The sequence below is a fragment of the Erinaceus europaeus genome, chromosome 14 (genome assembly GCF_950295315.1).
Source record: "Erinaceus europaeus chromosome 14, mEriEur2.1, whole genome shotgun sequence".
Lineage (NCBI taxonomy): Eukaryota > Metazoa > Chordata > Mammalia > Eulipotyphla > Erinaceidae > Erinaceus > Erinaceus europaeus.
Window position 1 is genome coordinate 9,008,385 of NC_080175.1, and position 144,179 is coordinate 9,152,563.

The 144,179-nt window shown below is 44.9% G+C and overlaps 1 protein-coding gene and 1 long non-coding RNA gene across 2 annotated transcripts; both read left to right on the plus strand.

The window, feature by feature from the left end:
* The first annotated feature begins 10,879 nt into the window (after window positions 1-10,879).
* LOC132532735 (uncharacterized) lies at window positions 10,880-23,935 on the plus strand. The gene is made up of 3 exons (XR_009544634.1): window positions 10,880-11,022; window positions 16,312-16,395; window positions 23,809-23,935. It is a non-coding gene; the product is annotated as an uncharacterized LOC132532735 (long non-coding RNA).
* Window positions 23,936-24,447: 512 nt separating this feature from the next.
* Window positions 24,448-93,886, plus strand: CACUL1 (CDK2 associated cullin domain 1). Its single transcript, XM_007518466.3, has 9 exons — window positions 24,448-25,200; window positions 47,751-47,877; window positions 48,646-48,748; window positions 65,215-65,310; window positions 74,240-74,342; window positions 78,883-78,972; window positions 84,713-84,851; window positions 89,079-89,122; window positions 89,465-93,886. The coding sequence occupies exons 1-9, from the start codon at window positions 24,903-24,905 to the stop codon at window positions 89,503-89,505; spliced, it is 1,041 nt and encodes a 346-aa protein (XP_007518528.1). The 5' UTR covers window positions 24,448-24,902; the 3' UTR covers window positions 89,506-93,886.
* Window positions 93,887-144,179: the final 50,293 nt, after the last annotated feature.

Sequence of the window (144,179 nt, forward strand, 5' to 3'; positions counted from 1 at the left end):
AAGGGTCCTAGAGGAGAAGAAACACATGCGTGCGGCAGTGGAAAGACAGGAGGGAGGTTCTTAGGGACGCCATGGGACAGGAAGTTGATTTTTCTGTGACAAGGGTTTCCTGCACCCCAAGAAAACAGGAATTGATTGTGAAAGACAATGAGGAAGTGCTTCTGTGCCTGGGGCAGCTTTCTGTGACCACCAGAAGTTCTCTGAAGGGTCACATGACACTAAGATACAGACTCCAGGTCATGCCTGTTCTCCTGGGCCCCACTTAGCCCCTTAAAATAGTGCAGCGGGGGGCCGGGCAGTATAGCACAGTGGGTTAAGCGCACATAGTATAGTGCAAAGCACAAATACAGGCTCAAGGATGCCAGTTTGAGCCCCAGCGCGGGTGGGGTGCGCTTCATGAGTGGTGAAGCAGGTCTACAGGTGTCTTTCTCTCCCTCTCTCTGTCTTCCCCTCCTCTCTCAACTTCTCCCTATCCTATGCAATAACAAGGGCAACAAAATGGAAAATATGGCCTCTAGGAGCAGCGGATTTGTTGTGCAGGCTCCCAGCCCCAGTGATAACCCTGGCATGGAATATAAACCTGTGGGCTCAGCAGTGCCTCTCCAAACCGGTAAGTGTGACTTCACCACCTTTCCAATTTTATGTCTTTGTATTTTTCAAAACCCAGAGTGGGGCTTCATACATTAAATGCTCATTGGGACATCATCTAAGTGTTTCCTTAGAAAAAAAATACATGATTTCATTTTTCCCCCCAATGGGAGAGGCTCTAGGGTAAGGATGTAGTGAGGCCTAGTCAATAAAGATGAGACCAGGAAGTCCCCAGGAACCATCTTGAATAGTTGGATCCAGGTGGGAGTATGTATATTTGACGCAAGAATGACCCAAAGGTTCATTATGCCTTCATCAAGATACTAAAAACCACACCCACCAGTGCCAGGACAGTTTAGCATCTCTGCAGCAATGACAGGAAGTGGCCACATTTGGTGACAGGAAAAAAAGATGGTTCCCAGTTTCCAAGGCTAAATCTCGTTGGAAACACCCACTTAGAAAGTTAGGGGTATTCCTCCCTGTAATGGCCAAGAAACCCCTCAGAGGAACATAGCAGCAGCACAGCCCGGGGCTGCTTTCTGTGTCCGCTCAGTCTGTGGCGAGACCTGCTTTCTGTTTTCCTCTGTCCTTACAGAGACAATCAACTTGTTTCCACTTTTTACTGTGGCTTATGCCTGATTTCCATCTTCTATGGAAGGCAAGAACCCTCTTGACCAAGCAGTCCCTCCCTACTTCAGGGCTGTGGTCCTGGACACCAGTACTGTGATTTCATTGCTCATGTTGAAATGGGAGCCTCAATTTGGGGAGCTTGAGCACCGCCCTCACCTCATGGCCAGACAACTGGGAACACTTGAGGTGGACTGGTCCTCCTACCCTTGGCCTTCGTAGTTCCTGCCAGACTGCCTGCCGTCTCCTGGCTGAAATGCTGAGGCTGGAAGCTAGATGTGTGGCCTCTGGGGAGTCAGCTCACTTACCTCTGAGGACCTGTTTCTTCACTGTGATGTCTGGGGAAGACATCACTGGGCAAGGTGGTTGGCAGCAAAGAGACACAGGGTGGCGGAGTTGGCTGCCTCCATAGCTGCTGCTTGGGAGGGAAGCCAGGGGCCTGGGAATGGACACCTGCCGCTGTCCCTGGGACCCAGGTGGTGCCTGTTATGCAATGGGGCAAAGCCAGCTCCCTTTAAGGTCTGTGCCAGGTGGTGCCTGCAGTCCATAGCTCTCTTGGTGGACAGCCTGGCGGAGGCCTTCTATTCACCCCACACTTCTGCCTTCAGATGGACAGAGAAAGCACAGGTTGTATGCAAGCTGAGATGCCTGGGAATAGAGGCACTTGTGGCCCCCTCAGTGGGGAGCAGGGAGTGGGAGTCTGGCAGCTGCTGTGCTGAGGACCACAAGAGTCACTAGCAGGTACGTTGTGAGCGTCATATCAACCCTTTTGTATCAACACTGATTAATGGATGGGTTGATTTTTGATAGAGACAGAGAGAAATTGAGAGAGCATGGGGAAGATAGTGAGGGAGAGAGACACCTGTAGCACTGTTTCACCACTTGTGAAGCTTCCCTCTACAGGTAGGGACCAGGGATTTGAACCCGGGTCCTTGCACATAGTAATGTGTGCACTTTACCAGGTGTACCACCACCTGGCCCAGCTTCACCTGAACTCTTATAGGGATGGGTTCCCAGCCCACCATGGCCCACATGGCATTATTTCCCTGCATGCAGGGCAGGGACTGTTCTGTTTGCGTGTTGATTTGAGTAGCATCTCTTCAAGCCCCAACGTCAACCCGGCTTTGACCTAGCACGTTATGACTGGGCCCTCCTCAATCGCTATCGAACAGGCCATGGCCGGTGCGCCGCTATGTTCCATCGCTGGGGAGCCAGAGACGACCCGAACTGCCCCTGCGGCTACAGACAGACTATGACCCACATAGTCAACGACTGCCACCTCTCCAGATTCAAAGGAGGTCTCGAAACTTTACATCAGGCTCAACCTGACGCTGTTGACTGGCTACGGAAGAAGGGCAAACGCTAAAAGAAGAAGAAGCCCCAAGAAGGCCAAAGCTGTGTCTGTCTGACTCTCCCTGTTGTCTCCAGAGTGATGTCCCTCAAGAAGGTGCATGTCAAACATGTGTGAGTTGAATAATTTAAGGCCGATCACATTACTTTAACTTATAAAAGCAGATTACAGTCCAGACATCTGGGGTGACTTGTTCTAGGTCTCCACACAAACCCAAGTCCACCTCAGGTTTGACTGACTTTGGAACCTGTGAAGTTTCTCCAAAGCATGAAGCAACTGTCACTGGTATTTGGAGAGTGACTTGAGGTAATTTAGATAATCCTGTGGCATAATCAGATGTCACTTGCCATCCCTCCGCCGTCAACTCTAGTTGCTCAAGAAAATCACAGAGTGTCTGGCACTGTTGTGTACCGGACTTATACATGTAAGGGACTGAGTCCAAGTACTCTTGTACCAGAGTAGTGTTGTGGTTCTCTCTCTCTCTCTCTCGTAAGTAAACATATAAATATTTATACAATTTCCAAAACAGAGCAGGCCGCAAGCTTAGTGCTAGGTGATCAGCAGGAAAGGTTTGGCTGTGAGAGGCAGAAAGCCTGGGAAATTTGGTTGAATGAGAAGGTGGGTTATTCTCTTGTGGATATGGATAAAAGGCAGAGAGTGAAAGGTTAGATCACCGCCCCACCCATAAAATTATAAAAGAAAAAAAAAAAAACACCAGTTTTCAGGCTAAAAATAATTTCAAAGCCAGGTTCTTTCTGCTCTGTCGCTCTGACACCTTTATCAAATGTGGTCTGTTTTGTAGCCCAAGATAGTTATTGCAGATCCAGCCATCATGGCTGCCATCCAGCCACCAAAGAGGGGATTCCAGTCTTTTCCTTTAACAACTGGTTTCTAAATGTCATATACAGCAAACAAATCCCTTTGTTAAGAGCCTAGCTTTCACAGGTCTGCGGGTGTACTGCACTGGGCAGAGTCTTTGAGCCTGGAAGGCTGAAGATTAAGGAGTGCTTGGCTCTTTGGTAAGCAGTATAGGGACACTTGCCCTGTGGCTCTGGGCACAGGCTGGTGCAGGTAAGTGTCACAGGGCTGGGATGTACTGGTCTCCAGGTGAGCCTCGCCTGGCAGGCAGGAACAGGTTAAGGGAAAGAGCAGCATTAGTGTGGGCACTGGTCTAGGCTGGGGTGGGTGATGGTTAGCACCACGTGAGAGAGATTCTCAGGCTTCCAGGAGACAGGGAGGAGGGGATGTTCCTGGGGTCAAGTGTCCCAGTAGCAGGAGGCTGTGGGTGGAGGCACCAGTGGGGCCGCTCAGGGGTGTGGTGGAGTAGTCCAGATGGCTCACTCAGGGAGCTGGCAAGTGGAGTCCCTCTCCCTGGATTTAGGGGAACCCAGACCTGTCCCCCACAAGGTATCAGCCTCTGGAAATCCCTCCTAGAAAGAATCAGCCAGGCCTGTAGCCCCTGGACAAGCATGGACATATCTGTCCTTCCTTCAAGACACCATCTCCCAACCACAGCCCCCGGACACCCCAGCCTACCAGTCCCCCAGCCCCCTAGCTCTGGCCCCTAGTCAGCTGGAGAAGGGGTTGGGGAGCTGGCTCCAAGGCAGGCAGAGCAGGTGGGGCAGAAAGAGGATACTCACTGCTTCTTCCCTGAACCCTGAGGCCAGTGGTGATGGGAGAGGGTTGACCTTAGTTTAGCATCATTTAGTCAAGACAAAGTTCTAAAGCAGACTGGGCTGAGCTTTAACAAGGAAGGACCCCCTAGAAGCTCAGAAATATTCTCAAGATATGGTTTTTAAATTAATTATTTCTTTGGTATAGAGACAGAGAAATAGAGAGGGAAGGGGGAGAGAAGGAGGGAGAGAGAACTTTGCTACACAAAGAAGACTGGTCCTGTAATGAGTGCCGCCTAGAATGTTTCCAGCTGTGGCCTTGGACTATGAGCTCAGACTGACAAGGACTCTGAGGTTACACAGGCTCCTGTGCTAAATACGAAGATACATGGGCCCGGGGGCAGTTTGATGGGGTAAGTAGCTGGTTTGTCTCACTTCATATGATTCCTTCAAGCTTCATCCATGATGAGGTGAAGAAGGTGAATTCACCATTTTTAATAGCTGAGTAGTACTCCATTGTGTATATAGACCACATCTTTCTTTTTTTTTAATTTTTAAAAAATATTTATTTATTTATTCCCTTTTGTTGCCCTTGTTGTAGTTATTATTGTTGTAGTTATTGATGTCATCCTTGTTGGATAGGACAGAGAGAAATGGAGAGGAAGGGAAGACAGAGAGGGGGAGAGAAAGATAGACACCTGTAGACCTGCTTTACTGCCTGTGAAGAAACTCCCCTGCAGGTGGGGAGCCAGGGGCTCGAACCTGGATCCTTAGGCTGATGCAAAGCTTTGCACCACCTGTGCTTAACCTACTGCACTACCACCCGACTCCCAGACCACATCTTTCTTAACCACTCATCTCTTGTCAGACACCAAGGTTGCTCCCGAATTTGAGCACATATCCACAGAGGTCCACAGCAACACATTTTGTCTTTTTATTTTTTCACAATGGCTTACAAGGTTGTAAGGTTTCTGGGGTATAGTTTTCCACTACACCCACCCTCCCAACGATAAGCACAGGATTTCTGAGATACCATTGTCAAGCCCTACTGTGGCTTAAGTTGGCCTGTGTGATTTCTGACCCCTGCACTCAGCACAGAACCAACTGCCGCACAGGGAAGCGCTGTATCTGGTGTCTGGTGGCGGCTGGCAGGGGTTGTGGGGTGAGTCCCGCAGGTGGAACTCAAGGAGGAAGCTAGAAAAAAGGGACAGAGCTTGAGTGGCATATTCATGAAGATCCTGTCAGCTGCCTTGACAAACCCCGAAACTGTAGTAAGTTAAAACCGTGGATGTTTATTTTCTGTTTATACCATGGTGTGTGGGTGTCCCAGAGAGTCTGTCTTCATCCAAGGACACAATCCTCCATCTTGGAAGTCCTCCCTCCCTCACCACTGTGAGTCCCCCATCCTTGGGCCATTCATTAAGGCAAGTTCTCCTGCTCAGATGTGGCCACCATCCCTTCCACTTACTTCCTGTTGGTTAGTCACATGATTCCACTCAAATGCAGGGATGGCCTCCGTGAAAAAGAAAAACAAAACAAAAAACAATATGGCAGTTCCTCAGAAAATTAAGCCCAATGTTTCCTTATGATCTAGCAATTCCACTCCGTGGTGTAGACCCCAAAGTCCCCACTGCAGATGTTCTTAGCGAATACTTGCACGTGAGCGTTCAGAGTAGCTTTATCACAGCAGCCAAAAGGTGGGGACAGCCCAGACCGCGGCAAGAAGATAAATGGATCAGGCTCAGAGGTAGAGCCGTGTGTAGGAACGGTACAACCTCCAACATGGCTGTACCTGGAAAACATGGCCTGGTGAAAGACACCAGTCACAGAAGACTGCCCAGCGAATGATTTCTTCTGGAAGAAATAGCCAAGGGGCTGGGAGATAACACAGGGGTTCAGTTCCTGGCATTGCCGTAAGTCAGAGCTGAGCAATGTTCTGGTCTCTCTATTTCTCTCTCTCATTAAAAAAAGAAAAAGGAGGGGCCGGGTAGTGACGTACCTGGTTAAGTGCACGTGCTACAACGCACAAGGACCTGGGTTTGAGTACCCGGCCCCCACCTGCAGGGGGAATGCTTTGCGAGTGGTGAAGCAGTGCTGCAGGTGTCTCTCTGTCTCTCCTCCTCTCTGTCTCGCTTTTCCCTCTTGATTTCTAGCTGTCTCTATCCAATAAATAAAGATAATAAAAATTATGGAAAAAAAGAAAGAAAAAGAGGGGCCAGGTGGTGGCACACCAGGTTAAGCGCACACATTACAGTGCATGAGGACCCAGGTTCAAGCTCCAGGTCCCCACCTGCGGGGTTGGGGGAAGCCTCACGAGTGCTGAAGAGGGAGTCACAGCGGGTTAAATGCACATGGTGCCAAGCACAAGGACCAGCTTAAGGATCCCGGTTCGAGCCCCCGGCTCCCCACCTGCAGGGGAATCGCTTCACAGGCGGTGAAGCAGGTCTGCAGGTGTTTATCTTTCTCTCCCTCTCTCTGTCTTCCCCTCCTCTCCCCATTTCTCTCTGTCCTATCCAATAAGGACAACGACATCAATAACAACAACAACAACTACAACAATAAAACAAGGGCAACAAAAAGGGAATAAATATATTTTTTAAAAAGTGCTGAAGCAGGGCTGTATGTGTCTCTCTCTCTCTTCTTTTTTTAAATTTTTTTTTTAAAGATTTCATTTATTTATGAGAAAGATAGGAAGAGAGAGAAAGAACCAGACATCACTCTGGCACATGTGCTGCCGGGGATCAAACTCGTGACCTCATGCTTGAGAGTCCAAAGCTTTACCACTGCACCACCTCCCTCCCGGACCACTGTCTCTCCCTTTCTCTCTCCTCTGCCCCTCTCAATTTCTCTCTTTTTCTATCCAATAATAAATAAATATATTTTAGAAACTTTTTAAAAAGCAAAAGAAAAGAAATATTCAGAAGAGATAAATCTATGTTGACAGCAAGCAGATTGGTGGTTGTCAGGGTAGAGAGAGGGAGGAACAGGCAGTAGCTAGTAGGTGTGGAGTTTTCCTCTGGGGTGAAAACTGCGCTGGAGCTTGGGGTGAGGTGTTCGCACACCAATGAATGCGTGAAGTGCCAGAGAACCAACCGTGCGGTCATTCCTCAGATGACATCATCCCTGTATTTCCCAAATGCCAGGGGGGCGGTGAGATGTCATCCTTGGCTGGGCAGCCACCACTCCCTGGTGACAATTGCACATTCCAGAGGGAGGCGACCAGCCCAATACCTGTGTGCACCCCCCATGGCCCCCGGGTCCCCAAACACCACCCCTAACACACAGGGGTGACTGAATCAGATTCTAAGAGTACAGCCCTGCATTCAGAAAGGAAGATGGGGTAGCTCCTGCTCACAGCTGTGCAGGCCCTGAGGAGGTGGGACCAGGGGGAAGCTTTGTCACTAGATCCCTTAAGGGCTGGAGAAATAGCTCACATGGCTAGTGCGTTGTATGCCATGTGTGAAGCCCAGGTTCAAGTTCACTGCATTGAAGGAAACTTCAGTATCTATCTACTATCTATCTACTATCTATCTATCTATCTATCTATCTATCTATCTATCTAAACAAAACAGTATAAACAGGCCCTTAAGGACTTCTGCGAGGAGCTCCAGTATCCCTTGTCTTTTTTGGCTCTCACTCCATCCTCCCAGCCATTTTTTTCCTTTATTAGTATCTTCTGGGTCACATCGAAAACAACTGTTGGGGTGTTTGCTCTATTTAGAGGCTGAAGAGATTGCTGTAAGCAAAATTCCTGCCTGTGAATCCTTTGGGCCCCCAGAGTTTTTTTTTTTTTTTCCCTTTTGTTGCCCTTGTTTTGTTGTTGTAGTTATTATTGTTGTTGCTGATGTCGTTGTTGGAGAGAGGAGGGGAAGACAGAGGGGGAGAGGAAGATAGACACCTGCAGACCTGCTTCACCACCTGTGAAGCATCTCCCCTGTAGGTGGGGAGCTGGGGGCTCGAACTGGGGGCTCGAACCGGGGGCTTGAACCGGGGTCCTTTTGCTGGTCCTTGCACTTTGCACCATGTGTACTTAACCCGCTGCGCTACCGCCATACCCACCCCATCCCCCCAGGGTTTTTTAATGCTTAAACAGTCAAAATCTTTACTCATTTGGGCTTATCATTTTGTTGTTGTTATTGGCACAAAACATTTAGAAATTGGGTGGAGGATAGATAGCATAAAGCTTATGCAAATAGACTCTCATGCCTGAGGCTCCAACATCCCAGGTTCAATCCCCTGAACCACCATAAGCCAGAATTGAACAGTATTCTGGTGAAAAAAAAAAATTAAAAACCACAGTAGGTTTTTTATTAAACACACACACACACACACACACACACACACACACAGGTTTGGGCCAGTGAAATCGGTCTCTTGGATAGTGGGGTGCTTTGCTATGTGTGTGGCCCGGGTTCGAGCCCTGCCCCCACTGAGCTGGAGGAAGCTTTGGTGCTGTGGTCTCTTTCACTATCTCTTCTCCTCTGCCTTCTCTGTCTCTATAAAAAACAAATAAACGAAAAACCGTGGGTGGGGGAGACAGCATAATGGTTATATATATGTAGAGAGAGAAAGAGAACCAGAGCACCACTCAACTGGTGCTGGGGATTAAATCTGGGCCCTCAGAGCCTCAGGCATGAGAGTCTTTTGCATAACAGTATGCTGTCTCTCCAGCTTAATTGTCAGCAAATTAGCAGAGGCTCTGGGGACAGGCCCTTGCCTAGGCCACTAAAGATCCAAGCTTGGTGTCCGGCTGCTCATACCCTACGCAGATCTGAATCCAGCCCAAGTCTGCAGTATCAGGAATCTGGCATTCTGCAAGCAGCAAGGCCACACCTCTGGGAGTGGAGTCTGGTTTTCTAGAACACAGGGACAAGCTGGCTAATGCCCTGGCTGTCCCAACCCCAGTGTTTTTCTCAATATGAATCAAAATAGACTTAGATGTATAGATAAATATCGAGGGGCTGGGGAGATAGCAGAACGGTGACTCAAAAGATTTTCATGCCTGAGGCTCTGAGCACCCAGCTTCAGTCCCTGGTATTACCATAAGCCAGAGCTGAGCAGTGCTCTGGTCTCTCTCTCTCTCTCTCTCTCTCTCTCTCTCTCGTGCTTTTTATCTCTTTCATTAAATAAATGAAATATTTTAGTGTAGGTGGATTTTTAAAGATTTGTATCTTTATATGAGAGAGAGAAGGGTGACTTGAGCATGGTTTAATTCTTATATATGTAGTACTGGGGATCAAGATGGCACCTCAGGCTTGCAAGGCCTGTGCCCTGCTACTGAGCTATCTCTCTGACCCTTTGGTGCTGGTTTTACGGAGAGCTCTGAATCTGGAGGAAAGATAGCCCATCCTGGACAGGACAGGTGCCTTGTCTGGGCCTGCCACATAGTAGGCCACTATGATCAGTGGCCTTTCCTGCCTTGTAAATACATGACCTACTCAGAGACCTTCCCCTGTTCTCTGTCAAGTCTCTGGAGCGATGCTTCAGCTGTCGCCATGGAGATGGGGTTTCCAGGAGGGCGGTTTCCATCTTGGGTCTCTGATGACTGTACATGGCAGCCCTGCTTCCTTTCACGACGTGTCCTTAAGACGGTGGGACAACCGATGTCTGACAGTTGAACAACTTCACATTATCACATGAGGCTGTTTGGTCCCTGAACGACTAAATCACAAATTCAACACAGTCCTGCCAGTCTTTTGTCCTTTGGAACTAAGTTTTCAATTTTCAGTGAAATGCGTGAATGACTGAAGGCCTGGGACAGGGTCTCAACAGGAATAACTTCACAGTAAAAAAAAAAAAAAAAAAGGCACTGCTGTCAGTTCATCCAGTTATTTACTTATTTCTACAAAATAGCACAGCAAATCAGGCACTTTTCACAGCCAGGTCCTGTTGAGCAGAGGAAAGCTACCAGGACGGAACTGCTCACTGGCATGGAGGCTTTCCTTTGCCCAGACTGGCAGTATTGGGGTGCAGAGTGTGATAGCAACTGGGGGTGTGTCGTGTAGGGAAGTGCTGACTGTGAGGCAGGTGAAGGAGCTTGGTCTGACTGTCTCCCTTAAATCAGCCAAGCTGGACACCAGCTCCTCCCACGTGAGAGGAGTTTGGAGAAGTCTTAGCCCTTGCCCACAGCTAGTCCATTGGCAACACTGGCCCCCAGATCACAAAGCATTGTCCAAACCCCTCAAGTGCCAGCGAGAAATTGCCTGGATTGACTGAGCGTGAAAGGCCAGGTGTTCTGTGCTCTTGGCTGCCAACCACTGTTAAGCCCTATGCCAAATGCTGGAATAGGGCCAGGCCTGGGCCTCCCTCCTAGGCCACAGCTGAACTACCAGGCCCATGTGTCCCCTTTCTGTCCATTCCATCACCCAGTGTGCGAGCAAATACTTATTTTATTTTATTATTTAAAAAAATTATTAGTGACTTAAGCGATTGTGAGATAACAGGGGATAATTCCACACCACTTCCAACACCAAAGTTCCTTGTCCACTGTTGGGCAGAACGCCAGCTCCCCCGCCCCATTGCTGTGGTCTATTTACATAATCATTGTTTGTCTGAGACCCGCCCTGACTGCAGGCCATTGGTTTAATCCCCACTGGTTAGATGAAAGCTTGCTACCTCCCTATCCTACCCACTTCCTTTTCCGACTGGCCACTTCCGTCTCAGAAGATATACAAGCTTTTTCTGATCAATAAAGGCATTATTGCATTGCGTTCCTGCTCAGCCACTAGAGTTCCTGGTTCCTCTCCGAGGGTTGCTAGGTTGACTCAGGTTGAGTTCTCTCCAACCCAGAGTGCACGTGCCCGGGAAGAAATACCCTCAGTCCACCAACCCCCTTCGCCAGAGGTAAATACCAAAGTTCTCCCAAGGTCATAGTTATGAGCTGAATATATACACGTATATTTTTTTCATGCTTATGTGTCTCCATTCTCTATATTCCCATGAGTGAAATTATCCTTAGTTGTCCTTACTTTTTCCTCTTCCCACTCAGGGAAGAGAAACGGTGCCTGACTTCCTCTGGTGTTTTCCAGTGTCTCTTCACTCTCAGTGATGGTGCAAAAACAAAGTTTCCTTTTTTAGAAAAGTTCCAGGTCCCAGTGGTACTGGGGTTCAGAACCTTCTGGTTATCTTCCTCTCTCTCTCTCTCCCCTCCCCGGAAATATGGGCAACATTCTTTTTGGGGTACAGAAGGAAGGATTTCTGGTTTCTGTAATTCCTTCTCTGCTGGACATGGATGTAGGCTGGTTGATCCATACCCCAGCCTGTCTTTCTCTCTCCCTAGTCAGGTAGGGCTCTGGAGAAGTGAGGTTCTGGGACACGTTGGCAAGGCCACCTGAATAGGGAAGTCTGGTTGGCATCATGCTAGCATCTGGAACCTGGTGGCTGAAAAGAGAGATAACATATAAAGCTAAAAAAATTGCTCACTAATCATGAACCTAAAGGCTGGAATAGTGTAGATGAAGAGTTGGGGGGGGGGGTCTCCATTTTGTAGATAGCTAGTAGGCATATTTTAGTTATATTCCAAAGGACCTGTGGCTATACTAGTTGTTGTTTTTTTTTTTTTTCCCCTGAGCCTGAAATCTGATATGCAGGTGGATCCTAGTTTTTGTCTGGGGAGATGATGTCATGGCTGGAAAAAGGACCAGAAAGCTGGATCAAGGAAGAGAGTAGCTCCCAAATATGGGAAAAGTGTATAAATATTCTTGACTGTAAACCTATCGATTTGATGTGATCTGGGGCCCATATTCAGCTTAGGAGCCTATGTGACCTCTGCATCCCTGTAGATCTGAGCTCACATTCTGTGGTCATGAGTAAGAGTGTTCCAAGCTGCCCCAATATCAGGACCCATCTTCCTCGAGTGTAACATCCCTCCTTCCATTGTTACTGGTCATCTCTATCAGGAACAACAAAATAGACCCTTTGTGGGCCCCCATAGGGCCTTGCCCTCAACTTGGATCAACAACGGTAGAGAATGTTCCATCCTATGATCAATTATTTTTACAGAAAGGAGTACAAAATTACATAAATCACCATCCCCAATAATGTGACTTTTACTTTCTCCTAAAAGCGTTATTAAGATCCACTCAGGGTTTTAAAGTCTTTTCCTTTTGAAATCCTTCAGAAATTCTGAACAACTGTTCATTCAAGCATTCTACTTACTGGTGGACAACCTTGCAGTTGGTCTTTAGTATTAAGGAACCCTCTTAGCCATGAACAACTCTACCTCCTAACTATCTGGCCATATTTTTCTTTTCTTTTTAAAGATTTTATTCATTTATGAGAAAGACAGGAGAGAAAGAGAGAGAGAGAGAAGGAACCAGACATCTCTCTGGTACATGTGCTGCCAGGGGATCGAACTCAGGACCTCATGCTTGAAAGTTTAATGCTTTATCCATTGCACCACCTCCCAGACCACATATTTTTCTATCCATCTTGGGTCCATGACTGATTCATCTTTTCCATTGCTCCCCTAGGCTTCACTACATGCATCGGATAAATCCCCCAGCTTTGGACAAACATGGTCAATTACCCAGTCTGTGTGGAAGGTCTTGCACCCTTTCTTTAGTAGACTTTGAAACTTGTCCTTCCCCTTCAACACCTTCATACTCGAATCCTTCCCATTCTAACCCCAGAACCAGTGAATAGCTAACTGACCCTCATTACTGCCCTCCAAGTCCAAGCGACTTTTGCCCAGAGTATTTATTGCATCAACCCCTTGATCTTTTTTTGAGTTTTTTAAAAAATATTTATTTCCCTATTTGTTGCCCCCTTTTTTATTGTCCTTGTTATTATTGTTGTTATTGATGTCGCCATTGTTAGGACAGAGAAATGGAGAGAGGAGGGGAAGACAGACACCTGCAGACCTGCTTCACCACCTGTGAAGCGACTCCCCTGCAAGTGGAGAGCTGGGGACTCGAACCGGGATCCTTAAGCCGGTCCTTGTGCTTTGCATCATGTGCGTTTAACCTGCTGTTACAGCCCGACTCCCAGTTGATCTTTCTTTTTACCCTTTGATTTCCTGTAGGCCACTTCTCTCAGGGTGGTTGGATGTGGTTATGAAATGTCAAGCTCATAGTTCTTCCTTTCCAAAATCCTCCATGACTACAAAAGGCATACAAGACCTGCCTTTCCATTCCTAATTTTCCTCTGTTTGCCATGTCCCTTTTTCCTTTCCATTGCATTGCTTGGGTCTGATTGTGTTTCTTTTAGTTCTTAGATAACATCAAAAGCCTGTTGCCATGGCTTCTTCTAGAATGTTCTCTCAGGCCTGTCTTCTGGCTAATTTTGTCCTATGCTTTAACCTTTGAAGAAATGGGCCTTTTTTGGACTTTCTTTTTGATCATCAAAATAAAACGATTGACTGTTATGCCCACTCACAGCACCTGGTGTTTTCTTTCATGGCGCTTGTCAGGCTTTGGTTCATTTGGCTAAATGTTTACTACTTTGTACCATGGTGCACGGAGGCTCCATGAGAGGAAGAGACCCCTTGTGTGTGTTTGCTGTAGCAGCCCCAGCACAGGAACTGGACACAGGAATGTGTGTGAGGGACAGAGTCAAAGAGATAGGCCTGCCTCTAAGAGCTCAGAGCAAGAGCTTCTACTCTCACCTTCCTTCAGCTTCTAAATTCATTGGGTTGACAGAGAGAATGTGCACCATTATTTCTGATGCTCTCCTGCTAGGATGGAATTTAAGATTCAGATACTAAGATGGTAAAGAAAGGCCCAAAGTCCCATGTGGAGAGAAAAGGCTGAGTAGAGCAGACACCCTGAGTGGCAGTGCATCTTAACTGTAGGCGGCAATCGTGGGGTGCTAGACGGACTTATGCAATCTGCACTCCAGCCCTTTCTCCTCCTAATCAAGACCATTCTAATAACTTTGCATTTAGACTTCTAATTGCATTAGGCAGTCACAGGTCACTATATTAAAAAGATGTTTTTTTAAATTTATATTTATTTATTTTCCCTTTTGTTACCCTTTTCTTAAAATTGTTGTTGTAGTTATCGTTGTTATTGATGTTGTCGTTGGATAGGACAGAGAGAAATGGAGAGAGGAGGGGAAAGACAGAGGGGGAGAGAAAGACAGACACCTGCAGACCTGCTTCACCACCTATGAAGCAACTCCCCTGTAGGTGGGAAGCCGGGGGCTAGAACTGGGATCCTTATGCCGGTCCTTGTGCTTTGTGCCACCTGCGCTTAACCTGCTGCATCACCGCCCAACTCCCCAAAAGATGTTTTTAAATGTATTTATTGGAAAGAGAAGGAAAGGAGGGAAGAAAAAGGGACATCGATAGCACTGCTTCACTTGTGAAGCTTCCCTCCTGCAGATGGGGAGGAATTGGGGGCTCATCCTCGTGCGCGTCCTGGAACTTCGCACTATGTGTGCTTAACCTCGTGCACCACTGCTTGACCCCCATCTCTTCAAGTTTTAATTATTTAGACAATCAGCCATATGTATATGATGTATATGTATATGATGTATATGTATATGTATATTCTGTGATTTAATAATTGCAAGCTATGTACAATTTTGCATAACTGCAATGATTGGTATGGGGAAAATGGAGTAGAGGGGTTTTGATCCCAGAGTCCAGAATGACCATTTTTACCTACTCAGAACCTAAACAACTCAGCCTGACCCCAACTTTAATTCATATATATTCATTCTTCCCTTCTCAATGGACTTACGAAGCAGAAACATTTGTGGATGCCAGGAGGGGGCCTTCTTTTCCAGGAAGAAGCCCATACATCCCCTTTGCAGTAAGTGGTGTAGAACACAGATGTAAGTGCTGTGTCAATTGGTTCTGAAGTTTCGGGGTGTCTCTCTCCTTCTCTGGCAGGGTGTCCTCCAGGGGAAAGGTAACGGGCTGGTTCTTTCTTGCTCATGACAGGGGTGACACGAAGTAAAAGACACCAGGGGACTCTTAGCATGAATCTAGAATCTGAGTCCTTGAGTCCCAGAATCCTAGAGTCCATTTATTAGCAAAATTGACATGAGTTAAATAGAAAAGCAATGGAGGTAATTATTGTTGAAATATGACAGAAATTACAGGTTTCTTAACAGTCAGCATGCCCCTAAGGTAGGGGGCTGGTATGACAGGAATTGATGAGATACAAGACAGTTATTCTCCATAACACAAGCAACTTAATTATCCAAAGGTATTTGAGAGAAGCATAGGGGTTAAACCAGTAGGGTGAGACAGAGAGAAGATGAATATCAAAAGGCCATATAGTTTGGAATTTCTCTTGTCTGGGGTCTGAGGTGTGTAATGAAGTGTGTGATAAGGTGTGTTCTTCTGTGATCAGAAGGTGACTTTGAATAAGTGAATCTGCAGCCATGTGGCCTGTGGTTCATGGAGGGAAGTACTGGGGTATCTGTGGGCCTGAGAGTCAAGAAGGAAAGAACCAAGTCTGAGTTTCCCCCTTATGCTCACCTCGGTTGAGAGACTTACCAAGAGGTTATCTTCTCAGACCTCCATCCAAAGATGGGGGTGGTTCTCCCTAAGCTCTATCAGGCTTACACATGTTCCCAACACTGAAGTGAATCAGTAAGACACTGAAGACGCTGAGAGGGGGTGCTCTGAGGGCAGCTAGGAAAGGTCTCGCTTGCTAGTAACAGAACCACTAATCCTGGGTCTTTCTTATCCTGACATTGTTGTCCTTGGATATGAGGTCCGGAACAGTGGCAGCCATTTTGCTGGTGGTCTGAACATAAAGCCTGAAAAAGAGTTTAGTATAAAAGGATCAAAGAATGTGGCAGAGAAGCAGATATGGAGCCCTGACTAGCACGAGCCCCACTTTGCCCTCTGTAGACCTATCAGTCTGCAAGTCTGCTAGTCAGTGAATGACTGAGACTGATTTTGTTTTCCCCACCAGGGCTATCACTAGGGGTTGGTATCTGCATGATGAATCTAATGGATCCTCGTGGCCACTTTTTTCTTTTCTTTTTTAAATTTGTTAGGACAGGAAGAACTTGAAAGGGAGGGGGTAGAGAGGGAGAAAGACACCTGCAGACCTGTTCACCACTCATAACTTGAGATTTTTTTTCTAGAAGCCCAAAGAAATATTTTAATGCACAGACCTATGTATAATTTCATATTCTGTTTGTGTTTTTAATTAAAATATTTCATTTATTTAGGATAGAAGCAGAGAGGAGGAGGAGAAGGAAGAAGAGACAGCTGCAGCACTGCTCTGTCATTTGTGAAGCTCCCCATCCCTGCAGGTGGGACACTGGGGGCTTGAACCTGGGTCTTTGTGTGGGGTAAGGTGTGTGTTCTACCAGGTACACTACCACCTGGCTCATGTGTGTATGTGTGTTTAATTCTATTTTGGGGAGGGGGGGAGCCCAGGGTACCTCTTAGCTCTTGTATAGCTGATGCCAAGCATCAAAGTTGGCATCTTAGTCATGCAGGATATGTACATGTGCTCTACTGTGGAGCTATCACCATGGCTCTTGTGTTTCTTTTTTCTTTCTTTCTTTTTTTTTTTTTTTTTAAAGATTTTATTTATTTATGAGAAAGATAGGAGGAGAGAGAAAGAACCAGACACCACTCTGTCACATGTTGCCGGGGATCGAACTTGGGACCTCATGCTTGAGAGTCCAAAGCTTTATCACTGCGCCACCTCCCGGACCACATTTTTTTCTTAACCTTTAAGTTTTGGAATTTTTTTTTTCTTCTGAGAGCATGGCTTAGCTCTGGTATATGGTGATGTGGGGGATTGAGCCTGCGACTCTGGAACCTGAGATATGAGATTCTCTTTGTATAACTAGCACGTTATCTTCCCCACCATGGAATTCTTTTGTGGTTATATAAACAAATCATGCACACTGATTGTAGAGCACAAGACTCACTAGCACCACCCAAAATCTCAGTACCTCTGGGTAAATGCCAAGAATGTTTTGAAGTCCTCTTTATTGACATGTATCTTTGTCCTGCTTTAACAAAACTCACAGTCTAGCCAGGATCTGAAAACAAATCCAAAAGTCAAATCAATAGGTTAGTGTCTGTGACAAGAGAAGGCTGTAGTAATTATTAGCCAGTGTTAAAGAGTCCAGAGTTGAGCCAGTGACTGCTAGTAATGTTACTTCCCATCCTCATACTGCAGAGTAAGTCATCAAACATTTTAATAGCTTTCAAAATGGTTTTAAGTGTATAACAATATCTTATGTCTATAAAATCAACTAGTTATTTCCCTTCAGTGATTTTTTTTTTTTTGAGAGATAAAGGCAGAAAGAATGGATGGATGGAAGAAAAGAGACTGCTTAGCTCTGGCTTATGGTGGTGCAGATTGTACCTGGGACTTTGGAGACTCTGGCATGAAAGTCTTTTTTTTTAATATCTTTATTGGGGAATTAATGTTTTACATTTGACAGTAAATACAATAGTTTGTACATGCATAACATTCCCCAGTTGTCCATATAACAATACAACCCCCACTAGGTCCTCTGTCATCCTCACCCACCCACCCCAGAGTCTTTTACTTTAGTGCAATACGCCAATTCCAGTTCAGATTCTACTTGTGTTTGCTCTTCTGCTCTTGTTTTTCAACTTCTGCCTGAGAGTGAGATCACCCCATAGTCATCCTTCTGTTTCTGACTTATTTCACTTAACATGAATTTTTATTTATTTATTTATTTTTTAGTGGTTAACATTGCAATATGACCTTTTTCTTTTTTTTTTTCCCTCTTTTTTTAATTGGGGAATTAATGTTTTACATTCAACAGTAAGTACAATAGTTTGTATATGCATATCATTCCCCAGTTTCCCATATAACAATACAACCCCCACTAGGTCCTCTGAATCCTTCCTGGACCTGTATTCTCCCCACCCACCCACCCCAGAGTCTTTTACTTCGGTGCGATACACCAATTCCAGTTCAGGTTCTACTTTTTTTTTTCTGATCTTGTTTTTCAACTTCTGCCTGAGAGTGAGATCATCCCATATTCATCCTTCTGTTTCTGACTTATTTCACTTAACATGAATTTTTCTTTTTTTTCTTTTTTTTTTTTAAAGTTTTTCTTTTTTTTTATATTTATTTAATTTATTTTTTCCCTTTTGTTGCCCTTGTTGTTTTATTGTTGTAGTTATTGTTGTTGTTGGAGAGGACAGAGAGAAATGGAGAGGGAGGGGAAGACAAGAGAGGAGGAGAGAAAGATAGACACCTGCAGACCTGCTTCACCGCCTATGAAGCGACTCCCCTGCAGGTGGGGAGCCGGGGTTCAAACCGGGATCCTTATGCCAGTCTTTGTGCTTTGCGGTCTTTGAACATGAATTTTTCAAGGTCCATCCAAGATCGGCTGAAAACGGTGAAGTCACCATTTTTCACAGGTGAGTAGTATTCCATTGTGTATATAGACCACAACTTGCTCAGCCACTCATCTGTTGTTGGACACTTGGGTTGTTTCCAGGTTTTGGCTATTACAAATTGTGCTGCTAAGAACATATGTGTACACAGATGTTTTTGGATGGATGTGTTGGGTTCCTTAGGATATATCCCCAGGAGAAGAATTGCAGGATCATAGGGTAGGTCCATTTCTAGCCTTCTGAGAGTTCTACAGACTGCTCTCCACAGAGGTTGGACCAATTGACATTCCCACCAGCAGTGCAGGAGGGTTCCTTTGACCCCACAACCTCTCCAGCATTTGCTGCTGTTACCTTTTCTGATGTCAGACATTCTCACAGGAGTGAAGTGGTATCTCATTGTTGTCTTTATTTGCATTTCTCTGACAATCAGAGACTTGGAGCATTTTTTCATGTGTTTCTTGGCCTTCTGGATCTCTTCTGTGGTGAATATTCTGTCCAAGTCCTCCCCCCATTTTTGGATGGGGTTATTTGTTGTCTTGTTGAGTTTGACAAGTTCTTTATATATGTTGGTTATTAAACTCTTGTCTGATGTATGGCATATAAAGATCTTCTCCCATTCTGTGAGGGGTCTCTTGGTATGGGTAGTGGTTTCCTTTGCTGTGTAGAAGCTTTTTTTTTTTTTTTAAACAATTTTTTTTTTACTTTTTTTTTTTTTATTTTTTTTTATTTTAGGAGGGGTACAACTCCACACAATTCCCACCGCCCAATCTCCATATCCCACCCCCTCCCCCGATAGCTTTCCCATTCTCTATCCCTCTGGGAGCATGGACCCAGGGTCATTGAGGGTTGCAGAAGGTAGAAGGTCTGGCTTCTGTAATTGCTTCCTCGCTGAACATGGGCGTTGACTGGTCGGTCCATACTCCCAGTCTGCCTCTCTCTTTCCCTAGTAGGATGGGTCTCTGGGGAAGCTGAGCTCCAGGACACATTGGTGGTGTCTTCAATCCAGGGAAGTCTGGCCGGCATCCTGATGACACCTGGAACCTGGTGACTAAAAAGAGAGTTAACATACAAAGCCAAACAAATTGTTGAGCAATCATGGACCCAAAGCTTGGAAAAGTGGAGAGGAAGTATTAGGGAGGTACTCACTGCAAACTCTAGTATACTTCTGCTTTCTTACTTTGGTGCCATACTCCAAACTCAATTTCTGCTTTGCGTTTCTACTTTTTTTTTTTTTTTTTTACATGCATAACATTCCCCAGATTCCCATTTAGCAATACAACCCCCACTATTTCATTCATCATTTTTCATGGACCTGTATTCTCCCCACCCACCCACCCACCCCAGAGTCTTTTACTTTGGTGTAATACTCCAATTCCATTTCAGGTTCGACTTGTGTTTTCTTTTCTAATCTTGTTTTTCAACTTCGGCCTGAGAGTGAGGTCATCCCGTATTCATCCTTCTGTTTCTGACTTATTTCACTCAACATGATTTTTTCAAGGTCCATCCAAGATTGGCTGAAAACGGTGAAGTCGCCATTTTTTATAGCTGAGTAGTATTCCATTGTGTATATAGACCACAACTTGCTCAGCCACTCATCTGTTGTTGGACACTTGGGTTGTTTCCAGGTTTTGGCTATTACAAATTGTGCTGCTAAGAACATATGTGTACACAGATGTTTTTGGATGGATGTGTTGGGTTCCTTAGGATATATCCCCAGGAGAAGAATTGCAGGATCATAGGGTAGGTCCATTTCTAGCCTTCTGAGAGTTCTACAGACTGCTCTCCACAGAGGTTGGACCAATTGACATTCCCACCAGCAGTGCAGGAGGGTTCCTTTGACCCCACAACCTCTCCAGCATTTGCTGCTGTTACCTTTTCTGATGTCAGACATTCTCACAGGAGTGAAGTGGTATCTCATTGTTGTCTTTATTTGCATTTCTCTGACAATCAGAGACTTGGAGCATTTTTTCATGTGTTTCTTGGCCTTTTGGATCTCTTCTGTGGTGAATATTCTGTCCAAGTCCTCCCCCCATTTTTGGATGGGGTTATTTGTTGTCTTGTTGAGTTTGACAAGTTCTTTATATATGTTGGTTATTAAACTCTTGTCTGATGTATGGCATATAAAGATCTTCTCCCATTCTGTGAGGGGTCTCTTGGTATGGGTAGTGGTTTCCTTTGCTGTGTAGAAGCTTTTTAATTTGATGTAGTCCCATAGGTTTATACTTGCCTTAGTCTTCTTTGTAATTGGATTCGTTTCATTGAAGATGTCTTTAAAATTTATGCAGAAAAGAGTTCTGCCAATATTTCCTTCTAAGTATCTGATAGTTTGTGGTCTAACATCCAAGTCCTTGATCTACTTGGAATTTACTTTTGTATTTGGTGAAATATAGTGGTTCAGTTTCATTCTTCTGCATGTTTCAACCCATTGTTTCCAACACCATTTGTTGAAGAGATTCTGGTTTCCCCATTTAATAGTCTGGGCCCTTTTGTCAAAGATTAGATGTCCATACGTGTGGGGGATGAAAGTCTTTTACAGAACTATTATCCATTATGCTAGTTCCCCCACCCAGGGTGGTCTTTTTTCTTTCTTTCTTTTTTTTTTTTTTACCAGAGCATTGCTCAGCTCTGACTTATGGTGGTGCATGGGATTGAACCTGGGACTTTGGAGCCTCAAGCATGAGTCTCTTTGTATAACCATTATGCTGTCTACCCCCGCCCCCAGGGTGGTCTATGTCTCTCTTTTCTCTCTCCTTTCTCTTTCTTTGCCTTTTCTTTTTTTTTTTTTCCTTAAAGGTGGTGATGTTTCTTAAGGCAATTTTTTTTTCTCCTCCAGGGTTATTGCTGGGCTCGGTGCCTGCACCATGAATCCACTGCTCCTGGAGGCCATTTTTTCCCCCTTTTGTTGCCCTTGTTGTAGCCTCATTGTGGTTATTATTATTACCATTGTTGATGTTGTTCGTTGTTGGGTAGGACAGAGAGAAATGGAGAGAGAAAAGGAAGACAGAGAGGGGGAGAGAAAGACACCTGCAGACCTGCTTCACCGCTTGTGAAGCGACTCTCCTGCAAGTGGGGGCCGGGGGCTCGAACCGGGATCCTTACGCGGTCCTTGTGCTTTGCGCCATGTGCGCTTAACCCACTGCGCCCCCACCTGACCCCTAAGGCAAATTTCTATGACTACTTTGACCCAACCATCATCAGATTTCTCTATAATAGTGTGTTTAACCAATTACAACACAAATTAATGCCTAATGCAAATCATTTTGGGCAGTCCAGAGGAGAAGAGTTTAATGTCAACCAGCATACACGGTAAACGCCCTGGCGTGAGGTCCTACTAGCCTGACACTGTATCGCTACTCAACACCAATGCCTTCAGTTCTAAATGTTCTCTAATTTCCACTATGTTTTTCTGACCCACTAGTTGATTAGAAGAGTAGAGATACAGTGGTTTGCCAGTTGTCTTCTGGTTATCAATTTCTGACTTAAGTACACTGAGGTCAGAGAATGTGGTTGCTAGGATACCAACCACCAGCCACATTGAAAGACATTATGACCCAGTACCTTCAATTTTTGTTGCCACTTCACAAAGTCTATTTGCAGTTGTTGAAGGCACGGATTTCTCACATGTCAGTAAATCAAGTTTGGTAATTGTGTTGTTCAAATCCTCCAGTCCTTTTGATCACTGAGTTTTCTTGTGTTCACTGACACAGATGAATAAAAAAAGGGCAGCTTAAAACAGCAGAAAGATAGTCTCCCAGTTTTGGAAGATAATATCCTCTTGAAATAAAGCCATCATCAGAAGGGTCACTCTCTCTTTGGAGCTTTGGGGGGAGAATTCTTTGCCTCTTCCAATCCAGAATGGGTACATCATTCCAGTCACTGCCTCTGTGGTCACAGAAGTCTTCTCTTCTCCTCTCTCTCTCTCCTGTCTTTGCCTCAGACCTCTTTCTGGTTCTGTTTTTCATTTATGTGAACACATATCAGTGGATTTATGATCTACCTGGATAATTTTCATCTCTAGATCATTATCTGAATCAAAGAGTAATTTAAAGTAACATTTATAGGTTCAGGATTGTAACACAGACATATCTCGGTGGTGGTGGGGCTACTATTTGGCCCATTGCAATCCATTAGAAAAATGGGAGACTTTTTTTTTTTTTTTTTTACATTTCTGTCAATTTTTGCTTCATGTATTTTTTTCACGACCATGTTAGAAGAGACACATTTATAATTCTTATCTTCCTTGTGTACTGATTTTTTTTGCCTCCAGGGTTATTGCTGGGGCTGGGTGCTGGCACTATGAAGCTACTGCTCCTGGTGGCCTTTTTTTTTTTTTTTTTTTAAATTGGACAGAGAGAAATTGAGAGAGCAGGGGAGACAGAGACGGAATGAGAAAGAGACACCTGCAGACCTTTGCACCTCCTTGCAGGTGGGGAGCCCAAGGCTTGAACCCAGATCCTTGCATGAGTCCTTATGCTTAGTAGTATGTGAGCCTAACCCAGTGCACCACTGCCCAACCCCCTGTACTGAATTTTTATGTCTAGACCCCTTTCTCTCTAGTTACACCTATCCACCTGCCCAACAAGAAAATATACCACTGGCAAGCTACTAGTAGTTGTTTACCTGAAAAAGATTATGATGAATTCTCTCTCTCTCTCTCTCAGCTAGGCATTGAATTTTAAAGTTACAATTTTCTCCCAACATCTTAAGAAAAAAAAAAATCCCCCCCCCCCCAATGTTTCAAGCCTGGAAAACTAGTTTCACAGGCTGGGGGTATGGATTGACTTGTCAACACCCATGTCCAGTGGAGAAGCAATTACAGAAGCCAGACCTTCCACGTTTTGCATCCCATAAAGATCTTTGGTCCATACTCCCAGAGGGATAAATAATAAGGGAACTTCCAATGAAGGAGATAGGATATGGAACTCTGGTGGTGGCAATTGTATGGAATACAACTCTGGTGGTGGGAATTGTACCCCTCTTATCCTACTATCTTGTCAATCATTATTAAATCACTAATAAAAATTATTATTATAACTAGAAGAGGAAGAAGAAAACTAGTTTCAGGTTCAGACAGACAACTGCACAGATTCATTCTCTCTCTCCATATATATAGCTTATTAACATGAGAAGACCTCGCCTGATATTAAATAATTGGAAAAGACCATTCCATTAATTAGATATATGTACAGACGGTGAAATAAGTGGAACACTCGAGCATCAGGAGACCATTTCCACCTGGCTGAAGAAACTCTTGACACTTAGTTTCATATCTGTGAAAATAAAGACGCATTATCTGCCAATTGACACGTAATAAAAGATTTTCCCTGCAGATAACTTAATCACCAGTAGCTGGAAGGAGCCCCAGAATAGATTATGCCATATATTCTCATACAATCCACTGCTATCGCCATGACTTGAGAATTCAAGGTTCCTCTTGAGGAATAAAAGTAATTAAGTCACAGACTCTTTGACTCGAGACTCGCACATTGATTTCACTTGCGGAAAGAAACCGTGGACGGAACTTGGCAGGTTATTGTTTCGTAACTTCAAAGTTCTGGGCTCGGGGTGGACGAGTTTCGGAACGTGCATCACAGAAGCTTCCTTTTTTCATCCCCTCAATTCTACGTTTCGGTTTTTATTCGAGGTTCTCAGGGTCTGGCTCTGGTAGGCTGACACCCATCAGGAGCCACCCAGGGCGGTCCCACCCATTCATTTTCCAGTGTGTGATGACTTGGGACCTCAGACGATCACCCGATCGAGGTGAAAGCCGGGTCAACCCAAGGAGAGCGGGAACAGAGCACAGAGGGCGAATCCCGTTGCGGCGCCATCACCGACCATCCCCTCCGGGGCCCCCAGCCAGGCTCCCCGTTGCCCCGGTAACCAAGCTACGTGACCACGCGTGCGTAGCCCAACCCCTTTATCACGTAGGGCGTGGCCGAAGACGACGCATCCCTCGCCGTGGCCCCGCCCCCCTCTGCGCGGGGTCCGCCGGGGCGGGGCGAGCTTCTGCCCCAGGAGCGCGCGAGCCACTCAGGGCTCCCGACCCGACTCGCGGGGCTCTCGCGCAGCTCGCGCCGCTCACCACGTGCCTTCCCGGCCGCTCCCCCAGCCGTCCTCGCCAACCGCCTGTTGGAAGCCGCCGTAAAATGTCGTGAGCGGCGCTGCCGCTTTACGGCTGCCTCTCCCAGACCGGAGCCCGGGAGCGCCCAGAGCCATCCGCCCGGAGTCCCGCAGCGCCCAGCCGGCGGAGTGGCGATCCCCGGCGCCCCGCCGGCCTCCCCGCCGCGCCCCTGCCGGCCCCCGGCGATGTGAGCTCGAGGAGGCCGCGGAGCCCCCCTCACCTCCCCCCCACCCCCCCGGCCCGGCCGGGGCTTGCGACGGGCGGCAGGTGCCTGCGAGGCGGGCGGTGCTGGGGGCCTGCAGGATGGAGGAGAGCATGGAGGAGGAGGAGGGGGGCAGCTACGAGGCGATGATGGATGACCAGAACCACAACAACTGGGAGGCCGCGGCGGGCGGCTTCCGGCAGCCCCCGGCCCGCGAGCTCCCCGGCGGCCCGGGGGACAGGAAGGGCCCCAAGGAGGGGCTCGCCATGGGGCCGCCGCCCCCGCCGCCCGAGGCCAACGGGGTGATCATGATGTTGAAGAGCTGCGACGCGGCCAAGCCGGCCCCCGCGCCCACCCCCAGCTCCGCCATCAACATCCACACGTCCACCTCCAAGTTCTGTGAGTCCCGCCGTCCCCCGAGCCCCCCGGGAGCGGCCCGCGCGCGGCCTTTGTCTCGGGCGCCCCCCGCGCCCCGCGCCCCGCGCCCCCGCCGGGCTCGCAGGTCCCCCCGCCGGCCTCTGTAACCGCGGGGCGCCCCTTTCTCCTCTGCCGCCTCTCAGCCCCCATTAAAGTTTCACTCGGAGACGCGGGGGGGGGGGGCGGTCGTAAAGCTGCTTGCATTGGGTTGCCTTTTGCTACGAGAGGCCTTGTGAACATTACTTGTTTTGTCTTTTTTTTTTTTTTTTGCAGCCCTAGAGAGAGAGGGAATCCGACAACTTGTGTGCCTGGGGCTTTTTAAGCCCGTCAGCGTTACACGCGGCAGGAAGGAGAAAGTTGACCTACTTAATCTCCTCCTCCTCTTCCTCCTCCTCTCCCCTTCTCCAGCGCCCACCACCTGCCTTCCTCTAGGGAAATTAATGGCTTGAGTGGCTTCTCGGTCACGATCAGTAGCCGTGGGAGCTGCGACATCCGTTTGGGAAGCTAACAGCGTTCAAGCGTTCTTGTTAATATTTTTACTTTTCAGAGCCAACACGCATAAGCTTCTGTCTGAGTGTGTTGGGACTTTTCCATCTTGGGGTAGGATCTGCCTTCCTGCTCAGTCGCGGGCCAAAGGATTTCAGAGCAAGATCCGTTTTGCAACTCGAAACTGCCTCTTCTCTCCCCATCCCTCGTCCAGGATATAAGCTTCCAGAGTTAGGACAGAAGAAAAAATTCGAGGGTTTTTTTTTTTTTTTTGTGGTAGTGTTGAAGATCACAGCCAGTTTTTTTTTTTTTTTTTTTCCTTTTTTCCTATTAGTGACTGCAAATTTTAAATGGTATCTGGGAAAAGCAACAGGAGATTTCATGACTGGTTGCTAATTTTATCCAGCTATACCAGCAGTTGTCCAATTAGCTGCGCAGAGAAAATATTTGCCTCGATTCAGATGCATGTGTGTGTCAGTCACACCCTTACACAACTGTGTGTCACTCCCCTGTACATCTATCTGTGTGAGCAGCACAGAACTTTGCCTTCAAAAAACTATTCTTCAAGCTGTTGTCTTTAGCAAAGACCTTTCAAATGTAGTAACGGGTGATAAAGATTTTGTATGCGATTTTTGTCCATGTTATGCATATATTCAAATGTTATATTCTATTATTTGTGTGTTCAAGTTTGTATGGTGAAATCAGACCTTGGATGTTGTGATAGAGCATCTTATTTCAGTACCGATGGAAGTTTGCTTTAGTGCTTAAACAGTTCATTTGAAGAGTTCAAAAAACTCCATAAAGTTAAGAGCAGAAATCAATGAAGTAAGAACCAAAGAAAAAGTCTGCTGAACCAGAGATTGTTCTTTGAAGATTAGTACCTTGAAGACCTCTGCTAAGATTAACGGGTGTGTGTGTGTGTGTGTGTGTGTGTAACACAGATCCTATAAGTAAAAAATGAGAACTACAAATAAGGAAAGTATTCAAAAAGAACTGCATGAATTGCTGTAAGTTCATAAGGTTTAAAACCTAATTGAAATGTATGAGTTATTACAAGATGAAAAACTGAAAGCTAGTCTTAGAAGAAATAACTTGTGCTGATAGTTGGTAACTGACATGGTAAAGAGCTCCCCTTTGAAAATCTCGGGACCGTCATGGTCTTGGAAGTGACTGGCACCAACTTTGTGTTCATCTTTATGATAATACTTGTTTCAAGTGCACAATGTGAAGAATCGACCGGTCCACATACTGTGCGAAGTCCTCTCCTGCCAAGTCCAGTTCTGCCCCTTTACGTAGTCACTTCCCAGCTTCAAACTTTAGAGAATACTTTTTTTTTTTTCCAAGTTACAGGGATTAGGGCTAGAAAAGATACCAGTTTTGTTTTATAAGGTTAGTGAAATTGTAGTTCTAAAGCTAGACTGTGTGTGTGTGTGTATGTGTCTCTGTCTCTATTTGTTTGTCTGTCTCTCTCAGCATGGGACTTGCAAGTCTGCCGCCCAGAATTTGATCCCCCATTGTGCATATACTGAGGCTGTGCTTTGGTTAGCTCTCTCACTCACAAAATACAACTAGATATGAACAAATACAGAAGTTAAAGATTTTAATTAACATAGATACCAAAATTCTACATGACAGGCTCATCCTATCCAATTTGTTAAAGGAATCATGACCCATACTTTGTTTTAGGGCTGTAAGTATGCTTCAGCCTTTATTCTTACAGTTTATGTCATTGCTAGACCAAAGGTGAAGATCAGGATTATTTTTGTACCATAACTAACATTCAATAAGACAAAGCACTTAGATCAGAAAAACAAAACTAAAAAGCCTCAGCAAACTCAGAATACAAGACACCTACTACATAAAGGTCATATTGAAACATACAGCAGAGGATGATACAGGAGAAGTTTTAGATACCTTCACTCTAAGATCACACACATAGCCATCACCACTTCCTGCTGACTTTTTTTTTTTTTTTTTTTTTTTTGGCCTCCAGGGTTATTGCTGGGGCCAGTGCCTGCACTATGAATCCACTGCTCCTGGAGGCCATTTTTCCCTTTTTTTTTTTTTTTGCCCTTGTTGTTACCTTTATTGTTAATATTATTGATGTCATTGCTGTTGTTGGATAGGACAGAAATTGAGAGAGGAGGGGAGACAGAGGGGGAGAGAGACACCTGCAGACCTTCACTGCTTGTGAAGCTGAAGCAAACCCCCCCCCCCAGGTGGGAGCTGGGGGCTTGAACCGGGATCCTTATGCTGGCCCTTGTGCTTCACACCATGTGCACTTAACCCACTGTGCTACCGCCTGACCCTCTCTGCTTACTGTTTTATTTTTTTAAATATTTATTTTATTTATTTATCCACTTTTGTTGTCCTTATTGTTTTTTATTGTTATAGTTATTGTTGTTGTTGTAGATGTTGTCGTTGTTGGATAGGACAGAGAGAAATGGAGAGAGGAGGGGAAGACAGGGTGAGAGAAAGACAGACACTTGCAGACCTGCTTCGTCACCTGTGAAGTGACTCCCCTGCAGGTGGGGAGCCAGGATCCGAATGAAGGTCCTTGTGCTTTGCGCCACGTGTGCTTAACCCGCTGCTCTACACCCCAACTCCTTGCTTACTATTTTAAACAAGGTCCTCATAAACACTTCGAAGAATGTGAGGACAATGGGGAACAATTATTGCATTCCTTCCAAAATTGATTATTTGTAGAATATAACCACCTACAAAATTGTAGGAACTACTGAAGTGGTTGGCAGGTTAACTAGATTTAAGATCAACCAACAAAAATTAATAGCATTTACTACCAATAATCAGTAAAAGTGGTCAAAAGCAAATACTGCATATAACAGTAGCAACAAAACTAGAAAAATCCATAGGAATTAATCCAGGATTACGCAGGACTTTTAAGGGGAAAACTCTAGAAACTAAAAGAGGATGTAAATGAGAAACTTAGTAGTTTCCTGGGAGAAAATTGCATTATTTATAAGATGCCAGTTATAAATTAAACAAAACAAAAAGAGACTTGTCTGAGAATCTGCTCCATTGACTTGTTAAGATACAGGGCAGTTGAATTGTCCAAGGAATTCAGTATCTTAGATCTAAATTTTTTATGGTGGGATAACATAAGTAGCTAAGTTACTCTTTTTTTTTTTTTTTTTCCTCCAGGGTCATTGCTGGGCTCAGTGCCTGCACCATGAATCCACCGCTCCTGGAGGCCATTTTTTCCCCTTTTTGTTGCCCTTGTTGTTGTAGCCTTGTTGTGGCTATTATTATTGCCGTTGTTGATGTTGTTCTCGTTATTGGATAGGACAGAGAGAAATGGAGAGAGGAGGGGAAGACAGAGGGGGAGAGAAAGACAGACACCTGCAGACCTGCTTCACCGCCTGTGAAGCGACTCCCCTGCAGGTGGGGAGCCGGGGGCTCGAACTGGGATCCTTACTCCGGTCCTTGCGCTTTGCGCCACATGCGCTTAACCCGTTGCGCCACCGCCCGACCCCCCTAAGTTACTCTTAAAGGATTTGTTTTGGTGAGGGCCTACCTTATTAGAAAATACTATCTTAAGGCTATCATAATAAAAACTAGTGTTAAGTACAAAACCAAACAAAAAAATAGACTGGGGAACAAATTAGAGAGTAAAGACTTAATTTAAGTTTAGAAACATAAAGGTGACAACACAATTCTCTGGAAAAAAGTCATAGTAGGAGAGTGACTTGTTACATGGAGAACAAGAAAAAACAACACCCCAAACAGGATAGACTGGAGAAGTTCAACACCTAAATGTGAAAGGAAAAAAAAAAAGCATAAAAGTCGTGGAAGACAATACTGATTGAACTTTTTTCTAGAGACAGGGAGAGACTGCTCAAAGTCCATAAAAAATTGCTAAAGGCAGAAAGTAATGACTTGGGATGTGTAGAAATTAAAGGTTTTTATTTAGCAAGAGACACTTGAGGTTGATTGAGAGGTATTGTATTGTGTAGGATGGAGACTTGACAAGGGATTAATATCTAGAGTAAACAAGGGCTATCACATGGATAAAAACAGGGTAGCAAGTTCTTTAGGAAGAAATGAGCACAGGTAGTGGCACACCTGGTAATCACACATAAGGCACCAGGTTCTAAGCCCTGGTCCCCACCTGCAGGAAGAGTACTTCATGAGCGATGAAGCAGTGATCCGGTTGTCTGTGTGTCTCTCTCCCTCTGGCACCCCTTTCCCTTTCAGTTTCTTTCTGTCTTTTTCCAACATAGAAAAAAAGAAAAAAAAATATCAAGGATATTAATGACAGAATTGGAAATCCTAATAAATATGGAAAAGGGGTGTTTGAAAGTAAGAAATAGGATGCTGGTGGGAGTCAGGCGGTAGCACAGCGGGTTAAGCGCACGTGGCGCAAAGCGCAAGGACGGGCATAAGGATCCCGGTTTGAGCCCCCGGCTCCCCACCTGCAGGGGAGTCGCATCACAAGCTGTGAAGCCTGTCTGCAGGTGTCTGTCTTTCTCTCCCCCTCTCTGTCTTTCCCATCTCTCTCCATTTCTCTCTGTCCTATCCAACAATGATAACAACAATAATAACTACAACAATAAAACAAGGGCAACAAAAGGGAAAATAAATACATATAAAAAATTAAAAAAAAAAAAGAAATAGGATGCTGGGCTGGGTGGCAGTTCACCCAATTAAGGGCATATATTACCATAATACAGGCACCAGGATAGCTCTCCCCATCTGCAGGGAAGGTGCCCCACAAGCTGTGAAGAAGGTCTCCAGGTGTGTCTGTCTCAATCCCTCTCTATCTTCCCTTCCTCACAATTTCTTTTTGTCCTATCCAATCAAATATAAAGAAAAAAAAAAAAAGGAAAAATGACCACTGGGAGCAGTGAATTCTTCTGAGCCCCAGCAAAAACCCTGGTGGCAATTAAAATAAGAGTAAGTAAGAAATAACTCTGCCTGTGCAGATTAAAACAATAATGCAACATCCTTTTCAGCCTACTAGTTTGGCAAAAAGCAGAAAGTTGATGTGGTCTGGGAGGTGGCACAGTGATAAAGCTTTGGACTCTCAAGCATGAGGTCCTGAGTTTGATCCCCGGCAGCACATGTGCCAGAGTGATGTCTGGTTCTTCCTGTATCCTATCTTCCTCATTAATAAATAAATAAAATCTTTAAACAAAAAAAAAAAAGGAGAAAGCTGGATGGTGCCAATCATGTGGGCATTCAGGAAGGTTGGACTGGCTGGTGGCACAAGCTCCGTAGCAGACCAGCAGACCAGCGGGGTGTTGAGATGCCGTCTCTGTGCGTCAGGCGAATGTCCTCAGCTCTGGCAGCTGGAAACAGGGTGTGTTGGTGTGTTGTCACAGTAAACTAAAACACCATTGTTAGTTTGCTGGGTACATACTCAAGGGATCATACCTGAACAGCAACTTCAGTTGGAGTCACCATTTAATGGTTTGCTTTGCTGTGAATGCAGTACATTTCCGAGACCCCGTCACCCTGCTTGCCAAGTAGGGTAGAGAAGTCAGAATGTGTTCAGTTACCTTCCCTTCAGCTCCCCCCGCCCATTTTTACTGGTGGTAGTGGTGGGGTTTACAGTGCAGTCATTGATTTATGGGCACAATTTCTCACCTTCCTGTGAAAGTTCTGTGCAGAACACTAACACCCACAGCCGAGGTCCTTTCACATCATCCTGTACCAGGACCCCAGGTTCTCTTCAGCCCTTCCCCCTCCCTCCTTCCCCAGAGTCCTTTGCTTTGATGCAGTATGCCATGCCCAGTCCGGGCTTCACTTTGTGTACTTCCTCCCTGTCCCTGTTTGTTATGTCTCGCCTCTGGGTGAGACTGTGAAGTTGGTCCCTTCCCCTGCAGTTTCCTCAGGGCTGTGCTGTTGCCTTGGGTTTGCTATTTTGATGTCAAGGGGCACGATTTGGGATGTTGGTTTTTCCTACTCTGTCACCTTTCTTCATTGAGGGAGCCTTTGAGTGCGCCTTGAGGAATGAGGGCAAATACAGGGCGGGCATGAGACTCCCCCCTCCCCCCAACCGGGTCCACTATGAGAAAGATTGAGGCCAAAACTCCTTTTATCATGTGACATCCACAGCCCCTGATCTGACTTGGTTACCACAGCGACGTGTTGTCTCCCAAGAGCCAGTGTAGAGTAACTCCTACAATGCCTGTGTGATTCTCTTTCCCCTTCTTCCGTAGCCAGTCAACAGCGTCAGGTTGAGCCTGATGTAAAGTTTCGAGACCTCCTTTGAATCTGGAGAGGTGGCAGTCGTTGACTATGTGGGTCATAGTCTGTCTGGAGCCGCAGGGGCAGTTCGGGTCGTCTCTGGCTCCCCAGCGATGGAACATAGCGGCGCACCGGCCATGGCCTGTTCGATAGCGATTGAGGAGGGCCCGATCATAACGTGCTAGGTCAAAGCCGGGTTGACGCTTGCAGGGGTCTGTGATGAGGTGTTTGTTCTTTACCTCAGCTGACTGCCAGCTCTGTTTCCAAGAGACTGGAACAGAGAAGTTCAGTGTAGGCGTAGGGGACCAGATTGGGTGACGAGACGTCAAGCGTTGGACAGGGTGGGCGAAGATATCCGCGTATATTGGCAGGTCCGGTCGAGCGTAGACGTGGGAAATGAACTTAGATGATGCCGCATCCTGACGAATATCTGGCGGGGTGATGTTGCTAAGAACTGGCAGCCATGGAACCGGGGTGGAACGGATGGTTCCAGAAATGATCCTCATGGAGGAATATAATTTGGAATCGACCAAGTGGACATGGGGGCTACGGAACCATCCTGGGACACAGTATTCTGCAGTGGAATAGCATAATGCCAGAGAGGATGATCGTAGTGTGGAAGCGCTCGCGCCCCATGAGGAGCTGGCCAGTCTTGCAATGATGTGATTCCTCGCGCCCACCTTTGCCGCAGTTTTTATGAGATGTTCGTGAAATGACAGAGTGCGATCGAGAGTAATGCCAGGATAGACTGGCTGGGCTTCATGCCGGATTCTCGTATCGCCAATCTGCACATTAAGCTCACGCGAGGCCGAGGCATGGTGTAGATGGAAAACAGATGATACCATTTTTGCAGTGCTAGGGATTAGTCGCCATTTTTTACAGTAATCAGATATCAGAGACATGTCTTTCGTGAGTGTTTCCTCGGGATGTCAAACTTGGATGCCTGAGTTGCACAGCAGATGTCATCGGTGTAGATGAACTTCCTTGAAGAAGTTTCTGGAAGGTCATTGATGTAAATATTAAATAGCGTAGGAGCCAGAACAGAGCCCTGGGGGAGGCCACTTGAGACAAGTCTCCATCTGCTAGACTTGTCACCCAGATGCACCTGGAATCTTCTGTTTTGGAGAAGAAACGATATAGTGTTGGCCACCCATGGAGGCAGGCATCTTGAGATCTTGACTAGGAGACCACAGTGCCAGACCGTGTCATAGGCTGCTGTGAGATCAACAAAGACAGCACCCGTCTTTAAATTCTTGTGGAATCCATTTTCAATGTAAGTTGAGAGGGCCAGGACTTGTTGGCAGGTAGATCTTCCTGGGCGGAAACCAGCTTGGGCGGGTGATAGGAATTTCTTTGTAAGAGGAGAAATACGTGACAGAAGCAGCCTCTCAAGGAGTTTGTAACACACGGAGAGGAGAGAAATTGGTCTATAGCTGGCGGCCAGTGTTGGGTCTTTCTTTGGTTTCAAAACTGCTGTTATCTTTGCACGACGCCAAATTTTGGGCATAGACTCAGATTCCAAGATGTGGGACAGGAATGTAGTGAGCCACTTCTTTGCCACGGGGCCCAAGTTCTTTCCCCAATGCAGCCTCACTGATGACTGTTGAGCTGTAAAAGGACCGTTTCATGGTCCTTCCTTTCATGGAATCCCTGGTCTCCTTTCCAGGGGCTCTCTGAGCAGAGGCGAGCCCCCACTTAAGTTTAGGCCTGTTTGCTACCTAGAGTGTCCCCCCTGCTCCCCCCTACCCCCCACAGATTAAGTGATTCCCTGCATTTTACCTAAGGATGCCAGGGTTAGCCTCCGCCAGAGATGCGGGCTATTCTGATAGCTAGTCTGTCTGCTGCCTTTTATAATAACCTTGAGGTCACTTTCTATCTGAGGGTTCAGTTTCTTTTGACCTTTTGTCACTCTGGGAATCCTATTTAACCTTCCACTGAGACTAGGGAGCCCCTTTGAATAACACTGTCCCGCTTTAACCCACGACCACAACCAGAGCATTTTTTAGGGGTATTGGTGTGTTCTCCACCAGTACATTTCTCAGTTGAAGGATCTTGTCAAAGACCGTGTGTGTTGGATATAAAAGCACTAACGTTCTTGTCAGTCTGTGCCTGGGTTCCCTTCTCTGCACACTAAGGAATTTCTGCAGACCTCTTCCTCTTCTACACCTTGTTTGCTTTTTGTTTGCTTTTTTTTTTCTTTCTTTCTCCCACACTTTCTCCTCTGTGGTCAGTAAAGTATATCCATGTTAACTTACCTAGTGAGTTTTGATCTGGGGCTTGGGCGACTAGAACTAGCCTATTGATGATGCATGCTGGTGGAAGCTGGGAGAGTCCAGGGTCAGGAAAAGAAATCTATCCTTAAGAATATAGCAAACGGGAATTAGCATGCTTATCCTCTTAATCCCAACGAACCCTGGGGTCACAGCGTGGCCCAAGAGATACACGCTCAGTGGGTTTGCATGGCGGCCAAGGCATTACTGGACTTGGGGAATCCACTGCTCTTGTGGAAAGCCTTAACTAAGTTTGTTCGTCATCTAGGCCCAAGATTCTAGGAGGAAAAGTACTTCCTCTCTCCGGGGTTATCAGCAACGGGATGGCTCAGGTTCAAGAATGGTTGGTCTGAGACAGGAAGTCGGGGCCCACTAGGCAGGATAGGTGAGGCAGCAAGAGGCCCAACGAGGACTGTTGGCAGTAGTGGCCTCCCTCACGGAGAACAGCCAGTCCAGAGATGGGACATTCCCGTCTCTAGCATCCTGCTTACGCCTCTGTGTAGCCAGGCCCTGTCCCTCGGCCCAGGCATCCACCGAGCTGTTGCCTTTTTTGAGATTCGTCAGTGTTCATGTATGTGTCATTTGTTAATTTTGAGGGTTAGTGTTTTTATCTTTCTTTTTACAATGTACAGCCAGGGATTGAACCCAGGGCCTTGTGCGTGTGTGGGACTGTTCCTAGGGGCCTTTCTCTCGTAGAGTTTATGTGGAACATTCAGGTAAAGGTTCAGTAGGCATTTGGTAAACACTGATATGTTCATTAGAATATTGGAAATACTGGAACACATTTAATTTTACTATTTTTGTTTTTCCATTTCTGAGGATTTGAGGCTTACAAAATTCTGGCCTTTAAAGCAAAACACAATTTTTCTCTCAATAAAATACAGGCTATGTTTTTTTTTATTTTTATTTTTAAATATTTATTTATTTCCCCTTTTTGTTGCCCTTACAGGCCATGTTTTAAGAGCTCAAATCTTCTAAGAAGACACACAATGAAAACCAGTACTGTCACCTCCTCATTCTGGACCTGTGATCCAGATTTAGTTACTTTTAATTCATTTAACTGTGTCTCCTGGTATTTGTACACAATTTCATTGTGTTGATATTGTCACTGCTTTATTTATAATTTTCCATATGATCTGTCGACTTCAATGAATTACAGTAAGGTATTAATTTTCTTTTTTTTTAAATTCCTTTATTGGGGAATTAATGTTTTACATTCAACAGTAAATACAATAGTTTGTACATGCATAACATTCCCCAGTTTCCCATTTAACAGTACAACCCCCACTAGGTCCTCTGTCATCCTTCTTGGACCTGTATTCTCTCCACCCACCCACCCCAGAGTCTTTTACTTTGGTGCAATACGCCAATTCCAGTTCAGGTTCTACCTGTGTTTTCTTTTCTGATCTTGTTTTTCAACTTCTGCCTGAGAGTGAGATCATTCCATACTCATCCTGTTGTTTCTGACTTATTTCACTCAACATGAATTTTTCAAGGTCCATCCAAGATCGGCTGAAAATGGTGAAGTCACCATTTTTTATAGCTGAGTAATATTCCATTGTGTATATATACCACAACTTGCTCAGCCACTCATCTGTTGTTGGACACCTGGGTTGCTTCCAGGTTTTGGCTTTTACAAATTGTGCTGCCAAGAACATATGTGTACACAGATCTTCTTGGATGGATGTGTTGGGTTCCTTAGGATATATCCCCAGGAGAGGAATTGCAGGATCATAGGGTAGGTCCATTTCTAGCCTTCTGAGAGTTCTCCAGACTGTTCTCCACAGAGGTTGGACCAATTGACATTCCCACCAGCAGTGTAGGAGGGTTCCTTTGACCCCACACCGTCTCCAGCATTTGCTGCTGTTACCTTTTCTGATGTCAGACATTCTCATAGGAGTGAAGTGGTATCTCATTGTTGTCTTTATTTGCATTTTCATGTGTTTTTCGGCCTTTTGGATCTCTTCTGTGGTGAATATTCTGTCCTTGTCTTCCCCCCCATTTTTGAATGGGGTTATTTGTTATCTTGTTGAGAAGGAATTAATTTTTTTTTTAGATCTAAACACACCTCACTAATTCTCATAAGACCATCATCTTGGGGGCCACTGAGTTAACTCTGTGGGAGAGCACAGCTCTTGTATGCCTGGGGTCTTGCAGGTCCCCAGGTTCAACTCCCCACACCACCGTAGTAAACCAAAGGTGATGCTCCCCCCCCCCACAAATAAATACAACATTAAACAGTAATGACATTATGGGTTTGTAAATATTCCCTGAGTGGCCATGAAAGTACTTAAGATTGTTTGCTTTCACACAAAACTTTGTTATTTGTTGCTATTTTTACTTGCATAGTTTTTGTTTAAAAGGCTTTAAAATTTTTGCAACACCCTCATCAGCTTTACACTGTGTACTCATCTCCGGTGATTTTGAAACATTCAAGTTAATCAGTGTTTTCTTGTGCCTGGGAAGCTGTTAGTTTCTGCACAGTTGTCATGCAGGGACTTCCCAGGTAGTTAGCATGATTGCTGTTTGATGGCTTCCTTCTATTGCTCTGTTTTCGTGTGTGTGTGTGTGTGTGTGTGTGTGTGTGTGTGTGTGAAAACATAAAGTAGCCTCCAGGGACAGTGTGTAGACTAAATAGATGAAATCAAGTTTCAAGTCAGACATATCTGCAAATGCTGCTCTCACACTTGATCAACAGTTTGAGTGGGTCTGGCGTCTTAACTAAGCCAGTGTTTCCTTGAGGTTTAGAGCGCTGTTGCTGGACCTCACATGGGCACGATTCCACCAATGAGCAGCCTCCCTAGGCCATTCTTTCTCTTTATTTTAGAGCGAGAAGAGACACTACAGCACTGCTCCACCATCCATGGAGTTCCCTTGATGCCATCAGAGTGGTGCTGGGCTCCTGTGTGGTATGATGATGTACTCTCGGGGTATATCACTGCCTTGCCCCCACCCCCGAGTTCTGAAGTTTTTTTTAGTATTATTCATTTTAAGTCTGCAGTATTCAGATGCTGTTTAAGTTCTATTTTTTTTTTATTATCTTTATTTGATAAAGACAAATCAAGAGGGAAGGGGGAGCTAGAGAGGGAGAGAGAAAGACAGAGAGACATCGGCAGCTCTGCTTCATCACTCATGAAGCCTTCCTCCTGCAGGTGGGGACTGGGGGCTTGACGGGTCCTTGTGCACTGTAACGTGTACTCAACCGGGTACACCACCACCCAGCCCCAATCTTATTCTTTTCTTAAGTGATTTTTTTCCCCCCTTGAGAAATTTTTGGGATATTTTCATATATCTATTTAAAGAAATATTTATTTAATATATTTAAAGAAAGATTTATTTATTTTAATGAGACAGACAGATATCAGAGCACTGCTCAGCTTTGTCATCTGATAGTTGTGGAGACTGAGTCTGGGGCTTCTGGGGCTTCAGACATGCAAATCTGGTCCACTGCCACTATGCTACCTTCTTGGCCTATGTTTTTTTTAAATATTCATGCGTCAATATTTTTCTCCCTTTCCATTTTGCCAGAAATTAGTCCAAATGTTAGAATTTTAATCTTACTTTAACTTTGCTTTCTTTTTCCTAGTATTCCAGGAGAGTTTTTTGATGTTCTTTTTTTTTTTTAACTGTGTGTGTATATATGTGTGTGTGTGTGTGTGTGTGTATATATATATATATATATATATATATATATATATATATATGTATAACTTAAAAAAAATTTTTAAATGAGACAGAAATACAGAGTGACCAGAGCACAGCTCAGCTCTATGGTAGTGCTGAGGCTTGAACCTGTGACCATGAATGAAGCCTTAGACACGAAAGTCTTTTGTATAACTATTGTTCTGTTTCCCCAATCTCTTCTATTGGATTTTGAACAGTGTGTGTGTGTATAATTTTTTTTTTTTAGAACATTTGGATTGTTTCCTTTCATAACAGTTTTAAAACTTTTTATCTCAACTCTTAGAGGAAGATGATTATAGGGATTTTCTTCCTAAAGTTTACTCTTTTTTAAAAAAATATTTATTTATTCCCTTTTGTTGCCCTTGTTGTTTTATTGTTGTAGTAATTATTATTGATGTCGTCATTGTTGGATAGGACAGAGAGAAATGGAGCGAGAAGGGGAAAGACGAGAGGAGGAGAGAAAGACAGACACCTGCAGACCTGCTTCACCGCCTGTGAAGCGGCTCCCCTGCAGGCGGGGCGCCGGGGGCCTCCAACCGGGATTCTTAGGCCGGTCCTTGCGCTTTGCACCACGTGCGCTTAACTCACTGCGCCTCCGCCCGACTCCCGTTTACTCGTTTAATTATCTTTGTTTTTGTTTTTGCAGTTTTTGTTTGTTTTGATCTTCCGCGGCTGAGACTTGCTGGTGATCCCCAGCAGCTCTTCATATCTGAAAGTGAACAGGGCTGATTGGTAGTTTGGTGGTTCTGAGCTTCCTGGGGTTGTGCCAAGTGTGAGCGAGTGCCCGCCTTCACTCCGGGCTAATTGGATGCAGAGCTGCTCTGTTGTTGGCAGTCAGCCAGCCATTCGCCTGAGAGTGTCTCTTCCTCCTGATTGTTCAGTTTCTCCAGGGAATCCTCTGGGCTGAGTAGATGGAGCAGGAAGTAGAAGTAAAAGTAAAAGCTCATTTCGCTTGGCCGTGAGCATTTCAGTTCACCCGTGAGTGCGTGTGCACACGCCCCTCCGTCTGTGGCTCAGTCTCCAGCTAGCTTTCATCTCCATCTCTGCTCCCGCTCAGAATAGCTCATCCTTTCTTTTTCCTGCGGGTTGTACAGGCTGGCAGCCAGCCAGTCCCCTAGCAGCCTACCGCTTCCCAAGGCTGCTGCCCCTTAAGCCCTGTCCTTGTATTGTCTGTCCCCTCCAGTGTTGGGTTGCTCAGCCTCCTGCTACGGAGACTGGCGCTCTCACTTATTTGGTCCTCTCCGTGCCACTGCTCGACTGTTTCAGATAGAGGCAGAAAGGCGGTGAGAGTGGGCAAGAAACCCTAGCACTTCCTTCCTTCATTCAGTGAGCTGGGCCTGGGCTCCAAGCTGGGCTGTGCATATGGCAAAGCAGCACACTGTCCGGGTGAGCTATTGTGCTGTGTCCGCCTCCACACATCCCTGAATTCTAGCTGCCGCCATCAAGACAAGCTTCCTAGTCATGCCGCCCCTGAGAGATTGACTTGTGTAAATCTTGCAGAAGAATCACAAAGCTTTCAAGCTGGCCGACCTGCAGTGAGCATGGTTTATACTTCTGTAATCCCAGTTGGGCAGGCTCATTTCAGGAACTATGTTCCAGGCTCAAGTGCGATGGCATCACGTGCAGTGACTGTTCCAAAGGAATGTAGGTGACAGTCTTGTTGCAGCTAGTTCTTGGTAAGAGTGCAAAAGGAAGGGTCTCTGATTTTATGACATTTCCTCAGGCACGTGTAGATTTCTAAGCATACAAACAATGAAATGTTTCTCATATACTTTTTAATTTTTTTAATACTTTAAAAATTTTATTTTTGGATCGAGATTTAGAGGGAAAAGGAGATGGAGAGGAAGAGAGACACCTGAAGTGTCCCTGCTTCACCACTCGTAAGGCTTCCCCCTGGGGCTTGAACCCAGGCCCTTGTGCACTGTCATGTGTATCATGGTCCCTCTCCTATGTGTGTTTTTATGTTTTATAGTATGTTTGGGCAGCATCATTTGAAGCAGTGTAAAACAGTAGTTAGTGTGTTACAAGCCTTATTTAGACAGAATATTTAGTGTAGTATAGTTAGTGTGTTACAAGCCTTATTTAGACCAGAATATTTAGTGTAGTATAGTTAGTGTGTTACAAGCCTTATTTAGACCAGAATATTTAGTGTGGTATAGTTAGTGTGTTACAAGCCTTATTTAGACAGAATATTTAGTGTAGTATAGTTAGTGTGTTACAAGCCTTATTTAGACCAGAATATTTAGTGTAGTATAGTTAGTGTGTTACAAGCCTTATTTAGACCAGAATATTTAGTGTAGTATAGTTAGTGTGTTACAAGCCTTATTTAGACAGAATATTTAGTGTAGTATAGTTAGTGTGTTACAAGCCTTATTTAGACCAGAATATTTAGTGTAGTATAGTTAGTGTGTTACAAGCCTTATTTAGACCAAAATATTTTCCTTTTAGGGGTGTGTGTGGGGTTGGGGGATGTAAGCACAGGGGACCTTTAAAGAATGTGTGAGTTGGGGTCTGTGCAGTGGCGCACGTTTCCATGCGCAAGGATGTAGGTGTGAGGCCCTGTGTCCCACCTGCAGGCAGGAAGTTTCGTGAGTGGTGAAGCACCTATGTCTGCAGGTGTTCTCTTTCTTTTCCCCTCTCTCTCCCCTCTCAACTTCTATTCTGTCCTACCAAATAAAATATAAAGGAAAAAAAAAAAAAGGGAAAAGATGGCTGCCAGGAGCCATGGATTTATAGTGCTGGCACCAAGCCCCAGTGGCACAAAACAAACAAATAAACAAACACAACTGGTGAAAAACCCTGGTTGAAAAAACCACTTTGAGTGAATACTTAGTGTAAGAGGGGCCGGGTGGTGGCGCACCTTGTTGAGCGCACATGTTACTATGTGCAAGGACCTGGGTTCGAGCCCCTGGTTCCAGCCTGCCGGGGAAAAGCTTTGTGAATGGTGAAGCAGTGCTGCAGGCCTCTCTGTCTCTCTCCCTCTCTGTTGCCCCCAACCCTCTCAACTTCTGGCTGTCTCTATCCAATAAATAATTAAAGATAATTAAAAAAAATAAAAAAGAAGGTAAGACAGAAAGCAGACATCCATGTTATCTGCTATTAGCTTGCATGAATGTAACTTTGTTTTTACAAAGATATATCAACATTATGGAAAATGGAAGAAGGTTTTTACCGGGGCTGGGTGGTGGCACACCTGGTTGAGCGCACATGTTATAATTAAGCGTGAGGATCCAGGTTCAATCCCCTGGTCCCCACCTACAGGGGGAAAGCTTCTTAAATGGTGAAGCAGAGCTGCACGTGTCTCCCTCTCTATCATCCCTTTCCCTCAATTTCTACCTGTCTCTAGCCAATAATTAAAGATAATTAAAAAACTTAAAACAGAAGGTTTTTTTTTAAATATTTATTTTTATTTATTCCTTTTGTTGCCCTTGTTGTTTTGTTGTTGTAGTTATTATTGATGTCATTGTTGTTGGATAGGACAGAGAGAAATGGAGAGAGGAAGGGAAGACAGAGAGGGGGAGAGAAAGACAGACACCTGCAGACCTGTTTCACCGCCTGTGAAGTGACTCCCCTGCAGGTGGGGAGCCGAGGGCTCGAACCGGGATCCTTCCGCTGGTCCTTGTGCTTAGCGCCACCTGTGCTTAACCCACTGCGCTACCGCCCGACTCCCAAAACAGGGTTTTGACCCACTTTACAGAAACTTGCTTTCTTAGGCGTTAACATTAGCTACTCTCTTCAACTGGCAAATTAAAGTATAGGTGAGTAGGTGTAGGTGTGTGTGTCTACTACTAAGAAACTATTTACAGGACTGGCTTTAAAAAAATTTACTTTCTGCCTGTATTTTCCCTACAATATCCAGTATTTCAAGTGTACAACATACTGACTTGACATTTGTTGACAGTGAAATGATTACTGTAGTAAGTTTATTTCACACCTGTTGTTAGTACTTGTTCGAATTTGCAATATAATCGTCGTGCCTGTGGATACCAAGCTGTACGCTGTATCTTCATAGCTTGCTGAATTTTTTAACGGGCAATCCGTCCATTGATACCTCTTGATGGCCTTCATTGATTTCCTCCACCCTTAGGTTTCTCTGTTTGGCTTGTTTCATTTAGCATATTTACCCTACTGGGATTAGAAACAGCATTCTTGTGTAGAATTGTACAGTACATTATAGAACTGTACTTGTTAAAAAATAATTATTTTAATGAAAGATATACATAGAGAAAAACAGCTTATGGTGTTGCTGTGGATTGAACCTCAGTACACTGCAGTCTGACTCCCTCTCCTTTTTTGTTTTGTTTTGTTTTTATATTGAGCACTTATTTAGACTGTTAGGAAATTAACTTATGTGACACTTTGTTGAGCACCTGCTGTGTGCTGGACTTGCCACTCTGGCAGTGAACTGCCCCTCCAGGGGGCTTCTGTCTGGCAGAGGGAGGCTGGCAGCATAAGTTACTTGGATAAATGTCCTGAGAGCTGAATATATTTACTGCTGCCCAGTATGGATTTTATCTCTAATTAAATTTCTTTTTTTTTTAATTTTTAAAAATGTTTATTTTCCCTTTTGTTGCCCTTGTTGTTTTCATTGTTGTTGTAGTTATTGTTGTCATTAATGTCGTCGTTGTTGGATAGGACAGAGAGAAATGGAGAGAGATGGGGAAGACAGAGAGGGGGAGAGAAAGATAGACACCTGCAGACCTGCTTCACTACCTGTGAAGCGACTCCCCTGCAGGTGGGGAGCCGGGGACTCGAACTGGGATCCTTATGCCAGTCCTGGTGCTTTGCGCCACATGCGCTTAACCCACTGCGCTACCGCCCGACCTCCCTCTAATTAAATTTCTTACTTATTTGCAACCTAGTGATTGTTCTCAAAACCTTGAATGGAACGTGTTCTTGACTTTATTTCCCTTTGCTTAGTAAAGGACAGTTGATCTGTTTTACCAGGACTCATCCTACTTGAGCTGGCTAGCGTCTGAATGTGTGTTACTAGGACCATGGTTTTGGCATCTTGCTTTGAGGCCAACACGAGGGCTTAACATTTGCTGAATTTGATTCTGCAGAGGGCATGTCACGCCGCACTTTCTTTTTCACTAGTCTGGGCATTTGTAGGTATTTGCATTGGTTTTTGTACGTTACTGGAACCTCACACATACACAGTTTCACTGCTTATAGGCTGACTTTTTAAAAAATAAAATGATTTTATTTCACTTTAATGAGAGAGAGAGAGAGAGATAAGAGAAACACAGAAACCAAAGCACTGCTCAGCTCTGCCATATGTTGGTGCTGGGGATTGAACCTGGGGCATCAGAGCCTCAGGCAAGAAAGTCTCTTTCATCGCCATGACACTGTCTCCCCAGACCTAGGCTGACTTTTTCGACTTTTTAATTTCAGGTTGATAGAGAGGCTAAGCCCACATTGAAGTTTGCCTGGTTCTCTGGTTTTGCCAAATGATGCTGGGACTCTAGCCCAAGCCTGTGCGTGGTGAAGCACGTGGACCTGCACGGGGAGCTGTCTTCCAATTCCCCTATCTGCCAGTTAAAAACAGTGTAACAGGCTGGGGGTATGAACAGACCCGCCAGTGTCCCTGTTCATCAGACAAGCAATTACAGAAGCCAGACCTTCCATGCCTTCTGTACCCCATAAAGAATTTTGCTCTGTACTCCTAGAGGGATAAAAAATAGAAAAGTTTCCAGTGGAGGAGGTGGGACTCGGAACTCTGATGGTGTGAACTGTATGGAATTGTACCCCTGTTATCTTACAGTCTTGTTGATCATTATTAAATCACTAATAAAAAATTTAAAAAAAAGTTTAAAAGGGGGTGCATTCTTTTCTAGCTAGAAACCTAACCTAGATAAAATTCAGTAATTAATGATAATTTCAATTTTGTCTGGTTTACATACTAAGTTGTTACTCATCTCTTGGCCACTATCAAGTTTTTTTGTGGACAAAGCTGAAAATGATTGACAACATTTCTGTAATGAGGAATTAACTTTCAAATTCAAGGTAGCGCGCACAGGCCAAATATTTTTTAAAAAAACTACATATATATATATATATATCTCCAGGAATTGAGTTGAGATCAGCACGGCAATATGCTTTACAAGTTCCGCGTTGCCATGTTAACTGTTGCTCATAGACTGAAAATCCTTCCTAACTTTTGGCCAACGGTAAATACCAGACTGTACCTGTTCCTGGGGCTGCATGCTTGTGCTCTGCTGTTCTGCTGCCGAGGTGAAGATTGCGCTCCCGAGAAGAAAGTTACGTCCTCTCGTGTCTGAGTGTGTTCAGGTTGCCACAGCAGAACAGTGGAGACTGGTGGCCAAATTTACTTCTCACACTTCTGCTTGTTAGGAGGAAGTCCAAGGTGAAGGTGCTGGCGTTTGAACACTGTTGAGATTGAGATCCATGGCTCTCGAATAGTGTTTTCTCTCTGTGTGGTCACAAGGGAGGCACCACTAGAGTTCTCGGGGGCACTAACCCAGCCTCTGAGGGCTGTACCCACACCACTGGCCCACCTCCCAGAGGCTCCGGCTCCTAATACCATCATTCCATTGGGGGTGCAGATTACTGGGTACAGATGGGGGCAGGGGGCGCAGACTGGTGCTTAGTCTCTTAACAGCTACGTACCGGCACGTAAGGCCAACTGAGTCTGCTTCCTCTGTGCTGATTTCTCAAGCACAAGTATTTGTGGGATTAGATGTATTTTACATTTGGCATGCACTTGTGGAAGCATCCAGTTGAGGTAGGCATAGCTTCTTTTGGACATAGAAATAAACTATGGTGGTATACCTTTTGGACATAGAAATAAACTATGGTGGTATACCTCCTTCATGTTGGTGTACAAGTCTCTCTCTTAAGGATAGGTAAAAGCTGAACGTTAAGGACAAAAGCCACCTGAGAGGCACCAGCACCCACAGCTTCCCCTCAGTGCTACAGCTGCAGGACTTGAGACAGGAGGCTCTTTTCCCTCTGCTGTATCCGTGATGTGATTTATTTCAAGTTGAAACTGCGCTGGGGAAGTGGAAATGGAGGGTGTAGGTGTTGAGCTCAGCCCAGAGGACTGGCTTCTTCATTCTTGACTGACTGACTGCTGTCTGAGCGCGTCGGCTTTTGGCGTAGTGGCATACATCAGCACCCTGCTAAGGGGGGTTGATAACCTAGAATCACGGAATGAGAAAGTGATTTGCTTTCCACTTATCTTCAATTTTGTTTGAATTTTTTTTTTTTTTTTTTTTGCCTGAAAGCAGACGACTATTTCGGAACTAGTGTGTGTAATCTCAGCGTCTGCCGGTCTTCCTCCTTTACAGGGAAAGCGGGCTTCAGGCCCCGAAGCTTCAGCAGGCGGCAGGAGCTAGAATCTCACCCCACTGTGTTGATTGCTGCACTGCCTCCTGCGTGGTGTGGCTAGTGACGCCACTGTTTTGATTTTTTAAAGATTTATCCGCTGTATGTGAGAGAAAGATGCTATTTTTCATGGGCTTGTTTTTCAAGGACAGGCATTTTTAATGGCACCTACAGGCCAGTGGACAGGTGTGGTGGGAAGGTGAGGAGGCCACCACTGGGGGTGACTGGGGCAGAACCCTGGGTGTCAGTGCAGCACAGAGTCCAGGGAGGCCCTGGGGACTTGACTCCCTGTTCCCCTTCTCGTCCTGTGGGCTCTGGCAGCTGTGGGGGTGCAGACCTGTGGAGACAGAGTAAGTGGGTGGGACGCCAGCCATCTCTGCTACACTCCCCCGCCCCCTGCACCTCATCCTCCGCTGCACAGGCCCCTCGACTGGGAGCCATCCCACCACCAGCTGTTCAGAATGGGATTTGACTGACCCTCCCTGCCATCATCTGGGCCAGCAGGGACAGGGACGACCTTCAGAGGGAGACTGAGTCCCTCAGAGGGAGGCTATGTCTCTACCCAGAGCCGCCAACCCTTGGTTCCCCGGCTTCTCCTGGGCATGTCTGCAGGGTGCCGTGCCTCTCCCTGTCAGTCAGCCTCGGTGCAGCCGCCTTCCTGTCCCCTTCGCAGTGCAGGGTATGGACTGCACTTGTAAATTGTCACTTTGCAGTCATCTTTATATTACTTCCTGGCTAATTTAAAATTTTTTTCCATATGGTAAATAATTATTAATTGCTGTGCTGTGCAATTTTGACAGAAACATGGAGCAACGTCTCCATTTCCCACAGTGCTGTCCAGAATAGTTGGTTGTCTGGAAAAGTGTCCTGTCTAGATAGCCCTTCCTACTTGCAGTCTCTCCCAGCTACTGCTTTGTCTTCATTCTTCTGTTTTTGCCTTTACTAGTGTCCTTTCAGACTAGCCTTTCGGTGTTAGCCTTCCACGCAGGAAGGTGCAGTTAAGCTTGCACCCTGCTTTGTAAATCATTAGTTCATTCCGCAGATGTCCTGTACAACTTTTTTTTTTTTTTGAGAAGTTGTCCTTTTAATTTAAAAAAGTGGGATTGATTTAGAGGAAATACTGAACATAAATAACACAGGAGGCACTTAGGAGAAATATCTTGAACCCAAATAACTAAGATTTGGAAATCAGTAATGCGGTGGAAAACTAGCAGGTGAAAGCTTGGTTCTTACCTGGCGTTTTTGCTCAAATGGGTTTTGGGCCAGTCAGCCACGCATTCCCCAGATTCCAGTAAACGAACAGTGAGAACCCGACCCCGGTGTTAGCTCCTGTCTCCTGAGGTAGCCAGCGGTGGCTGAGAAGGCAGGACATCCGGGGGCTTTTGTGAGCATGCCGCTGCGGTGAGGCAGCTGTTGCTCCTGGAGTTCGAAGTGGTCAGACCAGCCGCCCTTCAGGCCTTATTCAGCTTAGGAGAAACAAGGGCCACCGTGGGCACTGCAGGCTCCAGCCGGGCTTCTCAGTGTGAGGCGCTGCGGCTGTGGCAGTGTCCCGGCTGCCATCACTCTCTGGAAGCATCTGCTGAGTTCTTTGGCTACTGGGGCATTTGGACTTTAATCTCCACAGTCCTCTGTTGAGGTAGATCTCCCCAGGGTCATTTGTGAAGGTTGCTTTGTGGGGTTTTAAGTGGCCCAGAACCTTGCTGGGGCTCATGGAGCTGACCCCCTCGTCAACACCATTGGTGGCCGGTGTGTGACGGTCAGTGTGTGTCTGGGGACACTGCTTAGAATGGAAGCTCACAGAGGCTGGGACAGGAGGCCAGTGATGCTTGTTTTTTTTTTTTTTTTTTTTTTAAAGAGAGAAATGGAGAGAGGAGGGGAAGACAGAGAGGGGGAGAGAAAGACAGACAACCTGCAGACCTGCTTTTTACCACCTGCGAAGTGACTCCCCTGCAGGTGGGGAGCCGGGGTCTCGAACTGGGATCCTTCCGCAGGTCCTTGTGCTTTGCACCACGTGCGCTTAACCTGCTGCGCTACCACCCGACCCCCCCCCCCTTTTTTAAATTATTTGTCATTTTAAAGACAAATTCATCGTAATTGCCTTTCAAGGCATGTTTAATGAGAGCTGGACAGTGGTGTGCCCAGTTGAGCACACATGTCACCAGGATCCTGGTTTGAGAACCTCAGGGAAGATGCTTCGTGAGTGGTGAAGCAGGTCTGCAGATGCCTCTCTCTTTCTCTTATCTCCCCCTTCCCTCTCAGTTTCTTTTGCCAACAGCAACAAAAATGGAAAAAAGATGGCCGCCAGGAGCAGTGGATTCATGGTGTAGGCACTAAGCCCCAGCGATAACCCTGGAGCAAAAAATAAATAGATAAATAAATAAATAAATAAATAAAGGAAATTGGATAGTGATTTGAGATGTACACAGGTTGACATGTCAGTGTAAAATCAGGGAAAAGTGAAAGGAACTTGAGAGAATTTGCCATGTGTTTCCACGTGGTACACAGTAACGTTCAGCTGACTTTCTTTCTTTCCAGTGATGAATGTCATCACCATTGAAGATTATAAGAGCACATACTGGCCAAAATTGGATGGTGCCATAGATCAGCTTTTAACCCAGAGTCCTGGTGACTACATCCCCATCTCCTATGAACAGATCTACAGGTAAGTCGGGGCTTACTCTGCCTGCTTTGAGGTGGTTCACTGGCCTTCATGGCATCTTGGCTTACAACAGTGTGTACACATGTAGTAAATGTTGCGAGGCTCTGGGAATCATTTCTGTGATTGGAGGTTTGACTTCTGTTTCTTGCTTCACAAATTGTGGCAAATTAGGAATCAGTGGGGTGGGATGTAAAATCAGGCCACCGACACGAGGAGGGAGTGACAGCTGTCTTGTCCCACACAATGAATTCATCAAGCTGTTGTACTGACTGCACACGGCCACTTCACTGAGGGAAGCTTCGGTACTGTGATGTCTTTCTGTTTCTCTCTCTCTCTGTCTCTGTCTGAAAAAGTCATCCCGGACTGGTGAAGCCCCACCGATGACAAGTTCCATTGCAAAAATCTTTGTGAATGATTCTCTCTCATCCTCTTCATTTTGACCATCACTAAGACAAGAGAGAGAAGCTGGTTTATCGTAGCTGTCCTACACCCAGACTCTCCCCCAGGGCTAGGTGATCTAGAGCCGATAAACTGAGTACAGCAGGTGGCATATCTCTCCCACCTGCACTGGTTGGTCTAGGCCAAGCTTTAATATGAAATTGTAGTTGTGGCTCAGGCCCCAGTGACCAGAGGTGTGATTGAGCACTTTAGAGTTTCGGACTTGGATTAATGGTTTGTCTGGTGGCCAAATATTGACAGTATGCTTTAACCTGAGGTTGAATTAAGTACTTCGATGTTAACTTAGTTTTCCTATTGTTTTTTTCCCAACAGTTGTGTGTATAAATGTGTATGCCAGCAGCATTCAGAACAGATGTATAGTGATCTGATTAAAAAGATAACTAATCACTTACAGAGAGTCTCAAAGGAGCTGCAGGTAAAGAACCAATTGCATTGATTTTTGCCTTACTGGGATTTTTCTAACTGGGACATTATATTTGGAGACTTGTTAAGCTGATTCCGATATAAACTTATAAACAGTTTCTAGCTGAATATTGACCACCCACCCTTGGAGAAGATTGCTAATCACAAACTTGATGTGAATTGTGGAACTTTTTAGAGTTTAGAAACTATTTCAGATTGGACTTGGTTCCACTTTTGCTACTATGGAAACGATTATTTTTTGTCATTAACTTTAGTATTTTATAAGAGGCAAAGTATAACATGAACATGTATGTGTGTTACAGTTTTCTTCCTGAAACTTATTTTTACTTAGGTGTGAAGGGTGTTTTGCCACCTAGTTTCTAGTATTTACTAATATAAACAACTGAAGTCAGTGCTGTGTGGATAAATTATAGATGAATGCCCTCCCAGCTCTGACATCGGGGCCAGTTGTGGAAAATCTTTGGTTTAAGCAAACACTCAGCCTCTTGATGCCCTCGGCCTCCATCTCCACCTCCAGAGTTTCCAGTGTTTGAAAGTCAGGCACCCTTTCTGCAGGGGCAAGACCGTTTTTAGATTTGGTGTGTAGAAATAATAAAATGCGCAGCAGTAGATTACCAGGGGCCACACTGAGCTCTGGAAGTGCTCAGCTTCTGCGAGTTTCTCGCAAGTCCTGGAACATTATTTGTGCTGGGATTTTGTTCATTTATTTGTAGTCCGAAGGCTCTCAGGCTAGTTTACCCCAAACAGTTGCTGCACTATGTAGCTTTAAAATGTCTGTGTTTCTGTATCTAGAGTTGTGCTTTATGAGAGAGTCGTTTTCCCTGTTGTTACCATAATTTTTTTTCCCTTCAGCCTTTTGCCACTAAATACAAACTCTTTATTTTACAAGCACATTTCATGCCTAGGTGTTGTGTATAATACATTGTAAACAAGATCAGGATCTGTGCCGTGTACTGCAAAGCTTGGCATGTCTGGCTGGCTTACAAACCGCTCTACCTTCTCCTGGGATTCCCACATCTAGTTGAGCAACAAATCCTACTGACATCCGGTTTCCTTTTGCTCCTGCTTTCTGTTCTGTTACACTGCGACATCCCTCTGATTAGTTTCTCCTCCTCTGGTCTGAGTACCTCATTAGTTTTGAATTTCACTCTGAGTGATCATTTCTAAAACACCAATCTGACCATCATACTCCTTAGAGTAAAGGCTACACTTAGGAAGCATCTCCATATGACCATGAACTATTCTTTGATGACAGAAAGCAAACCATCTTATACAGTATATTTCTTAGCACTTGTTTAGTGTTATATATTATAGTTTTAATATAGGAATGACTTGCTAAAATTAGAGATAAGGGTGGTATGTCTTTTTTAAAATATTTATTTATTTTCCCTTTTGTTGCCCTTGTTTTATTGTTGTAGATATTATTGTTGTTATTGATGCCGTTGTAGTTGGATGGGACAGAGAGAAATGGAGAGAGGCGGGGAAGACAGAGAGGGGGAGAGAAAGACAGATACCTGCAGACCTGCTTCACCGCCTGTGAAGCGACTCCCCTGCAGGTGAGGAGCCGGGGGCTCGAACCAGGATCCTTACGCCGGTCCTTGCGCTTTGCGCCACGTGTGCTTAACCCGCTGTGCTACCACCCGACTCTCGGTATGTCTTTTTTATGCTAGCTTTTTGTTGTTGAGTTTGGTGAGCTTTTTATATATTTTGGTGATTAGCCTCTTGTCTGACGTTTGGCCTGCACCATGTGTACCTGACTCGGTGCGCCTCAGCCACAGCCCCTGGACGTGTGGCATGTGAAGATCGCCCACTCTCCTCTTTGTTTGGGTCGTGCTTTCTTTTGCTGTGCTGAAGCTTTTCAATTTGATGTAGTCTCATTTTTTTTGTTTTGTTTTGTTTTAAGTCTTCTTTGCAACTGTTTATTTTAAAAACAAAAGACTTCTAAAAGGACTGCTCTGCTTATCCTGTGTGATAGAGTGACGGGGACCAAGGTGCCACTTCGGTAGAAGTGGTGGAAGGGACAGAGCCGTGTGCTCCAGCTGCCTCCCTGCTCTGGGGAGTTCAGTTTCTAGAATCAGAGCAGATATTACTTAGAGTGTAGCAGCACGGCCTCATGACATCTTCACTCAAAAATGAATGCCTTTTGTAAGAGTTTGGAGCCTAACCCTCGTGAAATAAGGTGAAGTGGGTAAAAACACGGAGTCCAGGGCTCATCTTTCAACCCTGTGCACACCCAGCGGCCAGTTGGCTGCTCCTGACTGAACGGGCTTACATCCTCTTGGGAACTTTCGCAACACTGAAATAGCTGACAGTTTTTAAGTTCTTCAGCTTCTGCCTTAGCTTTATTGCCACCAGGGTTAGCGCTGGGGCTTGGTGTCTGCATGAGGCATTCACTCTTCCCTGATGGCCTTTTTTTTTTTTTTTTTGTTAGGACAGAGAGAAATTGAGGTTGGGGAGATAAGGAAAGACATACCTGCAGTACTTGCTCACCTCTCATGAAGCTTCCCCTGCAGGTGGGGATGCAGAGCTCGAACCTGAGCCCTTGCACATGGTAACCTTTGTGCTTAACCAGATGTGAGGTCATCCAGCTGCTCCTTCATTCTTTTCTTGGACTTAAGAAACTCCTTTGTGTCCATTTGTAGAAAGCCTTCCTGGAACCCTTATACTGTCCTCAGAATAAACAAGACTGAACAGGCAATTGGAATTCCTTCTGTGTACTGAGCATCTTGGCAATGACTGCTAACAAGTGAGCAGTGATTGTGTTAGAATGTTTTTTTTTTCTTTTTTTTTTTTTTTTCCCCACCTCCAGGGTTATTAAGGTTGGAACTTGGTGCCTTGGCGACCTTTTTTTTTTTTTTTTCCACTTTATTGGTTAGGACTGAAAGAACTTGAGAAGGGAAGAGAAGATAGAGAGGGGAGGAGAAGATAGAGAGGGGGAGAAAAAGACACTTGCAGACCAGTTTCACTGCTTGTGAAACGACCTCCATGCAGGTGAGGAGTTGGGGGCTTGAACCGAGATCCTTGAGTTAGTTCTTGTGCTCTGTACTATGTTCACTTAACCTGGTGTGCCACTGCCCAGACCCCTGTTAATAATGTTTGTAAAGCTTCTTTTTGTGCCTGGCCACTTCAAGCCATGGGTCTTCCTCTGATTCCGGGGAGGAGTGCGCTGTCTTGTTTGTCTGTCTGTTCTTAGCGCCTACATCCTAGCAAATGCTTGTTGAGTGAATTCTCGCTTAGCAAGTAACATAGACCTAGGGGAAGAGTAGTGTACTTAGCCTTTCTGACCACTGACCTTCGGGTCCCTGAGCTGCTAGGGCATTTGCTTAATTATTCAGGGTATAAACTTATTCCTCATTGCAAGCATGTGGTGTGATCTCTGCTTCATAAAGGCTCAAGGTGTTTTTCATGCTAGTCAAAACAAGCAGACCCCCAGGCCCCCTGAGTCAGAAGCAGCGCGTTCCCTTCCTTCCTTCCAGTGGATCCTGTTGTTTGCAGTTCGATCCTGGTGAGGAGATAATGTTATTATGAGCTAAGTCAAGAATGTGGGATGGAATTGCATTTGGCAGATGATCAGAAACTTTGTGTTGGGTTTGTTAAATCAGTGGCATGGACCTTGAGGGCACCTGCCTCCGTCTCCCATGGCCATTGTGAAGTGGCTGCTGTTTGTAGGATTTCCACATCAAAGGGACTTGTGTCCATCTAAAGGCAGAGCGGCTGAGGAGACTGGAGAAAATAGTCTTCTCTCGTCCCCCGCTGTTGACTTCAGAGCTAGAGAATACTGTTTTCAGAGACTGTGAACGTTGATTCTAATTTGATGGATCTACATGTTTTTATAGCACTGCATTGTTAACGTACAGTCTCTTGAAAATGACAGCAGCATTTCTTGCATTTTGGAAACAATGTCTTTTCCACCACGTGAAATATCTTTGTTGGTTAAATTAATAAAAGCCACCTAAGCATTGGAATTCTGTTAAGTATTGTGGAAACTCTTGGATTCATGCTATATTATCACTGTCTTTCTCTCACCACTTTGATGTGTGAGCGGTGAGAGTGCATTTTGCCTTAGGTTTTTTTTTTTTAACATATTCTCCCTTATGCTTTATCCCTCCCTTCTTTATAAATGATAATAAAATTCCCTTTTCCCACTTGCATGTCTACAAAGCCTCAAACATGAGTCTCTTAATTCTGAGTGTTGGCTACAGCAGCGGATGGGAATAGATGATTACAGGGGAAATGGCTTTGCCACTTTAACTGAATGACATTCTGGCTAGTTTTGAAAATTCTGGTGAGATTTATAGCAGTCTTTTTTTTTAAATTTCTTTATTGGGGAATTAATGTTTTACATTCAACAGTAAATACAATAGTTTGTACATGCATGCATGACATTTCCCAGTTTATAGCAGTCTTTTGGTGAGGTTGCAGGACAGGTTCTCCAAATGTTTACTGAACCTCTCAACTTGGGTTTCTTCTTAAGGACATTTATTATTTACGTCTAAATCTCAGTTCCTCTCAATCCAAATCAGCTTTGCTCTCAGACTTGAGATTTCTTTATGTATCTCTGACACCCTTTGACCCCATTCTCTTGCCCTTTCGTGCTCGTTTCCAGGTATGAGTTCTGGTTGGTTGGTCAAATTCTCGAATTTCATCTGCTTCTGCCCCCATCCCTATTATCGCTCTTTTTCATTTCTCATTCCAACACTACGGCAACACTTTTTTTTTTTTTAAATAACCCCTTCGGTCTCTAGTTGGCTACTGCCTCACTTCTCTCTTCACCCTCAGGCGGCAAGTATAGCTGGTGTGTCTTTCTGGTCTCTCCCTTTAGTAGGATAATCTTTTAAATGTATGAGTTAGATGGGCACACTTTTTTTATTTTAATGACCTAAAGACTCCCTTTAGTCCTTAGTTAATCACAGTGATTACTTGGCTATTGCAGACATTTGAGCGGGTTGACTGACTGCAGTGGCTCCTCAGAGGAGAACACTTTACTCTCCAAGTGTGCCGAGTGCTCGACTAGGCGCAGCCGCAGAGGGACTCATTAGAAGAGATAATTTAGATCAAATCCTCCTACTAAGGACATTTTAAAAAATAGACCAGGTCCTCCTCCCTTCCAAAAAAAAAAAAGTGAAGAATTATATAAGATCATGCAGAGAGGGTAGACGAGCATTTGAGACAATTCTTGATGTAAGTGCTTCTATTTATTTAGGGGGAAACAAGGTCAGTAGGTTGAAAATGTAATAGGACATTGATAGCATAGTGAAGGTAGAGTGACAACAATTAGAGTTTAATAAAAACCAAACTCATGAAACTGGAAGGCTCACATCCCAGCTGTAGCTGCAGCCCAGATCCTGACTAGATTAAGATGTTCTGGATTTGAGAGTACACTTGGAATCAAAAGTAAATTCTCTAGAGAAAGGTAACATTAGTGTAGACATCAAATTGCTTCCATAGTTTTTCATGAGCTGTGTTTGACAAGTAATCAGAAGTAACTAAGAGAAAAGGTGAGCTGTGTCTCTGGACAAGTTTGAGAGACTGTCATCAGGAGTCTCTCACCTCAGAGAAGCCATGGAACTTGTTCTTCAAATATAAAGTACCTCCAAAGGAAAACTTGTAGGAACGAAGGAATGTAGGAATGAAATAATAGAGCTGATAAATATGAAACTGTACAATAATAATGTCATGGAGGATAATATATAGATACACACACACACACACACACACACACATATATAACCTGGGGGCTGGGTGGCGGTGCACCTGGCTAAGTGCATGATGTATTACCATGCAGAGAGCCAAGTTCAAGTTCCTGGTCCCCACTGCAAGGTGGAAGCTTCACGAGTGGCGAAGCAGGCCTGCATGTATCTCTCTCTCTCCTTTTCTGACTCCCTCTCTCAATTGCTCTCTGTTCTATCAAATAAAATAGAATTTAAAGACTATATAATCTGAACACCTGACAGTTATATGTAAAGTGGAAAGGGCGTGTGGGTTTTAAATGTCCTAAGGTCCTTGCATTGTGTAGAAAGAGGTGAAAGTACTCATTTATTTTAGACTACAGTATGACAAGGGAGGATGCAGTCTGTAATCTTTAAGGCGGCCACTAAAAAGTCAGTAAAAGAAAGTATAACTACAGGACAGTAGAGAAAGTGACATACTTTTAAAAATAATCAAAGAAAGGATGATGAGATACCGAGAACAAACAGGTAAGACAAACAGTAAACAGGAAGACAGATTTAAATGTCACTGTATCAACTGTTATTGTAGGAACTATTAGAGACTCAGTGCAGTACTGAAGAAACACAATTATTAGACGAAATGAAATACTGCAGCCGTACTAAGTGCTAGTACCTTGAGGCACGTCTAAAACATGCGGAGACAGAAAGAGTGCCAGTGATGGGTAAAGATACGCCTAACATCAGTCAGCGGGAAAAGGTCGTGAATCATAGTAGATTCAGAGAAAAACGTATTACCGGATATAAAGAGAGTTTTTCATTATGAAAATTTTGGTTCCCAGGAAGATGACAGTTCTAAATTTCCATGCATATAATAATAGAGCCACAAAAATGAACAGATTCTAAAGAAGAAACAGACAAGCTCTTAGTCATGTCATGGTCGTGGCATTTATCACAAGAAAATGGAGATGGGGGTGGGGAATAAGTCACAAATGAAGCCTAAAGAAAGAATTAAGTCACAGCCTTTTGGAAATGTGAGGAAATCCTCAGGGAATCATGGTACAGAATAGGATAAGAAAGGCCTCATCACAACAAAGGTGACTACCGCATCGATGGCTGGCTGAAGAGATGCTGCTGAGACTGCACGGTGCAAAATGAACGGGCAGATGTTTGAGGAGCCGGTTAGGGTGGGGAACGAGAGTAAAGTGTGTGAAGGAGGAGACTGGAGCCAAGTTGCAGTAGCCTGAAGTGCCAGGATGTGCATTTTAGAAAGACTAACAGTAACGGAGTAAGAGCACACAGGATAGATTGGTGTAGGAGAGAATGAAATGGAGGAAGGTGCTGACTGAGGTAGACTAGTGACTTAGAGATCTGCAGTCAGGTGCCCCTTCCTCATGCTTTGAAAATAGACTTTTTCCCTCCTCATAAGTTAGGTGCCAAACTCAGGCTGTGGTAAACTTCATCCAAATTCATACGAAGAACTTAGTGAGAACTCTCATTATTTCCTCTCCCAGAAATAGCGTGCTGATATTCCCAGTTTCTCCCGGGCTGCCCATACTTGGTGTAATATGAACCAGAATACCTTCTAAATTTAAGAAGTTCTGAATGATGGCACACTTCTAGCTCCAAGGATCTTGGATAAGAAATTATGGACCTGTTAGTAATGGAAAAGGGGGGGGGGGGTTTGTTCCTGGGAGTGTTGTAGAGAGAGGGCCTCAGTGAGACAGTAACAGTGGTTGGGAGGGAGAAGGGTGAGAGGACTCAAAGATGGACAGGGGGAGCCTGAGAAGGGAAGGAAGGTGATGGTGCAGAGTGCCGGGGTCATCATTTGTCGACCATGTGCCAGACACCACGCTAGATGCTAGGGATTGAGAGATAATGGTGAGAGATACAGGTTTAGACTTTAGCACCATTTAGGGAAGCCTGTGGCGAACATTTCAGTGAACTGGAATGTGATGAGTAATGGGAGAGAGAGGTGACGTGAGTCCCAAGTCTTGCTCGCTGTCTCTTCATGAACACCTCACAGGACCTAGTGGAGGTGGAATGGAAATGTGGAAAACTGAGACATGTTGCACATGTACAAACTGCTGTATTTTACTGTTGACTGTAAACCACTAACCTCCCCCCACCCCCCAATAAAGAAATAAAGGGAGTTCGGCGGTAGTGCAGCGAGTTAAGCACACATGGCACAAAGGACCCGTGTAAGGATCCCAGTTCGAGGCCCCCAGCTCCCCACCTGCAGGGGAGTCGCTTCACAGGTGGTGAAACAGGTCTGCAGGTGTCTATCTTTCTCTCCCCCTCTTTGTCTTCCCCTCCTCTCTCCATTTCTCTCTCCTGTCCAGCAACAATGACAACAGTAATAACTACAACAAAAAAAAAAAGGGCAACAAAAAGGGAAAATAAATAATTAAAAAAAAAAAAACCACCTCACATTTACACCCCGCCGTCTCCCTAGTTGAATGCTTCTCGGTTCTTGTCTGAATAGTAGAAGGAAGAGTCAGTCCCTCTGCACCCCTGCCCCTCATCTTCCCCCGGCACATCCAGTTTGCCAGACTTACCAGGCCATCCACTTTCTTACCCTTTTCTCACTCTCCACTTAATTCAGAGAGCAAAAACTGTTCCTTCACTGGGATTACAAGCCTTTTCTCATCCTGAACTCAACAGTATTTCACTCATCCTCGGAGAGCACTTGTGTGCATGCCTGAGGTCTCAGAGATCTGTGAGTTCTGTCCCCGGCAACACCTTATGTCACACTGACCACTGCTTTGGTTCGCTTGTTTCCCTCCTCTTCCTCCTCTTTCTGCTCGAACAAATGGATACGTCTTTAGAAAATAAAATTTAATGGGGCTGTGTCTTTTTATATTTTTTTCCCATTGGCTTCTTGTGTCACTACTTCTTCCCTCCGTACCCTCTCTGCACTGGGCTCGCTCTTTTTTTTTTTAAATTTATTTCTTTATTGGGGAATTAATGTTTTACATTCAACAGTAAATACAATAGTTTGTACATGCATAACATTCCCCAGTTTCCCATTTAACAATACAACCCCCACTATGTCATCTATCATCCTTCATGGACCGGTATTCTCCCCACCCACCCACCCCAGAGTCTTTTACTTGGGTGCAATATGCCAATTCCATTTCAGGTTCTACTTGTGTTTTCTTTTCTGGTCTTGTTTTTCAACTTCTTTTTTATTTATTTTATTTATTCCCTTTTGTTGCCCTTGTTGTTTTATTGTTGTAGTTATTGTTGTTGTCGTTGTTGGATAGGACAGAGAGAAATAGAGAGAGGAGGGGAAGACAGAGGAGGAGAGAAAGATAGACACTTGCAGACCTGCTTCACCGCCTGTGAAGCGACTCCCCTGCAGGTGGGGAGCCAGGGTTCGAACCGGGATCCTTATGCCGGTCCTTGTGCTTTGCGCCACCTGCGCTTAACCCGCTGCGCTACAGCCCGACTCCCTTGTTTTTCAACTTCTGCCTGAGAGTGAGATCATCCCATATTCATCCTTCTGTTTCTGACTTATTTCACTCAACATGATTTTTTCAAGGTCCATCCAAGATCGGCTGAAAACGGTGAAGTCACCATTTTTTACAGCTGAGTAGTATTCCATTGTGTATATAGACCACAACTTGCTCAGCCACTCATCTGTTGTTGGACACCTGGGTTGTTTCCAGGTTTTGGCTATTACAAATTATGCTGCCAAGAACATATGTGTACATAGATCTTTTTGGATGGCTGTGTTGGGTTCCTTAGGATATATCCCCAGGAGAGGAATTGCAGGGTTATAGGGTAGGTCCATTTCTAGCCTTCTGAGAGTTCTCCAGACTGTTCTCCACAGAGGTTGGACCAATTGACATTCTCACCAGCAGTGCAGGAGGGTTCCTTTGACCCCACACCCTCTCCAGCATTTGCTGCTATTAACTTTTCTGATGTGTGACATTCTCACAGGAGTGAAGTGTTATCTCATTGTTGTCTTTATTTGCATTTCTCTGGCAATCAGAGACTTGGAGCATTTTTTCATGCGTTTCTCAGCCTTTTGGATCTCTTCTGTGGTGAATATTCTGTCCAAGTCCTCCCCCCATTTTTGGATGGGGTTATTTGTTGTCTTGTTGTTGAGTCTGGCATGCACTGGGCTCGTTCTTGTCCTTTGCTGGACACACTTCACTTTGCTTTTAAACCCACTGCTACTGATAGGCTTTACGGAGCCTCTTTCTCTTTTTTTTTTTTTTTTTTCCTGTTTCTCTTTCTCTTACTTCTGCTGCAGCACTTATGTCTTGGTTTCTCCTGGTCTGTTATCATCCAGAACCAGCTTACGTGCTCACTAGCTACACACAGGACAGTAGCATTAAAGTCTTAGGAACAGGGGCCAGGTGGTGCACACTTGATGAAGTGCTCACATTACAGTGCGCGAGGACCCGGGTTCAAGCCCCCTGTCCCCACCTGCAGGGGGAAAGCTTCACAAGTGGTGAAGCAGAGTTGCAGGTGTCTCTCTGTCTCTTTCCCTCCCTATCTCCTCCCCTCTCAATTTCTCTGTCTCTATCCAATAATAAATAAATAATTTAAAAAAGTGTTAGGAACAGCACCAAGAATGCAGCCTGCATTCAGGGTCCTGAGGAGTTCAGACCCCAAGGACAGGAATGGGGAGGAAAATGATGTGGATTTTATTCTCAAAGTGGGCTGAATTTAGAGTCATTTTTTCTGTTATTTTAGGCTTAAGCTATTTTTGGTTTTTCTTTTAATTGCCACCAGGATGGTCGCTGGTGCTCAGTATCTGCATGGTGGTCTTTTTTTTTTTTTTCCCTCTTTCCCCCTATTTTGGATGAATGCAGAGAGAAGCTGAGAGAAAAGGGGGAGGAGACCAAGAGGAAAAAGAAAGAAAGAAAGAAAGAAAGAAAGAAAGAAAGAAAGAAAGACATTGCTTCACTGTGTATGAAGCTTCCCAAGGTGGAGACCAGGGACTTGAAGCCAGGTCCTTGTGTATGGCAACCCATGCGATGTGCCAGGGACTCCAGTGCTGGGCCCTAGAGTAGTTTAAATGAGTTTTAATTAAATAAAGTTAACTAATGACATTTAAATGATTCTTTTTAATAAAACCAGAGTCGTTTTAACATGAATTTATCTTTGTTGAGTCAAGCTTAATTTGACTGTCAAATCAATTACTAAATCACAAACAGTCACCATTGCTTAAGGGTGAGTCACCCTTTACAGACACCAGGGTGCTTATGAAAGCTTGACTGCCAGGCTGCCAGCAGTCAGAATTTGGCCAGAGCCAAATTCTGCTATTTCCAGTCAGAGCAAGAGTTGCTTTGCTGTTCTCATTTTGTCCAATGGGTGGCAGCAAAACTCAGCTAGAGTTTGTGTGGGTTTTATTTTTTTTGAAATGTTACACTTTAAAAAAAATACAGTATTTGGCCATGGAAAGAACTCACTTGCACACTGAGCTGCTTTGCCATGTGTGACCCAGGTCTGAGCCTGGCCCACATCTCTTTGAAGGCGGCTTTGGTGCTGTGATGTTATCACACACACACACACACACACACACACACACACACACACACACACACACACACACATACACACACACTCTGCAGTGGTGGAGGGAAACTTAGGTTGGTGGTAGAAATGGTTTGCAGACACCTATTTTGGGGAGGTGAGAAATTGTAATCGTGATAACAGTTGTCTTGTATATCATTTTACACACACACACACACACACACACACACACACAGAATCTGTTGTGCAGTAAAATGTGTCTCAAAGAAGTACACCCAGGGTGAGGGCAGAAACTGCACTGGTGCCCAGCACATAGCTTCTCCCCTTACAGAGCAGAAAGGAGAGAAACCTGCCTTCTCCCCAGTGCAGGGGTGCATGGTGAGATTCGGGGGCCACAGGGCACGCTGCTCTCTGCTGGGGCTGACCTCTGCCCGAGACTGCAGAGCTGCCTGCCCAGCCCCCAGGAGCAGACTTTTGCTTCCGGTCAGCAGGCCCCTGGGCACAGGTGCGTCTGTGGTCCTTCCGGGCAGCAGGTGGCCTTGGCTTTGTGTCCAGGTCGCCCAGCTCACAGGCACTTTTGGTCTGTGTCATCCATCTGAGGTGGCTATTAATTGCTCAGCTTCTCCTGCCTGGAGTCACTTTCTCAGAACCCTGGTGGAAACCCACAAGGAGCTGGGGGCCTGTGTGTGTGTGGGGGGGTTGTCTCCGTGTCAAGGCTCCCAGGGGTTTTCCCCTGCTACTTCACACGTGACCTTGAAGGACTGATTACAGCGTGTGTGTGTCCTCACCAGCTTTATGGCTGCCACCACCAAAGGAGAAACAGTTCAGATAGCCTGCCCTTCCTTAGAGGTGCCTGTCACTCCCTGGAATTCATTTCACTTGGCTGGGCACTGCAGATGACAAGTGCAGAGGTCTGGGGTCTCTGATGAGCTCAAGAAGTGATTATGTAGGTTATCTAGTTTCTTGTTCTGGGAGGTTTTTTTGTTTTGTTTTGTTTTTGTTTGTTTTTTGTTTTATTTTGTATTCTATATTCAGAATGGAGGAGGAACTTCACTGTCAGAGCACTGTGCAGCTCTGACATATATGATGGTGCCCAAGTTTGAACCTGGGACCCCAGAGCCTCAGGCCTGGAAGTCTTGCTAGCACCATAATTATTAGGGTCACATTATTTAAGGGACAGTCACGTGACTCCCAACTGCTTTGAATTGTTACTGATTATTAAGACAGAGAAAACATTGTCTAATTTTACAGCTGCCTTCTCTCTCCCCATCATTCTTTCATCTTAACAGTGTAATTTTCTTAATGACCTCTTTTCTCCACTTTAGGGGAGAAAGAATTTTGTTTTTATTGGTTGTGATAATCACTCACTTGTTGTGAATAATCCATGCCCCATCCCTACCTTGTAATTCCTCTGTTACGTGCATGTTAGGGTGGGAGGGCTTTGGTGAGGAGGGTTTGTGGTGGCCCAGAGAGAGAATCAGGACTTCTCTCCTTCCTGTCTTGGTCCAGCCGTAGCCAGCAGTCAGTGATAATTTGCCCAGCTCATGATGAAAGAAAAAATACAGAGGAAATACAGAGAAATAATGAACTTAAAAGTCTTTTTTATAACCACTGTGCTGTCTTCCCAGCCCCACCTCACTGTTCCCCTTAATAGCTTTGTCACTAGCGCACCTCATTAAAGTCAAGAAGCTGTGAAGTTTAAGAGAAAATTTCTGGAGGTGGCTGCCCTGTGTGGTGTAGGTGCTTAAAGCTCAACCCTCTCTGAGTCTCCCTGCCTCCCTTCCCACAGAGATCTCTCCTGTTTGCTTTGGCCTGAGGTAGAATGCTCTAAATGCTGCACAGCTGCTGGGCCAGCTGTTGAAAGAATCCCCGGGAGTTCTCATTAAGAATAGGTATTTCTGGAAAGTTCCTGAGAGAGGACTCAGAGCAAAGGAATGTGTGTCATTAGCAAGCCCTTTAGGTCACTGGAGCTTGGCGTTCTCTGTGCTCCTCTGGGCCTTGCAAACCTGCTCTCTGTTCAGTGGGGAGGGTTGTCAGCTTTTATGTTTAAATAGAAGATTGTGTCCTTGCTGATGTCATTGAACACGTCTCCTACATGGGCAGTACTGCTGGTCCAGGTTAGCAGTATCGACAGAAACCTGGCTGTATGCACAGCCAAGCCCAGTGTGGTATCTGGTGCAGAGCGATTTATGAAAGAGAAAAACAAGACATGTCCTTGAGGACTAGGGAGACATCTCTGCCTGGGAGCACATGACTTGCGAGCTGGGGCCCCAGAGGCTTGTCCTTTTTCTCATCAGAGAGAGGAGAGACAGCACAGCAGTGGAGCTTCCCCTGGTGCCATTGAACTTCCATGTAGCACCGGGCCTCATGCATGACAAGGCTTGTGCTCTTATCCAGTGAACTATTGCTTCAGCTCAGTTACTTCTAAACTGCAGAGAGTTCTTAGGGCCACTGTGCTCGAGAACCACTAGCATGAAAACAGTCTCTAAGACATGTTCTCAGGGCAAGTGTAGGTGAGTGTGATTGGACACTGGTATTCTTGTGAAAGGGGTAGAAATAGGGTTCTCTCTCTCTCTCTCTTTCCCTCCCTCCCTCCCTCCCTCCCTCTCTCTCTCTCTCTCTCTATTTTATATTCCGAATTCTTCTGTGAGGATGTGAAGTCATTGATTCAGTGAGGAAGGAGTGAAAGGCACTCTTTTTCTAAGCTCTTTTGCACTCATTTGAATTTTAAACCAAATAATTGTGCATTACTCATCCTAAAGAAGCTGCTCACCCAATTTCAGACAATCTAAATGTGAAAAAATTAGAACACATTTGAAGTGGTGGTAGGTTTTTATTATTATTATTTTTCTGGTGATTTGCTTGTTCTTGTTTTGCTTGAGGAGACAAATGAAGCTTCATCCACTGTCTTAAGACAAATACATTCATGCTGAAATAATAGAAATCAAAGAGGTAGCAATTTGCCCAGTGGGATCCAAAGTAAACGGAACTTGAGTTTTTAGGACTAACATTCTGATTGGTTGTTTTTTAAATAGCAATTATTTTTAGTTTCCTGGAAAAAAAGATTGAATTTATTTTAGAAGACTTATAATGCCTAGTCCTATCACTTGAAAGGCTTTTGAAATAATTGCCGCATTAAATGTGGTAGTGAGAAAGTAGGTAAATGTTCTGACATTTGATCAGGACAAAAAATACTTTTTAGTACTCATAACCTTTGAAGCTTTGGGACTTACTGAATAACTAAGGGCTTCAACTTGATTTAGTCTGTCTATTCGGTGTGTCTTTTGATCAGTGTTCCTACCTCAACTTTTAGACCAATAATCCTTTTAGGAAATGGGAAAATTATTTTAATGTAAATAGTCTTCCGATTTTCTGTCTTATGTAATACTTGTAACACTTGTTTCCTATTGCATCAAAATATTGTTTCCAGAGTTCTCTGAGGCCACTGCAAGAGGATATGACTGTGATTCTGGTTATGGGTTGTTATCAGCAATTTGTCCGCAGTGTGGATATTTCCCACACTTTCTTTAGTTAACAAAAAAGCCTTTAGTTCCAAATGAGTAGTTAATTCAGAAAGGTTACTAGTTGGCTATGCCTGGTAATATCTGACATTTTTCAAATAATTTTTATTATTTTGTTAGACTTTCTATATATCTTGGACTTAGCATAGTTAGTATTTTTCTTATTTTCTGTGTATGAAATTGAAACCCAGAGAGCTAAATAAACCAATGTTATACAGCCTTATAAAATTGTAAAATAAAATTTAGATATCACCAGGCTAGATTCTATTTAGGTTGGGAAAGGGAAATAAAAGACTCACTGTTCTTGCAAAGAATCCATCAAGTTATACCCACTATGGCCCAGGCTCTGTGGTTAGTTGTGGAGATAAAGAAAAGACATAGATCTTCCTACCCAGTGACCAGTAGAAATTTTGTAATAGAGAGACCCTCCAACTGACAGGAGAGTAAGAGCAGCGGCGCTCCAGCAAAGGGCCCTGTTATCCAGTTAGTGTTTGAGGAAGTACATTTTGAAGGGCCTGGGAGACATTAACAAGAATGAGTCCAGGAGTGGGGAGAAAGGTATTCTGATAGAAGAACAGTCACCTGGTGGGGCCTCACCATCCATCCTACCCTGAGTTCAAGTCCTGGTACCACATCGCAGCACCCCGGCCTGCACCAGGGGGAGCTCCAGTGGTGTTGGGGTGTGTGTGTGTGTGTCCTCTCTTATTCTTTTTTTTTTTTTAATTTATTTTTTATTTAAGAAAGGATAAATTAACAAATCCATAGGGTAGGAGGGGTACAACTCCACACAATTCCCACCACCCAATCTCCTTATCCCACCCCCTCCCCTGATAGCTTTCCCATTCTCTATCCCTCTGGGAGCATGGACCCAGGGTCATCGTGGGTTGCAGAAGGTGGGAGGTCTGGCTTCTGTAATTGCTTCCTGCTGAACATGGACGTTGACTGGTCGGTCCATACTCCCAGTCTGCCTCTCTCTTTCCCTAGTGGGGAAGGGCTCTGGGGAAGCGGAGCTCCAGGACACATTGGTGGGGTTGTCTTTCCATGGAAGCCTGGCCGGCATCCTGATGGCATCTGGAACCTGGTGACTGAAAAGAGAGTTAACATACGAAGCCAAACAAATCGTTGAGCAATCATGGACCCAAAGCTTGGAATAGTGGAGAGGAAGTGTTAGGGGGGTACTCGCTGCAAACTCTAGTGTACTTCTGCTTTCAGGTATATATTTTGCAGTAGTTTACAGATACGTGTGAACATATGCTCTCTCTTACAGAAACTGGTGTATATCTAGGTTTTGGGTCCTCCTCTCTTATTCTTTGACCTCTCCACCCCCACATCACAGAATGAAGAAACTGGCTGGGAGGGAGGCTCAGTGGCTCTAGCACATGTGTGTGCGTGCGCTGGCGGGGGGGGGGGGTCTGGCTCTTCCCCCCTCACTGCTGAGCAAGGCAGGCCAGAGTCCTGTCGCTGCAGGACTGATGGTGTTTGGCAAGTGCTCAAATTCTGTGAGCAGCCAGAGGTGGGGCCAGAGATGCAGACAGAAAGCCTCCCCTGGGGATTTGAACCGCCTCTAAAGAGCTCCGGGTGCTAACACCGGAGTGTAAAAGGGAGATTCGGACCCACCAAGGTTGAGTCTTACTTAGTTCTTGGCCTTGTATTTGTCAGACTGTGGTCAAATGACAAGTGTCTCTGAAGCCCAGTCCTCACATGTATGTCAACCTTTTGCATCTCAGCTTGTGGTGAGCGTCTCATTTCCCAGCATGATGGTGTGTGTGTTCTTCCCACAGGCCAGCCCTCCAGATCTCTATATTGAAAGATTTAATATAGCTCTTGGACAGTATATGGGAGCACTGCAGAGCATTGTGCCTCTTTTCATATATATGGTAAGTTAGAAGCGTTCCTTCCTCACATCCCTAGCTGTATGGCCCAAGGGCTGAGAAGTAAGTGTGTGCTCTTTCTTTTATTAAATGAGATAGAAACTACACTACCTCAGTAATGTTTGTTAAGTTTGATCTAAAAGAATTATATTACTTTTCCTGTTTGAAAATTCCACCGTTAGGGACTGGGCAGAGGTGCATCTGGTTGGGCACACACTAATAACCGTGTGCAAGGACCCAGGTTCAATTCCATGTCCCCACCTGCAGGAGGAAAGCTTTGCAAATGGTGAAATAATAGTACAGGTGTCTCTGTCTCTCCTCTATCTTTCCCATCCCTTTCAATTTCTTTCTTTCTCTTATCAAATAAATTTAAAAAAAATAATAACAAAAATTCTACAGTTTGTATCGCTGAACAGATAATAGATATTAGTAACCAGCAGTTGCCTAGTGAGATTTCTTTTTATTTCTGTCATGTGGAAACCACTGTCTGGCTGGGGATATATATTGACCTGCCAATGCCCAGGTCCAGAGGAGAAGCAGTTACAGAAGACAGAACTCCAGCCTTCTGCACTCCAAAAGAATTTTGGTCTATACTCCCAGAGGGGTAAATGATAAGGGAGGTAAACCAGAGGGCTCTGTGCCCCATTCCAGCAAGACCTGAAGCATTTGTCTTCAGGAATCTTGTTTTTATGCCATCAATGAAAGGGAAGCGAATCTGGAAAACAGCAGAGGAAGCCAGGCACTCTTTCTCTTATCTGAGAGAGAAGAGGAAAAAAGGAAATATCCAGAAGTAATAATAGGTGTAAGGGTGACTTAGAAAGGAAATGAAGGCAGGACCACTGAAAAAGTAGGAAAAAACATAGATACATAGATAGAGATAGTTACAGAATCAGCCCATATCTGTGCCCGTGGGAGAACTACTGAAGTTGCCAGTGAGGGGATGAGGACACAGAACTCTGCTGGTAGGAACCATGTGGAGTAATACCCCTGTTACCTTAAAATTTTGTAAATCAGTATTAAATCACTAATAAAAAATAAAAAAGACCTCCATGCCTAAGGCTCCCAAGTTCCAGGTTTATTGTCTTACACCACCATAAGCCAGAGCTGTGCAGTACTCTGGTAAGGAAGGAAGGAAAGAGAAGGGAAAAGGGAAGGGGGAGAGGGAGAGGAAAAGGGAGAAGAGTAAAGGGAAAAGGAAAGAAAAACACAAATCAGAGATGATGTAACAGGTAAAGCATAAGAGTTGGACTTAGACATGAGGTGCCAAGTTCAGTCCCCCCAAATCACATATGCCAGAGTGGTACTCTGATGCCCTCTCCCCAATCCCCTCTCACGCTAATAAATAAACAAGAAACTACTACCTGGTCCCATGCGTGGAAAATAAAGATACATAAGATTTCTTGTCCTCAGAATCATTCCAGAGAGACAGTGTTTTTGTTCTGGTGAAGAGTTAGTACCAGGAGTGTAATCTGTAGACTGCGGGTTTTGTTGATAACTCCCTCCCCTTTTGAAGTCTATGAGATCGTTGGCTCTTACTGTCCTAATTGAATAGAGGGGCCCAGAAGCCGCTATCCCACTTAGTAGACGGCAAGGGATGTGTAGGCTGAGCTGACGTTCTGGAGCATCTAGGTTGTTGGAGGTCAGCCTCCAGAATGCCTTCCCTACTATTAGATCTTTTTCTTAAAAAGAGGCCTTCCCCTCCCACCAAACAAACAAACAAACAAAAGCCCAAACAGCGCTCCTTCTAAAACTCCTACCTACCTCTAATTTAGGATAACACTTCCCAAAAGACAAAAGATCACAAGTATGACAAGATTTTCAGACTGATTTATTTATCTGTTAGACACTGATAACAATTTTAAAAGCTAATGGAGAGTTTTTAGTTAATATAATATGGGGGAAACTGGGTTTTTGCTTTTCTCTCCCCTCCCTTTCTTTCTCCTTTCTCCTTCCCTCCCTCCTTTTTTTCTTTTAACCACCAGCGTTATTGTTAATGCTCAGTGCCTGCATGGCACTACTGTTCCCAGGGGCTATTTATTTATTTATTTATTTATTTTTGCTTTTTATGGTGCAAGACGGGTAGGGAGAGATCTAGAGGGAAGGTACTGGCAGCACTGCTCTCCTGCTCTGTGAAGCTTCCCTACTGCAGGTGGGGGTTGGGGGCTTGAACCTGAGTCCTTACGCCCGCCAGTGTGTGCAGGTGAGCCACTGCCCGGCCCCAGTTTTGACTTTTCTTTATTAAGACTTATATTGGGAGAATTTATATATTTTTTAAAGGTTTGTTATTTTTAAAACTTTTAAAAACATTTATTGACTAGAGATAGAAATCAAGGACAAAGGAGGAGGGAGGGAGGGAGAGAAGGAGAGAGACAGCTGCAGCCCTGCTTCACCAGCAGTGAGTGTTCCCTCCTGTAAGTGGGGAGTGGGGGCTTGAACTCTGGCCCCTGTGCTTGGTAACCCATGTGCTAAACTGGGCATGCCACTGCCCAGTCCCCGAGAAATTAAATCTTAAAAATACTTTTTGTTCCAGGACTTTATGAATAATGAAACATTAACCAAAACATTACTGATGGTATTAGAAATAATGGGTCAGCTGAATTAACTTCTTGGAAGTTGGTTTTTGAAAAGTGGAAGCTTGGGTGGAAGCCACACTGCATCATTTTGATGAAATCTCACGGGTTACTCAGCAGGGCAGTTAGGTAATATCTGGTGCTGGTAAAGCAAACATTTCATTTCCTTTCTGACTCCTTATTTTTGAGTTCTAAATGGAGATGATGAACAGGCTTGGAGCTGAAGCTTAGGGTCTATTTGTGCAGAAGGGATGAACAGGCTTAGGTGAAAGATTAGGATAAAGGAGAGTGAACAGGTTAATTTGCTTCCATGTCTGCCATCTTAATACTTACCAGTAATACGTCTGTTGGATAGATCATAATCAGTAAAATGCCATTTTGTGAAAATTTTGTCAAAAGTAGTATCTTTGATTTAGAAATTAGTCTATGTGAAATTCTGTTGTTATTGCTGGGACTTCATCACTGTGGACCAACTTTTTCAAATAGAAAAAGAGACAGCCAGGCCTATGCGTAGAGAGAAAGAGCACAGCACCAACCAGAGCTTTCTCTGCTACTCTGAAGGCCTGGCTGGAGCCTGGTCACCCTCATGGCAGGTAAGATGGCTTCCCAGGAGAGCTAGCTCGCTGGTCCTAACTATGTGAGTACTTTAAGAAACCAAATCACTAAACTAGAAAACAAATTGTGACTAAGACTTTAGACTACCAGGGAAGATTTTTGTTGACAGATACTGAAGTCAAGTGAAGAATATTGTACATACTTTTTAAAAGCGTTGAAGCTTAAAATTATTGTACCTAAGAAAAAAGTTGAATGTCCTCTGTTTAAAATATTTGAAGAAGTGTGGAGTGATTTAAGAGTTTCCAAATTTTCTCTGAATACTTAATAAGTAGTAGAAAGGGATTATTAGATTATATTCTTTCAGATCTTTAGTATTAACAGAATAGATTCCAAGAAAGAAAAATACTTTTATACTTGTGGAAAACACATCTTTGGGAGTTAAATAATTGTCTCTTATTTTTGTTTAAGATCATAATTTCCAGTATCTAATTTACTTCAAAGTTGTTTATAGTATTATGATGGCTAAATACATTTTTCCTCTAAAAGCTAATCTATAGTTAAATTTTGTCTCGCAACCCCAGGACCCCACACATGCACAGTTCTACAGCTTCCTGGATGACTTTTTCATTCTTTTTTTTTTCTAGATAGGGAGAAACACCACTCTACCAGTGTCTATGGTGTTTCCATATGATGGCAGGGTTTAAACCCAGGGCCTTGCCCATAGTAAGGGGTGTGCTTCACTGAATGAACTATTTTCTGGCCCTCTTATTATTATTTCATAAAATTTAACAGATACATATATAAAAATTGTCTTTAGGCCAGAGCTATAGCTCAGGGTAGAGCATGTGGCTTGCACTGTGAGAGCCTGATTCAGTCCCCAGCAGGCCTCCCACCCCCCCACGCACACACACCCACAAAGGATGAGGTTTCACTGGATTCAAAGAGAATAACAAACATTAGAAATAAAAATAAAGCAGACAACTCGAGCTCTTGAGGTAAAATAAAGTTCACATGGAGAAGAAAATGCTAATAGCTCAGAAAAGTGCTATGATTAAGAAGATTGATTGAGAAGATGATTAAGAAGGCATTGGTCCATTAAAAAAGCAACTATCAAAAAAGTATAGGGGTTTCAGAAGAGAGGAGGAAAAGAAGGGAGTAGAAACCATATTCAAAAAAAATAATGGGAAATTTTCTAAATCTGGAGTATTGTCAGGATATAAATGTTCAGGAGGCAGAGAGAACTCCCAGATTCCTACATCCGGATAGATCTACACCATTGTGAAATCATCAAAAGTCAGAAGCCAAGACAAAAATTTGCAAATGGCGAGGGAAAAGAAGAAAGTGACTTAAAAAGGCAGCACAGTCTGACTTTGCATCAGACTTTTCAGCAGGAACCATGGAGGCCAGGGGAGAATGGGGTGACATATTGAAGGTGTTGAAAAACAACAACGGCCAGCCACACACACTTTACCCTGCCGGACTGTAATTCAGATATGAAAGGACAATCAAAACAGTGCCAGACTTGCAAAAATGAAAGGAGTTTGCCATCACCAGATCTGCCTTGTAGGAGTTACTGAAAGGAACAAGGCAAATTTAACTCAACACAGCGAAGCAGACTCAGAAACACAAGCCATGGAAATAGGCAACTTTAAAATAGGAAACGGGGCCTAGGGAGAAATGGGTAGATGCTGTTCAAGGAAATATGGTGAGACAAGAACAGTTTTTTTTTTTTTTTTTAAAAAAGACATGGGCCGGGTGGTGGCGCACCTGGTTGAGTACACATGTTACAGTGCACAAGGACCCAGGTTCGAGCCCCCGGTCCCCACCTGCAGGGGGCGAAGCTTCATGAGTGGTGAAGCAGGGCTGCAGGTGTCTCTCTGTCTCTCTCGCTCTATCATCCCCTTCCCTCTCAGTTTCTGGCTGTCTCTATCCAATAAATAAAGATAACAAAAAAATTCTTAAGGTTAAAAAAAAAATCCTGGTGGTCAGGTGGTGGCACACCTGGCTAAGCGCACGTTACTGTGCGTAAAGACGCAGCTTCAAGCCCCTAGTCCCCACCTGCAGGGGGAAGCTTCATAAGCGGTGAAGCAGGGCTGCAGGTGTCTCTTTCTCTCTCTTCCTCTTCCTGTTCCCCTTCACCTTCATTTTCTCTATGTCCTATCAAATAAAATAACGTTTAAAAAATTAAGACTATTCAGTGTAAATTGGCATTTGTATATAAATCATAATACTTTCATACGTAACAGATTTATATGCATCTGTTCCTCAGTACCCCTTAAATCCTATCATTTTCTCTCTAGTACCTTTTAATCTCACCAACATCTTTTTTCTTTTGTTTTTTCTCCTCCTTCTTATGTATAGTACCTCGAGTTTCTTTAATTTCTTGTCTGTTCCTGAAAATAATTTGTCCCTCTTTTATTTTCCTTTACAGACTTCTACCAGTGCTTACTTACCTTTCTTTTTTTTGACTAATAACCACCCCAGATAGCTGTCCACCCCTTCCTTTAGCAGGTGGTAGCCTTTTATTTGCCATATTTCTTCTTACCTGAGTTAAAAAATCACTCTGCAGGGTGAAGGAGATAGCATAATGATTATGCAAAGAAACTTATGCCTGAGCCACCAGAGTCCTAGGTTCAGTCCCCCCACACCACCACAGAGCTGAGTAGGGCTCTGTTGTTTTTTTTTTTAAATCACTCTGCAATATTGTGCATTATAGCTCACCTACTTTGTAGATTGCTACTTTTTTTTCTTACACTACATAGTATCTTGGGTATGTTATAGTTTATATCAGTTACTATATGACCAGCCTCTCTGAAAGACATCTATGGGATGGTTTTGCTTATATGTACAGTTTGAAGAGTTGGAACACATGAATCTGTGGGGTATCAATAACATGGTCATGCTGTCTTCATGACTTGGTGAAAACTTGAGGGGAGCTGAGTAAGAGGAGGGGACAGAACTCTGGCGGTGTGGAATTATTCCTCGGTAATCTTAGGCTATTCTAAAGCAACAGTAAAAGTAATAAAAAGGACTCATAGACGATGAGCCCTCCCTGGTAAAAGATGTTTTAATAAAGCTACCGTGATTGGAAGTTTCAGTGTAGGGTAGGCGCATACAGACCGGTGGCACAGAGCCCAGAAGTAGAGTGAGGTAATAAATACAGATTTATACAGAAGAAAGATGGGAGGCATGGATACTTCTATACCTAGTGCCAGGACAGCTGCCCCTAGAGAAAAGTATCTGACTAGGAGAATATCAAGTGTAAAAACCTCTGTACACCGAAATACCATTAAACAAATGTAGTTGGAAAAATAAAGAACACATTTGCAGATGTGTGAACAAGGATTTGCTTTCCTTGTAAATAAGACTGCATGGATTTTGGAAAATATCAACAACCCTGTTTTCCTGCTGGGAATAGTAGTTTATAGGGGAAAAAAAAGTGAGTAGTTTCTAAACAAGAAAATCTCTAGCATCTTAAAGAAATGCAAGACTGGACATATGGAGGTAGCTTTGATGTCATGAGTGGCTTAGAGGGAGAGAGGAGTGAATCAGGAAAAGAAGGGGCAACTATGTATGAATGTGGACAGATAGTCGTAGAGAAGATGGTCGGCCCATGTCTACAACTTCAGGGGAACTGTGGTGCATTGCAGTGGGGAGAGTGAAGATTCAGAACTCTGGTGGTGGGAATGGTGTGGATTCAAACCCCTGTCGACATGTAACTCAGTAATATGAAAATATAAAAAAGAAAACAAATGCAAGATTGAAACAAGAAAACTTACTTTTAAAATATTTTTTATTTATTATTGGATAGAGACAGAGAGAAATTGAGAGGGGCGGGGGGATAGAGAAGGAGAGAGACTGACACCTGCAGACCTGCTTCACTGCTTGTGAGCCTTTCCTCCCGCAGGTGGGGACCAGGGGCTTGAACCTAGGACCTTGTGAACTGTAATAAATGCACTTAACTAGCTGTACCACCCCCTGGCCCAAGAAAACTTTCTGTAAGATCCTCTTTCCAGAATAGAGAGCTATCAAGCGGGGGAGGGGATTGGACATGGAGCTCTAGGGGTGGGCAGTGTGTAGAAATTGTACCACACTTATCCTGTGGTCTTGTCAGTGTCTCCATTTTATAAATAAGAATAATAATAATAAAGATCCTCTTTCCATTAATAAAATTGAAATGGTTTGATGATATACAGCTCTAGTTACTCCAGGCAAATGAAGCTCTTAATAGAGGGAATTGTAGACAAGGAAATGTAAATTGGTTAAGTCTCTGTGGAAGACAGTCTGTCGTCGTCGTTCAGTTATGCGAGCACATATATTTTGACTGAAATTTTACCTCTAGGAATTTATCACCCAAATAACATTTGTAGATATTTGCAGGTTAGACTTGTGCAGGAGTTATGTAGCGCCGTGTTTAATAGCAGAACACTGGGACAGGTCCGTATTAGCAGGGGTCTACTAATTGAAGTACCTTATGGCAGATACAGTTGGGAAATAATGCAGCTAAAAATAATAAAAATAATGATGTCTGTGTGTTATTTTAGAGCAGAAATCTTCCCGGGATACAGCACTAGGTAAAAAAGCAAGATGCAAAGCAGTGTGCGCTATTTCTTCATTAGCCAGCGCTTTCTTTATTAGGGAAAGCGTCTCCACGCGTTTGCAAGCAGCATTTTAGAAGGAAATGTAGAAACACCCTCCCCCAGTGAGTGGTGCAGGGCCTTTGGGGGTGGGAGGGGTGCTCTGCCGTGAGGGACTTGTTTTTGCTGTACACCTTTCTGCTTGACCTCATCTCATAACCATGTGCATATTCTTACACAGAGTTTTAAATCTCGTGTTCAGGTGTTCAGCTTGTTAACATTTCGCCTGTCTTCCCCATTCCTATAATTAAATTAACATCTAACATGAACAGATTGATGGAGACTTCCCAGTGGAAGACCTGATTCAATATGCTTTAAACAAACCAGGAAAAGTATGACTTCTCTCAACAAATAAGGCAGGGGGGGCTAGCTTAGTGGTTATGCAAACAGACTCGTGCCTGAGGCTCTAAACACCAGGTTCAAAACCCCCCCCCCCCCCCCCCACTGTAAGCCGGAGCTGAACAGTGCTCTGGTAAAACAAAGCAAAACAGAATGAACTAACAAAAAAACCCCAGCCCCAGAAATAAGGCCGCCGCCAGAGCGCCTTGGATCTGCGGTTCCAGCATCACCACGCATGGGGGTTCTTTGTTGTTGTTGTTGTTTCCCTTTGTGGCCCACAGCGTCTGCTCACTCTAGTTCCCCTTGTGATTGTAAGATGGTCCAGGGAACTGCTTCCCTCAAGCCTAGATTTCTCTTGGTCTGATTTTGGTGTGACTCCCTTTGAAGCAAAGATGGCTCCTAGGCAATGCCCTATACTAAGTGACTTCAACTGAACACTCATAGCATGGGATGGATGTATGTTGGGGAGTTGACCGGACCATTGCCTGCTTTCAGCTCACATCAGTGATGAACAGGCTATCTGATTTGTGTGCTCTGGTGTTGTCAGTAAGTGCTTCCCACACCGTCAGTCTGCCAGTACGGCCCTCTCTGGTTAATGTAACCTGGCTCCCAGTGTTCTTTCGGAGTTGTGTGGTTCATTGCCTTTTACCTTTGTATGCTTTGCACTCAGACCAGGGCGCAGTAACTAATAGTGACAGGACTTTTGTTATTTGGTATTAATGTCTTAATTGATGCCTGTATGACTGTTTTCTTAAAAGTAATTCGTTTACATTCATTAGGCTAATCATTTCCCCATAATGGAGATGCTGAAAAGTATTGTATATCCTTTTTCAGAATAAGTTTTACATCGAAACCAAGCTTAACAGAGACTTAAAGGATGACCTCATAAAGCTGTTTACGGAGCACGTTGCAGAAAAGCACATTTACAGCCTCATGCGTAAGTCTTTCCACTTGACGTGGGGGTAACAGAACATTACATTAGCGTCCGATCTGTTGTTCGTTCCTCTTAAGTCATATAGTAAAGCATTGAAGCCTAGAGAGAGACACTGAAGAATTGTAGATGTTGACCTGAGAGGCAGAAGTTAAGTTGGTAATTGGCGAGTAGCTATAGCAATCACGTGTATGTACATATCAGGGAACAAACTTTTAAAGGTCATTTTTACTGGGGGGGGGGGATAATGGTTTACAGTAGTTTTTGACAGGTGGGCACAGTCTCATCTCCCTGTGAAAGTTGTCTGCAGATCTTTCTCACCTGCAACTTAGCCCCTTTTCTATCATCATGCAGCAAGACTCCAGGGCTCTGGTCACCGCCACCCTCCTTGCTTTTCTTCCCCAGAGTCCTTTGCTTTAAGATAATGCACTTTTTAGATGACCATCCAAATCATATTATTAAATATTTATACAATCCCTCGTTGTTGGGGACTAAACTCATGAGTCCATTAGTCACCTTTTTATCCTTTATTCTAAGAGTGATGCTTGGTAATTGCTTAATGGATATTTGATATATTAGTTTTGTACAATTTACAAACATTTAAGGGTTCTTTTTACTTGGCAAATAAAAATAGTAACCACCTCCAGGTATGACTTTTATTAAAAATCAGACCACACACGGACACACAGAATAAGAATTTACCCATGTTTTCGCTCACTGAATTTGAAAGTGTATGTTCTATTTACATATTCACAATAAAATTCCTTTCCAAGTGAATGACAATGATAAAAACACTTATGCAGTAACTTAAGTTTTCCTACCAAATGGCAGCCATGTCTCTCAAGACTTTTTATAGGAAAGATTCTAAAATGTCATGGTCTATTTTACAGTGAAAGCAAAGGACATGCCGACCTCAGAGATAACTCTTACGTGTTCATCACGACTAGCTGCTAAGTCTCGTATGCTAATGTTTAAAGTGGTTTGTCAGCATCTGCCCAGAGTTCTTCTTAAGTCATTTCAGTATAGCCCTGGGACCTCCTGGGGACTTCATAACGAAACACACCTTGTCTACAACATTATCAACATTATTTGAAACCCCTGCTATTCTGAAATTGTTCCAATGCTTAATAATCCCTCTCTAAATTTAAACTCAAAAATGAGAAAAGTTTGTAGGTGAGCGTATGATAATTCCTGTGCCGGTTCTGGTAAAAGTTCACTGTGGCAGAAACCAAGTATGACTACCAGGGAAGTACAGCTTCCATACTGCAAATCCAATCACGCATCAAAGTTCGAAGCAGGATGCTGAGGTAAAGCATAATGTGTGAGCTTGGAGTGATGCTGAAGACAAGAGGATAGCTTGTTGGGTAGGAGGTGTGTCTTGCTGTCGATGGCCTAGCCTGGAGTCCTGGAACCACAGAGAGGGCCTCCAGAGGCAGTTCTGCTGCTGTGGTCTCTCTCCCTCTCTGTCTCTCTGTCAGTGAAAAAGCAGCCCAGGTGGTGAGATCATGCGAGACTAGATTATAGGAACCCTCTAAACTCTAAAGATGCCACTTACTGTGAGGAGACAGGAGTAGCGGACACAGGAAAAAATGACTTGGCAGTTTGATCTGCTTACCTAAAAACCTACGTAAATCACCTCCATTTCACAGATGGGGACTCAGGCATAGCAAGTCAAGTATTTTTTGTTGGAACCAGGACCTTGCCCATCTGCAGTTTCTCCACGCTGGCTGCTTCCTCCCGCCCCGACAGAGACTGGGAGCGTGGAGGAGAGACACCACAGCATGAAGCTTCTTCCATTGCCGCAGCAGCTCCCGTGTGGTTCCAAGGCTTTGGACTGGGATTGGGCACTCGGCAATGAAGGCACACTATCCAGTGGGCGATCTTTCTGGTTTAGTTAGAACTGATTTAAACCAGAAAGACACAGCTGCTAAGGCTTGAGTCATTCTTCTTCAGGGTTTTGCTGTTGTTAGATGCATCTGTCTGTATGAGAGACCAGAGTCCCACACAGCTTTGGTATACAGTGCCGAAGATCAAGCTAAGGACCTCGAGTATGCAGGTCCTGTGTTCTGCCATGAGCCGTCTCCCTGGCCCCAGCACTGATTTCTTCACTTTACTTTGATACTTTCCTGTATCTCCCCCCCCACACACACAACAAAACATAATTATACTCAGCTTTTCAAATTCTCTGAAATCTGATCCATTATTTCCTTGTGGTTTCAGGCCTGTTAGACACGTGGCTGCCTCCTACTTTATGGTGAGGTGACAGCTCTGCGCATGGGCAGGGCTGAGTGGGGCAGTTTGGCTCGGCTCGGCTCGGCTCTGCACTGGCTGATGTGACTCACTGGGAGTTGGATGACAAGTCATGTTAGCTTTGGTTCCTTGCTTGTGTCTCCCCTGAGAATGAGCGTCGTAAAATACCAGAAGTGCGTGCTGCCAGTTTCTCAAGTCCTGGGCCCAGAAGTCAGTGACCTTTGTTGTATTCTGCCAGGAAGGTGGTTTCAGAGCCCGTGTTCAGGGCTGGTGGCCTTGGATGAAAACCTGGGCTCATGTCTGAAGAAGCCCAGGTAGCAGGACTAAATGAACACTGAATAAACAGCAGGTGCACTAATGCCCCCGTCAGCAGCTGCTTCGTGAATGAGGGCGTTAACTCCTCACTGCAGATAAAGCTGGCTTTCTATGTTTCTCCATAGAGTAGTCATTTTCCGTTTCTGTCCTTAAGATAGAATGGCTTCTCTTTTGACTGGTAAGATTTTTTTTTTCCTCTAAAGTTATTATTTTCTCCATTCAACTCTGATACCAGAAATAACTGGATTCTACATTTAACTTTGGCACCTCTGTAGTATTGCTGTACTGCTGATTCTGAGCCAGTGTGACAAACCTGTCAGGTAGCAGTAGAAACTTCCTGAGGAGGGAGTCAGGCAGTAGCACAGCGGGTTAAGTGCACATGGCGCCAAGTGCAAGGACAGGCTTACGGTCTTAAAACCAGGTGATTTCCATCATTAATATCCATCTTCGGGGGCCGGGCAGTAGCACAACGGGTTAAGTGCACATAATACGAAGTGCAAGGACCGGACCGGTGGAAGGATCTGGGTTCTAGCCTCCAGCTCCCCACCTGTAGGGGATTGCTTCACAAGTGGTGAAGCAGGTTTGCAGATGTCTTATCTTTCTCTCCCCCTTTCTGTCTTCCCCTTCTCTTGATTTCTCTCTGTCCTATCCAACAACAACAGTGATAACAACAGTAACAACAACAAAATAGTCTCCAGGAACAGTGGATTTGTAGTGTAGGCACTGAGCCCCAGCAATAACCCTGGATGCAAAAAAAAAAAAAAAAGTCCATCTTTGCCTTCAGAGATTACAAATAAAAATAAAATATGCAGGATAAGCTTGAACACGAGTAGCCCTTTGGCCTTCCTCATGGAAATTCATCTGTAACTCATATTGTGTGTTTGGAACCATGCAGCCATTGTTGAACAAGTGGGATGGTATTTCCACTTTAAGAAGGTGTGAACACAAGAAAATCAGTTACTACAGCATTAGAGTAAAATTCTACCAAGATTTTTTTTTTTTTTGGAGGAGTAGAGGGAGGGTTGATTAGTAAAGCACAGGTCTCTGAGGGAGAGATTCTGAAGGACTGTTTTGTGTCAGTCTTGCCTACTATACCCACATTAGGGGATTTGTGTCTGCTAGTGGTACAAGCTAGAGGAATTATTCCTGCCCACTGGCCATAGCAGGTAGAGCACAGGACTCGCATGCCCGAGGCTCCTGGTTTAAGCCCAGCTGCTGCATCACTGGAGTGGTGCTCTGGCTCCTTCTTTTCTCAAATCTTTTAATACAGTTTTGTGTGGGAGTAGGTAAGAGGACACTTTTTGGTGATTTAGTGATGATTAGGTTGTGGTATAAGAGGTGTACAGTTCACTGTTCTTGTGTTCAGTCAGGTCAGGGCCGGGTGGCTGCCAGAATCTCACCAGCTGGCAGCATGGCATCTGACCTCTCCCTCTGGTGAGAAAAAGGTCCAGCTAGAGTGTCTGGGAGCGTTCTGCCTCTGATTGCCGCTAAAAACATTACTAATAATGGGTCTTTCTAAGAAAAACTCCATGAACCTCAAATTCAGTGGTTTGGGGCAGAGAGAAACGATTGACGGAGCTTACTTGAAGGCCTAAGGCACATTCTGTTCCCCAAATGCAAATCTATTGAATCATGATCTTAATGGAAAGCACTTTTCGGATCACTCACCAAGTTCATGAGTACTGTTGCTTTCAGAAAGCTCTACTTGTTTTTCAGAGCCTCCACGGATTGAATCATTTCCATTAGTGCTTTAGCAGACTTGCCCGTATTTATTTGTTCGACTGTGCTATTGCATCGGACTTTTTTAAAAGGGCAGGGGGAACCTTTAATGTATGAATTCTTGGTGTGTTTTCTTTCTTGGGCTGTTTTTGTGCTTGTTTATTCTTCAGTCTTTGGGGGAAAATAGTAATAAAGGAAAAAACTTTGGCGCCGGGCAAAGTGTCCGATCCTTTTTCTAACCCGTTTTCCCTTTGTATTTCAGCTTTACTTTTAGAAGCCCAGTCAACGCCATTTCAGGTTACACCTTCAACCATGGCAAATATTGTGAAAGGCCTATACACTCTCAGACCAGGTAAACACCCACTTTCCTTTTTAATATATATTTTTAATATTTATTTCCTTTTTGTTGCCCTTGTTTCCATTGTTGTTGTAGTTACTGTTGTTGTTGATGTCGTTGTTGTTGGATAGGACAGAGAGAAATGGAGGAGAGAAAGACAGACACCTGAAGACCTGCTTCACCACCTGTGAAGCAACCTTTTTAATATTTTTAAATTACTTATTGGAGAGAGACATCCAGAAGTTGAAAGAAAGGGGGAGATAGGGAGGGAGAGAGACAGAGAGACACCTGCAGCCCTGCTGCACTACTTGTGAAGCTTTCCCCCTACAGGTGGGGACTGGGGTCTTGAACCTGGGTTCTTGTGCACTGTAACATGTACACTCTACCAGGTACTCCCACCCAGCCCCCACATTTACCTTTTCTTTGTGAGCTGAACTTGGTTGTTTCTGGCAGTTCTAGCCTTACCTTCTGTGTTTTCTTTTTTTTCATTTATTTATTTATTTATTTATTTATTTTTACCAGAACCCTGTTCAGTTCTGGCTTATGGTGGTGCGGGGGATTGAACCTGGGACGTTGGAGTCTCAGGCATGAGAGTCTGTTTGCATAACCATTATGCTATCTACCCTCTGCCCCTTTTTCTTTCTTCTTTTTTTAAATTTATTTATGAGAAGGAAACATTGTGTGGTCTGGGAGGTGGCGCAGTGGATAAAGCACTGGATTCTCAAGCGTGAGGTCCCGAGTTCGATCCCCGGCAGCACATGTACCAGAGTGATGTCTGGTTCTCTCTCCTCCTATCTCTCTCATGAATAAATAAATTAAAAAAAAATTTTTTTTAAAAAGGAAACACTGACAAAACCATAGGATGAGAGGGGTACAACTCCACACAATTCCCACCACCAGATCTCCGTATCCCATTCCCTTCCTGATAGCTTTCTTATTCTTTAACCCTCTGGGAATATGGACCCAAGATCATTGTGGGATGCAGAAGGGGGAAGGTCTGGCTTCTGTAATTGCTTCCCTGCTGAACATGGGTGTTGACAGGTCGGTCCATACTCCCAACCTGCCTCTCTCTTTCCCTAGTAGGGTGGGGCTCTGGGGAAGCGGAGCTCCAGGAGACATTGGTGGGGTCATCTCTCCAGGGAAGTTTGGTTGGCATCAGTGCTAGCATCTGCAACTTGGTGGCTGGAAAGAGAGTTAACATACAAAGCCAAACACATTGTTGAACAATTTAATCTTTGTGTTTTCTAAAGCCTAACTGTATTTGATAGGAAAAATATTTTCTGAGTTAATATTGATCATTGGGAAATAGGCAACCAGAACTCATTTCTTTTTCTACTAGTGAAAGGCAACAAGTTTTGGAAATACAAGAAATATTTGCAGGAGGCACTTTAGATAAAACTGAACCTCAGAGAGTGGGGGTAGATAGCATAATAGTCATGCAAGGAGACTCTCATGCCTGAGACTCTGATGTCCCAGGTTCAGTCCCATGCGTCAGCATAAGCCAGAGCTGAGTAGTGATCTGGTAAAAACAATAAAATAAATAAATAAATAAATAAATTGAGTCTCAGACTTGTGCCGCAGACGACCACAGTGGATGAGCGGCAGGAGGGTCGGGTCTTGAAGGCAACCTCCCCGGTGGGTCAGGAGTCGGCGCGAGGGAGAACAGATAGATACCACACTCTATTGGAGGGTGAATCTGGACTCATTTTAATAGTGAAACTGCATTAGTTTTTATACTTTTTTCAGGTTACATTCAGGTTGCCTAAACAACCAGCTTAGTCTTGTGGCTTTGGCAGGCTACATGTTACTCCCCTATAACTGTAAAGAATGGGTAAAGAATGGTACAATGCTTAGTATCGTTCTGTTCTCAGGGGAGGTCATACCCAGAATCGTTTTAGACTTTTGCTGAGGGCTATCTCTACCATTAATCTTCTATGGGGGCCATACAGATCTTTGCCTAGTCGTGGACCCTGTCAGGCTCCCTGGCGTTCGTGACGGGGGGGCACCGCAGACTTGGCTTTCATCTTATCTCTTTTTTGAGTTGATGTTTTTCCTCAGCTTCTACCCGGACACTGCAAATGCCGCCCCCCTTATAAGCCTGTGACAGGGCTTGCATAGACTCTGGAAGTGTTGGTAGATTTATGATTTCATTCTTTTTCTTGGGAAATACATTTGTGATTTGAAGACAAACCAAACCATGGTTATTACTATCTAGAAAATAGTTATTTACTTAATCAGTGACTTGCTTTCTCAGTGTAAATATATGTCAGCATTTAGCTTGTTCAAGTGAGAACTATGGCAGTAGCTAGGATGTCAGGAAAAACTTTTTTTCTGAGCTGACTTTAAATCATTATTGAGTCCTAGAACATTCAGAATTAACGTTAGGCAATTCAGGCAACTCGAGCTGATCTTCATAGTTTCTAAGCAGATTGTGTGATATAATTACTTCAAGTGGCAAAAGTATTTTATCATGTGTGCCAGCAAACCTATGTTTTCCTTTTCCTAATATCTGGATTTGGAATTTATTTTGCTAAATATAACAGAGACAGAGAATGAATTTTCCCTCGTTTTTTAAATCCCGTTTGTTGCCCTTATTTTATTGTTGTTGATGTTGTTGTTGTTATTGATGTCGTTGTTGGGTAAGACAGAACTGGAGAGAGTAGGGGAAGACAGCAAGGGGGAGAGAAAGATAGACACCTACAGACCTGCTTCACCACCTGTGAAGCAACTCCCTTGCAGGTGGGGAGCCGGGGGCTTGAACTGGGATCCTTATGCTGGTCCTTGTGCTTTGCACCACATGCACTTAACCCACTGCGACTGCCCGACTCCCAGAATGAAATTTTTCTTTCATTGCTAGAGTATGGGTGTTTTTTTCTCTTGGAGGGCATTAAAACAGCAGTGTGTCTTCCTGAATCCTCCCTCCCCTGTAGGCAGCTTTCTCAACTTGCTTTTATAAACATAAAGTAACAAAGTCACAAAATGAAACTAACAGGTTAGGGTAGAGAAACCTATGGCTACTTGGATATCAGAATCCTTCATCCAGGTTGGAGTTTCTTGTGTTAAGAATCACAATGCCGGCGCAAAGCACAAGGACTGGAGTAAGGATCCCGGTTCAAACCCCGGCTCCCGACCTGCAGGGAAGTCGCTTCACAGGCGGTGAAGCAGGTCTGCAGGTGTCTATCTTTCTCTCCTCCTCTCTGTCTTCCCCTCCTCTCTCCATTTCTCTCTGTCCTATCCAACAACGACGACAACAACAATAACTACAACAATAAAACAACAAGGGCAACAAAAGGGAATAAATAAATAAATAAAATAAATATTTAAAAAAAAAAAAAGAATCACAATGCTGGTAAGAAGTCTGTACTTGAGACCTGGCCTTTTGGAAAGGTGAATCTCATCATATGCTAACCTTTTGCTGCCTTGGGCGTTTTCTGAGATCTATTAAATGTTCTGGCATTTGCAGTTCTTGGCAGTTACTGATTGTGCTTCTGGCTTATTAAAGAGGTTTTATTCACCTGACTGATTAAGGTTAAAATATTTCAGAAGCTGAGTTTTCTAGGTACCTTCATCACCACGACTCTCTAGTACTTATCTTTAATAATAAATATGCCTATATTTTTCTTTTTTAATTAAAAAATTTTTTAGTATTTTTATTTATTGAATAGAGACAGCCAGAAATTGAGAGGGAAGGGAGTGATAGAGAGACAGAGAGACACCTACTCTGGTTCACCACTGGCAAAGCTTTTCCCCTGCAGGTGGGGACAGGATACTCAAACCCTGGACCTTGCACATTGTAACATGTGTGCTCAACCAGGTGTGCCACCACCCAGCCTTGGAAAGTTTTTAAACTTTAGATTCCTGAGTCTTAGTCCTTGGCAATTCTAATGACTGTTTCTAGTTATGGGTTTGTTTCCCCATACTGTCTTTAGAAGCTCAGGCTGGGGGGGGGGGGGAGGGACTCCAGAGTGTCTGTCTGTCTGTCTCCAGAGCACTGTTCAGCTCTGGCTTATGTTGGTATAGGGCTTTGAACCTGGAACCTTGGAACCTCAGGCATGAGAGTCCATTTGTATAACCATCAAGCTGTCTCCCCCTAGAGACTCAGTTTGGAAATAGTTCCAGTCCTCTCATCTTGCCCCTCTTTACTCAGTGCATAGCAGCTCTTGTTCATCTTCATGCTGATGGGTGCCTGGAGTTTCCTTAAACGGCAGGTCTGTCACCTGTTTTCAGCTCTGGCCAGGCAGCGATTCCCGGGAGCACCATGTCGAGGCCCTTTCTGAAGCTGTACTTGAGCTGAGCTGTAACGAGGGTCACTGCTGAGAATATTTGACCTGGAGGCTACACAGGTGGATTGAGGCAGTGTGGTTGTCTCAGTGGATGCTCTTACGCTTCCAGTTTAAAAAAAAAAAATTACTTTTTGGGTCGAGACAGCGAAACTGAGATGGAAGGAGGAGATGGGGGGGGGGGTGTCATAGCAGTGCTTCACCATCATCATCAGGATTTTCCTTTGCGCGTGGTAACGTGCACAGCTGAGGGCACCACCAGTGACCCGGCACTGCACAGCATTAAATGGGACTTTTTCAGATTGAGAATATTCACTGAGGTGACAAATTTGAAAGTGAAGTCACTAAAGCATTGACATCTTATATACATCTAGGCATGTGTATACACACACATACAAAAACAGTTAAGATGTTTTCCAGAAGGAAACATTTGAAAGGACTAGAATAAAAGACTCCAAAAGGGGTAACGACTCTTACTTGCGATGGCCAGCAAGGAGGGAAAATGCTGAGTAAGGGGCTGAGCCGCATTTATTTTAGCTGGAGTTTTCCTGAATGTGGCCACTACTCTGATTAGTTTTTCTTTTGAATTATTTAGCCTATTTTCCATTCATTGACCTGCTTTGTAGCAATACATTAGTCATTGTCAAGTCTGTAGGAGATAGTTTCTTTAACTTTCTCTTTGCATTTTAATTTGATTTTTTTTCTTTTTTTAACCTCCAGAGTTATTGCTGGGGCTGTGTGCCTGCACTACGATCCACTGCTCCTGGAGGTCATTTTTCTCATTTTTGTTGCACTTGTTATTGTTGCCATTGATGTTGGATAGGGCAGAGAGAAATCAAGAGAGGAGGGGAGACAGAGAAGGGGAAAGAAAGATAGACACCCGCAGACTGCTTCATGGCTTAGGAAGCTAGTGAGCTGGGGACTTGAACTGGAATTCTTAGACGGGTCCTTGCGCTTTGTACCAAGTTTGCTTAACCCGCTGCGCTACCGCCCGGCCCCCAATTTGATGGGGTTTTATTATTATTCTTTATGTAAATTACTTATTTTCCCTTTTGTTGTCCTTGTTTTTTATTGTTGTTGTAGTTATTGTTATTGATGTCGTCGTTGTTAGATAGACAGAAATGGAGAGAGGAGGGGAAGACAGGGGGAAAGATAGACACCTGCAGACCTGCTTCACCGCCTGTGTAGTGACTCCCCTGAAGGTGGGGAGCCGGGGGCTCGAACCGGGATCCTTTGGCCGGTCCTTGCGCTTAACCCACTGTGCTCAACATGGGTCCTTAGGCTGTGCGTGCTCTTCACTGGGTGCACCACTGCCCGGCCCCCTTTTCATTCTTTATCAGTATGGAATTACATTAATGCTCTCTCATTCGAAGTTTGTTTTGATAAATATATTTTTGTTCTCTGGACAGAAGAAAACGTTCCCTTTCCTGATTTCATTGAATGTTTGTCTTAATGAGCTTTTTCTTCCTTTGCAGAGTGGGTTCAGATGGCTCCATCCTTGTTTTCTAAGTTTATCCCAAACATCCTCCCCCCTGCGGTGGAATCCGAGCTTTCCGAGTATGCTGCTCAAGACCAGAAACTTCAAAGAGAACTTATACAGAATGGTTTTACAAGGCAAGTTTCTTTCTCCCGTTTGTGACAAAATACGCCCATTTCTATAGGCCAGTTGAGCTTGGCAGGGAGGGACAGCAGGCTGCTTAGAACAGAACAACTGCCAAGGAGTCAGAGACTGCTCCTCAGATTGGCCACGGGCTTCTGTAGCACTTAAAGCTGGGTTCTGATGTTATGGAAGCGGCCCATCACTAAGTAGATTTTGAAGGGATTTCTCATTTGGTGGGGAATTAGACACACCTCAACCCAAGTGCACCTCACATAGAACTGCTTCATAATAGGCTGTTCTGCACCCTGTTCTCTCATTCCAGTAAAATTAAGATTAGAAAAATATTCCCAGATGTGTTTAAATTGTTCCACTGCTGGAAGAAGGTATATACTCAGATTGCTTTGTATTTTTTGAAAACATTTAAGGAAAAATTTTTAACTATAATACAATATATATATACATGCCATAAAGAAAAAGCCTGATTAAGTTAACTACACCCACATACACACACACAGGAAAAGAGAGAGAGAGAAATAAGAGCACCTGAGGGACTGAATCCAAAACTGCCATAAACAAAATTAAAGAGAAAAAATAATTGTCTTGGACAAAAAGTTGATCTTTCTGCTATATAAGTCTCTTTAAAAGCCAAGAAAAGAAAAAAAGAGTAATAGTCAAATCGAAAAATGAACAGAGGACGAAAACCAGCAGTTCAGAGAAAAGGAAACACAGATATGTGTAAATAGACCTCACTCGTCTGAAAAGCAATAGAATCCTGCTGTGGGTGGTTCTCATCTACCATGCGGACAAACATCCCAAGTGTCTTGACAGCAGACCCGAGAGGGAGAGCCAGGGGGAACGGGCACCTTCAACCTTTGTTGGTGGCTGTGCAGAAATGGCCCAGCCCCAATAGGTGCTGCTTTGCCAGTATTAATTACTCTTGGCTAGACAGAACTGTTTGATCTGAACAAGATCATAATGTTCCATTTGCTCAATGTAGGATCCCAGAGAGGCTTCACACAGCTTTCTTGTCAATGGTACAGAGTTAAGTCTTTGAAGCATTCGAAATGAATGTTGTCAGATGTGTCCTCTTGTAGTTAATGGACAGATTCTCAGTTGATTTGGAGTGGCAAGAAAAAGAGTGTTCTTATTTCAGAGCTAGAACTAACATACATACTGAGTGCAGTACTTTTGTTGTTGTTGTTGTGGATGTTTTTGTTATTTGCATTAGGTATGAGAAGGAGGCAGGCTGGTTTCTGTTGCTGCAGAGTAAGCTTATTGGGGCACCTGGGAGGTGCGCTTTCCCCACGGACCTCTCCACTGACACCAGCCTGTGGTCCTCTTCAGAAGATGTACTAGCAAGTCAAGGCAAATAAGCATTCTTTCTGAGGAACTGTTAATCTGGAATTTCTGGAAGAAAGCAGAACCTTGTAGAGGTATAGTTGGTGCCTGGAGAGCTGAGAGCACCACTGGAATTGGCTTTTTTTTTTTTTTTTTTTTAATTTTTATAAAATGGAAACACTGGAGAGGAAAAGTGAAGGAACTTGCTCATATTCCCTGATTTTATATATATATATATATATATACATATATATATGTGCATATACATATATATTATTATTATTGGGGAATTAATGTTTTACATTCAACAGTAAGTACAATAGTTTGTACATGCATAACATTCCCCAGTATATATTTTTTAATATTTTATTTATCTATTTTTAATTTACTTGTCAAATAGAAATATTGAAAAGACCATAGGATAAGAGGGATACAATTCCACGTATTTCCACATAATTCCCACCACCAGAACTCCATATCCCATCCCTTCCCTGATAGCTTCCTATTTACCCTCTGGGAGTATGGATCCAGGGTCATTATGAGGTGCAGAAGGTGGAAGGTCTGCCTTCTGTAATTGCTTCCCCGCTGAACATGGGTGTTGGCAGTTTGGTCCATACTCCCAGCCTGTCTCTCTATTTCCCTGGTGGGGCAGAGCTCTGATACATTGGTGGGGTTATCTGCCCAGGGAAGTCTGGTTGGTATCATGGTAGCTTCTGGAACCTGGTGGCTACACTTTTTAACTTAATAGCAGTGTTTTTGAAGGCTCTCTATAGATTTCCAGACTAGTGGCTTTTTAAATTTTTTAAAAAATATTTTTAAATATTTATTCCTTTAAAATTTTTTTTATATTTATTTTCCTTTTTTTTTTTTGCCCTTGTTGTTTAACATTGTTGTGGTTATTGATGTCGTTGTTGTTGGATAGGACAGAGAGGAATGGGGAGAAGAGGGGAAGACAGAGGGGGAGAGAAAGACACCTGCAGACCTGCTTCACCGCTTGTGAAGCGACTCCCCTGCAGGTGGGGAGCCGGGGCCTTGAACCGGGATCCTTATGCCGGTCCTTGCGCTTTGCACCACATGCACTTAACCCGCTGCGCCACCACCTGACTCCCTGTTTATTCCCTTTTGTTCCCCTTGTTGTTTTATTGTTGTAGTTATTATTGATGTCATTGTTGGATAGGACAGAGAGAAATGGAGAGAGGAGGGGTTAGACAGAGGGGGAGAGAAAGACAGACACCTGCAGACCTGCTTCACTGCTTGTGAAGCGACTCCCCTGCAGGTGGGGAGCCAGGGGCTCAAACTGGGATCCTTACGCCGGTCCTTGAGCTTTGTGCCACCTGCGCTTAACCCGTTGCGCTACCACTCGACTCCTGGCTTTTTAAAATTTTATGTTTCTGAAATTATTTTTTACTTGACAGGGCAGAAATTGAGTGTGAGGGTCAGAAAGAGAGGCAGAGACACACCTGCTTACAGCTTTTACCGCTTGTGAAGCTTCCGCCCCGTGGGTGGGGCTGGGGGCTTGATCTGGGTCCTTGTGCATGGTAAGGTGTGAGCTCAGACCCTGAGCTGCCTTTGGCTGGGTGTAGTCTTAGCTATAAAGGTACCACAGTGGCCTTGGGATGGATCTCTGGGGCTGGGTTGTGTTAATTACACTGCACATGTTGTTCTCGGAACACTCAGTACAGAGAAAAACCCACCAGAAGCCATTTGGTGTTCCTCTTTCTGCCAACAGTCAATAAATCTCACCCAGCCAGCAAGCTGTTTGTCCTATTATGGTCGTAACCAGAGAAAGAAAATGGAAAAGCTTGGTGATATGGAAGCAAATTTAAAGGCAAGAAGTAGTTGCTGGAACTGTGACTTGAGAAATCCACCTGTAGGGACCAATTATGGTCACTTACTGCTTGCTGATTTAGCAGATCATTATGAAGTGCCTACTCTGTGTGAGACACTTAGGTCCTGTAGTGAACAAGCCCGGCCAAGTTGCTGTTGGTGGAGTTGATGTTCTCATGTCAGGAAGTAAATGTTGAACATGAAGACAGGTGATCTCAGATAGTAACGCGTGTTGCTGTGAAGATAATGAGAGTCCGGGAAAGAGACAGTGGCCAGGGTGTTGAGGGACTGTTTCGGCTAGCTTCCTGGGGAGGAGTCATTCCGGCCAGAGCATGGGTGCCAGGCCAGCTGGAGGGAAGGGTGTAAGAACAGAAGACCCATCCAAGGAACAGAGAGAAAATCCAGCTGGCTGGAGGATAGTGGACAGAGGTTAGACAGAGCAAAGAAGTAGGCGGAGGCAGGAGCCCCTCACCCAGGGCCAGAACAATGAACTTGGATTATGTTTTAGCTGATGTGGAAAGTCATGAAGGGTTTTCGTCAGCTGTGAAATAATCCTGTTTGTTTTCACATAAGCTCACTCTCCTCTTCTCTGGACTGATGGTAATGTGAATCCTGTGTAGGGGAGGTGACAGTGGCTTGGCCTGAAACTGTGGTCACATTGATGGAGAATGATTTATTTTAGAACAGAATGCTCCATAGTGAGGGGAAGGGAGTCCAGAAGGAGTTCGGATTTGGACCTCAATTACCAGGGGGCTGGTGTTGCCACTTCCTGAGGAAGGTTGTGGCGACACGGTGACGTCAGCGATAACTCTAGTACATGTGCTGTTGGGGATTGAACTTTAGAGTCCAGTGTTTTACCCACTGTCCTACCTCCCAGACCACTCCACTACTGATTACGTCTATTTTAAAATAGGTTGTTAGGAGGTGAAATATCTTGATGTCTATTTTTAAATAGCCTTTTAGAACTGAAGGGCCTGCTGTGCCCACACTGTATCCCATTGTCGCTGCCTCCTCTGTCCTGTTTTGGAGCATGAAGATGCCACTTCTGTTGACCCCTCTTCTTTTCTGACCCTCAGAGGTGACCAGTCCCGGAAGAGAGCTGGGGAGGAGTTGGCATATAGTAAGTAATGATCGTCCTTGCTGTTCTCCTATGGTTTTGCGGTGTGCCTAGCCACTGGTGGTGGCTGACCCTGGTGTCCTAGCCTAGGTGGCAGCTCTGAAGTCCAGTGAATTGTGGGCGTTTCCAGGCAGCTGTCAGGAAGCTCTCAGGCCCTTTAGTTTCCACGAGATTGGGATAATGACCCAGCCTCAGCTCCTGATTGTTCAGATTACGTGGTTTTGAAGACTGGCTTTTACTTATTTTTAATCTTTGGGGGCGGGGGGTGTTGCGAAAGGGATAAGGAGAGGGTTTCTCCTAGCCTTAGTTGCTCTTGTTTTTTCCTCCCCCCCCCCCCCCTTCCAGACAGTACATCAGCGTGTGCGAGTTCCAGAGGGTATAGATAGTGAATGTATTGAATGTACTTGCCTTCCTGAAGAGAGGACACACTGGAACTGCCGAGACTGTGGGGTCCCGAAGACACTCAGGAACTCTGTCACGAAGCTGTTCTGGGAAGAGGATGTGGGACTTCTTTTGGTTTGTAATTTTAAAAAAAAACTAACAAAAACTAAAAAAAAACCCAAAAAACCCCAAAACAAACAAAAAAAAACCCCACAAAAACAGAAACAACAGCCACTTGCTGCTAGACATGGGGATGATTTTGAAATGGGACGATCTTATAATGACTTTATCTACAGATTCTGTGAGGAACAACCATCTTGAGAAGTGACCCTTGCGGTGTGGAATCTGGCAACCCAAATCAGCTGCTTCCTCCAAAAATACCAGAGCAGAAGAATTTTTGGTCTTTTCTTTTTTAAAGCACTTACTTTGTTCATTTATAGACTTGGCATTTAGGTATATTGGTTTCACACGTCAAGGAATCTTTTTGCTTTAAATTTAAAGCATACAGTATTTTCCACCCATAACCCAAACAACCCCATTTAAAAGAGTTGGTCCTTGTTTAGCATTAGGAAAGTCTTGTTGAATGAAAATACTAACTCTGCTTTACCTGTAACCTCTCTCCCCCATCAGTTCACAGCCCTTTTCTACTCTGTGCCTTGAGCTTTGAGCACTTTGCAACTCTGTGACCATCCTTCAGACTCACAAAGGCATCCTGGGAAAGTTGATGTTCTCACAAACTAACCCACCAGGACATCCTGGCAGGATGCCTCGTGGGCAAACAGAAACATTGCACAATGGTCAGCGCCCCCCCCCCCCCCCCCATGACATAGTCAGGCTAATGTCGGTGACCAGTAGATCACTTCCATTCCCTCTCTGCCTTCATAGGCTTTCCCGGCTGCTGTGGTGTTGGCGTGCGCTAAAGTAGAGGTGGGTGGGACTTGAGCTTTAGAGCTGCCTCATGAATATTGTTGACAGTTACTCAGCTGTAACAGAGGGTTTCTGTGATACTCTGGGAAGCAGGTAACAGTTACTGAACCCAAACACAGCCAGCCATTTGTGTGGGGTTTCTGATCCACTTCGTTGTGAATGGGTGGGATACGTATTTAGAGAGTCAGCGGTCTTCACCTTTCAGATATATTTGAATACAACAGAGTAGAAGTTGCACTGCTGTCTCAAGTCCCCCTCTTAGCCCTGGCAGAGCTCTCTTTGCTGTTTGTCTGTCTACACTCACAGTGCTGTTGAGTTGCTTATATCGGACTGAGGCTTACTCAAGTTGGTTTTGAATGGCAAAGAAAAATAGCAGGATATATGTAGCAAAAGAGAAAGCTTCTCAATTTTGCTTGAATCTAGATTTTGAGCATCTGCTTGACTCTACTCACATCAGACTGATATTTACCTTTTTTGAGGACGTGGGTCAAAAAGAGGCAGACCAGGCATTCTGCGTCCCACTTCTCATTCGCAGGGTTTATATCTTGACCTGTCCAATTTGTCTTTGCAGAATGTGAGCACAGAATGGGGGTGGGGTGGGAGTGGGGTTGGGTTGGGGGTTCAGGTAGGAGAGTTAGAAACAAGCCATCCAATAGAAGGCCTCTGTGTATAAGACGGTTATTCAGAGAACTAAAAGTAGAGGGAGTCAGATTTATTTTTTTAAGTACTTAATAGCCAGAGTTGGTGCATTTGGGGAGGACTTTGAATCGGACTCAGTGACCCCTGTGAGCGTACTGGATTGCATCAGTAGATAGCGCGTCACTGCGAGGATGTAGACAGGTCTGGCTGAGACCACACACTTGATTCAATTCGCTACACCAGTAATGATCTGGCGTAAAGGGAGAATTCTATTTTATCATGAAGTCCAACATTGACTCTTCTCAACAGAATGCTTGCTGTGGGATTGTAAGTAACACCTGCAACAGAAGTCTCTCTTTTAGTGGCTTTAATATTGTTTCTGAGAGGAATGAAATTGGAGCAGATCTTGGAATGTGGATGAAGTTTTCAGTATCTTTAATAATATACCCCAATGCTTTTTCTGGGAGGGAGTGTTCTTTTTTAGACCAACAACAGAGCTTTCCCGATAAAAGCATTGTATTCTGATGGGAATCAGCATTAAAATCTTTGAATGTTTTTGCATTACTTAGTGGCAAAATGTTTTATATGGGCTTCTTATTCTTGTGTGTTAACAAAAAGTGGGTGACACGAGGCCTGCAGATTTTAGCTTCTCTGGACTTTTTGCACAACCAGCAGGACTTCAGCACCTGGCACGGCAGAGCCATGACGGAAGGCACCCGGGGAAGGACAGACCCGCCCTTGGCCCGGTGTGGCAGCCGATGGTGTGAAGAGCCTCTTTCTTACAGCCGAGTGGAAATTAGTCTTGCTTTCTCAGTTGGCACCCTTAGCAAAATTCCTTTGTAACAGGTGAAAGGAAGTAAAGTTTGCCTTTCATATGGTACTGACTGATGACTGAATACCAAAAAGTATTCTCTTCCCCTGTTCACTGGCCTTCTTGCCAGTACAGTAACAGTCTGCGCCAGCTGCGCGCTGGCTCTTACCCCTGCTGCTGGACTGGCTCATTAGTCACCCGGCATGGGGGGCGGGCGGGGGTCTGGCTGCACTTGTTTAGTGAGCATGTGCAGCCTGGAGCGGGGACTCTGCCCCACCCCAAGAAGCCAGTTGAGCCACCTCGAGATAATGATGCGCGGAGTGAAATCGATGCGACTTGTTTTGCGAGATGGTACTTACTGCCAAAGTGAGCCTTTAGCTTTAGCGCCAGTGTCACCACATGTCCTGTGGTCAAACCGCAGCCCCCCCTTCACCCCACAGGAACTGCCACCTGGTTTCCTGTGGAGTAGGAAGCCAGCCCTGGGCCTGATGCTTCCTCCCCTAAGAGCTCTTAGGTGTAGAGTGAGCAAGAAGAGACAGAGACCCACTGCACTCGCCATAGCGCAGTATTCCACCCAGTCTACCCAGTGGGAGAATGACTTGTCCCCTCCACTCTTACTGGCCCCCCCCCCCCCCATTCATAAGACGGAGGCAGTTCCCTTTTTTTTAGGGGGAGAGGATGAGCCACTGATGTGTGAGAAAGTTGCAGCTGGGGGATGCCCTTGGCCTCAGGCCCTGCAGTCCCTGAAGCTGCCTTTCCCCCTGACGCGCCCGTACTTGCTGCCTGGGCGGCACATTTGCACACAAAGAGTTCCTCAGGAAAAGTTTGCACATGTATCACCTCGAATCTTCTAGACTGACCGAAGAACAAGGGGTTTGAAAGCTTTTCAGCACAAAAGGGGAGGGGGGCAAGGGGGGAGGTTGTTGGCCTATGCAGCCCTGCTGGCAGCAGTGAGGTTGACCTGGTGACAGGACTGGTCTCTGAGGCCGTGAAGGGAGCAGGAGCGAGTGTGTCCGCATATTTCGGTCAGCCTCTTTAATCTCCCCAGGACTCCATCCTGATTTCGTCATCCTCTTATTGAGGTAGACTGTATTTTCTTTTCTTTCTTTTTTTTTTTTTAATCTTATTTTCATGATTATTATGCAAGAAGCATTGCCCTGAAACTAAAAATTCAAGTTTAATAAGCAACTATTCCTAAAGCAACTAAACATTGTTTTATAGATATACACTAATCTGAACTTTTTTTTTTTTTAATTTATATACCAAGCAAAACCAAGAAACCTTATTAGCAATCTGGTCATTGTTTGGATGCTTTGAAAAGAAATTCTTTTCATGGTGTCTCATTGAGCTTCTTATTCTTAGCTCAAAGGTCATGCTTACTTCAGTTTAGGTCTAGGCCTCTTAGATGACTTGCATATAACAGTTATAAGCTCAGAATGTGACTGACACCTGTAAGAGGCTTGCAGGGTCTTTTTTAAAATTCTGATTAACTATTGTTCAGAAATACTGCATAAGGTGAATTTCATGGTTGTCACAAGTTAAAATAGAACTCGTAGGGGTTTCTAAAGAAATGGCTGTCCTCTTTGTCTGAAACTTGCTCTCATTTCTGGCCACCAGAATATACATACGCAAGGACCCCCTACTCTTCCCCAAGGGGACTGGCCCCTCTTGTGTCCCCACTGTTGGCCATGAAGTCATCGATCCCTCCCCCCCCCCCCCGCCCCTGGCTGGGGCCCTCATTTGAACCTTTCCAGAACCGGGTGACACACACGTGTCCTGTTTCTGCTGGTGTTGGAGGAGGAGGGAGGCGGGCGAAGCAGAGGCAGGTACGCTCTGAGAGGATTCTCGTTTGTACATACATTGCACTCTGCTGGTTGGGAAGTACCTTCATTTCTGGTTGGACTGCATTGTGTAGAAACATGTTAATGACTTGACATTTCTGGAAAATTTATAGTGTGACTGTGGGGTGAGTTCTGTGGTTTGGAAGAAAAATAAATATTTTGTATTGATTCTCACATGTCATTTCCACATCGTGACTGTGCACTCAGTGCCACACGTACTGGAATAGTCTCTCAGAGGGAATGTTCTGTTAGCCAGAAGGCGACTAATTGCCCTCATTCATCCTGCCTGTCAACAGCACAGCCGGGCAGTTCCAGCGGAGTGACTCAGAAGTGAACTTGGGGCCGCAGTTACAGCTGGAAACAGGAACACCTGCGGAGATGGGAGGTCATGGGCAGGCAAGAGGGCGTTGCACCCCACCGGGCACAGGCAGAGAACAGACATGGGGAAGCAATGGAGTCCAGTCGGGTGGGGCTGAGGACAGGCTGTTTCCTAATCCCCGAGAAGCAAAAGGGTGGATGAAACTCACTCACCTGGCGTTCAAAGCCCAGGAATTCGGGAGCGGCTCAGTCATGAACTCTCAGTGGCTTTCGAATCTCTCCCATTCTTCCGAGCACACACGCCCCACGCTGTCAAACGTTGCGGTGAAAGCAGTAACTGTCACAGATGACCCTGCTTCCCCTGGACATTGTTGTTACAGAGAGTTCTAGTTATTGTTTTACTCTTTATTAGTTATTTACTAGTGGCTTACACGATTACACCATTACAGGGTATATAGTTCCACACCATACCCACCACCAAAGTCCTGTGCCCCAACCCTTCTGTGTTAAGAGAACACAGAACACAAGGCTTCGCTACAGTATATCCTTGCGTCTCGACTTCAGTGAGAAAGTCTTCCCCTTCAGGAGACGATTTCTTGACTCACGTCTCCTCTGCAGGGCGAGTGCCCAGCTTGACCTCTGTCCCCAAAAAACTTCTTTTTAAAAAAAAAAAATTATTGAGGAGTTAATGGTTTATAGTCAACAGTAAAATAAAATACAATGATCTGTACATGTGTTAATGTTTCTCAATTTTCCACATCACAATTGAGCCCCCACTAAGGGCCTCCTCTGTTTTCCATGACCTGAGCCCCCTCTCTGCCTTCCCCAGAGTCTTTTACTTTGATGCAGTACACCAACTCCAGTCCGAGTTCTGCTTGAAAACAAAACTATTCAGGGAAGCACAGATAGTTCCATATTTTAGATACACTGCTAGTGTATACACAGATGTCTTTCAAACACTGTCGCATTGTGGACCTTTAAATCAAAACTTTCTGATGGGGATTTTTTGTTTGATAACATTTTTTTTTAACCTTTTCTTATTCTCTTGCTAGGAAATCAGTAACGTCCCTTAGGGTTTTTGCAGTTTTACTGTAGGGCTTGAGTTTCTTTTGCTGTGTCTACAAGTGTCCTTTCCTGGAGTGTCCTGAGAATGCCAATTTCATCCTCTTTCTCTGTAGCCTGAGCTGTGTTGTGGTAGCAGCTACTTTTTGATTACCACACACAGCAGGATGCAGTGGCTTTTTATCTTTTTCACTTTCCCTGCATTTAAATATCCTGGCAGTGTCCTTTAGCCTCCCTCCCACAAATCCAGTGGCTATTTAAAACCTCCACTTTTAGAAAAAGAAAGTAATGAGTAAGAAATGTTTCTGTTTGTGCCAACTCTGGTTCAGTGTTTCCTTTATTGACCTATTTCTCAATCATAGAAAACTTCAGACATTTACAAACATGGTATCGTAGAAAGTATGTCATGCCATAGAACAAAAATTTGAGGCTTAGCTTAACTAGTAGTATTGTCTTGGGCAGACTCTTTCTAAACCTCGGCTTCCCCATATTAATCTTAAACCTGTTGCCTTCCTCAAATTGTAACTGGTAGAGTACTTACGGCAAAGGGCTTAATTTGCCAAAAGAATATAACAATTGTAAACTTTTCAAAGTACTTTTAAAGTGTCTTAATATACCTGAAAACACCTTAAAAAACATGGTTCAGGTTACAGGGAGAAATATCTATTTCTCCCTGTAACCTGAACCATGTTTTTATCAACACAATAGGCATTTTTAATACATCTTATAAATAATGCAGACAGAAAACCCAATCATTCTGATCTTTAAAGGTATAGACTGTTTAATAGCATAACTAATAAATTGTATGCGTGTGTGCACACACATAAATATTTCAGCTGTGCTGTTTGTGTGGCAGTGCACCCTTTGCTAAGAAAGTAAACCCTTTTCCTCCCAAACTAAATCTGACAACATGTTAAAGTATAGTGAGGAGTAAATTAAATTTATCCCGTAGTGCATATTCTTCTTCTCCTTCTTCTCCTTCTCCTTCTTCTCCTTCTCCTTCTCCTTCTTCTTCTTCTTCTTCTAGCGTTTGCCAGTGCATATTCTAATAGTTAATATTAGAAAACCAGTGACTCATATATTAACAGATTCGTGCTATGAAAATACAACAAAATCTGTCAACAAAAAGTTGAAAACTTGGGCTATCTGGAACAAGGTTCCTATGCAAATGTAAATCGTTTTCATGCCCCATTTCCAGGCAGTAATGGCTTTTAATTTTTCCACTTTATGAATAGTTGGCAAAAAGAATTTATTAGAGGAACCAAAATATAAAAAGTCCATGAAAGTAAATCTTAATAAAAGGTATGTAAACTTCTCTATGAGAAAATGAAGATTTAAAGGCATTTTTATTGACCTACACTCACGCGAGAGAGTGATGGGTAACAGACTCAGATAGTGCCTAGGTCTCAACTTTTCTTCACACTGGTTAACAGGTTAATGAGCAAAAAGTCCTTCATAGTTACACAGCAGGGCTGATTCTGCAATAAAAACCGGAAGAGCAGGTAGTCGGGCCGTAGCACAGCGGGCTAAGCACACATGCACGAAGCTCAAGGACCGGTGTCAGGATCCGGGTTGGAGACCCGGCTCCCCACCTGCGGGGAGTCGCTTCACAGGCGGTGAAGCAGGTCTGCAGGTGTCTCTCTTCCTCTCCCCCTCTCTGTCTTCCCCTCCTCTCTCCATTTCTCTCTGTCCTATCCAACAACGACGACAACAATAACAACAACAATAAAATAGCAAGGGCAAGAAAAGGGAATAAATAAATAAATATTTAATTTTAAAAAAGACGGAAGAGCAAAGGGAGGAAGATGTGTCCAGAACATTATAGCTAACTCCCCTCACACTCTGTTCTTTCTCAGGAATGCCACTTAATTGTAAATTAAAGTTAATTAAGATAATGAGGAATTGGTTTCAAGATTAGAAGTAGATAAAATAAGAGTAATTGAGGGCTTGCAGCCTGACCCATCCATTCACTGGGTCACAGCTTTGTAGCCACTGTATGGGCAGCAACTAGAGTCAGAATAAAACGCCAGATGGAAGGGATTATGCCAACAGAAACTTTTCATCTGCTACTGTTGGCATGTGGATCAGAACTTCCACTTTGTTTACTGCCAGCACGTTGGCAGACAGTCTCATATAGTGTGGCTGCAAACAGGTTTATCTTACAGCCCGGGATTTAGACTCTTAGAGAAACTCGTGTGAGGGAGGGAGGGCGTGTGTACCCAGGAAGCGTGGAGAAATGTCCGTAGCAGCGTCATTTGTGACAGCCAAGAAGAGGAAGGTAGAGAAGAGAGCCAAGTGCTGGTCTGTGAGTGAAGAGTGATGAGGTTTTCTTGAGGCCGTGGAGCGCAAGTACTGTGCACTTCAGCGAGGATAAATCGCACGGACCATGGTGAGTAAAAGTCAGAAGGAAGAGCCTGGGCACCTTTATATAGAACATTAAGGAACAAAGCAAAGGGGGCCGGGCGGTAGCGCGCACAGTGGGTTAAGCACACATGGCGTGAAGCTCACAAGGCTCCCAGTTTGAGCCCCCCAGCTCCCCACCTGCAGGGGGGAAGCTTCACAGTTAGTGCAGCAGGTCTACAGGTGTCTACCTGTAGGGGAACCTTTCTCGATCTCTCTCCAACAACAAGGACAATATAATGGGGAAAAAATGGCCTCCAGGAGCAGTGGATTCATAGTGCAGGCACCGAGCACCAAAGATAACCCTGGAGGCAAAAAAAAGGGGGGCAGGGATATATTGTTTCGTTGGGAAAGTCGTGATGCATTTTTGCATAGAAAGACAGAAAAATACCTCATGACTTTTCCCACAACCCCGGTAGCTCAGTGGCAGGGTGCGTGCCTCAGGAGGCCCTGGGCTTGACTCCCAGTAACACACACACTGTCTAGGGTTTCATGAGTAGTCAACCTGGAATGCAGAGAGAACGGCCAGCCTCATGATTGTGGTTTTCTTGACCACGCGGCAGCTGGTAACTTGATGACGGCAGTTCTTGACTTATTATGCAGATGTAATGCAAAACCAACATACATGCCAGAGTACACGTGCAAAGTTCACAAGGAGGTCAGAGCAGATGAAAATGGGGGAATATTTATTAGAAGAAAGGGTAGGGGCCAGGTGGTGGCGCACCTGGTTGAGCACACGTTACAATGCGCAGGGACCCGGGTTTGAGCCCCGGCCCCCACCTGCAGGGGGAAAAGCTTCACAAGCGGTGAAGCAGTGCTGAAGGTGTCTCTCTCTCTCCCTCTCTATCACCCCTTCTCTCAATTTCTGGCTGTCTCCAATAAATAAATTTTTAAAAAGGGGGAGGGCAAAGAATTTTTAAGTGCAATAAATATTTATTGTAGCATATAAAATAGACAAGTAAATAGAATCGAGTTTTAAAAATACAGCCTTCAATACTTTCAAGAACTTAGAACAGGTTAATGGTAACTTTGAGAATTATTTTGACCAAGAGGGATCATTCAGTAAAAAGTGTGGGTATAAATGGGAAAAGTGACTTTGATTGTTTTATCATTCACAAGAAACTCCGGATGTGCAAAGACTGAGAGGAGCCAGAAGACAACTTGCTGAGTGTGTTTGGGAATTGAAGAAGTCGGTCCTAAGGAACCCAGCAAGGGCATGAAACACCCTCTAAACACCTCACAGCCCCACCCCCTACATGTGTATATATACACACACATTTTTAAGTGAATGTGTAATACATTCACAGAAGACAAAAATGAAAATATAAAGGGAAAGTTGTGTTTTAACTTGTGTGTTGTGTGCATTTGTGAAAAAACTTTGGGCTAAGTTTTTTTTTTTTGTTGTTCTTTGAGAATCCTGTGGTAATAACTTCCTGACGGGTTCTAAGGTAGGTGTATTTTAATGTTGGGTTTTACTGGCCATTGTAGCAGACTGAACAGGCCACTTATCTCAGATCTGACTGTGCTACTGGGAAAGTGTTCATTGTTCATCTCCACGAGTTTTTTTTAAGATTTTATTAATGAGAAACATAGGAGGAGTGAGAAAGAGCCAGATGTCACTCTGGTACATGTGCTGCTGGGGACTGAACTCAGGACTTTATGCTTGAGAGTCTGCTGCTTTATCCACTGCGCCACCTCCCGGACCACACCATCCAGTAGTCTTTTAAGTGTTTGTTGACACCTTATAAGAAATGTTCATCTTTTGGTAACTTATTCTCATTCAGTAATTGGAGTGTGGCATTTTTATGATTGGTAACAAGTAGGTTCCTGTGGCTTGGGCCTGCATAGCCGTTTCCTGGGGTTCCCTGGTATCTAATAATAATAATAAAAACCACGTGCTGGGATCTCTGGATGCTGGGGGGATGGGGATGGTTGTGATCACATTTCAGGATTCTGTGAGTTTCTTCTGTATCTCCTGTGTGTGTCTGTGTGATCTCTCTGAGGGATCCCTGCCTATCTGCCACACAGGCTCACTGTCCCTCTGTTTATTGGGTATGTGTGCATACAGCTATGCCTAGTGTAAAAATCTTAAGGGTTTACACAGACATCTTAATGGTATCTATAAACATCTAAGGGGTCTTCATAATCTCTCTCCTAGTATGCTGACCATAGTATATCAGACTTGCTATCTCCTATTCTAGTTCCTGTTCTAGTGATTTGATTAGATTCTCTGTTTACGCTGCAACTCCTGACCTTACCCCAAGCATGTAGGTATAATTCGGTGCATCAGATAAGTCCTCTGTTAACCTGAAGGCCTTTTGACCTATTTCCTGTTTTTACCCTGGTGTTAGCCAACATTCCCCCCCTGGAGGCTGCAGACAGGACAGAGAAAGCAAAGAATTTGTGACATGTCTTGATTCCAGTAAGTGGTCAGCTGTTATAAGGTGAGGTTCCCTGAGACCCTCACCCAGCTTCCCTGCTGGCACCTCTATACACTTGGGAAGAGAGTTGCAAAGGCAAAAGTGACTTCCTGTTGCCTCCAAGGGTACATGGCAGCTCCTTTCCCCTAGTGGAGTTGTGGGCAGACATGTTCATCGCAGCCATGCAAGGAAGGTCAGGCTGTGGCTGGTGCTGTCTGGGCCAAATAGGACGGCATCTCCAGCAACCCCCTGAACCTCTGTCTTTTCATGCAGTCGGGCCATCCTGAGAAGATGTTGGTCAGGTTTGTCCTGCCGGGGCTAGGAGGCTGAGGCTCCTGGGACAGGATTGTTGGGGTGGAGGTGGAACTGGTTGGAGTGTGGACAGTGCAGAATCCAGGCCCCATCCCAAGAAACCTCGCCTGTCCCCTCACAGCACAAGTCCTGGGCTTCCCACACGTCTCTTCCTCTGGGGCAGGTGTGTCTGTCTCACCCAGGCTAGCTCTGTCCCCTTCAGGACCTGGCCACACGGGCAGTACCTGCCAGCCCGTTAGCATCTGGATGCCGGGGTCCAGGTGGGCAGCCGAGATACTGACAGGCTTCAGAGTAAAGTGACCACGGGAGAGTCACAGGTCACACAGCAAGAGTGGGCCCCTCTCCCTTCCACTCTAACAGCAGCAACAGGAAAGTCATGGAGGACACCCTTTGACCTGGTAACAAACAGTCTTGAAGGACTAGTCAGACTCAAGCCCTGGAAGCTCAACCAGGCCAGGAGACTGCTTTCCCCATCCATGGACAACTGTGCCGTCACTTTCTTTAATAAAAGCTTCAAGTGTGCACTGCCTGTCCCTTGAGAGCCTCTGCTGGCCCCAGTCAGCAATGCTTGATGTCTCAGTTCTGGGGAAAAAAAAATAAGACTGCAGATGACTGAAATGTCGATCTCAAGTCACCGTCCTGGCTTGACGATGTGGCTTGGGGGAGCACCTGTGTCCTGTTCACATCGTCTCTGACAGCAGTTTCTGGCTTCCAGTCAAATTAAGAGAATAGCATGGTGTCACCAGCCTCACTAGTGGAGCGCCATCAGAAGCCACTGCAGGAAGCTCTGACTGAGGCAGCTTCAGCCCCCGGCACCCTGTCCTTTGAAGATCTTTCTTGGGAGCCGTGGGGTCCTGGATTTGGGCTCCTTTCTCTCTTCTGGGCTTCCCAAAGATGACCTAGGTGCAGGTGGGCACCCCTGTAGTCTTGAGGCGGGGGGGTTGGATGCTGAGTCCATTTCAAGTATTGGCAAGCAAGCCTTGAACTAGTCCATGTGGCAATGTGACATGCAGAGCTGAGAGGGCAGGGAAGGTGGTGGGCGGGGCCTTGGAGAGAAGGGGAGACATGTGAGAGGCAGCGGCAGCTCAGCTGTTCCTCTTTACAGAGCTTCCCCCCCAGCAGGTGGGGAACAGGGGTTTGAACCTAGGTTCTTGCACATTGGCAGGTTGATCCACACGCTCAGCCTAGTGACGACTGCCACCTCTCCAGATTCAAAGGAGGTCTCGAAACTTTGCATCAGGCTCAACCTGACGCTGTTGACTGGCTACGGAAGAAGGGCAAACGCTAGAAGGAGATGAAGCCTAGTGACCAAACACACGAGGTGACACAGGGCCAAGCAGAAAGCAGGCCCTTTCTGCTCGGTGCTGGCTGCTGCTCCTCCTAGCTCACACCCTGCCTGGTGAGCGTGGTCAGCGCCAAGACTTCATGTGCTTGGGGAGACGTGGCCAGCCAGTGTCACTGACTTTGTGCTGTGCCCCCAGCGGGCAGTGCAGCTCTGGCTTTGGGTGGCCTCTGGGTCTGCAGGCAGAGCTCATTTCAGTCACACAGAGAGCAGGAAGAGCAGGTTTTGGGGGTGCATGAAGAAGTGTCACCCCGCGGGTATGTTAAGGATGGAATCGGGGTCGGGCGGTGGCGCAGTGGGTTAAGCGCATGTGGCGTAAAGCGCAGGGACCGGCGTAAGGATCCCGGTTCGAGCCCCTGGCTCCCCACCTGCAGGGGAGTCGCTTCACAGGCGGTCAAGCAGGTCTGCAGGTGTCTATCTTTCTCTCCCCTTCTTTGTCTTCCCCTCCTCTCTCCATTTCTCTCTGTCCTATCCAACAATGAATTGCGTCAACAAGGGCAATAATAATAGCTACAACAAGGGCAACAAAAGGGGGAAAAAATGGCCTCCAGGAGCGGTGGATTCATGGTGCAGGCACCGAGCCCAGCAATAACCCTGGAGGAGGAAAAAAAAAAAAAAGGATGGAATCGCTCAGCAGCCTCAGAGACTCTCGGGTAGAGACTGCCTTCCTCATGAGGGCAAACCTACACTGCAGTTTGGGCAGAGACAGAGGTCAAGGTCAGAGAGGCTCAGGGGAGGCTGATCCCTGCTGCAGGGGGAGCCACTCTGACGGCCAGACTCCTCCTCCTCCATAAAGCCAAGAAATTGGCCTCAGCCAATGAATACCACTGCTGGGGTCTGTTCAGGGACCCTCAGCACACATCCCCTTGGGGTAACTGCCCCTCTCAGATCCTGGGGGGCTGTGCTGATGGACCTCTCCTGCCCCTGCTTGAAAGGCTGTCGGAAAGGCAGGTTAATCCGAGCCAACCAGACTGCCTCTGCCCATGTGGGAATGACACACAGGACAATCTGGAATCTGTGAGTCAGGGAGATGGTGCAGTGGCAGTGCATCAGATTCTCATGTCTGAAGCCCGGAGGTCCCAGGTTCAATCCTGGATTCCACTGGAAGCTTTTCTTTCATTAAATAAACACCAAAGAGAAAACTTGGAAGATAAGCAGAAGCTGAGGCCTTGAAAGAGCAGGAACCAGCTGGGAGTAGAGGTAGGAGTGCAGGAGTCCCTGTGCTGAGACCCTGGGCGGGACCCCAGGGGCTTGTCCTGAAAGCTTCTGCTCAGGCCGCACCAGCCCCCCTCCCCCCACCCCAGGCTTGCTACTCGCAGCCCCAGTGCCCTGACTCAGGGCCCTCTGAAGATCTCTTGGGTGCTGTCATTTCTGCAGGACCCTTACCCAGACGTGGGGACTTTGCTGTCCACTTTGGAGCTTTTTCTGAAACCAGGTGAGGAGCAAATCAAACGAATGCGTTTAATGTGCCCTGGAGGTGGGGTGGGGTTGGGGGCTCTCCTGCAATCCCAGACCCCAGGCTCTCAGGATGGGGTCCCCAGGCACTGACCCTGGCCCCTGCTCACTGGATGTCTGCTCTGCACCTCAGACTGCCTTGCAGGGGACAGACTGTGGCTTGCAGGCAGGTCTCAGGTCTCAGGTCCACACTGTAATGAACTGCCAAACTCTCCTGCCGCTTGGCTGGGCCAGCTGACTATTTGTAAATTGCTTTTGGCCTGACACTGAGAGAGTGAGAAATGCACTTCCAATCTCCAGACCCCTGGTCCTGCAGCGGATTAGGGAGGGGAGAAGAGGAGAGAGGGCAGGGGCGGGGCGGGGGGGGGGCGGTGGGAACACTTGGGTCACACACTCAGCAGGCTGTTGTAGTTGTTAGTTGGGGCTGGCAGTTCAAGAACAGCCTCACCTGGCACATCCAGGCACCTCCTCTCTGCGAGGCACCCCCCCCCCCGGCCACAGGGCAGGAATGTTTGCTAAGTGGAGCCAGACAGGAACAAGGACCCAAGTTTTTTTCAATTTTACTTATTTATTATCAGCGATTTAATACTGATTGACAAACTTGTGAAATAACAGGGGTATCATTTCATGTCGTTCCCACCACCAGAGTTGTGTGTCCTCATTTTCCCTCCAGAAAAATCTGGTAGTTCTCGCAAAGTCACAGATAGGGGTTTAGAACCCTGGTCTTTGAGCATGGTAATGAGTGCCCTCAACCAGGTGCACCACTTCCCCATCAGGAAGGCTGTCTCTGGGGGCCTCAAAGCCACAAGCATGGGACAGACAGGCTGCCCCCAGGGAGGGGAGGCCACATCCTCAAGAACCCTCAGGCCAATTTCTGTTTTCCTTCACCCCCAGAGTCCCTGCAGTTTTAAAAAATGATTTTTATTGGGGTCAGGTGGTAGCGCAGCGGGTTAAGTGCATGTGGCGCAAAGCACAAGGACCCGCAGAAGGATCCCTGCTCTAGCCCTCCGCTCCCCACCTGCAGGGGTGTCGCTTCACAGGCGGTAAAGCAGGTCTGCAGGTGTCTATCTTTCTCTCCCCCTCTCTGTCTTCCCCTCCTCTCTCCGTATCTCTGTCCTATCCAACAACATCAATAACAACAACAATAATAATGACAACAATAACAAGGGCAATCAAAGGGAAAATAAATAGATATTTTTAAAAAACTAAAATAAATGATTGCACTCATGGGGAACAGAAACACAAGTGCTGTTAGGTGGTTAGGTGGGCAGGGAACAGGGTTTGGGAAGGCCAGCGTGGAGGTGGAGCAGCAGCACGGTTGCCATAGCGACAGCACACACAGGCCCCGCCCGCCCCTCCACCTCTGGGCCGTCAGCCCTGAGCACTGCGGGTGTTCTGGCAGCTGGGCGCCCAGGGAGCACTTCAGATACCTGCACTGCAAACCCACTGGGCTGAATTTGGCCCAGGGAGTTCTGACCCGGGTGCGCCCAGGAGCTGGAGAGAGGTGGGGGTCTCGGTGCTACAGTCTTGAGTGAGTAGATGCCCAAGAAGTTGGCACAAGACTGCACCCCAACTACCCACTAACCTCCCCACCTCACGCCTGCGTGGTAACAGTGGCAAGAGTAAAAATTCTTGGTTTAGAGGTCGGGCGTCTCCTTCTCCCTCTGGGTTTTTGTGTGCAGCATGGCCAAGGATGTGTGTTTGCTCTCTCTCTCTCTGTCTCTCTCATCGAGGAAGAATCCATCTTCCAAGTTGATGCCTCCTCTTCCCCCCTCAATCCACAGTCCTCTCCAAGTTGCCCAGTCTCTGTTCAGCAGACCGTTCTCAGACTTGGCTCCTGCCCTGCTTGTTCCCAGCGGTGGAGAAAAGCACGGCCTCTGTAGTTGCTTGTTGAGCTGAAGAGAGAACTCACCAGGTTGGGTATGTGCTTTTCTGTGCATGGGCCTCGGACTGGAGCCCAAGCCCCACATGGGACGTTCCATAGCACTGGGTAGGGTGGGGAGGGGGGAGGCTCAGGTGTTGTAGTGTCTCTCCCCTTCTCTCTGTCTCTGTCTGAATGAAGAGGTGACCCTGTGCAGTGAAGTCACTGCTAGGAGAGGTCCCAGCTCCACAATAACTCTTATCACAATGACATGACTCTACCCCAAGTGAGATCTAAGGAACACTTCAAGAAGAGAAACCAAGAAACTACTACCCAAACCAGGAGACCCCTCACAGAATGGGAGAAGATCTTTACATGCCATACATCAGACAAGAGGCTAATAACCAGATTATATAAAGAACTTGTAAATCTGAACAACAAGACAACAAATAACCCCATCCAAAAATGGGGGGAGGACTTGGACAGAATATTCACCACAGAAGAGATCCCAAAGGCCGAGAAACACATGAAAAAATGCTCCAAGTCTCTGATTGTCAGAGAAATGAAAAATAAAGACAACAATGAGATACCACTTCACTCCTGTGAGAATGTCAGACATCAGAAAAGGGAACAGCAGCAAATGCTGGAGAGGGTGTGGGGTCAAAGGAACCCTCCTGCACTGCTGGTGAGAATGTCAATTGGTCCATCCTCTGTGGAGAACAGTCTGGAGAACTCTCAGAAGGCTAGAAATGGACCTACCCTATGACCCTGCAATTCCTCTCCTGGGGATATATCCTAAGGAACCCAACACACCCATCCAAAAAGATCTGTGTACACATATGTTCTTGGCAGCACAATTTGTAATAGCCAAAACCTGGAAACAACCCAAGTGTCCAAAAACAGATGAGTGGCTGAGCAAGTTGTGGTCTATATACACAATGGAATACTACTCAGCTATAAAAAAAAAAAAGGTGACTTCACCATTTTCAGCCGATCTTGGATGGACCTTGAAAAATTCATGTTAAGTGAAATAAGTTAGAAACAGAAATATGAATATGGGATGATCTCACTCTCAGGCAGAAGTTGAAAACAAGATCTGAAAAGAAAACACAAGTAGAACCTGAACTGGAATTGGTGTATTACACCAAAGTAAAAGAATTGGGTGGGTGAATGGGGAGAATACAGATCCAAGAAGGATGACAGAGGACCTAGTGTGGGTTGTATTATATGGAAAACTGGGAAATATTATGCATGTACAAACTATTGTATTTACTGTTGAATGTAAAACATTAATTCCCCAATAAAGAAATTTTAAAAAAGAAGAGAAACCAACAAGCTTATCTCGTTTGTGTGAAAAGCTTCCCCCTGGGTGTCTGATTTCCTTCCTCTCTCCACTCCCACCCAGGGAGCGGGGGCAGGCAGCCAGGTGCACAGCCTGTTATGGGCTCAGGGCCTTAACAACTCCCAGGGTCACTTCCCCACGCACTGGTGCCCCCAGGCACATGTCTGCCAGCCATCAACCAGCCTGTCTCTCCTGGGGCCTTGTCAGTTGTCCTCCCCAGACACGTCCTCCAGCAGATGGGGAAGAAGTGATGTGTTTGGGCTGCTCTGAGCCAGCAATTAATTCTAGCCAGGAGACCTGAGCTCGGTCATGGCCTTAATTTCCAGCTGCAGTGAAGATGCACGGGTAGGAAGAGGAGCTGGAGTTGACAGATGCCAGTATGGGAGGGGAGCAGGAAGCTCAGGCAAGCCTCTGACTAGGGACTTGGGGGGCAATGTCTGTTCCCTGAACCCCAGTCCTGCTCTCTGGAGACGTGGCAACAGCTTGTGGAAGCCCCATCGATTGGCCTAAACCCCAGGAGGAGCAGGACCGCTGACAAAACAAGTCTTAATAAAATTCAAAAGATTCAAATGGTTAAAAAATTATATGAAGAATGATACAAAATTATGTAAAAGATACGCTCTAACCAAATGGGAATTGCACTTGAAATGAAAGGGTATCTAGAAAATTATAAAGTATTTGAAAATAGATGGTGTGAGATAAAGATCAATTTCATAATTTAAAAACATACATCTTGTTTAAATTTTTTTTTAATTTTTAAAATTTTATTTATTCCATTTTGTTACCCTTGTTGTTTTATTGTTGTAGTTATTATTGTTGTTATTGATGTCGTTGTTGGATAGGACAGAGAGAAATGGAGAGAGGATGTTCATTCACTGACCTCTATCATCTGCTGAAGCACAAAACATGGAGAGAGGAGGGGAAGACAGAGAGGAGGAGAGAAAGATACCTACAAACCTGCTTCACCACCTGTGAAGTGACTCCCCTGCAGGTGGGGAGCCCTGGGCTCGAATCGGATCCTTACATCAGTCCTTGTGCTTTGTGCCACCTGCGCTTAACCTGCTGTTCTACCGCCTGACTCTCATTTAAAATTTTTAAAAAATATTTATTTTTCCCTTTTGTTGCCCTTGTTTTTTATTATTGTTGTAGTTATTATTGTTGTTGTTGATGATGATGTCATCATTGTTGGATAGGACATAGAGAAATGGAGAGAGGGGAGGGCAAGACAGAGGGGGAGAGAAAGATAGACACTTGCAGACCTGCTTCACCTCTTGTGAAGGGATTCCCCTGCAGGTGGGGAACCGAGGGCTCGAACTGGGATCCTCACGCCAGTCCTTGCGCTTTGCTCCATGTGCACTTAACCCACTGTGATACCACCGACTCCCCCAAAATATATCTTTTTAAACAAATATTATTTATCTACCTATAATTGGATAGAGACAGAAAAGTTGAGGGGGGGGAAGACAGAGAGGGAGGGAGACAGACACCTGCAATCCTGCTTCACCACTTGTGAAGCTATCTTCCTGCAGGTGGGGACCAGGGGCTTGAACCTGGGTCCTTGTACACTTCAATATGAGTGCTTAACCAGGTGCGCCACTGCTCGGCCCCAGGAAACCCATTCAGTGCAACTGATTTATCAGCCAGCTCTGAGCCCCCTGCTTCCTTCTGAGCAATAGTGCTGTTGAGCAGAACTTCCTTCTTCCCAAGCAGAAAGCCCAGGTTCTATTGACCTCACTATTTCCTTCCATCTAAGTCTTCTCTTGGGGGTTTCCATGTAGCTGACTTGGCCAAAGTCTGTGGTGCATATGAAGGTAATTATATTCCCAGGGACTCCTTGCCCAGGAGAAGGAATATGTGTGAGGTTGCTCCGACCTGGCAGTGCTGGTGCCCCCTGGAAGTACTCTGTTTCTATTTCCTCACTGAAAAAGCAACAGAGCTTGTTTCTTTGCTAAAGAGGTAGTGTGTGCCCTTGTGTTTTCCTGGGTGGTGAAGTGCTTCTTCAGTTCTTTATTGGTTTTTAGAACTGGCTGATGCCCACAGCTCCGATGCTTCATTGGCTTCTGGCACAGCAGTCATTATGATCACACACTTGCCAGGTGACCCAAACCCATGGCTATCTTTCTCTTCCACCTGCTCGGGAAGGGCCTGTTCCTACACCCACAGGGCTTCTCCACCTGGCTGCCTGGCAACACCCCCAACATACAACATCCCAAAGTGGAACAGATATCTTCCCCTATGCATGCGTCTCTTTCTCACACAAGCTGGAGGGCCTGGAATGCAGACCTTAAACAAAGTGTCATCAGTCTTTCTGTCAACAGCATGGGTTTATTTGAAACAGCAGCAAGAAGGTGATTTGGAAAGTGTATCCTCATGGCAAGAAACTCAGGTTCTTCACTTTCCCTGACCCAAAGCCAGCATTGATACTATAGCCTTTGCAGGACCTGGTGACCTCTGCTTTCCCAGTGTGGGAAACACCATTTCCTGCTGGAGAAGCAAGGCATGCTGGGTCATGTAGTTTGTTGTTTGCTTGTATGTGGAAAGTCTCTTTAGCCTCCACGCCTCATTTCTATAGGGTTTCTGTAGATTATATATTTTTAATTTTCAACATGACTAAGTACAGCTTTTTATCAGGATGATCATGATAGAGAATAACAAGGGGCTAGGTTTTGAGTAATTCTGCGGAAAATGCATGCGAAACCCCTCCCCATGGTCAATAGGGGGTCAGGCCCTTTCCAAATTTTATTGAGTGGGTCTTTCCATTTGACCTTAATAGCTGTAAGGGTGGATGGTGTTTGCCAATGAAGAATAATAGGAGGTAGGTCTGAGTTTTTGTAGGTATTAAAGACATTTAATGTAGTTAAGGCTTTTGCTAGCTGGATATTGGGGGAGGGTCCATTCCCCCTTTATCTTTATTTAATTGAGCCTTAAGGGTTTGATGGGCCCTCTCGACAATGCCTTGTCCCTGTGGATTATAGGGAATGCCTGTAGTATGAGTAATGTTCCAGAGAGAACAAAAATCTTTAAATTGTTTGCTGGTAGTTCTATTGTCAGTTTTAAGTTGAAGAGGTAAACCCATTAGAACAAAACAGGAGAGCATATGGCTTATAAGCATTTTTGAGCTTTCTCCCGTCTGAGCTGTCGCCCACATAAATTTAGAAAAGGTATCAATTGAGACAAACACATATTTTTGTTTGCCAAAGTTGGGTATGTGGGTGATATCAATTTGCCAAAGAGCATTGGCTTTTAAGCCTCGGGGGTTAACCCCAAGAGTTTGAATAGCAGATGTTTTGATTAGACCTGCAGGAGGAACATGTAGCAAAAATATGTTTCAGCTGTGCCAGAGGAACATCAGGAAATCGAGCTCGAAGGCCTTTAAGATTAACATGGGTTAGGGAATGAAAGTCAGCAGGATTAGAGACAGAGCCTAGGAGAGTTCCTGTGGAGGCGAGGTGGTCAGCTGCAGCATTTCCTTCGGAAAGGGGACCAGGAAGAGGGCTGTGGGAATCAAGGTGTTGAACATACAGTGGTTGGGTTCAAGAACAGAGCATAGAGGCAATTTGAATTAAGAGAGGAGAAAGTTGGTTGTCATCAGTTCTCACATAAGAACGAGCAAGCCATGGAAGTAAGTTAACAGTCAGAAAAAAAGGTTGAAGGATTCTGGTGTGGCTTTTAATGCAAGGAAAACAGCATAGAGTTCTTTGTACTGAGGGGAATTATCAGGAAGCTCAGCAAAGAGAGGTTTAAGGTATTGCTTGCCTGGATAATATATAAGGGCAGCAGCTCCCTTTATTCCACCATCAGTGAAGACTGTAGGAGCAGAGGGGATGGGGTATCGAGAGAAAAGTTTAGGTACTAGTAGAGGCAAAAGAGGTAAAGAAGCTATCAAATTATTAGATGGAAAATGGTTATCTATTTGTCCTGGAAACCCCACTAAACTTACAGCAAAATGAGAATGGTGGTGTATGAGCCACTCTGTATCTGTGAGAGAAAAGGGAAGAATAATTGAATCTGGTTCTTCTCCTGAGACCTGCACCGATATGTTTCTTCCTTGGTGAACCATGAATGCTAATGCGTCTATCTCGGTAAGAAGTCTTGGAGTTCCTCCTACTGGCGTATGAGGCCACTAGAGAACCCCGTGGTTCTGCCATAGTGCCCCTCACTACTGTGGGGGTGGAGTTAAAGGTTAGAAGGTTTACTGGAGCGGAGGGGGAGAACCAAACGAAGTGCATGTCTTGGAGGGCCTGGTTAACCCTTTCCAGTGCCAAGGAGGCTTTGGGAGTTAACATAAGTTTTGAGGAGGGCTGTTTGTTTCCTTTTAACAGGTCAAACAGCATTTGGAGGCAGCTAGTAGGCAGATAAAGATACTGCCTAAGCCAATTTAAATTTCCAAGAAAACTTTGTAAAGAAACAAGAGTGGGATTAGAAGGAAAAGGAACACAAGGTTTTAAGGGACAAATCTGCGTTAGAGAAATCTCTGAACCTAAGAAAGATATTGGAGGAATTAGCTGTACCTTCTCAGGAGCTACATTAAGGCTGCTTTTCTTTAAGGCAGGAATAAGAAAATCACGTAGGGCACAGAGATCTGTAACTAATTCTCCCCATATTAAGACATCATACGTATGATTAAGAACCTTAAGGCCCTTATGAATATATGGAAAATGGGCATATTTAACAGTCTCTTGACAAATTGTAGGACTATTGGCCATGCCCTCGGGCAGTACCACCCATTCAAATCTATAGGCAGGGCTGCCGTTATTAATAGAAGGAACGGAGAAGGCAAAAGGCTTACAATCTCTCTCTCTACAGAGGGGTTGAGCACAGGGGGGACACATAATCTCACAAGGTTGGCAACCATGTAAGTCTTCCCCACAAAAACATCCTACATCTTCCCACCTCAGCATGGCATTCCTTAAAAAAGAAAAAACATTTAAGCCTGCTCCACTCTAAATTTCCTATACTGTGGCCATTAGATAAAAGGAAAGGGGGAGATGTTGGGAAATTGTGCAGATACGGTCACATCCACTATGTTATCCCCTCAGGATACTGTCAATTCCCGCGAGAGTTGAAACTATATTCTCGGAGTGCCTTGTTCCACCATGTTGTCTCCTCAGGGTATTGTCAATTCCCATGAGAGTTCAAACTATATTCCCGGAGTGTCTTTCCCAACTAATCCTGTCCCAACTTCTACTTCCAGTTTTTTATCCTATAAAGCCCGCTGCTGCTGCTGTGGGTCCAGTCTCTCTTGCCCGCTTTTCACCTCGGTGACCTGACTCAGGGAAGGGTTGTTGCACATAGCGGGAGGCTGCCATTTTGCTAGCTTTACGTGGCCCGAACTGCTGCTCTCTCTCTCTGAAGTACCGTGTGAATAAAGATTTGTGTTCCCTCTCCGCTCCGATACCTTCTCTCTCTCCCCACCGCAGCTCAGCCTGACAAGTATCATCCTTCCTGATTGCAGAGTGGTATTACATGGAATATATATCCCACAGTTTCTTTAGCCAGTCATCTGTTGATGGACATTTAAGCTGCTTCCACTCTTTGGCTATTGTAGATAATGTAACTATGAACGTAAGGGTGCATATATGCCTTCAAATTAGTTTTTTCTTTCTCTTTTTTTAAATTTATTTATTCATTAGAAAGATAGGAGGAGAGAAAAAGAACCAGACATCCCTCTGGTACATGTGCTGCTGGGGATTGAACTCAGGACCTCATGCTTGAGAACCCAATGCTTTATCCACTGCTCCACCTCCCTGACCAGTGTCCAAGAGTAGTATTGCTGGATCATAAGGTAATTCCACATTTATTGGCTGAAGGACTCTCTATATAGTCTTCCAAAGGGGCTGACCAGCTTGAATTCCCACCAGCTTTGTAGCAGAGTTCCTTCTTCTTCACAACCTGTGGCTCATTTTAAAAAATCTATTTACTTTCTAGAGAAAGAGAGGGGCTCTGAGAGGAGAGGAGACATGCAGAGTTAGAGGATAAAGAGGAAGAGACCAAAGCTCTGTCCCACCATCCATGGAGTCCCTCGGTGCTGCTTCTGGTGCTACCAGGCAGCGTGTGCTCTGCCAGCTTTACCCACAGAGCAATCTCCAGGCCTTGACTGATTCCTGAAAGGTGCAATATAGCTGGTATGTGGAGGATGATTTGTGTCTTGGGGTGCAGGGGTCATACTGTAAACTTTCCGGTGGGAGTTTGAAAATTATTTTTCTAAGCAAATTCATAATTCTGGGGTGCTCTATCTGATTGTACAGGCACTCCCTGGTGCCAATGGCTTCATACAGTAAAGTCCAGTTTCTGTTCATATCACCATTCAGTGTGGGTTACTAGTGACCACTCTGAAGTGGGCAGTTGGGGTTTAGTCTGTTTTCACTGTTACTTAGGGATCTGGGATTTCTTCACTCTGTGAGTCTTAGAAGATCCAAAAAGGATCATGAGGGAGCTGTGTTTTTCTAAATAAATAAAAAAAAATTTATATTTATTAATTTTCCCTTTTGTTGCCCTTGTTGTTTTTATTTCCTTTTGTTACCCTTGTTTTATTGTTGTAGTTATTATTGTTGTTACTGATGTCATTGTTTGTTGGTAAGCTTCTAGTTCTGCTTCTGGGAGCCCTTCTGTTACATTGCTTGACGTTGTGGTCTATTTACATGGTCATACTGTTATATTGGTTTGGTCTTCCCCACTCTGCCTCCGGGAGATTTTGGTTTAGTCCTCGCTGGTTGGCACTCTTCCCTTTTCCACCACCCCCCCATCCTACTTACGCATTCCATGGTTCCAGACGCTGGGGCAGGAGGAGAAGGATGCAGGACAGAATGGGGTTGTTAATTAGAGATTAGTTTTTGAACCACATCCCCACTCGCTCGTGAATAAAGAGATATTGCTCTCCAGCTCAACCATGAGTCCCTGGTCGTCTGTCTCCTGCCCGCGAAGCTAGCCCGACATACTGGCGCCCTGAACTGGGACTGACAATTGTTGTTGGGTAGGACAGAGGGAAATGGAGAGAGGCAAGGAAGACAGAGAGGGGGAGAGAAAGACAGACACCAGCAGACCTGCTTCACCGCCTGTGAAGCGACTCCCCTGAAGGTGGGGAGCTGGGGACTCAAACCGGGATCCTTCTGCTGGTCCTTGCACTTTGTGCCATGTGTGCTTAACCTGCTGTTCTACCACCTGAATCCCCATGAAAGAGTTTTTTTTCCTCCAGATGTTAGACAAAAAAATATAGTTCAGTAAGTCTACCTGTATTCCATTGAGTAGCAGATAGTCACATGACTTGCATAACCACATAGCAGGCTGGGAAGTACAGTGTATACTGTGTCCAGGAGAAAAGGAGAATGGAGTTTGATGCTGCAGATAACTGAGGTAACTTTGGGTAGTCATTCAATTGCTTTTTTTTTGGTCTCCAGGGTTAGCACTGGGGCTAGGTGTTGGCACTACAAATTCAGCACTTCCTGCGGTCATCTTTTGTTTTTCTTCTATTTTGTTGGATAGGACAGAGACAAATTGAGAGGGGAGCGAGAGGGAGACTCTGAGGGAGAGAGGAAAATAGACACCTGCAGACCTGCTTTGCCACTTATGAAGCAATCCTCCCCTGCAGGTGGGAAGTTGGAGCAGTTACCTATTTTTTTAAAAAAAATTTTTCTTAATTAATATTTTTATTTATTACTGGGTAGAGATAGAAATATAGAGGAGAGAGGGAGACAGAGAAAGAGGTACACACCGAGAGAGACCTGCAACCCTGCTTCACCACTCATGAAGCTTTCCCCCTGTAGGTGGGACCACAGTCTTGAACCAGGGTCCTTGCAGACTACAGTGTGAGTACTTAACCACCACCCCCAGCCCTTACTTGCCTCTTTTAAGTAACAATCTTTTCTAAGAAGGAAGTGTCAGACAGCAACACTAAGGTTATATGTATGTGTCCATGTTTTTCTGAGAAACTAGATAGAGTCAGCACTAAAATACTTGTGAGAAAGATAGAAATCAACAGAGGTGAAGAAGAACAATACAGGAGAACTGGGTAATGCTGTAATACACTAACAAGTACAGCTTTTGCTCTTTGTGTGTGCGCCCTGACAGATAGTCCCTGAAACCCTTGTAATTCTAAGTGATAAGAGCTAAGAGGAACACTTTTTTTGTGTGACACTATTTAATTTTAGTTCTCAGTTCCTGAAATAGCTCTGGAATAAGAAGGTGAGCTGTTATTCATAATACTCCTCTTCTCACTACACTTTGAGTTTATATTAATGAGGTGACTTTTCGAAAGCCCTTTGAGTGCTGGTTGCCAGGGAAACCAACTCATGACTAGAGGGTTGGAAGTCTCAATTCCACTACACACCCATCTTTTAGAGGGTAGAGGGGGCTGAAGATGGGTTTAGTTACCCATGGCCAGTGATGCAGTCATTTGTACCCATGTGATCATCATGCTTCTGTAAGAATCCCAGGTCGGTGATCTTGGGGTTTCTGGATGAGCCATGAATCCCTTTCCTTGTACTTTATCCTGCTCAGATCTTCTATTTGACTGTCTCTGAGTTATAAAAGATGCACAGACCTCCCACCTTCTGCACCCCATAATGATCCTGGGTCCATGTTCCCAGAGGGATAAAGAATAGGAAAGCTTTCAGAGGGAAGGGATGGGATACAGAACTCTGGTGGTGGGAATTCTGTGAAACTGTACTCCTCTTATCCTATGGCCTTGTCAGTATTTCCATTTTATAAACAAGTTTTTAAAAAGATTTTTTTAAAAAAAATTTCTCTTGTTATAGATCCATAATAAGTAGACAAAGTATTTCCCTGGGTTCTATGAAATATCATATTAGAGTAAGGGTCACAGAAACCTCCAGTCAGATGTGAGGACTACAGAGACCAGAGCAATGAATGATCCAATGTATGTGGTGCTGGGGGTCCAGCCTGGACCTCACACATAAGAGCCCTTCATTCATTCAATTGAGCCACCTGCCTGGTCACCAGCCTCCAATTTATAACCAGCAGGCCATAAGTACAGCTGACAGTCTAACCATGAGAATGGCATCTGAAGTGTGGGAAGATGCCCTGTGGGACTGGGTCTTTAACTGAGCCTCTAATCTCCAGGTGAACAGTGTCAGAATTTGAAGCTGAAGGTGGACCCAGTGCCCAGGGCCAAAGAAAGCCTAGCACCATCCCATCAGCCTTTGCAGTAAAGGAAAGGCTCTTTACTAAGGCTCAATCACAAAGGAAGCAGGAGGAGTGTTCAGACCTGCCAGGCTAGTTTCTGGGCGGGAGAGAGACGACCAGGGACTCATGGCTGAGCTGGGAAGCAGTATCTCTTTATTGATGAGCGGGGATGCAGTTCAACAATCTAATCTCTTCTAATCACAACACAATTCTCTCCTGCCTCTCTCCTGAGGCGGAAGAGTCAGGAACAAGGAAGTACGTAGGATACGGGGCGGGGGAGAAGGGAAAAGCAAAAACCAGTGAGGATTAAACCAATGTCCCGGAGGCAGGGTGGTGCTTAGTTAACAGTGGTTATGTAAATAGAATACATCATAAGTAATACAAGCGAACCTAATGTGATGATCAAAACATTAGGTCTTATAAGCAGGATTTAGAAGCATACCAACACAGACCTGCCAAACTCCTTGCGCCCTTGTTTAATGCAGGTGGAACTGTTTATGCAGATGGGAGCAGGGGGCTGGAGAACCAGGAAGTGGATTTGGGGACAATTAGGAGGGGTCCTGAGATCATCAGGCCCTCCAATCTCCTGGACCAGGATGAACCGGCCTCAGATTTCCTCCTAAAACAAAAGCTTGTAGCAGGTTTTTAACTCTGAAGGAGCAAGGTAAGCAGCAGTGGAAAAAGTGTGTTTCTGACCATTGTGCTTTTGTTGCCAGGATCTAATTTTATATACTGTTCTAAAAAATTTTTTTAGAAGAGTTGCTTATTTTCTTTTTTAAAAACAAGCAATATTTACTGTTTTTTATTTTTTATATTTATTTATTTATTTTCCCTTTTGTTGCCCTTGTTGTTTAACATTGTTGTGGTTATTGATGTCTTTGTTGTTGGATAGGACAGAGAGAAATGGAGAGAGGAGGGGAAGACGGAGAGGGGGAGAGAAAGATAGACACCTGCAGACCAGCTTCACCGCCTGTGAAGTGACTCCACTGCAGGCGGGGAGCCGGGGCTGGAACTGGGATCTTTACACCGGTTCTTGCACTTTGCGCCACGTGCGCTTAACCCGTGGCGCCACCGCCTGACTCCCAATATTTACTCTTTTAAAATATCTATTTATGAGATCTTTGGTCCATACTCCCAGAAGGGTAAAGAATAGGGAGATTTCCAGTAGGGGAGAAGGGGAGATATGGAACTCTGGTGGTGGGAATTGAATTGTATGGAATTGTACCCTTCTTAGTCCACAATCTTGTTAGTCATTAAATCACTACTACTATTACTAAAACAATAATATTTATCTATGTCATATAAAGATCTTGATCCTATTCTATAAGGAGTTTCTTTGTTTGGGTGGTGGTTTCTTTTGATATGTAGAAACTTTTTTTTTTTAATCTTTATTTATTAGATAGAGACAGCCAGAAATGGGGAGGGAAGGGGGTGACAGAGAGGGAGAGAGACAGAGAGAGACCTGCAGCCCTGCTTCACCACTTGTGAAGCTTTCCCCCTGCAGCTGGGGACCAGGAGTTTGTGCACTGTAGCATGTGTGCTCAACCAGGTACGCCACTACCCGGCCCCACTTTTTTTGTTTTTTTGCCTCCAGGGTTATGCTGATGCTTGGTGCCTGCACTATGAATCCACTGCTTGGAGGCAGGTGTAATCCATCAAGAAGCTGGGTGGTCACGTGACCAACCTGCAGAGGATGGGCGCCCCCCAGTCTGGCCTGCCGGAGTATCTCTTTGATAAGCACACCTTGGGAGAGGGGTTGAGAGCTAAGCCTGGGGCTGGCCTGTCACAGGCACTGCAGGCATGCTGGGGTCGCCTTTCTTTCCCATTCCTGTAAGCTGTACCAGAACTTCTACTTAAGTCTCATTTGTACCATTCCTTCAAGTAAAGTAATTTGGTCAGCCCTCCTCCCCCCAAAGAAAAATTGGTGGGATCTTGATGGTGATTACATTAAATTTGTATATGGCTTTGGGTAGAATAATGATTTTGATGATGTTAGTCCTTCCAGTCCATGACCATAGAATGTCTTTCTACTTCTTTGTGTATTTTTTTTTTATTTCCTTGAAGTGACTCACAGTTTTCAGTATACAAGTCTTTCATTTCCTTTGTTCGGTTTATTCCTAGATTTTTTTCTCCCCTCCAGGGTTATCGCTGGGGTCTAGTGCCTGTACTATGAATCCACTGCTCCTGTGGCCATTTTATTGGATAGGACAGAGAGAAATTGAGAGGGGAAGGGCAGATAGACAGGGGGAGAGAAAGATAGATACCTGTAGACCTGCTTCACCACTTGTGTAGCTACCCCCCTGCAGGCGGGGAGCGGGGGACTGGGATCCTTGTTTGGGTTCTTAGGATTAGTACTGTATGTACTTAACCTGTTGTGCCACTGCCCAGACCCTCTAGATTTTTTAAAAGTTGATTTTTGCTGTAATAGTGAATGGATTTATTTTTCTGATTTATTGTTTCAATGAAGGAATGCCACTGTTGTATGTTAATTTTGTAGCCTGATATCTTTCTATATTGCCTGATAATTCCCAGGAGCTTCTTGCTGGGTTCTTTAGGTTTTTCTGTGTATACTATCATATCATCTGCAAATAGTGATAGTTTAATTTCTTCTCTTTCAATCTGTATCCCTTTAATTCCTTGCTCTTGCCTATGAAAGGCTAATAACCAAAATATTTAAAGAGTTCACCAAACTCAGCAGCAACAACAAAACAAAACAAAACAAAAACACAAAACAAAATGACCTTATCCTAAAATGGGGAGAAAATATGAACAGGATATTCACCAAAGAGGAGGTTCAAAAGACCAACAAACATGAAATGCTCCATCCAAGTCATTTTTGTCAGAGAAATGCAAATAAAGACAATAGTCAGCTGCCACTTCACTCCTGTGAGAATGTCACACATGAGATATGACAGCAGCAACAAATGCTGGAGAGGTTGTGGGGTCAAAGGAACCCTCCTGCACTGCTGGTGGGAATGTCAATTGGTCCAACCTCTGTGGAGAACAGTCTAGATGGAGAACTCTCACAAGGCTAGAAATGGACCTACCCTATGACCCTGCAATTCCTCTCCTGGGGATATAGCCTAAGGAATCAAACACACCCATCCAAGAAAAAAAAAAGTGTTTATACCTATGTTCATGACAGTCCAATTTGTAATAGTTAAAACCTAGAAGCAACTCAGTTATCCAACAACAGATGAGTGGCTGAGCAAGTTGTGGTCTATATACACAGCGGGCTACTTACTCAGCTATTAAAATGATGAATTCACCTTCTTCACCTCATCTTGGAAGGAGCTTGAATGAATACTATTAAGTGAGATAAGCCAGAAAGAGAAGGCAAAATATGGGATGATCTCACTCATGGATAGAAGTTGAGAAAGAAGAAGAGAAGGAGAAACACAAAGCAGAACTTGGACTGAGTTTGGTGTACTGCACCAAAGTAAAGGACTCTGGAGTAGGGGGACTTTCAGGTCCTGGTGCCTGATGATGGAGGAGGAACTAGAGTGGGAGGTGAGACTATTTTGCAGAAAACTCAGAACTTTTGCACATGCATCAACAGCTGTATTTACTGTTGGCTGCAAACCATTAACACACACACACACACACACACACACACACACATATATATATTTAATTTATTTATTTTGACATGACAGAGTAATTGAGAGGGGGAGAGGAGATAGAGAGGGAAAGAGAAAGAGAGACATCTGCAGCACTGCTTCACCAATTGTGAAACATCCCTTCTGCCAGGGGCTTGAACCCAGCTCCTTGCACATGATAACATGTGTTCTCAACCAGATACACCACCACCCAGTCCCTGCTTATTTATTTTCTTGAGAGGAATAAGGGGAGGGAGAGAAGGGGAGGCGAGAAGAACCAAAGCACTGCTGAACTTTAGCTTGTAAAGACATTTGGAATTCAATCTGGGGGTCTCTGAACCCTTAGTCATCAAAGTCTGATTCCAAGTTCACGTTTAACATATTCAATATTCCTTATAAAACACTTCCTGTGAATAGAGTAGTAAGAGTGCTTTTCTTCATCTAAGCCAATTAACCAGTCTCAGGTCACCTTGTCCCAAGAGGGCCATGCCAGGTAGTCTTGGCTCTCTGGGGCCACAGTTTCAAGCTGCGTTAAATTTGAGGGCACCCAGCTAGTGCCAGAGAATTGCTGGGGTAGCACTGTGATAGCTGACCACAGAATCATAAGGGTGGTAGAAGAGTGTGAGATCAAGATAGGGACAGAGTTTTCCTAGTTCAAAACAACTTTTTTTTTGAAACCTCCAGGGTTATTGCAGGGGCTCGGTGCCTGCACTAGGAATCTACTGCTCCTGGAGCCCATTTTTTTCCCTTTTGTTGCCCTTGTTGTTCGCCGTTGTTATTGTTACTATTATTGTTGTCGTTGTTGTTGTATAGGACAGAGAGAAATCAAGAGAGGAGGGAAAGACAGAGAAGGGGAGAGAGAGACAGACACCTGCAGACCTGTTTCACCACCTGTGAAGCGACCGCCCCCTGCAGTTTGGGAGCCGGGGGCTCGAACTGGGATCCTTCCGTCGGTCCTTGCACTTTGTGCCATGTGCGCTTAACCCACTGCACTACTGCTAGGCCCCCATCAAAACAACTTTTTTTTAAAAAAATTTTTAAATATTTATTTTATTTATTTATTCCCTTTTGTTGCCCTTGTTGTTTTATTGTTGTAGTTATTGTTGTTGTTGTCGTTGTTGGATAGGACAGAGAGAAATGGAGAGAGGAGGGGAAGACAGAGAGGAGGAGAGAAAGATAGACACATGCAGACCTGCTTCACCGCCTGTGAAGTGACTCCCCTGCAGGTGGGGAGCCGGGGTTCGAACCGGGATCCTTTTGCCGGTCCTTGTGCTTTGCGCCACCTGCGCTTAACCCGCTGCGCTACAGCCCGACTCCCAAAACAACTTTTAAATATGGAACTTAAGTAGAGAGATTCAAGGAGGATTTCAAACAAAACCTCAAGCTAGCCTTTTCTGGTGCTCTCTCCTTGCTCTTGTTACTTATAGTGACCAGCACTGAAGATGTATCTTAAAATGATACTGGGTGCTTTATCCTTTGGGTGTCTCCCTGGGGAACAGTTTGGGTTTCTCTCTTCAGAGAGTTTGTACACAGAGATGCTACTGGGGAGAGGGCTGTCTACACTTAGAGACTTTGCAGTCAATTCTAGGAAGTGGAGCCAAGAGTCAAACGCAGACAAGGAAACGGACCATTGTGAGTCACAAGAGAAAAACAGTTATAAGAACAGGTGCCTGCTGTTGAACTCAATCATTGGACTGTATTCATGAGGAGAGTGGATTATTTCAACAAGGTGGCAAAATGAAGAGAGACATGTGAAAGAGAGTCCTTGAGTAGTGTGCTGATGCTTGCTGTGAGCTCCCTGGGGGTGAGCGCTGGTATCACCCTGTGGCTGACAGAGCTGCAGGGTGGCGCCAGGTCTCATGGGCCCCTGCCTGTAATCTGGGATTGCTATGGGACTATGAGACAGAAAATGGGTGTGGGGCTGGGTCCTGAGCAACTCTGAGCCCGGCATCCAGGGAAGTAGAGACCCCAAGTCCCTGCTGTGGGAGTGGGGTGAGGGGGGTGGCGTCCTGATTCTCAAACAGGAGCCAGAGAAATAGTCCCAGTGTCAGCATTCACGTTCTCTTTTGGAGAGCAGGACAGGCTGGTCTGTAAGGGGCTGTGTGAAAACCCCACGGTTTGTTCTGGAAGGATGTAAGGAAACTTGCCTTCCATGGAGAAGAGTCTGGCTTCACAATGGGCGGCACAGCCCTTCCAAAGCCATTGTGCGCAATGGCAGGAGTAAGGAACACAGTCAGAGCTCTGCCCACAGTGGTGAGGCTGCCTAGAGCGAGGGGGCAGCGAGGGGTGACCCTCTGCAGAAGAAGGGACGGCGACTCAGCCATCCAACATAGAGGGGAACCAGGTGGATGGAACTGGCATTACTATGTTGTGTTGCTATGTGTTAGTAATGAGAACACAAGAGGAGGTGAAGCAGAACAGTAGACGGGGGCACAGAGGCAGCACACCTGTGCCTTTTACTTCTACTTTGTTTTATTCTGAGCTTATTGCCACTGTATAGTGAATCCGCCGCTCCCGGCAGCCACTGCTCCTTGATCCTTGCCTCCCCGGTTCTGCTTCTCTCTGCACTTGTCTCCTCTCGCCCAGATCATGTCTTTCTCCACGGCTTCTAGGACCTCGGTTGCCAGTCTTCCAGATCTTTGTATTTATTTCTCTCTGTGTCTAACATATCTTCCAAGACTCATTTCTTTCTTTTTAAGAATATTTTTATTTATTTGTCATTTATTATTGAGTAGAGACAGAGAAATTGAGAGGGGAGGGGAATCTAGAGAGGGAAAGAGACAGGGAGACACCTGCAGCCCTGTTCTACCAAAGGTAAAGCTTTCCCCCTGCAGGTGGGGACCAGGGGCTTGAACCTGGGTCCCTGTGTACTGTAACACTTAACCTGGTGTGCTACTGTTGGCCCATATATATATATATATATATATATATATATTTTTTTTTTTTATTAGAAAGAGAGACTAACCAGAGCACTACTCAGTTTTGCCTTACGGTGGTGTGGGAGATTGAACCTGCGACTGTGGAGTCTCAGGCCTGGAAGTCTTTTTGCATAACCATTATGCTATCTCCCCCATCTCCAGGATTTATTCCTTCTGGGCATGTCCTGACTCATCCTCTCAGACTGGAACTGGTCACTGGACAGCTCTTCCTTATGCAGGCAAAGGATATAAGGAGGAGTGGGATCTAGGTGTCTGGATCACTACATTCTTCTCTTTCTCTTGTTTGTGTGTATGTGTGAGTGACAGAGAGAACAGAGCATCACTCTATTATTTAAAAAATGATGCTCTGGGAGTCGGGCAGTAGAGGAGTGGGTTAAGTGCAGGTGGCGCAAAGCGCAAGGACCTGAGTAAGGATCCCGGTTTGAGTCCCCACCTGCAGGGGAGTCACTTCACAGGTGGTGAAGCAGGTCTGCAGGTGTCTGTCTTTGTCTCCCCCTCTCTGTCTTCCCCTCCTCTCTCCCTTTCTCTCTGTCCTATCCAATAACGAAGACAGACAACAATAATAACTACAACAATAAAACAACAAGGGCAACAAAAAGGGAATAAATAAATAAATATTTTTTAAAAATGATGTTCCATTTCTTTTTCTTTTTCTTGGAATTATATGGTGCTGGGGATTGAATCCAGGGTCTAACAAGGTGGGGTCTTCACTGCTCAGCCACCTCCTGACCCTCACACATCTCTGCAGACTGACCCCATTCTTCCCCTACGAAGGAAAATTTATTTCACTTGGTGGGAAACAAACCAGCCCGAGTTCCCTGTCTCACTACTCAAGAGCTCACCCCTTATCCTAATTTCAGCGTGAGAAGACATGAGGTGAAACTCTGCTTGGCCTTGCTTGGGTCACCTGTCCACCTGTGGCTCCCCCAACCAGAGCCAAGGGGAAGGAAAATTGTTAGTGATAAGAGTTGAGTATGAGCCAGCTTTCTTTCTAAAAAAGAATTATTTAGGGAGTCCAGTGGTAGTGCAGCGGGTTAAGCACAGGTAGCACAAAGTGCAAGGATACCGGTTCGAGCCCCCAGCTCCACACCTGCAGGGGAGTTGCTTCATAAGTGGTGAAGCAGGTCTGCAGGTGTCTGTCTTTCTCTCCCCCTCCCTGTCTTCCCCTCTTCTCTCCGTATCTCTCTGTCCTATCCAACAACATCAATAACAACAATTATAACAACAACACTAAAACAACAAGGGCAACAAAAGAGAATAAATAAAAAAAGAATTATTTATGATTATTTGTTAAAGTTTTATTGATTCATTAGTAGGTGAGAGTAAAGGAGGAGACAGAGGGGGACCAGAGGAAGAGGAGCAGAAACGCCAGACACCATTCATTTCTGGCATATGTGGTACTGGGGATTTAACCTGGGTCCTATACATGCAAGTCGTAGACTCTTATCACTGAGTTCACTCTCCAGACCTCTCCATCCTACTGACCAGGAAAAACAAACAAACAAACAAACAAACAACCCCACCAAACTTGAGGGGGTTTTAGCTCCCTGATCCCCCTTTTTTTTTCATAGTTGAAAATTCTTTTTAAATCTTTTTTTCAAACTTTGAACAGAAGCATTTGACAGAATGCTTCTCTTGATCCTGATCTCACTTTTGTTGCCAAAGCCAGAGGCTGAGGAGCCCAAGTGAGTGATGAAGGGGAGGGACAGATTGCAGGAAGTCCTAGAGGGGAAGGAGGGGAGGTGAGAAAACATAGATATATTTATAGAAACATGCTTATAAGGCTATTTATTGCCTTAAGATAGATTGCTTGAATATCGTGAACACATTCAACAATCTTTCTGAAAACAAATGCATGCATAAAGAATATCCTTGAATATAAAGAATTCTGCCTGCTGTGTTCCTCTTACAAATAACAATGAGATCTTGAAGGATAAATCTGTAGACGTCTTCGTATTTCAGGTCACCTCTTTATTCTTTCTATAGGACTCTTCTGCCTTCCCCCTTCTTTGTCCTTAATCCTTGCTCACTGATGTCTTTCCTCTCTTTGGCACTAAAAGCCTTAATGCTTAAGTTTTCCTCCTAGTTGTGGCCTCTGGATCTTTTCCTGCTGTCTGCCAGCCACTTGTCCAGTTTCTTTTTCCTCCCAGGATGATTCTAGGTCAGGCTGAGCCTTGAGTAAGTGACTGAGATATTGCAACAAGCCTCTCCTTAGACTCACACCCTGAACTTATCACCATCAAGATAAATGTATGTACATTTGCTGAATTACCCCTTCACACCTCTGCCACTGGCCAGGAAGAAGATTCTTACTCCCAAACCTGGGGCCCCTGAGAAATAAAAACAGGAGGCCAGGTGGTGGTACACCTGGTTGAGCACACGTTATAATGTGCAAGGACCTGGATTCAAGTCCCTGGTCCCCCCCTGCAGGGGAAAGCAGTGCTGCAGGTGTCTCCCTCCCACTCTCTCTCTACCTCCTCCTTCCTTCTCCATTTTTTCCTCTGTATCTATCCAATAAATAAATAAACTTTAAAACATAAAAAATAAAATTCCAGTTAAAAAATAAAAAAGAAATAAAAACAACACTCAATATCTGTACCTCGGTTTCCTATTTTCCGCAATTTTATTGAGAGATAACTTACACCTCTCTATACATTTCAATAAGACACACAGTGTGGTGATTTGATGGACATAGATTGTGAAATAAATACCCCCAACAGATCCAGCTACTACCCCTCTTCTGCCAAGGTGCAGCAAAGAGGGAGGAGGAGAAGGAGGAAAAGAATTCTCTTTGCGAGAAGAACTCTTATAGTTGGTTTCCTTCATGACTTTCTCATATGAAAGATCCTGACTGCTGAGTTGGGAGGAAAGATTTAAGATCAGACATCATTTGAAAATGAGAGATTGGGAGTCAGGCGGTAGCACAGTTGGTTAAGTGCACATGGCACAAAGCACAAGGACCTGAGTAAGGATCCCGGTTCGAGCCCCCGGCTCCCCACCTGCAGGGGAGTCACTTCATAAGCGGTGAAGCAGGTCTGCAGGTGTCTATCTTTCTCTCCTCCTCTCTGTCTTCCCCTCCTCTCTCCATGTCTCTCTGTCCTATCTAACAATGACGATATCAATAACAACAACAATAATAACTACAACAACAACAAAAAAAAAACAAGGGCAACAACAATAAAAAGGGAAAATAAATAAGTAAATATAATAAAAAAATGAGAGATTGTATCACTGATGTTTTAAAATTCTTTGTGGGGGGGAGCATTGGGTATTTGTACATAGTTTGGCAATAGTTCCCTAATTGCGGGCACCATCCCAGCAAGGCCCAGTCACATAATAGGTAGCGGTGGACACCGGGTTATGTGTTTCTCTGCTGTGTGACTTTTTAAAAAAATATTTTATTTATTTCTTATTTTGGATAGAGACAGAGAGAAGTTGAGAGGGAAGGGGAGATAGAAAGGGAGAGAGAGAGAGAGAAGAGAGAGAGAGAGAGATAGAGAGAGAGCCCTGTAGCACAGCTTCATGGCTTGTGAAATCTGCCTCCTGCAGGTGGGGACCAGGGACTTGAACCTGCGTCCTTGTGCACTGGAATGTGTGTACTTAACCAGTGTGCCACTACCTGGCCACCTGTGTGGCTTTAAAAAAAATATTTTATTTATTTATTGGGTAGAAACAGAGAGAAACCGAGAGATGGGGATGATAAAGAGGGAGAGAAGAGAGACACCTGTGGACCTGCTTCACCACGTGCGAAGAGTAGCATCCCTCTTTCAGGGGGAGACTAGGGGCTTGAGCCTAGTGTGACTTCCTTGGAGTCCTTCATGCAAATCTGCTAACTTAATCAGATGCTTATTTAACCATGGAAAAGGGAAGCATATCACATTTCAGACAGTGTTTCTTGGAACTTGAAAGCATTTCCTATCAGAATGGGAGTCTGCTCTCCCAAGCCTGCTAATTTCATCAGGTTCCTGTCACTCAAGGCGCTCGTCAAAATGACTTTAAGTAATTTTGCCTCAATCTGTCATAATTACATTGTTCGCAGTCCCTCAGGCTTTCCTTCTTGCTTGTGTGCTAAAAAAGTGACTAAGCTGTAGAAACCTGCATAAACACATTTATTTGCTGCTTAGAAAGGAATCCTGGGACAGGGGGCAGAATTTTGCATGACGAAGCTCTGTGAAGGTAGGGGACCCTTTGCTTGGGCAGGGGATGGACACAGGGACTGAGACCTCCAGCTCTGTGATCTGGACTCAGGCAGATGGACCTGGCTTTTGGTGCATGGTGAAAATAAATAAACAAACAAACAAACAAATAAAAAGGATGAGAGAAACAAGGGCAGAAAGGGAAAACGTGAACAAAAACTTGCACTTGTGTGGTGTATTGCACCCAAGCAGAAGACTCTGGGGAACGGAGGGGAAGGAAGTGTGTAAAGGGGGCATTGAGTGGTGGTGTGGTCTCCTGGATAAGGACTTAAGTTGGAGGTGGCTGTGTTCTGCGGACACCTATCACAGGGAGATGTACCCGTGCGTCAACAACTGTACTGCAGACCATTAACCTCCCAATAAGGGGGCAGGCAGGGCAGTGGTGCACCCTGTGGAGTGTACACATTTCAAGAACTGGGGTTCAAGTCTTCCTCCTTCCCCCATTTGTAGGGGGAAGGCCTCACAAGCTGTGAAGCAGCAGGTCTGCAGGTGTCTCGAATTCTCTCTCCCTCTCTATCTCAATTCCTCACTGTCCTAATATGTACTGCTCAGAGCAGTGGATTCATTCTGCAGGCATGGAACCACAGTGATAATCCTGATGGCAACAATAAACAAACAAACAATAAAATTATTTAAGAGAGAGCAAGAGAGAGGAGAATCCTAAAGCCCGAGCATGAGTTCCAGTGGAGCGTCTCTCTCTGCCAGCTGTTATTCTAACCTGTTTGCTCATTTTGTCTTATGGGGTAGGTACCAAAATTACTAGGCCCATTTTAGAGAGAGGAATACTGTGGCCACAAGACATTAGGTAACAAACAAAACAGAGTCATGTTTCTAGTCAATGGAGGAGCCTGGAACTGAACTCAGAGTCTGACTCCTTACCTGGAATGCAGCAGCCCTGCCTGTTTAATGAGGGAACTAAGTCAGTGTCTCCTTGTGTGTGTTGGAAGCTCTCTCTCTCTCTCTCTCTCTCTCTCTCTCTCTTTCTGTGTGTGTGTGTGTGTGTGTGTGTGTGTGTGTGTGTGTGTGTGATGGTCCCAGGATACAGGAGTTTCTGCCTGTCCAGCCACAGGGACCTCAGGAAATCATTGAATCTCTCCAGACCTCAGTCTGAGCATCTTTAAAATGGACATAAGGAGCTACAGGCATTAGGAACGGCACGAAATGTAGCAGGCAGGGCAGGTTTCTAACAGCGACTGAGCATTAACCTCCTGCAGAGACCTCCTACTCACTGAGCTCAGGCCTTGGGGTGTCTCATTCTGACTCCTAGAGGGTGAGGACTCAGGACCCTGATGGGAGCCAGGAAGTGTGCTCAGAGAAGCAGATGCTTCACTGAGACCCCCACAGCCAGGAAGGGTGGGCAGTCACCAGCCTGTGTGCTTAATCCTTTTGCATGCCGCTCCCACCACAGACCTCTGAGGAAGGTAGTTCCAAATGTTTCCATGAGGCCTCCCTGGGGTCACCTCTGGACATTCACCTTCCCACCCCATCCCCTCAGAGCCTCCGCCATCTTGTAGTCTGACCCACCAAGCTCATTCCCAAGTACAATGAGTTTCCTTAGCTGTGCTCCTCCCAACCCGGCCCCTGATCTTCTGTTATACTTGAACTGTGGGGAGACCTTGGTGATAGTTTTGTCCCCAGTTTCCTGTGCCCCCCTTTTTCTGCCTCTGGATGCTGGCCCAGAACTCTGCCCAGACTGAGCTGTGTGACCATGACTGAGGATGCTTGGAGGGGGCTGCTCTTGGGAATCTGACCTCACCGTGGGCACAAGGGGCATTAACAGGGCAGGCCAGAGGCTAACGTAGCAGAGAATGCCAGTGACGCTCTTTGAATCTGGAGGCTGTGCTGCTTCAGTGATGCTGGACTAAGTCCTAGGACCTCTGGAGCTTCAGCCCTCAAGGAGGGAGCAGGCTGGTCATGGTGGTGATGCTCCAATGGCTACAGGCTGTTATCAGCTCATAGGGACAGTCCCTCTTCGATCTCAGAGCACCCGGAATCCACCTGCTCCCTGTTCCATCTCAGATAGGTCCCCAAGGCTGTTTTCTTTGCTCCAAAGTTGTGTTGAGTGAGAAGGAAGAAGGTGAGCAGACTTTGTACAAATCAATTCTTTCCCTTGGAAAATCAATGTTCGCTGTCTTCGGGGAACTTCAGGGATAAAAAGCACCAGCCAAGTGTCTAAAGCGAATGTTGTGCTGGCTTGGTCTCTCCAGGGAGGATGTTTATCCCCACTGCCTGGAACAAACATCCTTTCTTGTGGGGCTGCTCTGGCTCTGTGGCTCACTCTGGAAGTTGTCAAACCTCCTCCAATGAGGCTTCATTTAGCCAGAACTTGCAGAATGCTTTAGGGAACAGGAGGAGGCTACATGGCATCTCTGGCTGGCCTCCAGGGGGCAATTAACCAGATAATAAACCGGAGAAGCAGATGGAAGTGTCCTAGGGACAGGAGCTACTGCAGGTGCTGGAGGGCTTGGGCAGAGGGCAAGAGGGTGGAGTGGGTAAAGGTGATTCTTTTTTACTCTTGTATTGTAAATTAGACCCCAGATTATTTTTTTTAGTGATTTAATATTGACTGACAAGATTGTGGGATGAGAGGGGGTAAAATTCCATACAATTCCTACCAGAATTCCATGTCCCATTCCCTCCATTGGAAGCTTCCCTATTCATTATCCTTCTGGGAATATGGATCAACGATCTTTATGGGGTGCAGAAGATGGAAGGTCTGGCTTTTGAACTGCTTCTTCACTGAACATGGGCGTTGGCAGGTCGATCTATACTTTCAGCCTGTTTCTATCTTTCCCCAGTGGGGAAGGGCTCTGAGGAGGTGGGTGAACCCCAGTTTAAAGAGCTAGACACCCCCAGCCAGGGCAAAGACTGGAGTAACCATGCAGATCCCAGCAGCCTGCTCTGTTCTTCCTTTCTGTTACTGTGTGTCTGCCTGGCCTGGCTCTTGATGAATAGGAGGGACGTGGCAGAGAGGTCTGGGAAGTCAGATGGAGTCCGTGCCTACTCTCAGGTGGTGATTATTGCCAAAAGAACATGCTGGACCTGGAGGGGAAAGCAGAGTGCAGATTCCAGGGAAGGTGGGAAGTGGGGTCAGCCTTGCTTGCCTGTAAAAGTCTCTTTTGCCCTCTAGTTCTTTGTCAGTCTTTCTCCCCAGGGAAGTGCTGGGTGAACTGATGGGATTCAAGGCTACTGAATGTGCTTCACTAAGTCTAGTGACCAAGTCTTATCTGTGTTTTCAGCAGAGAGACACCCTCCTCTTGAACCCAGAAGATCTAGGCTGGTTAGGACACATGGTGCTCTGTTGTGACGTGAACCAGGCTGGGCTGGGAGTCAGAATCAGGGCTCTATAAGTCTGGTCCTTACTCCCCCTCTCCCTCCCCATACCAAATGCCAGATGCCCTGGTGAAAGACACCAGCTGTTCCTGCTACTCTAAGGTATAATAGAAGGTAGAGTGGTGATGTCATACAGCAAGCAAGCTGTGTCAGACTTTCCTCCAGATATTTGTTCCTTTTCTCTTACTTGTCCACAACCTCTATGCACATGTATGTAAATGCACATATGTATGAGCTCTATCATCTCTTCCTCTCTGGATTTATTATCTGTCTGCCATCTCTATTCTATTAGCTATCATCTAGCTATCGAATCAATCCTCTACTGTCCACCTATTGTCTGTCTTTATCCATGTGATCGATCACATATCTACCTATCTTCTATTTATATTCTATTATCTATCTATCTATCTGTCTATCAATCAATTTATTCATTTATCCATCTACCTATTTTACATTATCTGTCTTTCTATCTATATATTTACTAATTAACTATTTATCCATCTCCATCATTTCTTTTGTGCTCTTGATCTTTCTCTCTAATTCCATCATCTCTTCTTCTCAATTTCTCCCTCTCAATTTCTGGATTTATTCCTCTGCCTATCTCTCTTTCCACTGAATAAACAAAGAATTTTGGGGGGGGAGTTACTCTCCTCAGAAAGCAGCTGCTTTGGAAGCAACAGCTCCCTCCCTTATCACACACAAACAAAGCAAGCAGTGAGAAAGAAAGACCAGAGACATGACACAGAGATAGAGGCCTCATGGTCCCACGTCTGGGGTTCATGGGCTGTGCACTCACACCAGGGGTGTTTGGGGAGGGGCTCTGGGGTGTCCTCTGCACTGAGAGGTCAGCTACAGGAAGCCTAGCCTGCCACCTGCTTCGGAGAAGAGCTGTGGGGTAGACTGCTGACTGTCACCAAAAGCTCTACCTCCACATGGAACAGAAACTTAAAAAAAATGTAGGGGGCTGGGTGGTGGTGTATCCGGTTAAGTACACGTAGTACTAAGCTCACGGACCTGAGCAAGACTCTGGGTTTGAGCCCCTGGCTCCCCACCTATATGGGGGAGACATTTTACTGTGGGGTAATTGTGAGGAGCCTCACAAAGCACCCTGCATTCCTGATACTATGGCCTATCTACATAATCAATGTTTTGCCTGAGAGATCCCCACCCATTCCATTCCTTTGATCTATCTTCTTTCTATCTCAAGACCCTCCCTGCCTGCAGGGTATTATTAATCCTACCAGTTAAAACCCTCGCAACAGTTGCTAAGGAGGTTCCTACCTTTCCAGTCCACTTTTGCCTTTCTCCACCCCCTTCCTAGCCATTTCCATTTCCGACTTGCCTCTTCAGGGTCTACCATTTAGAAGTGTTGACTCTCTGATCAATAAAGGTATTGCATTGCCTTGCACTACGTGTTTGGTTCCTGAGTCATCACCCTCGTGTAGCTGAGTGAGTAGCACCCCAGGCTGGCTCCAGTCAAGTTCTCTCCAACCCAGTGAGTATGCGCCCGGGAAGAGGCACCCCGACACTAGCCCGACATTTCACAAGTAGTGAAGCAGGTCTGCAATGTGTACTTTTCTCTCTATCTCCCTCTCCTCTCTCAATTTCTCTCTGTCCTGTCAAATAAAATGGAAAAATGGCGACAGGAGCAGTGAATTTGTAGTGCCAGCACTGAGCTCCAGCAATAACTCTGAGGGGAAAAAAAAATCTAAAGATTTATTTTTTCTTTTAAGCTGCATTTATTTTATTTGAGGGAACAGAGATAAATTGGGAGGGAGAGGGAGAGGGGGAAGAGGGAGAGACAGAGAAACAGAGAGATACCTGCAGCCCTATTTCACCACTCGTGAAGTTTTCCCCTGCAGTTGGGGACTGGGGACTTGAACCTGGGTCCTTATGCATGGTAATATAGGCACTTAACCAGATGCACCGCCAACCCCCCAAATCTATACATTCATTTTTATGGTGGTGGTGTGTGTAGTTCAGGGCCCTGATCTGCTCTGGCATATGCCTTGTCAGGGATCAAACCTGGGGCTCAAACATACACATATCCTGTGATCTTCTGTTGAGCTAAGGAATAGAATTATAGCTGCACGTGGCTACATCTCCAGGTCTCCCTCATAGTAGAGGGTCTAGCACAGGAGAAATTAGGGTACACCTTTCCCAGTCTTCTGATCCTTTCCTTGCTGGGGAGCCAGGAGAATGACACTCAGAGATGAAACCCAGAGTCTGCCTCCACTCCCCACTAGCCCTGGACTTCTACCTCAGGCTGATTTATGAAGGACAAGACACATTTCTGTAGAAGCCGCTGAGTTTAGGATTCCTCAGAAAAGCACCTCAGCGTGACTCAGATGCAACAAGAACCCCCTCCCCCCTCACCACTAGCCACAACAGTGACACCTTTCCCAGCTGGTTACAAGGGTCACCTTACTGGCTTCCCCAGAGTGTGAAGCAATGAACTAGTAATGCCTGCCACAAGTTGGACAGACCTCAGAAGCCTAGCATTTAATTAAAAAGTGATTCCCCAGAACAAGATTTATTGCACAATAACTTTTGTATGAATTAAAACTTCCTCCAAGCCCTGGGTATTTTATTTCAAGAATATGCACATATATTCAAGGACACATAATATATGAAATCATTAGTGTGAGTATATGAGAGGGGAAATGAGGAAAAAATAGAAATATTTGCATGGAAGGGAGGCTTACTCAGATAGATGCTGATAATTGAAATGAATTGAGACCTTACACACACGTGCACACACACACACACACACACACACACACACACACACACACACGCACACACGTTGGGGGAGAGCAAGGAGAGGGATTGTGGTGGTGGACAAAATGCTCTTTGGGATGTGGGGGTGAGATATTTCTATTACAGAGACCAGGACAAAGTTGGATGTAAAATCTAAACATTTACCTTTTTTTTTTTCTGGACCCAATTTCTAACCTGAGCTAGGAGAGTAGGGTTCCCTTAAATGACCTTGGTGTTTCTATTGTGGTGTAGAATAGGAGGTGTGGGTTGGAGGGTGAGCTAGAGAAGCTTCTAGCGTGGTGCTGCTCTGTGTGCATACCTGTTGTCTGGGGTCTGATGAAAATACAGTTTAAGACTCAGGAGATTTAGGGCAAGGGAGTCTGAGGTCCTCATTTCTTTTTAAAAGGAATTTATTTATTTATTTGACAGAAGAGAAGAATAGGGAGAGACTAGAGCACTACTCAGCACTGGTTTATGGTGGTGCTGGGGGAAATTTTTTTTTTTTTTTTGTGGAACCATGATGCTGTCTCCCCACCCAGAGGTTCTTATTTCTAACCAGCTCCTAGCATGACCCTATTCCATGAAGCATGTTGTGTGTAACAAGTCCCTAACACAGCTAAACTGATTTTTGAGAGATCAATAAACAGAACGGAAAACAAAAGTAAAATGAAGATATGAACGAAAGATTGTTCAGGCTGTAATAATTCTCCTGAATTGTCAGCTGGCCAAACTTGTGACTGTTCTAGGAAGTTGCCTTCTGTCTTCTCCCCCTCTCTCCGTTGTTCCTTCTTCTCTCTTTTGCTAATGAAAATGCTTGCTTAAGACGCATCTTGGGGAGTTTTCCAATTATGTTTAATTTTTAAAATTTGATGTAAGGGAGAAAACTGCACCACATCTTCTAATTATTTTTTTGAAACTTGTGATATGAAACTGCAGACAGAATATCACCATTTTTTTTTTAACTTTGCCTGAAAATATTCTAACCAGATAACCTTCTCATGGCTGAAAGACTCTTGGAGAGTGAGAATGAGCCATTGCTTTGAGTGGATCTGGAAAATCACGGGAGTGGGACAAAATGAAACTTCAGAAACTCTGAAGACTGCAACAGTCACAGATGCTGACTTGTCTCATAGCCCTTTGAGCGTGAGAGCAGAAATGTTATGAGGTGTGGACATACACTGAATTATTTGCTTCAGGGATTCTTTCCTCAGAGAATTGTAAATCCAAGCACCAAGGTTATTCCTAGATGTAGGGGAGGGAAGAAAGAAAGAAAGAAAGAAAGAAAGAAAGAAAGGAAGGAAGGAAGGAAGGAAGGAAGAAAGAAAGAAAGAAAGAAAGAAGGAAAAAAAACAACAACACTAAAGTGAGGCTGTAAAAGGATGTTCAGGTGCCTCAGAAAGATGGAGGGCAATGTTTTATTAAGGAGAACCAGGGACAAGCAGACTCTTGCAAACGTGTCTGGACAGATAATGTCAGCCAGATGTGCTAAGGTGATTGGTGCCATTCTCATGGGTACAGTGATGCAGTGCCATCCAGGTGTGTAGACAGAGGGTGCCAACCAGGTGTGTGTAGAGAAGTAGTGTCATCCACGTGTCGATGGCTGGTGTGATGATCACAGGACCATGATCTTGGACTCTTGGACTAACAGAGTTTGCAGAGAACTACAAACTTGTCTGTTTCTTCTCTATCAACCTGCTTTACAGACCAGAACATGGAGCTCCTGAGTTGGCCTTGTGAGTCTTGGGGAGTTATTGTCAGAGAGGGAATTCACTCCCCAGTTCTGGGAATTTTACTGTTTCCTCTTGTGCTCCTTCAAACTGTCCTTCCCTCCTCATCCCAGCTCACTACACCAAGAGCCTTTCTGAGGATGCAGAAGGTGGAAGTTCTGGCTTCTGTAATTATTTCTCCACATACATGGGGGTTGGCAGGTTGAGTCCTAGCTCCAGCCTGTTTCTATCTATTCCTGGTGGGTGTGGTAGGGCTCTGGAGAGGTGAGGTTCCAGGACACATTGGTGAGGTTGTCTGCCCAGGGAAATCAGGATGTATTCATGATAACATCTGCCACTTGGTGGCTGAAAGGCAGTAAGTTTTGAGGCAGGACAAAAAATTTAATAAATAGGAACCAGAAAGTAGGAATAGAGCAGGTGAGAATAGGGATTTTAGGGTGATAAGAAGCTAGGAGATGTATTTTAGGTATATTCCTAGGGGTCCATGAATTTAGTGATGTTGCCTGAGTAACATGGAGGTAGGCTAACAATATTGTCTGAAAAAAATATAGTCAGAATTGAGAATAGAACTAGAAAGCTAGATTAGGGCAGAGAGTAGCTCCCAAACTTGAAGAAAATATAGAAATACAATGAACTATTTACCACACCAGTCTGACTCAGGGCCCATGTATCTTCATATTTAGCACTGGAGCCTGTGTGACCTCTGAGTCCCTGTCAGTCTGAGCTCACAGTCTATGGTCACAGCTGGGAACATTCTAGGCTGCACTCATTTCAGGACCAGTCTTCCTCGAGTGGCAGAGTAGGCTGACCCAGCCTCCCTTCAGAGAGTGGGGCAGTCAGTCCCTATAATTGCTATCTTATAGTGAGGACAAGATCCTGGAGAGGCCTTTCAAAGGACTTGTGAGGTCTTTTTCCTTTTCTTTCCTTTTTAAAAAATTTTTATTTATAAAAAGGAAACCCTGACAAAACCATAGGATAAGAGGGGTACAACTCCACACAACTCCCACCATCAGAACTCCATATCCCATCCCCTCCCCTGGTAGCTTTCCCATTATTTAAACCTCTGGGAGTATGGACCCAGGGTCATTATGGGGTGCAGAAAGTGGAATGTCTGGCTTCTGTAACTGCTTCCCTGCTGAACATGGGCATTGGCAGGTCGATCCATACTCTCAGCCTGTCTCTCTCTTTCCCTAGTGGGGCAGAGCTCTGGGGGAAGCGGGGCTCCAGGACACATTGGTGGGGTCATCTGCCCAGGGAAGTCTGGTTGGCATCATGGTAGCATCTGGAAACTGGTGGCTGAAAAAAAAGAGTTAACATAAAGCCAAACAAACTGTTAACTAATCATGAACCTAAAGTCTGGAATATTGCAGATGAAGATATGGGGTCTCTGTTTTGAAGATAGCTAGTAGGTCTATTTTAGTTATATTCCAAAGGGCCCATGACTATACTAGTTTTTTCCTGAGCCCAACATCTGATATACAAATGGACCCAAGTTGTTGTCTGGGGAAATGATGTCATGGCTGGAAAAATGGCTAGAAAGCTGGATCAGGGAAGACAGTAGCTCCCAAATATGGGTAAGCTGTATAAATAGTGTTGACTGTAGACCCCATCTGGGGCCCTAGTTGTGAGTCCTGGGATTCCCACACAGACATGTTGGGTCTAGACCTTGAATAGATCCCTCTCTCCATTGTCACTGGTCATTTCCATCAGGAAAAACACGATGGACCCCTTTGTGGGTCCCCCATAGGACCTTGCCCTCAATATGGGTCAACAATGGTAGAGAATATGCCATCCTCCAAAGGGAGGCTGGACCACAAACTCTATCTTCCACCCGAGGAAGATGAGTTCTGAAATTGGGGAAGCTTGGAGCATTCCTACTCATGACCACAAAATGTGAGTTCAGACCTACAGGGATGCAGAGGTTACATAGGCTCCTAAGCTGAATATGGGCCCCAGATCAAATTGATGTTTTTTTTTTTTTTTTTTTTTTTGTGTGTGTGTGTGTGTATGTGTGAGGAGAACATTTGACTATCTGAAGTATTGCTGGGTAGAGTGTGATTACCCTATTGCACATTAGATCCCCACAGCTAATTCATCTTCTAGCTGGAAGGTTGTACTCTATGGCCAACATCTGCAGCCTCTTTATTGTAGTAACTCTTATAACAGCAAACCGTTGCGAGTATGTCTGGGAACGTTGCTCACTGGTAGAGCTCATGTCTTGAATGTATAAGGCCTCTGCTTTCAATCCCCAACATTCCTAAATGTTGGGAACCACCTCCATGTCTGCTGGCGCTGCATCCTTCCTCTGGGTTCAGATGTTTGCTCTAAATGCAGAGGGAGTTCGGGAGTTCAACAATGAGAGGCATCACCTCTGAGGGAGAGAGTGCAGGGTTGAAACATCGAGGTCAAACGAACTAAAGGTTGTTTCATTTCTATTAAACAGGGCAATGTGATTTCATGTATTTAGTTCTTTAAAAAGATTTAAAAGAGGCAGAAGACAGAGAAAGCACCGAGTGAGTGCCAGACAGCTGTCTTCAGTATCTGTCACATAACGGGAGAGAGGGGGCCACCTTGGTTTGACAGATTTCCGACTGACATTCCAGCCCTAGTAGGGAAATTTAGAATCTCTACTCCACAAATTTACTCCCTAATGGCAGATCTGAGGACAGTGGAGCTCCGTGTGCATCAGAGCAACCCCTGGTCTTGCTGGTCAATTCTTTGCTCAGGTGTCACCATCTGGGATTATGGTGTAATGAGTTTGTCTGGTGGGTTAGTGATCTGCACTGTAATCAGCCCTTTTTTAAGAATCTGTTCTGGGGAGTTGGGCGGTAGCGTAATGGGTTAAGCGCACGTGGTGTAAAGCGCAAGGACCTGCGTAAGGATCCCGGTTCAGCCCCCGGCTCCCCACCTGCAGGGGAGTCGCTTCACAGGCGGTGAAGCAGGTCTGCAGGTGTCTCTCTTTCTCTCCCTTCTCTGTCTTCCCCTCCTCTCTCCATTTCTCTCTGTCCTATCCACCAACAATGACATCAATAACAACAATAATAATAACTACAACAATAAAACAAGGACAACAAAAGGGAATAAATAAATAAATACTTAAAAAGAAAGAATCTGTTCTGATGGAAGTGCTCTTTGGATCCCACCAGGAGAATAATGCTTCTTTGTTATTTTGTATTACTGTTATTATTTAGCAAAGATACTGCCTCATAATTTCCTGAAGGATGAAAACCAGAATCTCTCCTTGGCGCCAAGACCTCCTTGCTAAGAGAAAACATATGGAGGACACCCCACCCTAGATGTTCCAACAGCCAGACTGTCACCCCTGGGTATCACATTGAGTGAGTTGCAAAACATACTAAGGACCATCCCCGTTCTGCATTTTATATTTTAAAAAACAGGAAAAAAAAACCCTTCCAGTTAGATAGTAACACCAGAATCAACTTAGATGTGTCTAGATAATAATTCAGAGAAGGCCATAATTGGATGTGTTTTGGCAGGAGACATAGATTAATGGAAACTCAAATGAGAGATTTCTGAATGGTCAAGGTCAAAGTTTATATCTAAATGTGACAACCAAGAGCCCTTCACTGCTAAACACCATCATGCAGATGCAGCATAATTTTTACCCCCCAAAAAAGCCATTTCTAGTCGATAATGAGGCCACATTGGAATCAGAATGAGAAAGCAAATTGCCTTGTTCCTGTCTTTGGAAAAGAAAGTAATAGAAATGGCTTTCAAGGGTTTTGTTTTGGTTTCCATGTTCATTTATTTCTCTCTCTCTCTCTCTCTCTATACACACACACACACACACACACACACACACACACACACACACACACACACACATATATTACACTGTCCATATTACTAAAGTCAGGGTACTGATAAAAAAAAAATCCAGCCAAAAGCTGAAAAAATAAATCATGCTGAGACCCTGAGTTGGTTCAGCCTTGCGTCTTTTAGGAAGTCTTTGTATAATTGTTACCAGAGGAGGCAGTGGGGTTGAATCCTGGACTTTCAGGAATGTAGAGAGGTCCAGGGAAGGTGGTAGTGGACAGCTTGTGGTGAAAGTACAGATAAGTCAAGGACAGGGAAGAGGCTGGGATCTTTCCAGACCTGGATCTCTAGATTGCTGTTTTATGCCTGGTTCATCTGGGATATTGTTAAACACAGACATTTCAAAGTCAAACCAACTGATCAGAAAGGAAGAGAAGTTCGTGCTTCATATCAGTCCCATGTAGTAGCTCTCTCCCAAGACTGGAGTAGCAGAGGCTGGAGATGGATTCCTGATGCAAAACTCCAGTCCGCTGAATACTTAGGTGAGTAGGAATACACCATGAGTGCCCATTTTTCATTCATTTCCCCATTACCCAAGCGTTTGGCACACAGAGATTCCTAATGGGCCCTAAAGTGCTGAGTATGTTTTACATAAGCCCAGGAGGGGACATGTTGGATCTGCACATATGTTGTTGATATAATTGAGTAAAAATTGCTGTGGATGCGTAAACAGGCTAGTACACTAAAATAAATAAGATCTATAAAGGTAAATGCAATTCTAGCTGGCTAAAACAGTAAATTCATTGGTTGTGGAGAAGTAGATTAAGAAAGCATGTAAGTGCTCTTGTAGCCTTTGGTCTACAAGATCAGTATTATTGCATGAAAGATTATCAGTGAATGTGTATCTTTTTTTTTCTTCCAGGGTTCTCATTGGGTATTGGTGCCTGTACTCCTGTGGCCATTTTTTCAAGTTTTTGGATAGGACAATTGAGAGGGGCAGGGGAGACAGAGAGAAAGAGAGATGCCTGCAGACCTGGGGTTGAACCTGAATCCACTTTGTGCCATGTGCACTTAACCCGGTGCGCCACTGCCAGGCCCCCTCATGTATCATAATTAAATGGCTACTCTGCTTTTATTTCAGGAAGTTCCTTTTCTCTTCTCCAAATGAGTTTGACTCCCAAGTTCCCAGCATGCTTTGCACTTAGAATGCAATTAGGGATGGCACTCCGGCTCTGCTTCTCAGATGCATCAGAAATGAGTGATCAGGGAGTCCAGTGGTAGCGCACGTGGCGCAAAGTGCAAAGACCGGCCTAAGAATCCCGGTTCTAGCCCCTCTTATTTCTGCACTTTATGGCAGAGCGAGACTAGAATACTGCTCATCATGTGAGGGTGCAAATTTGTAAAGTGGCTCTTTTTTACTCATTAAGTCGTGAGTTTTCAGGTTAGGACTAAAGGCAGAAGAACAAAGAAACTTTCAGTAGCTGGTGGAGGACTAACGAACTGGGAACTGCTGTAGGCAGGCAGCTCTTTCCTGAGGGAGAGGTGTTTTGGGGAATGAGCAAACTCATATGCCAGCCCAGAGAAAAAGAAAGAGAACAGAACAGCAAGACCTGAGGCTATCTCCCCTTAACCTCAACCAAGAGCAAGCCCACAAGCTTTTCTTCATTTCGGTAGCACAAGACATGCTTAGAAATGGCTTTTTAAGATTAGTTAACCTATATATTTAGTTTTTCTTGAAAAGACTTATTTTAATTGTACATACAGTTCACCTTTGTGCTACATGTTGGAGGGAACATTTTGTGCCGGTCTGAAGACCTCTTCTGTCTTTATTGCTTTATGCGTTTGGATAATAATACTAGCAACAATGATGAAAACAACTCGTCTAGTGATGGGTAAGAAGTGATTAGTGACTCAGGGTTGATGTAGATATGCCAGTCAGCACCTGGTGATGTCAGTCCCTCTCTGTTTTCCTAAGACCCTAGCCTCATGCCCTAAATCTGTATCCTAACCTCTCAAGTGGATTACTCAAGTAGGTTACTCATGCACAAACCACTATACGAGAGAGAGATAGATAGCTAGAGAGAGAGATTGAGAGAGAAGTGATAATTATTTTTAGAGAGGCAGGGAAAGACACAGAGCTTCCCCCAGTGAGAGGACACTCACATGTGGTATCTGGGTTTGAGACTGGTCCACAGGCATGACAAGGCATGTGCCCTACCCAGTAAGTTATCTTCTCCAAGTTACTTGGAGAAGTGACTGTAACCAGAAGTCTGAAAGGACTGAGTGATCAGGAATCTCAGTGATTGTTACCCTACTGAAGTCCTAGGGCATTTTTTATTTTATGTTGCATTTCTCAGGATAACAACACGTTGGGCTTGTTTTCATTCTTCCTGCAGGCAGCTAGCCACCTCTGCTTTCAGTGAGGACTCCCCTCAGCTGTGAGCAATAGGAGGGCAGAGAGTGCCTCTTACTCATCCTTCTCTTACTCAAGGCACTTTGTCCAGTGCTGATCACATAATAGGCATATCATAAATAGCTGGTGAATTGGCAAGTCTCACTGTTCCCTCTTTTATCATTCAAATTATTTATTGAGACTTGATTATAAATAGATATTTTACACATGGGGTCTCTAATGGCTGAAAAACTTGAACAGATTCTAAATATGTTAAAATGATAAAAATACAAAATCGAAGGTTAAGACTTGGCAACCATAAAGTAGACAAATTGAAGAGTGAAGTACAACTTCAGCTGTCTGGAATGTGAAATGATTCCTTCAAGCTCCATCCAAAATGAGGCAAAGGAGATGACTTCATCATTTTTAACCACCTAGTAGTATTCCGTCATGCATATATTCTCTTTTTTTTTTCTTGAAATGGAAAGAAAGGAAGAGAATATAGGGAGATTCAGAGAGTGAGAAGAGACATCACAGCACCACGCTGCCATCCACAGAGTTCTCCCAGTCCTCCCCTGGGATGATTATATGACACTGGGGTTCAAACTCAGGGCCTCATATACAACAAGTCATGTGTTCTATCAGGTAAGATATTTCCTGGCCTCCAGAATAGTAACTTCTTTTTTTTAATATTTATTTATTTATTTATTTCCTTTTTGTTGCCCTTTTTTATTGTTGTTGTAGTTATTATAGTTGTTGATGTCATTGTTGTTAGACAGGACAGAGAGAAATGGAGAGAGGAGGGGAAGACAGAGAGGGGGAGAGAAAGATAGACACCTGCAGACCTGCTTCACCGCTTGTGAAGTGACGCCCATGTAGATAGGGAGCCGGGGGCTAGAACCGGGATCCTCACACCAGTCCTTGCGCTTTGTGCCACGTGCGCTCAACCTGCTGCGCTACCATCCGACTCCCCAGAATAGTAACTTCTAAGCTTCCACTTTATCTGGGCAAAGTTAAAATATCACTAATGTCTACTTGCTGGAAACACAAGTGATGAAAGTCTGTGATGAAATTACCTTCTTAGAGTCACCTTCATTTTTGTGTGTGACATCAATTCTCCCTATTTCTCTCTTTTTCACTAGTAATTTAATATTTTTAAAATTTTCATTATCTCTATTTATTGGATAGAGACAGTCAGAAATGGAGATGAGGGGAGATAGAGAGGGAGAGAGAAAGAGAGACATCTGCAGCACTGCCTCACCATTTGTGAAGCTTTCCCCCTGCAGGTCTGGGACTGGGGCTCAAACCTGGGTCATTGTGCATTGTAACATGTGCACTCAACCAGGTGTGTCACCACCCATCCCCTTAGCAATTTAATATTGATTTACAGATATAAGATATTAGGGGTATAATTCCACACCGTTCTCACTCACCACCAGCGTTCTCTGTCCCCACTCCCCTCCACTGGAAACTACAGTAGTTCTCCCAAAGTCACGGATACGGGTAGGCTTTATATCTGTGACTATCCATCTATATCTCCCCCCATTTTTTTTATGGTTCTGCCTTCTTTTCCTTCCCAAGTCACATCTACACCTATTATTGCTTCCAAACATTCTTCCTTTTCCCCTCTTCTCTCTCAGATAAGAGAAACAGTGCCTAACTTCCTCTGGTGTATTCCAGATTCACTTCCTTTCAGTGATGGTATAAAAACTAGATTTCTGATGACAGATACTTCAGGTACTGATGAAATTGGGGTTCAGAGCCCTCTGGTCATCTTCTCCTAACATTTACTTCTCTGAGAGTCTGGACCAAAATTCTTTATGTGGTGCAGAAGGTGGGAGTTCTGTAGTGCTTCTCCACTGGACATGGATGTCGGCAGGTTGATCCATACCCCCAGCCTATTTCTGTCTTTCCCTAATGCGGTAGGGCTCTGGAGCCTCTCTCTCTCTCTCTCTCTCTCTCTCTCTCTCTCTCTCTCTCTCCTACCAGCATTATTGCCAAATCCAATGACACCATCTTGGTGTCTAACTTTTTCTTTTTGTTTTAATCTTTTTTTTTTTTTTTAAATAGAAGGTGAGGGAGGGATACAGAGAGAGGTAGAGAGCTTTGCAATGTTGCTCCACTGCTTGTGAAGTTTTCCCCTTGCAGGTGGAAACCAGGGGCTTGAACCTGGGTCTTAGTACATGATATCAGGTATGCTTTACCTGGTGTACCACCACCTGGTCCTGTCATATCTGTTCTTATGCTGCCTGTCATGAGGGTTCTCTTTTGGAGGTGGGCAGCCCTTCCAGGCTGAGCTGACACCTGGAATGCTACACTGCTAGCCTTGGGAGCCACCAGAGAGCCTGGCTCTCTGAACACACACAGGAGTGGCTTAGAAGACACAGCTCATTTTGGGGAGAGCTTCTGTTCTATTATTGCCTGGATTTAGATCAGTTTTTCTCCGTACTTATAATAAAAAGTGAACTTCAGGGTCCACCCACATGTTTAGGCTACCTGTAGTGAATCAGGACTTACCTGGATTCAATCTGCTGGTACCTTCCTCAGACTCCTCAGACTCCCTCCTTCTGGAGTTCTGACCTATGTCGTCTCTGTCTTCTGTTTTCCACATCATGCTACCTGTAGGGGCGTAGTTTCACAGTGAAGCAGGTCTTCAGCTGTCTGTCTTTTTCTCTCCCTCTCTACCTCCTCCTTCCCTCTCCATTTCTTTTTATTTTTTTTAATATATATTTATTTTCCTTTTTGTTGCCCTTGTTGTTTTTGTTGTTGTAGTAGTAGTTATTGATGTCATCATTGTTGGATAGGACAGAGAGAAATGGAGAGAGGAGGGGAAGCCAGAGAGGAGGAGAGAAAGACAGACACCTGCAGACTGGATTCACCGCTTGTGAAGTGACTCATCTGCAGGTGGGGAGCCGGGGGCTCAAACTGGGATCCTTATGCCGGTCCTTGTGCTTTGCTCCATGTGCACTCAACCTGCTGCGTGACTGCCCGACTCCCATCCCATCTCCATTTCTCTCTGACCTATCAAATAAAATAGAAAGTGTAAAAAAAATAAATAAAAGGCCACTGGGATTCATAAAAAGGCAGTGGATTCATAGTGCTGGCTCTGAGCCCCAGTAACAACACTATATAGCAATAATATTTAAAAAATACATATAAGGACACACACACACCAGATAGAGTTAGACTGAATGGCAGAGAGAGGGAAAGAAACCACAACACAGAATCTCTCTTCAGCGAGGTAGGGATGGGGGCTTCCAGCCTGGGCTGAGCACCTGGCAAAACAGTACACTGTTTCAGTGAGCTATCTTTCTTGCCCCAGCTTATCTATTTTAAAGGGCTCAGTCTATTTATTTACTGAGAAGGAGAGAGACAACAGTCTCCTGCTCCACTTTGGCACATGCATTGCCAATGATTGAACTCCAGGGTCGTACTGCATGCAAGTCCAGCGCTTTAACTGCTGGGTCATCTTACCAACTGCAAAAAGATCTTTTTAACTTATATAAGATTAGAATGACGACTGGATGTGGAAGAGCTTCCTTTCATAACCACTAGGGGTGGTAATTCATCCAACCTCCTTTGAACAGAATTATACATTCTGCTTATGTAGTTGGGTCTGCTGTTATTTAGAGACAGTAAAGCATAGTAGTTGAATGCTTTGACTCCAGGACCTAATGAAAATCTAGCTCACTGCTTCTTAGCTGTGGTGTCAGGTTAACCACTTGGCTCCAAAGAGCCAGTTTTCTTTTTTCTTTTTCTTTCTTTTCTTTTTTTCTTTTTGAAACACAAAGACCTTATTTTATTCCCTTCTTTACATTCACTTCTGAATCTGGGACTTTCTTAATCTCTATTGTATGACAATCAGATTTTGGCTGAAACATTAAAAAAGAAATCATTGCTAAGTCTTCCAATCCATATCCAAATACCACGATAACCAGCAGTATTGTCTAGGAAAAAGAAAACACCTTGAAATGAAATGTTCCCCAATTACATGGAGGACAGGCCAGTGGATGCGCTGTCTCTGCATTGGAGTCAACCTAGGAGACTCAAAGAGCCAGTTTTCTTGTACTTAAAATCAGTATAAG

Excerpts from the sequence above, each read along its gene's own strand:
- CACUL1 (XM_007518466.3), top strand. The coding sequence starts at position 24,903 with ATGGAGGAGAGCATGGAGGAGGAGGAGGGGGGCAGCTACGAGGCGATG. Across the intron at positions 47,878-48,645 it reads TCCTATGAACAGATCTACAG|TTGTGTGTATAAATGTGTAT; the intron begins GTAAGTCGGGGC and ends TTTTCCCAACAG. Across the intron at positions 78,973-84,712 it reads CCTATACACTCTCAGACCAG|AGTGGGTTCAGATGGCTCCA; the intron begins GTAAACACCCAC and ends CTTCCTTTGCAG.